The following is a 143,309-nucleotide window of genomic DNA, read 5'->3' on the forward strand; positions in this document are numbered from 1 at the left end:
CCTACCTCTTTGACCAAGCTTTTGGTCACCTGCACTAATATCTCTTATGTGGCTCGGTGCCAAATTTTGTCTGACTTTCGCTCCTGTGAAGTGCCCTGGGATGTTTTACCACGTTAAAAGTGCAGTAGAAATGGTATTATTAGCTGGGGAAACAATGGACAGGTGAATGATTGGAAATAATGTAAAAATTACATCTTTACTGCAATATATCTTTCCATCTAGTGGACTACTGCTCCACCTAGTTGACTACTGTGGTAATGCAACCATTGCTGCAAATACAATAACAGTGACAGGTCACCTGACAATTTCCTGTGTTAAGAGCCATCTTATAAGTGTGTGTTTGTGATGAAGTAGAGAATATACCAATTTACATACTAGGAGCATAATCATAGGCGATCCCTCGAACGAGGATGACTTGCTCCCACGAGTTCACAGGTGTTTTAATGAAGGACCCGATGTTTCAGATCCTGAACTACATGTTGAAGGGCGGAAGATGCCTGTGCGTGGATTTTTTTAACGTGGGGTTGACAGAGCTAGGTCTTGGTCCAGTGGCAAGGATTAACCAAGACGACTGGAGACCTGCTCTGCTGCACGGACCTAGTGCACACACATATCGCAGTGTGGGCTGGCCCCTGCTGCCCCTGAGCACCGTACCCTCATTTGCCGCACCTCCGCCACGATCTCCCACCGAATCTCAGCCACGATCCCTTCCCGCTCCTCTGCTGTACCAGGGCCCCACCGATGTTTCTGCCCACGCTCCAAACAGCGACCTGGGTCCTGACGATTTCACCCAGTCGCCCACCTCGAAGCCGTCGCACACCCGGAGCAGCTCGCGCTGGATGATGTAGTGGTTTGTTCCAGCGCTTATACTTCCCGACCTGTGGAGCTGTTCTCTCACAGGTCGGGAGCCACGATGTTCCACGGCTTTTCGCTCCAGCTCTTATACAGGATCATTGAAGCACTACTTGAAAAGGGACAAGCTTATCAATTAACACTTATAACAAAAAAATACTGGCAGGTAAAGCGAAGTTTCAAATCTGTAACACTCATCACAATACTGTGTGTGTGTGAGCAGACTGCAATATTGTTCAGCAGCAGTGGGTGGAATTTTAGTGTAAAAAAGTGCTCCCACACGAACAGGATCTGCTTAAAGATAGAACGTTCATTTATCTCCCGCCATTCACCACTTCAGGACCACACAAAGCTCTTCACAGCCAATAAAGTACTTTTTTGAAGTGCAGTCACCGCTATAATGTAGGAAATGCGGCAGCCAATTTACACACAGCAAGCTCCCATGAACAGCAATGTGACGGGACCTCGGTCAAACATCTCATCCGAAAGATTGTGCTGCACTGTGGGAGGGGCAGTACTGAGAGAGCATTGCACTGTGGGAGGGGCAGTACTGAGGGAGTGCTGCACTGTGGGAGGGGCAGTACTGAGGGAACGCTGCACTGTGGGAGGGGCAGTACTGAGGGAGCACTGCACTGTCGGAGGGGCAGTACTGAGAGAGCGCCGCACTATGGGAGGGGCAGTACTGAGGGAGCGCCGCACTATGGGAGGGGCAGTACTGAGGGAGTGCTGCACTGTCGGAGGGGCAGTACTGAGAGAGTGCTGCACTGTGGGAGGGGCAGTACTGAGGGAGCACCGCACTATGGGAGGGGCAGTACTGAGGGAGTGCTGCAGTGTCGGAGGGGTAGTACTGAGGGAGTGCTGCACTGTGGGAGGGGCAGTACTGAGAGAGCGCCGCAGTGTTGGAGGGGCAGTACTGAGGGAGTGCTGCAGTGTCGGAGGGGTAGTACTGAGAGAGCGCTGCAGTGTCGGAGGGGCAGTACTGAGGGAGCGCTGCAGTGTTGGAGGGGCAGTACTGAGGGAGCGCTGCACTGTGGGAGGGGCAGTACTGAGGGAGCGCTGCACTGTCGGAGGGGTAGTACTGAGGGAGTGCTGCACTGTGGGAGGGGCAGTACTGAGGGAGCACTGCAGTGTCGGAGGGGCAGTACTGAGGGAGCGCTGCACTGTGGGAGGGGCAGTACTGAGGGAGCATTGCACTGTTGGAGGTGTAGTACTGAGGGAACGCAGCACTGTCGGAGGGGTAGTACTGAGGGAGCGCAGCAATGTTAGAGGGGCAATACTGAGGGAATGTCGCACTCTTGAAGGGGCAGTACTGAGGAGTGCTGCACTGTCGGAGAGACATTACTGAGGGAGCGCCGCAATGTCGGAGGGGCAGTACTGAGGAAGCACTGCACTCTTAAAGGGGCAGTAATGAGGGAGCACTGGACTGTCGGAGGGGCATTACTGAGGGAGCACTGCACCCTTGGAGGGGCAGTAGTGAGGGAGCACTGCACTGTCGGAGGAGTATTACTGCGGGAGCGCCGCACTGTCGGAGATGCCCACTTTTGGGAAGAGACGTTGAACCGAGGTCTCGTCTGCCCTCTCAGGTGGACGTAAAAGATCCCAGGGCACTATTTCGAAGAAGAGCAGGGGAGTTATCCCCGGTGTCCTGGGGCCAATATTTATCCCTCAACCAACATCACTAAGAACAGATTATCTGGTCATTATCACATTGCTGTGTGCGGGAGCTTGCTGTGCGCAAATTGGTTGCCACGTTTCCCACATTACAACAGTGACTACACTACAAAAGTACTTCACTGGCTGTAAAGCATTTTGGGAATTCCTGAAGTGATGCAAGGCGCTATATAAATGTAAGTCCTTTCTTTATTTACTGTGGTGCGAGGCTGCCGACACGTGAAGGCCGGTGAACACTGGGCCAAGGTCACCTGGCGGGTACTGGAGACAGCGTGTCAGCATTCAGAAGGAGGTTATGCCTGGGGAACTGAAGGCTTTCCTCACAAGCACCTTGTTTGTGCAGAGAAATAGAGAGAGAGAGAAATGTCCATAAGCAGATGTGTAAGCTTGTGATAAGCAAGCAGTGCATCAATGGCTACACCGCTCTCGTTCTGCAGGCCAGCCCACTGATACAACAAGCAAGCTGGGTCTGCCTATATCTGGGGGAGCGTCTGACTGTGAGCATGGGCCTAGATTGAGAGAAGTTCAACTGCACTCCGGGGAAAGGTAATTAGACTTTACCCGTCTCCGCCCCTGCCTCAGCTCATCCGCTGCTGAAGCCCTCTTCCGTGCCTTTGTAACCTCCAGACTTCACTTCTCCAACGCACGCCTGCCTGGCCTCCCATGTTCTACCCTGCGTAAACTTGAGCTTTCCTACAATACAAGAGTGAATACACTCCAAAAGTACTTCATTGGCTGTAAAGCACTTTGAGACGTCCGGTGGTCATGAAAGGTGCTATATAAATGCAAACTTTTCTTCCTTTCTCTTGTGCATCCCTGATTATAATCGCTCCACCATCGGTGGCCGTGCCTTCTGTTGCCTGGGCCCCAAGCTCTGGAACTCCCTCCCTAAACATCTCCACCTCTCTACCTCTCTTTCCTCCTTCAAGACGCTCCTTAAAAACCTACCTCTGTGACCGAGCATTTAGTCACCTGCGCTAATTTCTACTTTTACGGCTCAGTGTAAAATGTACTTGTTTTAGCTTAAAACACCGCTGTGGAGTGCCTTGGGATGTTTTGGTACGTTAAAGGTGCTATATAAGTACAAGTTGCTGTTATTGTTGTTGTTGTTGTTGTTGTACAAAGCACTGTAACTAAATCACAGAATGATACAGAACAGAAGGCCATTCGGCCCATTGAGCCTGTGCCGGCTCTGTGACAGAGCAAGTTAATTAATCCCATTCCCTGCTCATTCCCCATAGGCCTGCAAATTTTTCCTTTTCAAGTACTTAAACAATTCCCAGTTTGAAAGTTACTATTGAATCTGCTCCCACCGCCCTTTCAGGCAGCACGTTCCCGATCACAGCAACTCGCTGTGTAAAAACATCTCATCTCCCCCTCCGTCTCTTTTGACAATTACCTTAAGTCTGTGTCCCCCGGTTACCGGCCCTCCTGGAAACAGTTTCTCCCGATCCAATCTATCCACACCCCTCATGATTTATTGAATCTCCCCTTAACCTTCTCAGCTCTATGGAGAACAACCTCAGCTTCTCCAGTCTCGCCCCGTCACTGAAGTCCCTAAGCCCTGGGACCATTGTAGTAAATCTCCTCTGCACCCTCTCCAATCCTTCACATCCTTCCTAAAGTGCGGTGCCCCGCGTTGGACACAATCCTCCAGCTGGGGCCGAACCGTCTTTTCTAAAGGTTTAGCATAGCTTCGTTAGCATAAATCATGTTGAACTGAATTTCTCTGTGAGTGTGATTTATTTCTTAATACCTGATACCTTCACTCGTTGTGCAATAAGGCAGATTGATTGATTGATATCTGGCCCCACCTCAACAAGTGATTGCTGCTCTGGATTCTGGAGATTGAAGTTGGCAGGAGAATATTGCGATCACTAGGGGCACTGTTGTTACACAATGGAATTATACTATTGTATAGTGAGATACCGGCACGACGGAGTGAGTGAGAGTATGAGGGAGTGTGAGAGCGTGAGAGAGTGAGAGAGTGAGAGTGAGAGAGAGAGAGAGAGAGTGAGAGTGAGTGAGAGAGAGTAAATGAGAGAGCAAGAGATTGAGTGTGAATGAGAGAGAGAGTGAGAGAGAGAGAGAGTGAGAGTGAGTGTGTGAGAGAGTGAATGAGAGAGAGAGTGAGAGTGAGAGTGAGAGTGAGAGAGTGAGAGAGTGAGAGTGAGTGAGAGAGAGTAAATGAGAGAGCAAGAGATTGAGTGTGAATGAGAGAGAGAGTGAGAGTCAGTGTGTGAGAGAGTGAATGAGAGAGAGAGTGAGAGTGAGAGTGAGAGTGAGAGAGAGAGAGAGAGTGTGTGTGAGTGAGAGAGAGTGAGAGTGAAAGAGAGAGAGAGAGTGATACTGAGTGACAGTGGGAGTGAGAGTGAGTGTGCGTGTGACTGAGAGTGAATGTGAGAGAGGGAGAGAGGGAGTGTGAGTGAAGGAGTGCATGAGAGTAAGAGTGAGTGTGAGAGTGAGTGTGAATGAGTGTGAGTGAGAATGAGTGAGTGAGAGTGAGAGAGAGAGAGAGTGTGACTGAGGGCGAGTGTGAGAGTGAGTGTGAGAGAGAGTATGAGCGTGAATGAGAGAGAGTGTGACTGAGAGAGTGAGAGTGAGAGAGAGTGTAACTGAGAGTGAGAGTGAGAGAGTGAGAGTGAGAGAGAATGACAGTGAGAATGAAAGTGTGGGAGAGAGTGTGACTGAGAGTGAAAGTGAGAATGAATGAGTGAATGTGAGAGCAAGTGAGTGAGAGTGAGAGTGAATGAGAGAGTGAGAGAGAGAGAGTCAGAGTGATAGAGAGTGAGAGTGAGAGAGAGTGAATGAGAGAGCAAAAGATTGAGAGTGAATGAGAGTGAGAGTGTGTTTAACAGAGTGTGTGTGTGTGAGTGAGAGAGTGAGAGTGAATGGGAGAGAGAAGGGATTGAGAGTGAAAGAGTGAGAGTGAATGAGAGAGTGAGAGTGAGTGAGAGAGTGACTAAGTGTGAATGAGGGAGTGCGTGAGAGTGAGAGCGAGTGAGTGAGTGAGTGTGAGTGAGTGAATGTGAGTGAGAGTGTGAGTGAGTGAGTGAATGTGTGTGAGTGTGAGTAAGAGTGAGAGTGAGAGTGAGAGTGTGTGAGGGTGAGTGAGTGAGAGTGAATGTGAGTGATAGTGAGTGATAGTATGAGTGTGAGTGAGAGAGAGGAAGTGAGTGTGCGTGTAAGTAAGAGTGTGAGGGGAGTGAGTGAGGGGTGTATGTGAGTTTATGAATGTGTGAGTGTGTTTGAATGTAAATGTGAGTGTGTATGAGTGTGAGAGAGTGAATCTTAGTGTTTGTGAGTGTGTATGTGTGTGAGTGTGTCTGAGAGTGAATCTGACTGTGTGTGAGTGTGAGTGTCTGTGAGTGTCTGTGAGTGTGTGAGAGTGTGTGTGAGTGCAAATGTGAGTGTGTGTGTGAGTCAGTGTGTGTGTGTTAGTGTGTGTGAGTGTGAGTTAGTGTGAGATTGTGTGAATGTGTGTGAGTGGGTATGTATGAGTGTGAGTGAGTGTATGTGTGTGTGAGTGAGTGTATGTGTGTATGTGTGTGTGAGTGTGTGTGTGTGAGTGTGTGTGTGTGAATGTATGTATGTGTGTATGTGAGTGTGTTTGAGTGAGAAAGTGTGTGTGTGAGTGTATGTGTGTGAGTGTGTGTGAGTGTGTGAGTGAGGGATTGTGTGTCTGTGTTAGTGTATGTCTGTGTGAGTGTGTGAGTGTGTGCGTGTGTGACTGAGTGAGTGTGTTTGTGTGTGTGTGAGTGTGTGAGTGAGATATTGTGTGTCTGTGTGAGTGTGAGTGTGTGTGTTTGAGTGTTTGTGTGTGTGTGTGTTTGAGTGTGTGAATGTGAGTGTGAGTGTGTGTTTGTGTGTGTCAGTGTGTGTATTTGAGTATGTGTGTGTGAGTGTGAGTATGTGTGTCTGTGTGTGTGTGAGTGTGAGTGTGTGTTTGAGTGTTTGTGTGTGAATGTGAGTGTGAGTGTGTGTGTCTCTGTGTGTGTGTGAGTGTGTGCATGTGTGAGTGTGTGCATGTGTGAGTGTGTGTGTTTGAGTGTGTGTGTGTGAGTGTGACTGTGAGTGTGTGTGTCTCTGTGTGTGTGAGTGTGAGTGTGTGTGTGTATGTGTGAGTGTGACTATGTGTGTTTGAGTGTGTGTGTGAGTGTGTGTGTGAGTGTGTGTGTGAGTGTGTGACTGTGTGTGTGTGTGAGTGTGTGTGTGTGTGTTTGAGTGTGTGTGTGAGTATGTGTGTCTGTGCATGTGTGAGTGTATGTGAGTGTGTGTGTGTGAGTGTATGAGTGTATGTATGTGTGTGTGTGTGTGAGTGTGTGTGTATGAGTGTGAGTGTGTGTGAGTGTGTGTGTGTATGTGATTGTATGTGTGTGTGTGAGAGAGTGTGTGTGTGCGTGTGAGTGTGTGTGTGTGTGTGAATGTGTGTATTTGAGTGTGTGTGAGTGTGAGTATGTTTGTCTGTGTGTGTATGTGTGAGTTTGAGTATGTGTGCCTGTGTATGTGTGAGTGTGTGTGTGTGAGTGTGTGTATGTGTGTGTGTGTTTGAGTGTGTGAGTGCGTGTATGTGTAAGTGTGTGTGTGTGTGTTTTTTGTGTGTGTGTGTTTGAGTGTGTGTGTGTGTGTGTTTGAGTGTGTGTGTGTGTATGCATGAGTGTGTGTGTGTTTTGACCATTGAATTTACAGATCCATTCTTGGCTCTGGACCAATGTCTGCCTCTTGTTGGGATTAAAATCATAGCATCATAGAAATTTGCAGCACGGAAGGAGGCCATTTTGGCCCATTGTGTCCGTGCCGGTCGACCAAGAGCTACCCAGCCTAATCCCATTTTCCAGCTCTCGGTCCGTAGTCCTGTAGGTTACGGCACTTCACGTGCACATCTAAGTACTTTTTAAATGTGGTGAGGGTTTCTGCCTCGACCACCCTTTCAGGCAGTGAGTTCCAGACCCCCACCACCCTCTGGGTGAAGACATTTCCCCTCAAATCCCCTCTAAACCTCCCCCCAATTACTTTAAATCTGTGCCCCGTGGTTGTTGACCCCTCTGCTAAGGGAAATAGGTCCTTCCTATCCACTCTATCCAGGCCCCTCATAATTTTATACACCTCAATCAGGTCTCCCCTCAGCCTCCTCTGTTCCAAAAAAAACAAGCCCTGCCTATCCAATCTTTACCACGTTAAAAGTGCAGTAGAAATGGTATTATTAGCTGGGGAAACAATGGACAGGTGAATGATTGGAAACAATGAAAAAATTACATCTTTACTGCAATATATCTTTCCATCTAGTGGACTACTGCTCCACCTAGTTGACTACTGTGGTAATGCAACCATTGCTGCAAATACAATAACAGTGACAGGTCACCTGACAATTTCCTGTGTTAAGAGCCATCTTATAAGTGTGTGTTTGTGATGAAGTAGAGAATATACCAATTTACATACTAGGAGCATAATCATAGGCGATCCCTCGAACGAGGATGACTTGCTCCCACGAGTTCACAGGTGTTTTAATGAAGGACCCGATGTTCCAGATCCTGAACTACATGTTGAAGGGCGGAAGATGCCTGTGCGTGGATTTTTTTAACGTGGGGTTGACAGAGCTAGGTCTTGGTCCAGTGGCAAGGATTAACCAAGACGACTGGAGACCTGCTCTGCTGCACGGACCTAGTGCACACACATATCGCAGTGTGGGCTGGCCCCTGCTGCCCCTGAGCACCGTACCCTCATTTGCCGCACCTCCGCCACGATCTCCCACCGAATCTCAGCCACGATCCCTTCCCGCTCCTCTGCTGTACCAGGGCCCCACCGATGTTTCTGCCCACGCTCCAAACAGCGACCTGGGTCCTGACGATTTCACCCAGTCGCCCACCTCGAAGCCGTCGCACACCCGGAGCAGCTCGCGCTGGATGATGTAGTGGTTTGTTCCAGCGCTTATACTTCCCGACCTGTGGAGCTGTTCTCTCACAGGTCGGGAGCCACGATGTTCCACGGCTTTTCGCTCCAGCTCTTATACAGGATCATTGAAGCACTACTTGAAAAGGGACAAGCTTATCAATTAACACTTATAACAAAAAAATACTGGCAGGTAAAGCGAAGTTTCAAATCTGTAACACTCATCACAATACTGTGTGTGTGTGAGCAGACTGCAATATTGTTCAGCAGCAGTGGGTGGAATTTTAGTGTAAAAAAGTGCTCCCACACGAACAGGATCTGCTTAAAGATAGAACGTTCATTTATCTCCCGCCATTCACCACTTCAGGACCACACAAAGCTCTTCACAGCCAATAAAGTACTTTTTTGAAGTGCAGTTACCGCTATAATGTAGGAAATGCGGCAGCCAATTTACACACAGCAAGCTCCCATGAACAGCAATGTGACGGGACCTCGGTCAAACATCTCATCCGAAAGATTGTGCTGCACTGTGGGAGGGGCAGCACTGAGAGAGCATTGCACTGTGGGAGGGGCAGTACTGAGGGAGCGCCGCAATGTCGGAGGGGCAGTACTGAGGAAGCACTGCACTCTTAAAGGGGCAGTACTGAGGGAGCGCTGCATCGACGGAGGGGCATTACTGAGGGAGCACTGCACCCTTGGAGGGGCAGTAGTGAGGGAGCACTGCACTGTCAGAGGGGCATTACTGCGGGAGCGCCGCACTGTCGGAGATGCCCACTTTTGGGAAGAGACGTTGAACCGAGGTCTCGTCTGCCCTCTCAGGTGGACGTAAAAGATCCCAGGGCACTATTTCGAAGAAGAGCAGGGGAGTTATCCCCGGTGTCCTGGGGCCAATATTTATCCCTCAACCAACATCACTAAGAACAGATTATCTGGTCATTATCACATTGCTGTGTGCGGGAGCTTGCTGTGCGCAAATTGGTTGCCACGTTTCCCACATTACAACAGTGACTACACTACAAAAGTACTTCACTGGCTGTAAAGCATTTTGGGACGTCCTGAAGTGATGCAAGGCGCTATATAAATGTAAGTCCTTTCTTTATTTACTGTGGTGCGAGGCTGCCGACACGTGAAGGCCGGTGAACACTGGGCCAAGGTCACCTGGCGGGTACTGGAGACAGCGTGTCAGCATTCAGAAGGAGGTTATGCCTGGGGAACTGAAGGCTTTCCTCACAAGCACCTTGTTTGTGCAGAGAAATAGAGAGAGAGAGAAATGTCCATAAGCAGATGTGTAAGCTTGTGATAAGCAAGCAGTGCATCAATGGCTACACCGCTCTCGTTCTGCAGGCCAGCCCACTGATACAACAAGCAAGCTGGGTCTGCCTATATCTGGGGGAGCGTCTGACTGTGAGCATGGGCCTAGATTGAGAGAAGTTCAACTGCACTCCGGGGAAAGGTAATTAGACTTTACCCGTCTCCGCCCCTGCCTCAGCTCATCCGCTGCTGAAGCCCTCTTCCGTGCCTTTGTAACCTCCAGACTTCACTTCTCCAACGCACGCCTGCCTGGCCTCCCATGTTCTACCCTGCGTAAACTTGAGCTTTCCTACAATACAAGAGTGAATACACTCCAAAAGTACTTCATTGGCTGTAAAGCACTTTGAGGACGTCCGGTGGTCATGAAAGGTGCTATATAAATGCAAACTTTTCTTCCTTTCTCTTGTGCATCCCTGATTATAATCGCTCCACCATCGGTGGCCGTGCCTTCTGTTGCCTGGGCCCCAAGCTCTGGAACTCCCTCCCTAAACATCTCCACCTCTCTACCTCTCTTTCCTCCTTCAAGACGCTCCTTAAAACCTACCTCTGTGACCGAGCATTTAGTCACCTGCGCTAATTTCTACTTTTACGGCTCAGTGTAAAATGTACTTGTTTTAGCTTAAAACACCGCTGTGGAGTGCCTTGGGATGTTTTGGTACGTTAAAGGTGCTATTTAAGTACAAGTTGCTGTTATTGTTGTTGTTGTTGTTGTTGTTGTTGTACAAAGCACTGTAACTAAATCACAGAATGATACAGAACAGAAGGCCATTCGGCCCATTGAGCCTGTGCCGGCTCTGTGACAGAGCAAGTTAATTAATCCCATTCCCTGCTCATTCCCCATAGGCCTGCAAATTTTTCCTTTTCAAGTACTTAAACAATTCCCAGTTTGAAAGTTACTATTGAATCTGCTCCCACCGCCCTTTCAGGCAGCACGTTCCCGATCACAGCAACTCGCTGTGTAAAAACATCTCATCTCCCCCTCCGTCTCTTTTGACAATTACCTTAAGTCTGTGTCCCCCGGTTACCGGCCCTCCTGGAAACAGTTTCTCCCGATCCAATCTATCCACACCCCTCATGATTTATTGAATCTCCCCTTAACCTTCTCAGCTCTATGGAGAACAACCTCAGCTTCTCCAGTCTCGCCCCGTCACTGAAGTCCCTAAGCCCTGGGACCATTGTAGTAAATCTCCTCTGCACCCTCTCCAATCCTTCACATCCTTCCTAAAGTGCGGTGCCCCGCGTTGGACACAATCCTCCAGCTGGGGCCGAACCGTCTTTTCTAAAGGTTTAGCATAGCTTCGTTAGCATAAATCATGTTGAACTGAATTTCTCTGTGAGTGTGATTTATTTCTTAATACCTGATACCTTCACTCGTTGTGCAATAAGGCAGATTGATTGATTGATATCTGGCCCCACCTCAACAAGTGATTGCTGCTCTGGATTCTGGAGATTGAAGTTGGCAGGAGAATATTGCGATCACTAGGGGCACTGTTGTTACACAATGGAATTATACTATTGTATAGTGAGATACCGGCACGACGGAGTGAGTGAGAGTATGAGGGAGTGAGAGATTGAGTGAGGGAGAGAGTGTGACTGAGGGAGAGTGAGAGAGTGAGAGTGAGAGAGAGTGTGAGAGTGAGAGTGAATGAGAGAGAGTGTGATTGAGAGAGTGAGAGTGAGAGAGAGTGAATGAGAGTGAGAATGAAAGTGTGAGAGAGAGTGTGACTGAAAGTGAATGAGTGAATGTGAGAGCGAGTGAGTGAGAGAGAGTGATGAGAGTGAGAGAGTGAAAGTGAATGAGAGTGAGAGAGTGAAAGTGAATGAGAGTGAGAGAGTGAAAGTGAAAGAGAGTGAGTGAGAAAGAGTGAGTGAGAGTGTGAGGGAGAAAGTGAGTGAGAGTGAGTGAGAGCGAGAGTGATGGAGAGTGAGAGAGTGAGTCTGAGAGAGAGAGAGTGTGAGAGTGAGTGAATGAGAGCGTGATTGAGAAAGAGAGAGTGAGAGCGAGTGTAACTGAGAGTGAGAGAGTGAGAATGAAAGTGTGAGAGAGAGTTTGACTGAGAGTGAAAGTGAGAGTAAATGAGTGAATGTGAGAGCGAGTGAGTGAGAGTGAGAGTGAATGAGAGTGAGTGAATGAGAGTGAGAGAGTGAGAGTGAGAGAGTGAGAAAAAGTGAGAGTGAGAGTGAATGAGAGAGTGAGAGTGAATGAGAGTGAGAGTGAATGAGAGTGAGAGAGCGAGAGTGAGAGAGTGTGAGAGTGAGAGAGAGTGAGAGTGAGTGAGTGAGAGAGTAAATGAGAGATAGAGCAAGAGATTGAGTGTGAATGAGAGAGAGAGTGAGAGTGAGTGTGTGAGAGAGTGAATGAGAGAGAGAGTGAGAGTGAGAGTGAGAGTGAGAGAGTGAGAGTGAGAGAGAGAGAGTGTGTGTGAGTGAGAGAGAGTGAGAGTGAATGAGAGAGAGTGATACTGAGTGACAGTGGGAGTGAGAGTGAGTGTGCGTGTGACTGAGAGTGAAAGTGAGAGAGGGAGAGAGGGAGTGTGAGTGAGGGAGTGCATGAGAGTAAGAGTGAGTGTGAGAGTGAGTGTGAATGAGTGTGAGTGTGTGAGTGAGAATGAGTGAGTGAGAGTGAGAGAGAGAGAGTGTGACTGAGGGCGAGTGTGAGAGTGAGTGTGAGAGAGAGTATGAGCGTGAATGAGAGAGAGTGTGACTGAGAGAGTGAGAGTGAGAGAGAGTGTAACTGAGAGTGAGAGTGAGAGAGTGAGAGTGAGAGAGAATGACAGTGAGAATGAAAGTGTGGGAGAGAGTGTGACTGAGAGTGAAAGTGAGAATGAATGAGTGAATGTGAGAGCAAGTGAGTGAGAGTGAGAGTGAATGAGAGAGTGAGAGAGAGAGAGTCAGAGTGATGGAGAGTGAGAGTGAGAGAGAGTGAATGAGAGAGCAAAAGATTGAGAGTGAATGAGAGTGAGAGTGTGTTTAACAGAGTGTGTGTGTGTGAGTGAGAGAGTGAGAGTGAATGGGAGAAAGTAGGGATTGAGAGTGAAAGAGTGAGAGTGAATGAGAGAGTGAGAGTGAGTGAGAGTGTGTGTATGTATGTGTGAGTGAGAGAGAGAGTGAGATTGAATGAGAGAGTGAGTGAAACTGAGTGACAGTGGAAGTGAGAGTGACTAAGTGTGAATGAGGGAGTGCGTGAGAGTGAGAGTGAGAGCGAGTGAGTGTGAGTGAGTGTGAGTGAGTGTGAGTGAGTGTGAGTGAGTGAATGTGAGTGAGAGCGTGAGTGAGTAAGTGAATGTGAGTGAGAGCGTGAGTGAGTGAGTGAATGTGTGTGAGTGTGAGTAAGAGTGAGAGTGAGAGTGTGTGAGGGTGAGTGAGTGAGAGTGAATGTGAGTGATAGTGAGTGATAGTGTGAATGAGTGTGAGTGAGAGAGAGGAAGTGAGTGTGCGTGTAAGTAAGAGTGTGAGGTGAGTGAGGGGAGTGAGTGAGGGAAGTGATGAGAGGAGTGTATGAGTTTATGAGTGTGTGAGTGTGTTTGAATGTAAATGTGAGTGTGTATGAGTGTGAGAGAGTGAATCTGAGTGTTTGTGAGTGTGTATGTGTGAGTGTGTCTGAGAGTGAATCTGACTGTGTGTGAGTGTGAGTGTCTGTGAGTGTCTGTGAGTGTCTGTGAGAGTGTGTGAGAGTGTGTGTGAGTGCAAGTGTGAGTGTGTGTGTGCGTCAGTGTGTGTGTGAGATTGTGTGTGTGTGTTAGTGTGTGTGAGTGTGAGTTAGTGTGAGATTGTGTGAATGTGTGTGAGTGTGTATGTATGAGTGTGAGTGAGTGTAAGTGAGTGTACGTGTGTGTGTGTGAGTGTGTGTGTGTGAGTGTATGTGTGTGTGAGTGTGTGAGTGAGAGATTGTGTGTCTGTGTGAGTGTATGTCTGTGTGAGTGTGTGCGTGTGTGACTGAGTGAGTGTGTGTGTGTGTGAGTGTGTGAGTGAGAGATTGTGTGTCTGTGTGAGTGTGAGTGCGTGTGTGTGTGACTGAGTGAGTGTGTGTGTGTGTGAGAGTGTATGTATGTGTGTGAGAGAGTGTGAGTGTGTGTGTGTTTGTGTGTTTGTGTGTGTCAGTGTGTGTATTTGAGTATATGTGTGTGTGACTGTGAGTTGAGTGTGTGTGTTTGAGTGTTTGTGTGTGTGTGTGTGTTTGAGTGTTTGTGTGTGTGTGTGTTTGAGTGTGTGAATGTGAATGTGAGTGTGTGTGTCTCTGTGAGTGTGAGTGTGTGTGTGTGTGTGTGTGTTTGAGTGTGTGAGTGTGTGTGTGTGTGAGTGTTTGTTTGAGTGTGTGAATGTGAGTGTGAGTGTGTGTGTCTCTGTGTGTGTGTGAGTGTGTGCATGTGTGAGTGTGTGTGTTTGAGTGCGTGTGTGTGTGAGTGTGACTGTGAGTGTGTGTGTCTCTGTGTGTGTGAGTGTGAGTGTGTGTGTGTGTGTGTTGTTTGTGTGTGTGTGTGTGTGTGTGTGAGTGTGTGAATATGTATGTGTGTGTGTGTGAGTGTGTGTGTGTGTGTGTTTGAGTGTGTGTGTGAGTGTGAGTGTGAGTATGTGTGTCTGTGCATGTGTGAGTGTGTGTGAGAGTGTATGTATGTGTGTGAGTGTATATGTGTGTGTGAGTGTATGAGTGTATGTATGTGTGAGTGTGTGTGTGTGTGTGAGTGTGTGTGTATGAGTGTGAGTGTGTGTGAGTGTGTGTGTGTATGTGATTGTATGTGTGTGTGTGAGAGAGTGTGCGTGTGTGTGTGAATGTGTGTTTGTGTGTGTATTTGAGTGTGAGTATGTGTGCCTGTGTATGTGTGAGTGTGTGTGTGTGAGTGTGTGTATGTGTGTGTGTGTTTGAGTGTGTGTGTGTGAGTGCGTGCATGTGTAAGTGTGTGTGTGTGTGTTTTTTGTTTTTTGTGTGTGTATGTGTGAGTGTGTGTGTGTGTGTGTGTTTGAGTGTGTGTGTGTGTCTATGCATGAGTGTGTGTGTGTGTTTGAGTGTGTGTGTGTGTGTGTGTGTATGTGTTTTGACCATTGAATTTACAGATCCATTCTTGGCTCTGGACCAATGTCTGCCTCTTGTTGGGATTAAAATCATAGCATCATAGAAATTTGCAGCACGGAAGGAGGCCATTTTGGCCCATTGTGTCCGTGCCGGTCGACCAAGAGCTATCCAGCCTAATCCCACTTTCCAGCTCTTGGTCCATAGCCCTGTAGGTTACGGCACTTCAGATGCACATCCAAGTACTTTTTAAATGTGGTGAGGGTTTCTGCCTCTACCACCCTTTCAGGCCGTGAGTTCCAGACCCCCACCATCCTCTGGGTGAAGGAATTTCCCCTCAAATCACCTCTAAACCTCCCCCCAATTACTTTAAATCTATGCCCCCTGGTTGTTGACCCCTCTGCTAAGGGAAATAGGTCCTTCCTATCCACTCTATCCAGGCCCCTTATGATTTTATACACCTCAATCAGGTCTCCCCTCAGCTTCCTCTGTTCCAAGGAAAACAACCCCAGCCTATCCAATCTTTCCTCATAGCCAAAATTCTCCAGTCCAGGCAACATCCTCGTAAATCTCCTCTGTACCCTCCCTAATGCAATCACATCTTTCCTGTAATGTGGTGACCAGAACTGCACACAGTACTCCAGCTGTGGCCTAACCAGTGTTTTATACAGGTCAAGCATAACCTCCCTGCTCTTGTATTACATGCCTCGGCTAATAAAGTCAAGTATGCCATATGCCTTCTTAACCACCTTATCAACCTGGCCTGCTACCTTCAGGGATCTGTGGACCTGCACTCCAAGGTCCCTTTGTTGCTGTACACTTTTCAGTGTCCTACCATTTAATGTGTATTCCCTTGCCTTGTTAGCCCTCCCCAAATGCATTACCTCACTTAGCTGGATTGAATTCCATTTGACACTGTTCTGTCCACCTGACCAGTTGATTGATATATTCCTGCAGTTTATAGCTTTCTTCTTCATTATCAACCACACAGCCTATTTTAGTATCAACCTCAAACTTCTTAATCATACAAGTCTCATCATCATCTTAGGCAGTCCCTCAGAATCGAGGGATACTTGCTTCCACTCTTAAAATGATTCCTTAGATGGCTGAACAGTCCAATACGAGAGCCACAGTCCCTGTCACAGGTGGGACAGACAGTGGTTGAGGGAAGAGGAGGGTGGGACTGGTTTGCCGCACGCTCCTTCCGCTGCCTGTGCTTGGTTTCTGCATGCTTTTGGTGACGAGACTCGAGGTTCTCAGCGCCCTCCCGGATGCACTTCCTCCACTTAGGGCGATCTATGGCCAGGGACACCCAGGTGTCAGTGGGGATGTTGCACTTTATAGAAACATAGAAATTTACAGCACTGAAGGAGGCCATTTTGGCCCATCGTGTCCGCGCCGCACGACAAAGAGCTGCACGGCCCTCGGTCAGCAGCCCTAAAGGTTACATATAAACCTATGACCAATGAACAATGACGGAAAGGCAAAGAGCACCCAGCCCAACAGTCCATCCCACACCACTGCAATACCCCTTATACTAAAAACATCTACACTCCACCCCGACTGGAGCCATGTGATCTCCTGGGAGAGGCAAAAGCCAGATAAAAAGCCAGGCCAATTTAGGGAGAAACAAATCTGTGAAAATTCCTCTCTGACCCACCCAGGCGATCGAAACTAACCCAGGAGATCACCCTGACCGTATTCTATTCCCCGCAGTACTTACCATTACATCTGCACCGTCCAACAAAAGGTCATCCAGTCTAATCCAAATTACCAGCTGCAGGTCCGTAACCCTGCAGGTTACTGCACTTTAAATGCCCATCTAAGCATCTCTTAAAAGTGGTGAGGGTTTCTGCATCTGCCACTCTTCCAGGCAGTGAGTTCCAGATCCCCACAACCCTCTGTGTAAAGAAGCCCCCCCCTCAAATCCCCTCTAAACCTTCCACCACCCACCTTAAAACTATGCCCCCTCGTAATAGATCCCTCCACCAATGGAAATAGACCCTTATATCCACTCTGTCCAGGCCCCTCAATATTTTGTACACCTCACTGAGGTCTCCTCTCAACTCCTCTGTTCCAATGAGAACAAACCCAGCCTATCCAATCTGTACTCATAACTAAAATTCTCCATTCCAGACAGCATCCTAGTAATCTCCTCTGCACCCACTCTAGTGCAATCACGTCCTTCCTATAATATGGCGACCAGAACTGCACGCAATACTCCAGCTGTGGCCTAACCAAAGTATTATACAATTTAACCATAACCTCCCTACTCTTATATTCTATGCCTTGGCCAATAAAGGAAAGCATTCTGTATGCCTCCTTAATCACCTTATCCACCTGGCCTGCTACTTTCAGGGATCTGTGGACAAGCACTCCAAGGTCCCTTTGTTCATCTACACTATTAAGTGGCCTACCGCTTAATGTGTATACACTTTCCTTATTAGCCCTCCCAAAGTGCATCACCTCACACTTCTCTGAATTAAATTCCATTTGCCACTGCTCTGCCCACCTGACCAGTAGATTGATATCCTCCTGCAGCCCATGACTTTCCTCTTCATTGTCAACCACACAGGCAATTTTAGTGTCATCTGTAAACTTCTTAATCATACTTCTTGTATTCAAATCTAAATCATTGATATATTCCACAAAAAGCAAGGGACCCAGTACTGAGCCTTGCGGAACCCCACTGGAAACATCCTTCCAGTCACAAAAACATCCATCAACCATTACCCTTTGCTTCCTACCTCCAAGCCAATTTTGGATCCAACTTGCCACTTTGCCCTGGATCCCATGGGCTTTAACCTTCATGACCAGTCTACCATGTGGGACATTATTAAAAGCCTTGTTAAAGTCCATATAAACTATATCATACGCACTACCCTCATCGACCCTCTTGGTTACCTCCTCAAAAAATTCAATCAGGTTAGTCAAACACGAGCCTCCCTTAACAAATCCGTGCTGACTGTCCCTAATTAATTCTTGCATTTCCAAATGCAGATTTATCCAGTCTTTCAGAATTTTTTCCAATAATTTTCCCACCAGTGACGTTAGGCTAACAGGCCTGTAATTACTCGGCCTATCCCTTTCTCCCTTCTTAAATAAGGCAGTCCTCCAATCCTCCGACACCATGCCCAGATCCAAAGAGGACTGGAAAATGATGGTCAAGGCCTCTGCTATTTCCTCTTTTACTTCGCTCAGCAGCCTGGGATGTATTTCATCTGGGCCTGGAGACTTATCTACTTTCAAAGCTGCTAAACCCCTCAATACTTCCTCTCTCATTATATTTATTTCATCCAGAATATCACACTCCTCCTCGATAGCAGTATCTGCATTGCCCCTTTCCTTTGTGAAAACAGATGCAAAGTATTCGTTAAGAACCTTCCCAACATCTTCCACCTCCACACAAAGATTACCCTCGTGGTCTCTAATAGACCCTACCCTTTCTTTAGTTACCCTCTTACTCTTAATATATTTATAGAACATCTTAAGGTTTTCCTTAATTTTACTAGCCAAGCATTTCTCATGCTCTCTCTCAGAATTCCTAATATCCTTTTTAATATTGCCTCTTAACTTTCTATATTCCTCTAAAGATTCTATAGTATTTAGCCGTTGGTATATGACATAAACATGCCTTTTTTTACTTTATCCTCCCCTGTAAGTCCCTAGACATCCAAGGGGCTCTAGAATTATTTTTCCCAGCCTTTTTCTTTAAGGGCACATGTTTGGCCTGAGCCCTCCGGATCTCCTCCTTGAGTGCCTCCTACTGTTCCGACACTGATTTACCCACAAGTAGTTGTTTCCAGTCCAATGTGGCCAAATCACTCATTAACTTAACAAAATTAGCTTTTCCCCAATTCAGAACTTTTATCCCAGGCCTATCCTTGTCCTTATCCATAACCAACTTGAACCTGACTGAATTATGGTCACTGGCACCCAAGTGCTCCCCCACTAATACCCCTTCAACCTACCCAGCTTCATTCTCCAAAATTGAATCTAAGACCGCCCCCTCTCGTGTTGGGCTTGCTACATACTGACTAAAAAAGTTCTCTTGAATGCATTTCAAGAATTCTGCACCCTCTATACCCTACACACTATATTTGTCCCAATCAATATTTGGATAGTTAAAATCCCCTACTATTACTGCCCTATGGTTTTTGGACTTCACAGCAATTTGCCTACATATTTGCTCCTCTATCTCCCTCCCACTGTTTGGGGGTCTATAATACACGCCCAGCAGTGTGATCGCCCCTTTGTTATTTTTCAATTTGACCCATATGGCCTCAGTTGATGATCCCTCTAAAATATCATCCCTCCTCACCGCTGTAATAGTTTCTTTAATCAATACCGCGACGTCCCCCCCTTCTCCATCTTATCTAAAAATCCTGTAGCCAGGAATATTGATCTGCCAAACCTGCCCCTCTTTCAGCCATGTTTCTGTAATGGCTATAATGTCATATTCCCAAATGTCTACCTGTGCTCTTAGCTCATCCGCCTTATTCGCTCTGCTCCTTGCATTAAAATATATATCATTCAGCACAGGAAGACCTCCTTGCTCACTACATACTAAGCCCTGTTTCCTCTGTCTTACAGATTCGCTTTCTGGATTCTTGTTCTCCAACTTCTGCTTTACTTCTTTCTCTTTTGAATTTGTTCTCAGGTTCCCATCCCCCTGCCAAGCTAGTTTAAACTCTCTCCAACAGCACTAGCAAAACTCCCCGCGAGGATATTGGTCCCGGCGCTGTTGAGGTGCAACCCGTCCGATTTGTACAGGTCCCATCTCCCCCAGAAGTGGTCCCAATGCCTCAAGAATTTAAAGCCCTCCCTCCTACACCAACTCTCCAGCCACGTGTCCATCCTCTCTATCCTTCTATTCTTATACTCATTAGCACTGGTAGTAGCCCGGAGATTACTACCCTTGAGGTCCTGCCCTTTAATTTTCTTCCTAGCTCCTTGAATTCTTCCTGTAGGACCTCATCCCTCATTTTACCTATGTGGTTGGTCCCGATATGGACCACGACCTCTAGCTGTTTACCCTCCCCCCACCCAGGATGCCCTGCGTCCGCTCCGTGACATCCTTGACCCTGACACCAGGGCGGCACAAAACAATTCAGGAGTCACGTCTATGACCATAGAAACGCCTGTCTGTTCCCCTAACTATACAATCCCCTATCACTAGGGCTCCTTTGTTCTTCATCCTTCCCCCCTGTGCAGCTGAGCCTCCCGTGGTGCCTTGGAATTGGCTCTGGCTGCACTCACCAGAGGCACCATCATCCTTACCGATACTCAGAAGTGAATATCGGTTTGAAAGCGAGATGGACTCACAGGGGACTCCTGCACTACCTGCCGAGCACACTTACTACGTAAGGGAGGCCTTGAGGGGGTCCCTGTAATGTTTCCTCTGCTCACCTTTGGCTCGTTTGCCGTGAAGGAGTTCCGAGTAGAGCGCTTGCTTTGGGAGTCTGGCTTGCGGACAATGTGGCCTGCCCATCGGAGCATACAAGTCTACATTCAAGTCCAAATCATTGCTGTGTGTTTCTGTGCACTGTTCAGTCAGAAACAGTCCCTGATAAAAATAAACCGTGTTTGGTTTTACAGCTTCACAAAATTAGAACCACTTGACATCTACAGCACAACATTGGGACATAGAAGCTTCATATCAAAAAACAGGATTCACAAATTCCCCTCCAACACAGCTTAGCCACGCTGACACTTGCACTCAGACCACTCCCAGATTGCCTCTTGTCTGGTGTTGTAGAAAGTAAAAGCTAAACGCCTATGATCCCGTTCAGCTCAACACTTCCAGGCTAACATCAGTGCGCTGAAGGGGATCAAAGTCACCGCTGGACGGACAAGATTCATCCTGTAAACCAGGGGCAGTCTCCAGTAAGTAGCACCAAAGTATTTCCATCCTGGGGTAAAACCCTTGTGCATTTCACAAACACGGTACATCCGAAAGCACTTTGACATTGAGTTCTCCTTTTTTTATTGCAGTTATTGTCGGAAATGAGGATGCCGCTTTTCACAAAGCGAGGTCCTGCATATAGAATTGTGGTAATGATCGGATGCTCTGTTTTATCGTGATGTGGGTTGAGCGATGACAGGAGAGCAGAGAGAACTCCCCTGTTCTTCATCAACATATTGACCCTGCGACCAAGAGGGCAGAAGGGGCCTCGGTTAACATCGCATCTGAAAGATGGCACCTCCGACAGTGCGCCCCTCCCTCAGTACTGCCCCTCAGACAGTGCGGCATTCCCTCAGTACTGCCCTTCAGACAGTGCGGCGCTCCCTCAGTACTGCCCCTCAGACAGTGCGCCACTCCCTCAGTACTGCCCCTCAGACAGTGCGGCACTCCCTCAGTACTGCCCCTCAGACAGTGCGGCGCTCCCTCAGTACTGCCCCTCAGACAGTGCGCCACTCCCTCAGTACTACCCCTCCGACAGTGCGGCGCTCCCTCAGTACTGCCCCTCAGACAGTGCGCCACTCCCTCAGTACTACCCCTCCGACAGTGCAGCGCTCCCTCAGTACTGCCCCTCCGACAGTGCGGCGATCTCTCAGTACTGCCCCTCCGACAGTGCGGCACTCCCTCAGTACTGCCCCTCCGACAATGCGCCGCTCCCTCAGTAGTGCCCCTCCAACACTGCGGTGCTCCCTCAGTCCTGCCCTTCCGACAGTGCAGCACTCCCTCAGTACTGCCCTACCGACAGTGAACCATTCCCTCAGTACTGCCCTTCCGACAGTGCGGTGCTCCCTCAGTCCTGCCCCTCCGACAGTGCAACGCTCCCTCAGTACTGCCCCTCCGACAGTGCAGCAGTCCCTCAGTACTGCCCCTCCAACAGTGCGATGCACCCTCAGTACTGCCCCTCAGACAGTGTGGCACTCCCTCAGTACTGCTCCTCAGACAGTGCGCCACTCCCTCAGTACTGCCCCTCCGACAGTGCGGCGTTCCCTCAGTACTGCCCCTCCGACAGTGCGGCGTTCCCTCAGTAATGCCCCTCCGACACTGCGGTGCTCCCTCAGTACTGCCCTTCCAACAGTGCAGCACTCCTTCAGTACTGCCCCTCCGACAGTGCAGTGCTCCCTCAGTACTGCCCCTCCGACAGTGCAGCGCCCCTTCACTACTACCCCTCCAACACTGCAACGCTCCCTCAGTACTGCCCCTCCGACAGTGCGGCGCTCCCTCAGTACTGCTCCTCCGACAGTGCAGCACTCCCTCAGTACTGCCCCTCCGACAGTGCAGTGCTCCCTCAGTACTGCCCCTCTGACAGTGCAGCGCTCCCTCAGTACTGTCCCTCTGACAGTAGACCATTCCCTCAGTACTGCCCCTCCGACAGTGCTGCGCTCCCTCAGTACTGCCCCTCAGACAGTGCGCCGCTCCCTCAGTACTGCCCCTCAGACAGTGCGGCACTCCCGCAGTACATGCCCCTCAGACAGTGCGGCACTCCCTCAGTACTGCCCCTCAGACACTGCAGCGCTCCCTCAGTACTGCCCCTCAGACAGTGCAGCGCTCCCTCAGTACTGCTCCTCAGACAGTGCGCCACTCCCTCAGTACTGCCCCTCAGAGAGTGAACCATTCCCTCAGTACTGCCCCTCCGACAGTGCAGTTCTCCCTCAGTACTGCCCCTCCGACAGTGCGGTGCTCCCTCAGTACTGCCCTTCAGACAGTGCAGCGCTCCCTCAGTACTGCCCCTCCGACAGAGCAGCACTCCCTCAGTACTGCCCCTCCGACAATGCGGCGCTCACCCAGTACTGCCCCTCCAACACTGCAGCACTTCCTCAGTACTGCCCCTCCGTCAGTGCGGCGCTCCCTCAGTACTGCCCCTCCAACAGTGCAGCAGTCCCTCAGTACTGCCCCTCCGACAGTGCAGCACTCTCTCAGTACTGCCCCTCAGACAGTGAACCATTCCCTCAGTACTGCCCCTCCGACAGTGCAGCGCTCCCTCAGTACTGCTCCTCAGACAGTGCGCCACTCCCTCAGTACTGCCCCTCCGTCAGTGCGGCGCTCCCTCAGTACTGCCCCTCCAACAGTGCAGCAGTCCCTCAGTACTGCCCCTCCGACAGTGCGGCGTTCCCTCAGTACTGCCCCTCCGACAGTGCAGTGCTCCCTCAGTACTGCCCCTCAGACAGTGCAGCACTCTCTCAGTACTGCCCCTCAGACAGTGAACCATTCACTCAGTACTGCCCCTCAGACAATGCAGCGCTCCCTCAGTACTGCTCCTCAGACAGTGCGCCACTCCCTCAGTACTGCCCCTCCGACAGTGCGGCGTTCCCTCAGTACTGCCCCTCCGACAGTGCAGTGCTCCCTCAGTACTGCCCCTCCGACAGTGCAGCACTCTCTCAGTATGCCCCTCAGACAGTGAACCATTCCCTCAGTACTGCCCCTCCGACAGTGCAGTTCTCCCTCAGTACTGCCCCTCCGACAGTGCGGTGCTCCCTCAGTACTGCCCTTCAGACAGTGCAGCGCTCCCTCAGTACTGCCCCTCCGACAGAGCAGCACTCCCTCAGTACTGCCCCTCCGACAGTGCGGCGCTCCCTCAGTGCTGCCACTCCGACAATGCGGCGCTCACCCAGTACTGCCCCTCCAACACTGCAGCGCTTCCTCAGGACTGCCCCTACGTCAGTGCGGCGCTCCCTCAGTACTGCCCCTCCAACAGTGCAGCAGTCCCTCAGTACTGCCCCTCCGACAGTGCGGGGCTCCCTCAGTCCTGCCCCTCCGACAGTGCAACGCTCCCTCAGTACTGCCCCTCCGACAGTACGATGCTCCCTCAGTACTGCCCCTCCGACACTGCAGTGCTCCCTCAGTACTGCCCCTCCAACAGTGCGGCGCTCCCTCAGTACTGCCCCTCCTACAGTGCAGCGCTCCCTCAGTACTGCCCCTCCAACAGTGCAGCACTCCCTCAGTACTGCCCCTCTGACAGTGCTGCGCTTCCTCAGTACTGCCCCTCCGACAGTGCGGCGTTCCCTCAGTACTGCCCCTCCGACAGTGCAGCGCTCCCTCAGCATTGCCCCTCAGACAGTGAATCATTCCCTCAGTACTGCCCCTCCGACAGTGCGGTGCTCCCTCAGTATTGCCCCTCCGACAGTGCAGCGCTCCCTCAGTACTGCCCCTCCGACAGTGCCGCACTCCCTCATTCCTGCCCCTCTGACAGTGCGGTGCTCCCTCAGTACTGCCCCTCCGACAGTGCAGCAGTCTCTCAGTACTGCCCTTCCGACAGTGCGGTGCTCCCTCAGTCCTGCCCCTCCGACAGTGCAACGCTCACTCAGTACTGCCCCTCCGACAGTGCAGCAGTCCCTCAGTACTGCCCCTCCGACAGTACGATGCTCCCTCAGTACTGCCCCTCCGACACTGCAGTGCTCCCTCAGTACTGCCCCCCCGACAGTGCAGTGCTCCCTCAGTACTGCCCCTCCGACAGTGCAGCACTCCCTCAGTACTGCCCCTCCGGCAGTGCAGTGCTCCCTCAGTACTGCCCCTCCGACAGTGCAGTGCTCCCTCAGTACTGCCCGTCTGACAGTGCTGCGCTCCCTCACTACTGTCCCTCTGACTGTAGGCCATTCCCTCAGTACTGCCCCTCCAACAGTGCGGCGCACCCTCAGTACTGCCCCTCAGACAGTGCGGCACTCCCTCAGTACTGCTCCTCAGACAGTGCGCCACTCCCTCAGTACTGCTCCTCCGACAGTGAACCATTCCCTCAGTACTGCCCCTCAGACAGTGAACCATTCCCTCAGTACTGCCCCTCCGACAGTGCAGTGCTCCCTCAGTACTGCCCCTCCGACAGTGCAGCACTCCCTCAGTACTGCCCCTCAGACAGTGAACCATTCCCTCAGTACTGCCCCTCCGACAGTGCAGTGCTCCCTCAGTACTGTCCTTCCGACAGTGCAGCACTCTCTCAGTACTGCACCTCAGACAGTGAACCATTCCCTCAGTACTGCCCCTCCGACAGTGCAGTTCTCCCTCAGTACTGCCCCTCCGACAGTGCAGTGCGGTGCTCCCTCAGTACTGCCCTTCAGATAGTGCTGCGCTCCCTCAGTACTGCCCCTACGACAGTGCGGCGCTCCCTCAGTACTGCCCCTCAGACAGTGCGGCACTCCCTCAGTACTGTCCCTCAGACAGTGCGGCGCTCCCTCAGTACTGCCCCTCCGACAATGCGGCGCTCACCCAGTACTGCCCCTCCGACAGTGCAGTGCTCCGTCAGTATTGCCCCTCCGACAGTGCAGTGCCCCCTCAGTACTGCCCCTCCGACAGTGCAGCACTCCCTCAGTACTGCCCCTCTGGCAGTGCAGTGCTCCCTCAGTACTGCCCTTCCGACAGTGCAGTGCTCCCTCAGTACTGCCCCTCTGACAATGCTGCGCTCCCTCACTACTGTCCCTCTGACAGTAGGCCATTCCCTCAGTACTGCCCCTCCAACAGTGCGGCGCACCCTCAGTACTGCCCCTCAGACAGTGTGGCACTCCCTCAGTACTGCTCCTCAGACAGTGCGCCACTCCCTCAGTACTGCCCCTCCGACAGTGCGGCGTTCCCTCAGTAATGCCCCTCCGACAGTGCGGCACTCCCTCAATACTGCCCCTCCGACAGTGCGGTGCTCCCTCAGTACTGCCCCTCCGACAGTGCAGCACTCCCTCAGTACTGCCCCTCCGACAGTGCAGTGCTCCCAAAGTACTGCCCCTCTGACAGTGCAGCGCTCCCTCAGTACTGTCCCTCTGACAGTAGACTATTCCCTCAGTATTGCCCCTCCGACAGTGCTGCGCTCCCTCAGTACTGCCCCTCAGACAGTGAACCATTCCCTCAGTACTGCCCCTCCAACAGTGCAGTGCTCCCTCAGTACTGCCCTTCCGACAGTGCAGCACTCTCTCAGTACTGCCCCTCAGACAGTGAACCATTCCCTCAGTACTGCCCCTCCGACAGTGCGGTTCTCCCTCAGTACTGCCCCTCCGACAGTGCGGTGCTCCCTCAGTACTGCCCTTCAGACAGTGCGGCGCTCCCTCAGTACTGCCCCTCCGACAGTGCGGCGCTCCCTCAGTACTGCCCCTCAGACAGTGCGGCACTCCCTCAGTACTGCCCCTCAGACAGTGCGGCGCTCCCTCAGTACTGCCCCTCCGACAATGCGGCACTCACCCAGTACTGCCCCTCCGAGAGTGCAGTGCTCCCTCAGTACTGCCCCTCCGACAGTGCAGTGCTCCCTCAGCTCTGCCCCTCCGACAGTGCAGCGCTCCCTCAGTACTGCTCCTCTGGCAGTGCAGTGCTCCATCAGTACTGCCCCTCCGACAGTGCAGTGCTCCCTCAGTACTGCCCCTCTGACAGTGCTGCGCTCCCTCACGACTGTCCCTCTGACAGTAGGCCATTTTCTCAGTACTGCCCCTCCAACAGTGCGGCGCACCCTCAGTACTGCCCCTCAGACAGTGTGGCACTCCCTCAGGACTGCTCCTCAGACAGTGCGGCACTCCCTCAATACTGCCCCTCCGACAGTGCGGTGCTCCCTCAGTACTGCCCCTCCGACAGTGGAGCACTCCCTCAGTACTGCCCCTCCGACAGTGCGGTGCTCCCTCAGTACTGCCCCTCCGACAGTGCGGCGCTCCCTCAGTACTGCCCCTCAGACAGTGCGGCACTCCCTCAGTACTGCCCCTCCGACAGTGCGGCGTTCCCTCAGTAATGCCCCTCCGACAGTGCGGCACTCCCTCAGTACTGCCTCTCCGACACTGCGGTGCTCCCTCAGTACTGCCCTTCCGACAGTGCAGCACTCCTTCAGTACTTCCCCTCTGGCAGTGCAGTGCTCCCTCAGTACTGCCCTTCCGACAGTGCAGTGCTCCCTCAGTACTGCCCCTCTGACAGTGCTGCGCTCCCTCACTACTGTCCCTCTGACAGTAGACCATTCCCTCAGTACTGCCCCTCCAACAGTGCGGCGCACCCTCAGTACTGCCCCTCAGACAGTGTGGCACTCCCTCAGTACTGCTCCTCAGACAGTGCGCCACTCCCTCAGTACTGCCCCTCCGACAGTGCGGCACTCCCTCAATACTGCCCCTCCGACAGTGCGGTGCTCCCTCAGTACTGCCCCTCCGACAGTGCAGCACTCCCTCAGTACTGCCCCTCCGACAGTGCAGTGCTCCCTCAGTACTGCCCCTCTGACAGTGCAGCGCTCCCTCAGTACTGTCCCTCTGACAGTAGACCATTCCCTCAGTATTGCCCCTCCGACAGTTCTGCACTCCCTCAGTACTGCCCCTCAGACAGTGCGCCGCTCCCTCAGTACTGCCCCTCAGACAGTGCGGCACTCCCGCAGTACATGCCCCTCAGACAGTGCGGCACTCCCTCAGTACTGCCCCTCAGACACTGCAGCGCTCCCTCAGTACTGCCCCTCAGACAGTGCAGCGCTCCCTCAGTACTGCTCCTCAGACAGTGCGCCACTCCCTCAGTACTGCCCCTCCGACAGTGCGGCGTTCCCTCAGTACTGCCCCTCCGACAGTGCAGTGCTCCCTCAGTACTGCCCCTCCGACAGTGCAGCACTCCCTCAGTACTTCCCCTCAGACAGTGAACCATTCCCTCAGTACTGCCCCTCCGACAGTGCAGTGCTCCCTCAGTACTGCCCTTCCGACAGTGCAGCACTCTCTCAGTACTGCCCCTCAGACAGTGAACCTTTCCCTCAGTACTGCCCCTCCGACAGTGCAGTTCTCCCTCAGTACTGCCCCTCCGACAGTGCGGTGCTCCCTCAGTACTGCCCTTCAGACAGTGCAGCGCTCCCTCAGTACTGCCCCTCCGACAGAGCAGCACTCCCTCAGTACTGCCCCTCCGACAGTGCGGCGCTCCCTCAGTGCTGCCACTCTGACAATGCGGCGCTCACCCAGTACTGCCCCTCCGACAGTGCAGCACTCCCTCAGTACTACCCCTCCGACAGTGCGGCGCTCCCTCAGTACTGCCCCTCCAACAGTGCAGCAGTCCCTCAGTACTGCCCCTCCGACAGTGCAGTGCTTCCTCAGTACTGCCCCTCCAACAGTGCGGCGCTCCCTCAGTCCTGCCCCTCCAACAGTGCAGCACTCCCTCAGTACTGCCCTTCTGACAGTGCTGCGCTTCCTCAGTACTGCCCCTCCGACAGTGCGGCGTTCCCTCAGTACTGCCCCTCCGACAGTGAACCATTCCCTCAGTACTGCCCCTCCGACAATGCGGCGCTCACCCAGTACTGCCCCTCCAACACTGCAGCGCTTCCTCAGTACTGCCCCTCCGACAGTGCGGTGCTCCCTCAGTATTGCCCCTCCGACAGTGCCGCACTCCCTCATTCCTGCCCCTCCGACAGTGCGGTGCTCCCTCAGGACTGCCCCTCCGACAGTGCAGCAGTCTCTCAGTACTGCCCTTCCGACAGTGCGGGGCTCCCTCAGTCCTGCCTCTCCGATAGTGCAACGCTCCCTCAGTACTGCCCCTCCGACAGTGCAGCAGTCCCTCAGTACTGCCCCTCCGACAGTACGATGCTCCCTCAGTACTGCCCCTCCGACACTGCAGTGCTCCCTCAGTACTGCCCCTCCGACAGTGCAGCACTCCCTCAGTACTGCCCCTCCGGCAGTGCAGTGCTCCCTCAGTACTGCCCCTCCGACAGTGCAGTGCTCCCTCAGTACTGCCCCTCAGACAGTGTGGCACTCCCTCAGTACTGCTCCTCAGACAGTGCGCCACTCCCTCAGTACTGCCCCTCCGACAGTGCGGCACTCCCTCAATACTGCCCCTCCGACAGTGCGGTGCTCCCTCAGTACTGCCCCTCCGACAGTGCAGCACTCCCTCAGTACTGCCCCTCCGACAGTGCAGTGCTCCCTCAGTTCTGCCCCTCAGACAGTGCGGCACTCCCTCAGTACTGCCCCTCAGACAGTGCGGCGCTCCCTCAGTACTGCCCCTCACACAGTGCGGCACATCCTCAGTACTGCTCCTCCGACAGTGCGGCACTCCCTCAGTACTGCCCCTCCGACACTGCGGTGCTCCCTCAGTACTGCCCTTCCGACAGTGCAGCACTCCTTCAGTACTGCCCCTCCGACAGTGTAGTGATCCCTCAGTACTGCCCCTCCGACAGTGCAGTGCCCCTTTACTACTACCCCTCCAACACTGCAACGCTCCCTCAGTACTGCCCCTCCGACAGTGCGGCGCACCCTCAGTACTGCTCCTCCGACAGTGAACCATTCCCTCAGTACTGCCCCTCAGACAGTGAACCATTCCCTCAGTACTGCCCCTCCGACAGTGCAGTGCTCCCTCAGTACTGCCCGTCCGACAGTGCAGCACTCTCTCAGTACTGCCCCTCAGACAGTGAACCATTCCCTCAGTACTGCCCCTCCGACAGTGCAGTTCTCCCTCAGTACTGCCCCTCCGACAGTGCGGTGCTCCCTCAGTACTGCCCTTCAGACAGTGCGGCGCTCCCTCAGTACTGCCCCTCCGACAGTGCGGCGCTCCCTCAGTACTGCCCCTCAGACAGTGCGGCACTCCCTCAGTACTGCCCCTCAGACAGTGCGGCGCTCCCTCAGTACTGCCCCTCCGCCAATGCGGCGCTCACCCAGTACTGCCCCTCCGAGAGTGCAGTGCTCCCTCAGTACTGCCCCTCCGACAGTGCAGTGCTCCCTCAGCTCTGCCCCTCCGATAGTGCAGCGCTCCCTCAGTACTGCCCCTCTGACAGTGCAGTGCTCCATCAGTACTGCCCCTCCGACAGTGCAGTGCTCCCTCAGTACTGCCCCTCTGACAGTGCTGCGCTCCCTCACGACTGTCCCTCTGACAGTAGGCCATTCCCTCAGTACTGCCCCTCCAACAGTGCGGCGCACCCTCAGTACTGCCCCTCAGACAGTGTGGCACTCCCTCAGTACTGCTCCTCAGACAGTGCGGCACTCCCTCAATACTGCCCCTCCGACAGTGCGGTGCTCCCTCAGTACTGCCCCTCCGACAGTGGAGCACTCCCTCAGTACTGCCCCTCCGACAGTGCGGTGCTCCCTCAGTACTGCCCCTCCGACAGTGCGGCGCTCCCTCAGTACTGCCCCTCAGACAGTGCGGCACTCCCTCAGTACTGCCCCTCCGACAGTGCGGCGTTCCCTCAGTAATGCCCCTCCGACAGTGCGGCACTCCCTCAGTACTGCCTCTCCGACACTGCGGCACTCCCTCAATACTGCCCCTCCGACAGTGTGGTGCTCCCTCAGTACTGCCCCTCCGACAGTGCAGCACTCCCTCAGTACTGCCCCTCCGACAGTGCAGTGCTCCCTCAGTACTGCCCCTCTGACAGTGCAGCGCTCCCTCAGTACTGTCCCTCTGACAGTAGACCATTCCCTCAGTATTGCCCCTCCGACAGTTCTGCACTCCCTCAGTACTGCCCCTCAGACAGTGCGCCGCTCCCTCAGTACTGCCCCTCAGACAGTGCGGCACTCCCGCAGTACATGCCCCTCAGACAGTGCGGCACTCCCTCAGTACTGCCCCTCAGACACTGCAGCGCTCCCTCAGTACTGCCCCTCAGACAGTGCAGCGCTTCCTCAGTACTGCTCCTCAGACAGTGCGCCACTCCCTCAGTACTGCCCCTCCGACAGTGCGGCGTTCCCTCAGTACTGCCCCTCCGACAGTGCAGTGCTCCCTCAGTACTGCCCCTCCGACAGTGCAGCACTCCCTCAGTACTTCCCCTCAGACAGTGAACCATTCCCTCAGTACTGCCCCTCCGACAGTGCAGTGCTCCCTCAGTACTGCCCTTCCGACAGTGCAGCACTCTCTCAGTACTGCCCCTCAGACAGTGAACCTTTCCCTCAGTACTGCCCCTCCGACAGTGCAGTTCTCCCTCAGTACTGCCCCTCCGACAGTGCTGTGCTCCCTCAGTACTGCCCTTCAGACAGTGCAGCGCTCCCTCAGTACTGCCCCTCCGACAGAGCAGCGCTCCCTCAGTACTACCCCTCCGACAGAGCAGCGCTCCCTCAGTACTGCCCCTCCGACAGTGAACCTTTCCCTCAGTACTACCCCTCCAACAGTGCAGCACTCTCTCAGTACTGCCCCTCAGACAGTGAACCTTTCCCTCAGTACTGCCCCTCCGACAGTGCAGTTCTCCCTCAGTGCTGCCACTCCGACAATGCGGCGCTCACCCAGTACTACCCCTCCGACAGTGCAGTGCTTCCTCAGTACTGCCCCTCCAACAGTGCAGTGCTTCCTCAGTACTGCCCCTCCAACAGTGCGGCGCTCCCTCAGTCCTGCCCCTCCAACAGTGCAGCACTCCCTCAGTACTGCCCCTCTGACAGTGCTGCGCTTCCTCAGTACTGCCCCTCCGACAGTGCGGCGTTCCCTCAGTACTGCCCCTCCGACAGTGAACCATTCCCTCAGTACTGCCCCTCCGACAGTGCAGTTCTCCCTCAGTGCTGCCACTCCGACAATGCGGCGCTCACCCAGTACTACCCCTCCGACAGTGCTGCGCTTCCTCAGTACTGCCCCTCTGACAGTGCTGCGCTCCCTCAGTACTGCCCCTCCGACAATGCGGCGCTCACCCAGTACTGCCCCTCCAACACTGCAGCGCTTCCTCAGTACTGCCCCTCCGACAGTGCGGTGCTCCCTCAGTATTGCCCCTCCGACAGTGCAGCGCTCCCTCAGTACTGCCCCTCCGACAGTGCCGCACTCCCTCATTCCTGCCCCTCCGACAGTGCGGTGCTCCCTCAGTACAGCCCCTCCAACAGTGCAGCAGTCTCTCAGTACTGCCCTTCCGACAGTGCGGGGCTCCCTCAGTCCTGCCCCTCCGATAGTGCAACGCTCCCTCAGTACTGCCCCTCCGACAGTGCAGCAGTCCCTCAGTACTGCCCCTCCGACAGTACGATGCTCCCTCAGTACTGCCCCTCCGACACTGCAGCACTCCCTCAGTACTGCCCCTCCGGCAGTGCAGTGCTCCCTCAGTACTGCCCCTCCGACAGTGCAGTGCTCCCTCAGTACTGCCCCTCCGACAGTGCGGCACTCCCTCAATACTGCTCCTCCGGCAGTGCGGTGCTCCCTCAGTACTGCCCCTCCGACAGTGCAGCACTCCCTCAGTACTGCCCCTCCAACAGTGCGGCGCACCCTCAGTACTGCACATCAGACAGTGTGGCACTCCCTCAGTACTGCTCCTCCGACAGTGCAGCACTCCCTCAGTACTGCCCCTCCGACAGTGCAGTGCTCCCTCAGTACTGCCCCTCTGACAGTGCAGCGCTCCCTCAGTACTGTCCCTCTGACAGTAGACCATTCCCTCAGTATTGCCCCTCCGACAGTGCTGCACTCCCTCAGTACTGCCCCTCAGACAGTGCACCGCTCCCTCAGTACTGCCCCTCAGACAGTGCGGCACTCCCGCAGTACATGCCCCTCAGACAGTGCGGCACTCCCTCAGTACTGCCCCTCAGACACTGCAGCGCTCCCTCAGTACTGCCCCTCAGACAGTGCAGCGCTCCCTCAGTACTGCCCCTCAGACAGTGCGCCACTCCCTCAGTACTGCCCCTCCGACAGTGCGGCGTTCCCTCAGTACTGCCGCTCCGACAGTGCAGTGCTCCCTCAGTACTGCCCCTCCGACAGTGCAGCACTCCCTCAGTACTTCCCCTCAGACAGTGAACCATTCCCTCAGTACTGCCCCTCCGACAGTGCAGTGCTCCCTCAGTACTGCCCTTCCGACAGTGCAGCACTCTCTCAGTACTGCCCCTCAGACAGTGAACCTTTCCCTCAGTACTGCCCCTCCGACAGTGCAGTTCTCCCTCAGTACTGCCCCTCCGACAGTGCGGTGCTCCCTCAGTACTGCCCTTCAGACAGTGCAGCGCTCCCTCAGTACTGCCCCTCCGACAGAGCAGCACTCCCTCAGTACTGCCCCTCCGACAATGCGGCGCTCACCCAGTACTGCCCCTCCAACACTGCAGCACTTCCTCAGTACTGCCCCTCCGTCAGTGCGGCGCTCCCTCAGTACTGCCCCTCCAACAGTGCAGCAGTCCCTCAGTACTGCCCCTCCGACAGTGCAGCACTCTCTCAGTACTGCCCCTCAGACAGTGAACCATTCTCTCAGTACTGCCCCTCCGACAGTGCGGCACTCCCTCAGTACTGCCCCTCCGACAGTGCGGCGATTTCTCAGTACTGCCCCTCCGACAGTGCGGCACTCCCTCAGTACTGCCCCTCCGACAATGCGCCGCTCCCTCAGTAGTGCCCCTCCAACACTGCGGTGCTCCCTCAGTCCTGCCCTTCCGACAGTGCAGCACTCCCTCAGTACTGCCCTACCGACAGTGAACCATTCCCTCAGTACTGCCCTTCCGACAGTGCGGTGCTCCCTCAGTCCTGCCCCTCCGACAGTGCAACGCTCCCTCAGTACTGCCCCTCCGACAGTGCAGCAGTCCCTCAGTACTGCCCCTCCAACAGTGCGATGCACCCTCAGTACTGCCCCTCAGACAGTGTGGCACTCCCTCAGTACTGCTCCTCAGACAGTGCGCCACTCCCTCAGTACTGCCCCTCCGACAGTGCGGCGTTCCCTCAGTACTGCCCCTCCGACAGTGCGGCGTTCCCTCAGTAATGCCCCTCCGACACTGCGGTGCTCCCTCAGTACTGCCCTTCCGACAGTGCAGCACTCCTTCAGTACTGCCCCTCCGACAGTGCAGTGCTCCCTCAGTACTGCCCCTCCGACAGTGCAGCGCCCCTTCACTACTACCCCTCCAACACTGCAACGCTCCCTCAGTACTGCCCCTCCGACAGTGCGGCGCTCCCTCAGTACTGCTCCTCCGACAGTGCAGCACTCCCTCAGTACTGCCCCTCCGACAGTGCAGTGCTCCCTCAGTACTGCCCCTCTGACAGTGCAGCGCTCCCTCAGTACTGTCCCTCTGACAGTAGACCATTCCCTCAGTACTGCCCCTCCAACAGTGCAGCAGTCCCTCAGTACTGCCCCTCCGACAGTGCAGCACTCTCTCAGTACTGCCCCTCAGACAGTGAACCATTCTCTCAGTACTGCCCCTCCGACAGTGCGGCACTCCCTCAGTACTGCCCCTCCGACAGTGCGGCGATTTCTCAGTACTGCCCCTCCGACAGTGCGGCACTCCCTCAGTACTGCCCCTCCGACAATGCGCCGCTCCCTCAGTAGTGCCCCTCCAACACTGCGGTGCTCCCTCAGTCCTGCCCTTCCGACAGTGCAGCACTCCCTCAGTACTGCCCTACCGACAGTGAACCATTCCCTCAGTACTGCCCTTCCGACAGTGCGGTGCTCCCTCAGTCCTGCCCCTCCGACAGTGCAACGCTCCCTCAGTACTGCCCCTCCGACAGTGCAGCAGTCCCTCAGTACTGCCCCTCCAACAGTGCGATGCACCCTCAGTACTGCCCCTCAGACAGTGTGGCACTCCCTCAGTACTGCTCCTCAGACAGTGCGCCACTCCCTCAGTACTGCCCCTCCGACAGTGCGGCGTTCCCTCAGTACTGCCCCTCCGACAGTGCGGCGTTCCCTCAGTAATGCCCCTCCGACACTGCGGTGCTCCCTCAGTACTGCCCTTCCGACAGTGCAGCACTCCTTCAGTACTGCCCCTCCGACAGTGCAGTGCTCCCTCAGTACTGCCCCTCCGACAGTGCAGCGCCCCTTCACTACTACCCCTCCAACACTGCAACGCTCCCTCAGTACTGCCCCTCCGACAGTGCGGCGCTCCCTCAGTACTGCTCCTCCGACAGTGCAGCACTCCCTCAGTACTGCCCCTCCGACAGTGCAGTGCTCCCTCAGTACTGCCCCTCTGACAGTGCAGCGCTCCCTCAGTACTGTCCCTCTGACAGTAGACCATTCCCTCAGTACTGCCCCTCCGACAGTGCTGCGCTCCCTCAGTACTGCCCCTCAGACAGTGCACCGCTCCCTCAGTACTGCCCCTCAGACAGTGCGGCACTCCCGCAGTACATGCCCCTCAGACAGTGCGGCACTCCCTCAGTACTGCCCCTCAGACACTGCAGCGCTCCCTCAGTACTGCCCCTCAGACAGTGCAGCGCTCCCTCAGTACTGCTCCTCAGACAGTGCGCCACTCCCTCAGTACTGCCCCTCAGAGAGTGAACCATTCCCTCAGTACTGCCCCTCCGACAGTGCAGTTCTCCCTCAGTACTGCCCCTCCGACAGTGCGGTGCTCCCTCAGTACTGCCCTTCAGACAGTGCAGCGCTCCCTCAGTACTGCCCCTCCGACAGAGCAGCACTCCCTCAGTACTGCCCCTCCGACAATGCGGCGCTCACCCAGTACTGCCCCTCCAACACTGCAGCACTTCCTCAGTACTGCCCCTCCGTCAGTGCGGCGCTCCCTCAGTACTGCCCCTCCAACAGTGCAGCAGTCCCTCAGTACTGCCCCTCCGACAGTGCAGCACTCTCTCAGTACTGCCCCTCAGACAGTGAACCATTCCCTCAGTACTGCCCCTCCGACAGTGCAGCGCTCCCTCAGTACTGCTCCTCAGACAGTGCGCCACTCCCTCAGTACTGCCCCTCCGTCAGTGCGGCGCTCCCTCAGTACTGCCCCTCCAACAGTGCAGCAGTCCCTCAGTACTGCCCCTCCGACAGTGCGGCGTTCCCTCAGTACTGCCCCTCCGACAGTGCAGTGCTCCCTCAGTACTGCCCCTCAGACAGTGCAGCACTCTCTCAGTACTGCCCCTCAGACAGTGAACCATTCACTCAGTACTGCCCCTCAGACAATGCAGCGCTCCCTCAGTACTGCTCCTCAGACAGTGCGCCACTCCCTCAGTACTGCCCCTCCGACAGTGCGGCGTTCCCTCAGTACTGCCCCTCCGACAGTGCAGTGCTCCCTCAGTACTGCCCCTCCGACAGTGCAGCACTCTCTCAGTATGCCCCTCAGACAGTGAACCATTCCCTCAGTACTGCCCCTCCGACAGTGCAGTTCTCCCTCAGTACTGCCCCTCCGACAGTGCGGTGCTCCCTCAGTACTGCCCTTCAGACAGTGCAGCGCTCCCTCAGTACTGCCCCTCCGACAGAGCAGCACTCCCTCAGTACTGCCCCTCCGACAGTGCGGCGCTCCCTCAGTGCTGCCACTCCGACAGTGCGGCGCTCACCCAGTACTGCCCCTCCAACACTGCAGCGCTTCCTCAGGACTGCCCCTACGTCAGTGCGGCGCTCCCTCAGTACTGCCCCTCCAACAGTGCAGCAGTCCCTCAGTACTGCCCCTCCGACAGTGCGGGGCTCCCTCAGTCCTGCCCCTCCGACAGTGCAACGCTCCCTCAGTACTGCCCCTCCGACAGTACGATGCTCCCTCAGTACTGCCCCTCCGACACTGCAGTGCTCCCTCAGTACTGCCCCTCCAACAGTGCGGCGCTCCCTCAGTACTGCCCCTCCTACAGTGCAGCGCTCCCTCAGTACTGCCCCTCCAACAGTGCAGCACTCCCTCAGTACTGCCCCTCTGACAGTGCTGCGCTTCCTCAGTACTGCCCCTCCGACAGTGCGGCGTTCCCTCAGTACTGCCCCTCCGACAGTGCAGCGCTCCCTCAGCATTGCCCCTCAGACAGTGAATCATTCCCTCAGTACTGCCCCTCCGACAGTGCGGTGCTCCCTCAGTATTGCCCCTCCGACAGTGCAGCGCTCCCTCAGTACTGCCCCTCCGACAGTGCCGCACTCCCTCATTCCTGCCCCTCTGACAGTGCGGTGCTCCCTCAGTACTGCCCCTCCGACAGTGAAGTGCTCCCTCAGTACTGCCCCTCTGACAGTGCGGTGCTCCCTCAGTCCTGCCCCTCCGACAGTGCAACGCTCACTCAGTACTGCCCCTCCGACAGTGCAGCAGTCCCTCAGTACTGCCCCTCCGACAGTACGATGCTCCCTCAGTACTGCCCCTCCGACACTGCAGTGCTCCCTCAGTACTGCCCCCCCGACAGTGCAGTGCTCCCTCAGTACTGCCCCTCCGACAGTGCAGCACTCCCTCAGTACTGCCCCTCCGGCAGTGCAGTGCTCCCTCAGTACTGCCCCTCCGACAGTGCAGTGCTCCCTCAGTACTGCCCGTCTGACAGTGCTGCGCTCCCTCACTACTGTCCCTCTGACTGTAGGCCATTCCCTCAGTACTGCCCCTCCAACAGTGCGGCGCACCCTCAGTACTGCCCCTCAGACAGTGCGGCACTCCCTCAGTACTGCTCCTCAGACAGTGCGCCACTCCCTCAGTACTGCTCCTCCGACAGTGAACCATTCCCTCAGTACTGCCCCTCAGACAGTGAACCATTCCCTCAGTACTGCCCCTCCGACAGTGCAGTGCTCCCTCAGTACTGCCCCTCCGACAGTGCAGCACTCCCTCAGTACTGCCCCTCAGACAGTGAACCATTCCCTCAGTACTGCCCCTCCGACAGTGCAGTGCTCCCTCAGTACTGTCCTTCCGACAGTGCAGCACTCTCTCAGTACTGCACCTCAGACAGTGAACCATTCCCTCAGTACTGCCCCTCCGACAGTGCAGTTCTCCCTCAGTACTGCCCCTCCGACAGTGCAGTGCGGTGCTCCCTCAGTACTGCCCTTCAGATAGTGCTGCGCTCCCTCAGTACTGCCCCTACGACAGTGCGGCGCTCCCTCAGTACTGCCCCTCAGACAGTGCGGCACTCCCTCAGTACTGTCCCTCAGACAGTGCGGCGCTCCCTCAGTACTGCCCCTCCGACAATGCGGCGCTCACCCAGTACTGCCCCTCCGACAGTGCAGTGCTCCGTCAGTATTGCCCCTCCGACAGTGCAGTGCCCCCTCAGTACTGCCCCTCCGACAGTGCAGCACTCCCTCAGTACTGCCCCTCTGGCAGTGCAGTGCTCCCTCAGTACTGCCCTTCCGACAGTGCAGTGCTCCCTCAGTACTGCCCCTCTGACAATGCTGCGCTCCCTCACTACTGTCCCTCTGACAGTAGGCCATTCCCTCAGTACTGCCCCTCCAACAGTGCGGCGCACCCTCAGTACTGCCCCTCAGACAGTGTGGCACTCCCTCAGTACTGCTCCTCAGACAGTGCGCCACTCCCTCAGTACTGCCCCTCCGACAGTGCGGCGTTCCCTCAGTAATGCCCCTCCGACAGTGCGGCACTCCCTCAATACTGCCCCTCCGACAGTGCGGTGCTCCCTCAGTACTGCCCCTCCGACAGTGCAGCACTCCCTCAGTACTGCCCCTCCGACAGTGCAGTGCTCCCTCAGTACTGCCCCTCTGACAGTGCAGCGCTCCCTCAGTACTGTCCCTCTGACAGTAGACTATTCCCTCAGTATTGCCCCTCCGACAGTGCTGCGCTCCCTCAGTACTGCCCCTCAGACAGTGAACCATTCCCTCAGTACTGCCCCTCCAACAGTGCAGTGCTCCCTCAGTACTGCCCTTCCGACAGTGCAGCACTCTCTCAGTACTGCCCCTCAGACAGTGAACCATTCCCTCAGTACTGCCCCTCCGACAGTGCGGTTCTCCCTCAGTACTGCCCCTCCGACAGTGCGGTGCTCCCTCAGTACTGCCCTTCAGACAGTGCGGCGCTCCCTCAGTACTGCCCCTCCGACAGTGCGGCGCTCCCTCAGTACTGCCCCTCAGACAGTGCGGCACTCCCTCAGTACTGCCCCTCAGACAGTGCGGCGCTCCCTCAGTACTGCCCCTCCGACAATGCGGCACTCACCCAGTACTGCCCCTCCGAGAGTGCAGTGCTCCCTCAGTACTGCCCCTCCGACAGTGCAGTGCTCCCTCAGCTCTGCCCCTCCGACAGTGCAGCGCTCCCTCAGTACTGCCCCTCTGGCAGTGCAGTGCTCCATCAGTACTGCCCCTCCGACAGTGCGGCACTCCCTCAGTACTGCCCCTCCGACAGTGCGGCGTTCCCTCAGTAATGCCCCTCCGACAGTGCGGCACTCCCTCAGTACTGCCTCTCCGACACTGCGGTGCTCCCTCAGTACTGCCCCTCCGACAGTGGAGCACTCCCTCAGTACTGCCCCTCCGACAGTGCGGTGCTCCCTCAGTACTGCCCCTCCGACAGTGCAGTGCTCCCTCAGTACTGCCCTTCCGACAGTGCAGTGCTCCCTCAGTACTGCCCCTCTGACAGTGCTGCGCTCCCTCACTACTGTCCCTCTGACAGTAGACCATTCCCTCAGTACTGCCCCTCCAACAGTGCGGCGCACCCTCAGTACTGCCCCTCAGACAGTGTGGCACTCCCTCAGTACTGCTCCTCAGACAGTGCGCCACTCCCTCAGTACTGCCCCTCCGACAGTGCGGCGTTCCCTCAGTAATGCCCCTCCGACAGTGCGGCACTCCCTCAATACTGCCCCTCCGACAGTGCGGTGCTCCCTCAGTACTGCCCCTCCGACAGTGCAGCACTCCCTCAGTACTGCCCCTCCGACAGTGCAGTGCTCCCTCAGTACTGCCCCTCTGACAGTGCAGCGCTCCCTCAGTACTGTCCCTCTGACAGTAGACCATTCCCTCAGTATTGCCCCTCCGACAGTTCTGCACTCCCTCAGTACTGCCCCTCAGACAGTGCGCCGCTCCCTCAGTACTGCCCCTCAGACAGTGCGGCACTCCCGCAGTACATGCCCCTCAGACAGTGCGGCACTCCCTCAGTACTGCCCCTCAGACACTGCAGCGCTCCCTCAGTACTGCCCCTCAGACAGTGCAGCGCTCCCTCAGTACTGCTCCTCAGACAGTGCGCCACTCCCTCAGTACTGCCCCTCCGACAGTGCGGCGTTCCCTCAGTACTGCCCCTCCGACAGTGCAGTGCTCCCTCAGTACTGCCCCTCCGACAGTGCAGCACTCCCTCAGTACTTCCCCTCAGACAGTGAACCATTCCCTCAGTACTGCCCCTCCGACAGTGCAGTGCTCCCTCAGTACTGCCCTTCCGACAGTGCAGCACTCTCTCAGTACTGCCCCTCAGACAGTGAACCTTTCCCTCAGTACTGCCCCTCCGACAGTGCAGTTCTCCCTCAGTACTGCCCCTCCGACAGTGCGGTGCTCCCTCAGTACTGCCCTTCAGACAGTGCAGCGCTCCCTCAGTACTGCCCCTCCGACAGAGCAGCACTCCCTCAGTACTGCCCCTCCGACAGTGCGGCGCTCCCTCAGTGCTGCCACTCTGACAATGCGGCGCTCACCCAGTACTGCCCCTCCGACAGTGCAGCACTCCCTCAGTACTACCCCTCCGACAGTGCGGCGCTCCCTCAGTACTGCCCCTCCAACAGTGCAGCAGTCCCTCAGTACTGCCCCTCCGACAGTGCAGTGCTTCCTCAGTACTGCCCCTCCAACAGTGCGGCGCTCCCTCAGTCCTGCCCCTCCAACAGTGCAGCACTCCCTCAGTACTGCCCTTCTGACAGTGCTGCGCTTCCTCAGTACTGCCCCTCCGACAGTGCGGCGTTCCCTCAGTACTGCCCCTCCGACAGTGAACCATTCCCTCAGTACTGCCCCTCCGACAATGCGACGCTCACCTAGTACTGCCCCTCCGACAATGCGGCGCTCACCCAGTACTGCCCCTCCAACACTGCAGCGCTTCCTCAGTACTGCCCCTCCGACAGTGCGGTGCTCCCTCAGTATTGCCCCTCCGACAGTGCCGCACTCCCTCATTCCTGCCCCTCCGACAGTGCGGTGCTCCCTCAGGACTGCCCCTCCGACAGTGCAGCAGTCTCTCAGTACTGCCCTTCCGACAGTGCGGGGCTCCCTCAGTCCTGCCTCTCCGATAGTGCAACGCTCCCTCAGTACTGCCCCTCCGACAGTGCAGCAGTCCCTCAGTACTGCCCCTCCGACAGTACGATGCTCCCTCAGTACTGCCCCTCCGACACTGCAGTGCTCCCTCAGTACTGCCCCTCCGACAGTGCAGCACTCCCTCAGTACTGCCCCTCCGGCAGTGCAGTGCTCCCTCAGTACTGCCCCTCCGACAGTGCAGTGCTCCCTCAGTACTGCCCCTCAGACAGTGTGGCACTCCCTCAGTACTGCTCCTCAGACAGTGCGCCACTCCCTCAGTACTGCCCCTCCGACAGTGCGGCACTCCCTCAATACTGCCCCTCCGACAGTGCGGTGCTCCCTCAGTACTGCCCCTCCGACAGTGCAGCACTCCCTCAGTACTGCCCCTCCGACAGTGCAGTGCTCCCTCAGTTCTGCCCCTCAGACAGTGCGGCACTCCCTCAGTACTGCCCCTCAGACAGTGCGGCGCTCCCTCAGTACTGCCCCTCACACAGTGCGGCACACCCTCAGTACTGCTCCTCCGACAGTGCGGCACTCCCTCAGTACTGCCCCTCCGACACTGCGGTGCTCCCTCAGTACTGCCCTTCCGACAGTGCAGCACTCCTTCAGTACTGCCCCTCCGACAGTGTAGTGATCCCTCAGTACTGCCCCTCCGACAGTGCAGTGCCCCTTTACTACTACCCCTCCAACACTGCAACGCTCCCTCAGTACTGCCCCTCCGACAGTGCGGCGCACCCTCAGTACTGCTCCTCCGACAGTGAACCATTCCCTCAGTACTGCCCCTCAGACAGTGAACCATTCCCTCAGTACTGCCCCTCCGACAGTGCAGTGCTCCCTCAGTACTGCCCGTCCGACAGTGCAGCACTCTCTCAGTACTGCCCCTCAGACAGTGAACCATTCCCTCAGTACTGCCCCTCCGACAGTGCAGTTCTCCCTCAGTACTGCCCCTCCGACAGTGCGGTGCTCCCTCAGTACTGCCCTTCAGACAGTGCGGCGCTCCCTCAGTACTGCCCCTCCGACAGTGCGGCGCTCCCTCAGTACTGCCCCTCAGACAGTGCGGCACTCCCTCAGTACTGCCCCTCAGACAGTGCGGCGCTCCCTCAGTACTGCCCCTCCGCCAATGCGGCGCTCACCCAGTACTGCCCCTCCGAGAGTGCAGTGCTCCCTCAGTACTGCCCCTCCGACAGTGCAGTGCTCCCTCAGCTCTGCCCCTCCGACAGTGCAGCGCTCCCTCAGTACTGCCCCTCTGACAGTGCAGTGCTGCATCAGTACTGCCCCTCCGACAGTGCAGTGCTCCCTCAGTACTGCCCCTCTGACAGTGCTGCGCTCCCTCACGACTGTCCCTCTGACAGTAGGCCATTCCCTCAGTACTGCCCCTCCAACAGTGCGGCGCACCCTCAGTACTGCCCCTCAGACAGTGTGGCACTCCCTCAGTACTGCTCCTCAGACAGTGCGGCACTCCCTCAATACTGCCCCTCCGACAGTGCGGTGCTCCCTCAGTACTGCCCCTCCGACAGTGGAGCACTCCCTCAGTACTGCCCCTCCGACAGTGCGGTGCTCCCTCAGTACTGCCCCTCCGACAGTGCGGCGCTCCCTCAGTACTGCCCCTCAGACAGTGCGGCACTCCCTCAGTACTGCCCCTCCGACAGTGCGGCGTTCCCTCAGTAATGCCCCTCCGACAGTGCGGCACTCCCTCAGTACTGCCTCTCCGACACTGCGGCACTCCCTCAATACTGCCCCTCCGACAGTGCGGTGCTCCCTCAGTACTGCCCCTCCGACAGTGCAGCACTCCCTCAGTACTGCCCCTCCGACAGTGCAGTGCTCCCTCAGTACTGCCCCTCTGACAGTGCAGCGCTCCCTCAGTACTGTCCCTCTGACAGTAGACCATTCCCTCAGTATTGCCCCTCCGACAGTTCTGCACTCCCTCAGTACTGCCCCTCAGACAGTGCGCCGCTCCCTCAGTACTGCCCCTCAGACAGTGCGGCACTCCCGCAGTACATGCCCCTCAGACAGTGCGGCACTCCCTCAGTACTGCCCCTCAGACACTGCAGCGCTCCCTCAGTACTGCCCCTCAGACAGTGCAGCGCTTCCTCAGTACTGCTCCTCAGACAGTGCGCCACTCCCTCAGTACTGCCCCTCCGACAGTGCGGCGTTCCCTCAGTACTGCCCCTCCGACAGTGCAGTGCTCCCTCAGTACTGCCCCTCCGACAGTGCAGCACTCCCTCAGTACTTCCCCTCAGACAGTGAACCATTCCCTCAGTACTGCCCCTCCGACAGTGCAGTGCTCCCTCAGTACTGCCCTTCCGACAGTGCAGCACTCTCTCAGTACTGCCCCTCAGACAGTGAACCTTTCCCTCAGTACTGCCCCTCCGACAGTGCAGTTCTCCCTCAGTACTGCCCCTCCGACAGTGCGGTGCTCCCTCAGTACTGCCCTTCAGACAGTGCAGCGCTCCCTCAGTACTGCCCCTCCGACAGAGCAGCGCTCCCTCAGTACTACCCCTCCGACAGAGCAGCGCTCCCTCAGTACTGCCCCTCCGACAGTGAACCTTTCCCTCAGTACTACCCCTCCGACAGTGCAGCACTCTCTCAGTACTGCCCCTCAGACAGTGAACCTTTCCCTCAGTACTGCCCCTCCGACAGTGCGGTGCTCCCTCAGTATTGCCCCTCCGACAGTGCAGCGCTCCCTCAGTACTGCCCCTCCGACAGTGCCGCACTCCCTCATTCCTGCCCCTCTGACAGTGCGGTGCTCCCTCAGTACTGCCCCTCCGACAGTGAAGTGCTCCCTCAGTACTGCCCCTCTGACAGTGCGGTGCTCCCTCAGTCCTGCCCCTCCGACAGTGCAACGCTCACTCAGTACTGCCCCTCCGACAGTGCAGCAGTCCCTCAGTACTGCCCCTCCGACAGTACGATGCTCCCTCAGTACTGCCCCTCCGACACTGCAGTGCTCCCTCAGTACTGCCCCCCCGACAGTGCAGTGCTCCCTCAGTACTGCCCCTCCGACAGTGCAGCACTCCCTCAGTACTGCCCCTCCGGCAGTGCAGTGCTCCCTCAGTACTGCCCCTCCGACAGTGCAGTGCTCCCTCAGTACTGCCCGTCTGACAGTGCTGCGCTCCCTCACTACTGTCCCTCTGACTGTAGGCCATTCCCTCAGTACTGCCCCTCCAACAGTGCGGCGCACCCTCAGTACTGCCCCTCAGACAGTGCGGCACTCCCTCAGTACTGCTCCTCAGACAGTGCGCCACTCCCTCAGTACTGCTCCTCCGACAGTGAACCATTCCCTCAGTACTGCCCCTCAGACAGTGAACCATTCCCTCAGTACTGCCCCTCCGACAGTGCAGTGCTCCCTCAGTACTGCCCCTCCGACAGTGCAGCACTCCCTCAGTACTGCCCCTCAGACAGTGAACCATTCCCTCAGTACTGCCCCTCCGACAGTGCAGTGCTCCCTCAGTACTGTCCTTCCGACAGTGCAGCACTCTCTCAGTACTGCACCTCAGACAGTGAACCATTCCCTCAGTACTGCCCCTCCGACAGTGCAGTTCTCCCTCAGTACTGCCCCTCCGACAGTGCAGTGCGGTGCTCCCTCAGTACTGCCCTTCAGATAGTGCTGCGCTCCCTCAGTACTGCCCCTACGACAGTGCGGCGCTCCCTCAGTACTGCCCCTCAGACAGTGCGGCACTCCCTCAGTACTGTCCCTCAGACAGTGCGGCGCTCCCTCAGTACTGCCCCTCCGACAATGCGGCGCTCACCCAGTACTGCCCCTCCGACAGTGCAGTGCTCCGTCAGTATTGCCCCTCCGACAGTGCAGTGCCCCCTCAGTACTGCCCCTCCGACAGTGCAGCACTCCCTCAGTACTGCCCCTCTGGCAGTGCAGTGCTCCCTCAGTACTGCCCTTCCGACAGTGCAGTGCTCCCTCAGTACTGCCCCTCTGACAATGCTGCGCTCCCTCACTACTGTCCCTCTGACAGTAGGCCATTCCCTCAGTACTGCCCCTCCAACAGTGCGGCGCACCCTCAGTACTGCCCCTCAGACAGTGTGGCACTCCCTCAGTACTGCTCCTCAGACAGTGCGCCACTCCCTCAGTACTGCCCCTCCGACAGTGCGGCGTTCCCTCAGTAATGCCCCTCCGACAGTGCGGCACTCCCTCAATACTGCCCCTCCGACAGTGCGGTGCTCCCTCAGTACTGCCCCTCCGACAGTGCAGCACTCCCTCAGTACTGCCCCTCCGACAGTGCAGTGCTCCCTCAGTACTGCCCCTCTGACAGTGCAGCGCTCCCTCAGTACTGTCCCTCTGACAGTAGACTATTCCCTCAGTATTGCCCCTCCGACAGTGCTGCGCTCCCTCAGTACTGCCCCTCAGACAGTGAACCATTCCCTCAGTACTGCCCCTCCAACAGTGCAGTGCTCCCTCAGTACTGCCCTTCCGACAGTGCAGCACTCTCTCAGTACTGCCCCTCAGACAGTGAACCATTCCCTCAGTACTGCCCCTCCGACAGTGCGGTTCTCCCTCAGTACTGCCCCTCCGACAGTGCGGTGCTCCCTCAGTACTGCCCTTCAGACAGTGCGGCGCTCCCTCAGTACTGCCCCTCCGACAGTGCGGCGCTCCCTCAGTACTGCCCCTCAGACAGTGCGGCACTCCCTCAGTACTGCCCCTCAGACAGTGCGGCGCTCCCTCAGTACTGCCCCTCCGACAATGCGGCACTCACCCAGTACTGCCCCTCCGAGAGTGCAGTGCTCCCTCAGTACTGCCCCTCCGACAGTGCAGTGCTCCCTCAGCTCTGCCCCTCCGACAGTGCAGCGCTCCCTCAGTACTGCCCCTCTGGCAGTGCAGTGCTCCATCAGTACTGCCCCTCCGACAGTGCAGTGCTCCCTCAGTACTGCCCCTCTGACAGTGCTGCGCTCCCTCACGACTGTCCCTCTGACAGTAGGCCATTTTCTCAGTACTGCCCCTCCAACAGTGCGGCGCACCCTCAGTACTGCCCCTCAGACAGTGTGGCACTCCCTCAGGACTGCTCCTCAGACAGTGCGGCACTCCCTCAATACTGCCCCTCCGACAGTGCGGTGCTCCCTCAGTACTGCCCCTCCGACAGTGGAGCACTCCCTCAGTACTGCCCCTCCGACAGTGCGGTGCTCCCTCAGTACTGCCCCTCCGACAGTGCGGCGCTCCCTCAGTACTGCCCCTCAGACAGTGCGGCACTCCCTCAGTACTGCCCCTCCGACAGTGCGGCGTTCCCTCAGTAATGCCCCTCCGACAGTGCGGCACTCCCTCAGTACTGCCTCTCCGACACTGCGGTGCTCCCTCAGTACTGCCCTTCCGACAGTGCAGCACTCCTTCAGTACTTCCCCTCTGGCAGTGCAGTGCTCCCTCAGTACTGCCCTTCCGACAGTGCAGTGCTCCCTCAGTACTGCCCCTCTGACAGTGCTGCGCTCCCTCACTACTGTCCCTCTGACAGTAGACCATTCCCTCAGTACTGCCCCTCCAACAGTGCGGCGCACCCTCAGTACTGCCCCTCAGACAGTGTGGCACTCCCTCAGTACTGCTCCTCAGACAGTGCGCCACTCCCTCAGTACTGGCCCTCCGACAGTGCGGCGTTCCCTCAGTAATGCCCCTCCGACAGTGCGGCACTCCCTCAATACTGCCCCTCCGACAGTGCGGTGCTCCCTCAGTACTGCCCCTCCGACAGTGCAGCACTCCCTCAGTACTGCCCCTCCGACAGTGCAGTGCTCCCTCAGTACTGCCCCTCTGACAGTGCAGCGCTCCCTCAGTACTGTCCCTCTGACAGTAGACCATTCCCTCAGTATTGCCCCTCCGACAGTTCTGCACTCCCTCAGTACTGCCCCTCAGACAGTGCGCCGCTCCCTCAGTACTGCCCCTCAGACAGTGCGGCACTCCCGCAGTACATGCCCCTCAGACAGTGCGGCACTCCCTCAGTACTGCCCCTCAGACACTGCAGCGCTCCCTCAGTACTGCCCCTCAGACAGTGCAGCGCTCCCTCAGTACTGCTCCTCAGACAGTGCGCCACTCCCTCAGTACTGCCCCTCCGACAGTGCGGCGTTCCCTCAGTACTGCCCCTCCGACAGTGCAGTGCTCCCTCAGTACTGCCCCTCCGACAGTGCAGCACTCCCTCAGTACTTCCCCTCAGACAGTGAACCATTCCCTCAGTACTGCCCCTCCGACAGTGCAGTGCTCCCTCAGTACTGCCCTTCCGACAGTGCAGCACTCTCTCAGTACTGCCCCTCAGACAGTGAACCTTTCCCTCAGTACTGCCCCTCCGACAGTGCAGTTCTCCCTCAGTACTGCCCCTCCGACAGTGCGGTGCTCCCTCAGTACTGCCCTTCAGACAGTGCAGCGCTCCCTCAGTACTGCCCCTCCGACAGAGCAGCACTCCCTCAGTACTGCCCCTCCGACAGTGCGGCGCTCCCTCAGTGCTGCCACTCTGACAATGCGGCGCTCACCCAGTACTGCCCCTCCGACAGTGCAGCACTCCCTCAGTACTACCCCTCCGACAGTGCGGCGCTCCCTCAGTACTGCCCCTCCAACAGTGCAGCAGTCCCTCAGTACTGCCCCTCCGACAGTGCAGTGCTTCCTCAGTACTGCCCCTCCAACAGTGCGGCGCTCCCTCAGTCCTGCCCCTCCAACAGTGCAGCACTCCCTCAGTACTGCCCTTCTGACAGTGCTGCGCTTCCTCAGTACTGCCCCTCCGACAGTGCGGCGTTCCCTCAGTACTGCCCCTCCGACAGTGAACCATTCCCTCAGTACTGCCCCTCCGACAATGCGACGCTCACCTAGTACTGCCCCTCCGACAATGCGGCGCTCACCCAGTACTGCCCCTCCAACACTGCAGCGCTTCCTCAGTACTGCCCCTCCGACAGTGCGGTGCTCCCTCAGTATTGCCCCTCCGACAGTGCCGCACTCCCTCATTCCTGCCCCTCCGACAGTGCGGTGCTCCCTCAGGACTGCCCCTCCGACAGTGCAGCAGTCTCTCAGTACTGCCCTTCCGACAGTGCGGGGCTCCCTCAGTCCTGCCTCTCCGATAGTGCAACGCTCCCTCAGTACTGCCCCTCCGACAGTGCAGCAGTCCCTCAGTACTGCCCCTCCGACAGTACGATGCTCCCTCAGTACTGCCCCTCCGACACTGCAGTGCTCCCTCAGTACTGCCCCTCCGACAGTGCAGCACTCCCTCAGTACTGCCCCTCCGGCAGTGCAGTGCTCCCTCAGTACTGCCCCTCCGACAGTGCAGTGCTCCCTCAGTACTGCCCCTCAGACAGTGTGGCACTCCCTCAGTACTGCTCCTCAGACAGTGCGCCACTCCCTCAGTACTGCCCCTCCGACAGTGCGGCACTCCCTCAATACTGCCCCTCCGACAGTGCGGTGCTCCCTCAGTACTGCCCCTCCGACAGTGCAGCACTCCCTCAGTACTGCCCCTCCGACAGTGCAGTGCTCCCTCAGTTCTGCCCCTCAGACAGTGCGGCACTCCCTCAGTACTGCCCCTCAGACAGTGCGGCGCTCCCTCAGTACTGCCCCTCACACAGTGCGGCACACCCTCAGTACTGCTCCTCCGACAGTGCGGCACTCCCTCAGTACTGCCCCTCCGACACTGCGGTGCTCCCTCAGTACTGCCCTTCCGACAGTGCAGCACTCCTTCAGTACTGCCCCTCCGACAGTGTAGTGATCCCTCAGTACTGCCCCTCCGACAGTGCAGTGCCCCTTTACTACTACCCCTCCAACACTGCAACGCTCCCTCAGTACTGCCCCTCCGACAGTGCGGCGCACCCTCAGTACTGCTCCTCCGACAGTGAACCATTCCCTCAGTACTGCCCCTCAGACAGTGAACCATTCCCTCAGTACTGCCCCTCCGACAGTGCAGTGCTCCCTCAGTACTGCCCGTCCGACAGTGCAGCACTCTCTCAGTACTGCCCCTCAGACAGTGAACCATTCCCTCAGTACTGCCCCTCCGACAGTGCAGTTCTCCCTCAGTACTGCCCCTCCGACAGTGCGGTGCTCCCTCAGTACTGCCCTTCAGACAGTGCGGCGCTCCCTCAGTACTGCCCCTCCGACAGTGCGGCGCTCCCTCAGTACTGCCCCTCAGACAGTGCGGCACTCCCTCAGTACTGCCCCTCAGACAGTGCGGCGCTCCCTCAGTACTGCCCCTCCGCCAATGCGGCGCTCACCCAGTACTGCCCCTCCGAGAGTGCAGTGCTCCCTCAGTACTGCCCCTCCGACAGTGCAGTGCTCCCTCAGCTCTGCCCCTCCGACAGTGCAGCGCTGCCTCAGTACTGCCCCTCTGACAGTGCAGTGCTGCATCAGTACTGCCCCTCCGACAGTGCAGTGCTCCCTCAGTACTGCCCCTCTGACAGTGCTGCGCTCCCTCACGACTGTCCCTCTGACAGTAGGCCATTCCCTCAGTACTGCCCCTCCAACAGTGCGGCGCACCCTCAGTACTGCCCCTCAGACAGTGTGGCACTCCCTCAGTACTGCTCCTCAGACAGTGCGGCACTCCCTCAATACTGCCCCTCCGACAGTGCGGTGCTCCCTCAGTACTGCCCCTCCGACAGTGGAGCACTCCCTCAGTACTGCCCCTCCGACAGTGCGGTGCTCCCTCAGTACTGCCCCTCCGACAGTGCGGCGCTCCCTCAGTACTGCCCCTCAGACAGTGCGGCACTCCCTCAGTACTGCCCCTCCGACAGTGCGGCGTTCCCTCAGTAATGCCCCTCCGACAGTGCGGCACTCCCTCAGTACTGCCTCTCCGACACTGCGGCACTCCCTCAATACTGCCCCTCCGACAGTGCGGTGCTCCCTCAGTACTGCCCCTCCGACAGTGCAGCACTCCCTCAGTACTGCCCCTCCGACAGTGCAGTGCTCCCTCAGTACTGCCCCTCTGACAGTGCAGCGCTCCCTCAGTACTGTCCCTCTGACAGTAGACCATTCCCTCAGTATTGCCCCTCCGACAGTTCTGCACTCCCTCAGTACTGCCCCTCAGACAGTGCGCCGCTCCCTCAGTACTGCCCCTCAGACAGTGCGGCACTCCCGCAGTACATGCCCCTCAGACAGTGCGGCACTCCCTCAGTACTGCCCCTCAGACACTGCAGCGCTCCCTCAGTACTGCCCCTCAGACAGTGCAGCGCTTCCTCAGTACTGCTCCTCAGACAGTGCGCCACTCCCTCAGTACTGCCCCTCCGACAGTGCGGCGTTCCCTCAGTACTGCCCCTCCGACAGTGCAGTGCTCCCTCAGTACTGCCCCTCCGACAGTGCAGCACTCCCTCAGTACTTCCCCTCAGACAGTGAACCATTCCCTCAGTACTGCCCCTCCGACAGTGCAGTGCTCCCTCAGTACTGCCCTTCCGACAGTGCAGCACTCTCTCAGTACTGCCCCTCAGACAGTGAACCTTTCCCTCAGTACTGCCCCTCCGACAGTGCAGTTCTCCCTCAGTACTGCCCCTCCGACAGTGCGGTGCTCCCTCAGTACTGCCCTTCAGACAGTGCAGCGCTCCCTCAGTACTGCCCCTCCGACAGAGCAGCGCTCCCTCAGTACTACCCCTCCGACAGAGCAGCGCTCCCTCAGTACTGCCCCTCCGACAGTGAACCTTTCCCTCAGTACTACCCCTCCGACAGTGCAGCACTCTCTCAGTACTGCCCCTCAGACAGTGAACCTTTCCCTCAGTACTGCCCCTCCGACAGTGCAGTTCTCCCTCAGTGCTGCCACTCCGACAATGCGGCGCTCACCCAGTACTGCCCCTCCGACAGTGCAGTGCTTCCTCAGTACTGCCCCTCCAACAGTGCAGTGCTTCCTCAGTACTGCCCCTCCAACAGTGCGGCGCTCCCTCAGTCCTGCCCCTCCAACAGTGCAGCACTCCCTCAGTACTGCCCCTCTGACAGTGCTGCGCTTCCTCAGTACTGCCCCTCCGACAGTGCGGCGTTCCCTCAGTACTGCCCCTCCGACAGTGAACCATTCCCTCAGTACTGCCCCTCCGACAATGCGGCGCTCACCCAGTACTGCCCCTCCAACACTGCAGCGCTTCCTCAGTACTGCCCCTCCGACAGTGCGGTGCTCCCTCAGTATTGCCCCTCCGACAGTGCAGCGCTCCCTCAGTACTGCCCCTCCGACAGTGCCGCACTCCCTCATTCCTGCCCCTCCGACAGTGCGGTGCTCCCTCAGTACAGCCCCTCCAACAGTGCAGCAGTCTCTCAGTACTGCCCTTCCGACAGTGCGGGGCTCCCTCAGTCCTGCCCCTCCGATAGTGCAACGCTCCCTCAGTACTGCCCCTCCGACAGTGCAGCAGTCCCTCAGTACTGCCCCTCCGACAGTACGATGCTCCCTCAGTACTGCCCCTCCGACACTGCAGCACTCCCTCAGTACTGCCCCTCCGGCAGTGCAGTGCTCCCTCAGTACTGCCCCTCCGACAGTGCAGTGCTCCCTCAGTACTGCCCCTCCGACAGTGCGGCACTCCCTCAATACTGCCCCTCCGGCAGTGCGGTGCTCCCTCAGTACTGCCCCTCCGACAGTGCAGCACTCCCTCAGTACTGCCCCTCCAACAGTGCGGCGCACCCTCAGTACTGCACATCAGACAGTGTGGCACTCCCTCAGTACTGCTCCTCCGACAGTGCAGCACTCCCTCAGTACTGCCCCTCCGACAGTGCAGTGCTCCCTCAGTACTGCCCCTCTGACAGTGCAGCGCTCCCTCAGTACTGTCCCTCTGACAGTAGACCATTCCCTCAGTATTGCCCCTCCGACAGTGCTGCACTCCCTCAGTACTGCCCCTCAGACAGTGCACCGCTCCCTCAGTACTGCCCCTCAGACAGTGCGGCACTCCCGCAGTACATGCCCCTCAGACAGTGCGGCACTCCCTCAGTACTGCCCCTCAGACACTGCAGCGCTCCCTCAGTACTGCCCCTCAGACAGTGCAGCGCTCCCTCAGTACTGCTCCTCAGACAATGCGCCACTCCCTCAGTACTGCCCCTCCGACAGTGCGGCGTTCCCTCAGTACTGCCGCTCCGACAGTGCAGTGCTCCCTCAGTACTGCCCCTCCGACAGTGCAGCACTCCCTCAGTACTTCCCCTCAGACAGTGAACCATTCCCTCAGTACTGCCCCTCCGACAGTGCAGTGCTCCCTCAGTACTGCCCTTCCGACAGTGCAGCACTCTCTCAGTACTGCCCCTCAGACAGTGAACCTTTCCCTCAGTACTGCCCCTCCGACAGTGCAGTTCTCCCTCAGTACTGCCCCTCCGACAGTGCGGTGCTCCCTCAGTACTGCCCTTCAGACAGTGCAGCGCTCCCTCAGTACTGCCCCTCCGACAGAGCAGCACTCCCTCAGTACTGCCCCTCCGACAGTGCGGCGCTCCCTCAGTGCTGCCACTCCGACAATGCGGCGCTCACCCAGTACTGCCCCTCCGACAGTGCGGCGCTCCCTCAGTACTGCCCCTCCAACAGTGCAGCAGTCCCTCAGTACTGCCCCTCCGACAGTGCAGTGCTTCCTCAGTACTGACCCTCCAACAGTGCGGCGCTCCCTCAGTACTGCTCCTCCAACAGTGCAGCACTCCCTCAGTACTGCCCCTCTGACAGTGCTGCGCTTCCTCAGTACTGCCCCTCCGACAGTGCGGCGTTCCCTCAGTACTGCCCCTCCGACAGTGAACCATTCCCTCAGTACTGCCCCTCCGACAATGCGGCGCTCACCCAGTACTGCCCCTCCAACACTGCAGCGCTTCCTCAGTACTGCCCCTCCGACAGTGCGGTGCTCCCTCAGTATTGCCCCTCCGACAGTGCAGCGCTCCCTCAGTACTGCCCCTCCGACAGTGCCGCACTCCCTCATTCCTGCCCCTCCGACATTGCGGCGCTCCCTCAGTATTGCCCCTCCAACAGTGCAGCAGTCCCTCAGTACTGCCCCTCCGACAGTGCAGTGCTTCCTCAGTACTGCCCCTCTGACAGTGCTGCGCTTCCTCAGTACTGCCCCTCCGACAGTGCGGCGTTCCCTCAGTACTGCCCCTCCGACAGTGAACCATTCCCTCAGTACTGCCCCTCCGACAATGCGGCGCTCACCCAGTACTGCCCCTCCAACACTGCAGCGCTTCCTCAGTACTGCCCTTCCGACAGTGCGGCGCTCCCTCAGTACTGCCCCTCCAACAGTGCAGCAGTCCCTCAGTACTGCCCCTCCGACAGTGCAGCAGTCCCTCAGTACTGCCCCTCCGACAGTACGATGCTCCCTCAGTACTGCCCCTCCGACACTGCAGTGCTCCCTCAGTGCTGCCCCTCAGACAGTGCGGCACTCCCTCAGTACTGCCCCTCCGACAGTGCGGCGTTCCCTCAGTAATGCCCCTCCGACAGTGCGGCACTCCCTCAGTACTGCCCCTCCGACACTGCGGTGCTCCCTCAGTACTGCCCTTCCGACAGTGCAGCACTCCTTCAGCACTGCCCCTCCGACAGTGTAGTGCTCCCTCAGTACTGCCCCTCCGACAGTGCGGCGCACCCTCAGTACTGCTCCTCCGACAGTGAACCATTCCCTCAGTACTGCCCCTCAGTCAGTGAACCATTCCCTCAGTACTGCCCCTCCAACAGTGCAGTGCTCCCTCAGTACTGCCCTTCCGACAGTGCAGTGCTCCCTCAGTACTGCCCGTCCGACAGTGCAGCACTCCCTCAGTACTGCCCCTCAGACAGTGAACCATTCCCTCAGTACTGCCCCTCCAACAGTGCAGTGCTCCCTCAGTACTGCCCTTCCGACAGTGCAGTGCACCCTCAGTACTGCCCTTCCGACAGTGCAGCACTCTCTCAGTACTGCCCCTCAGACAGTGAACCATTCCCTCAGTACTGCCCCTCCGACAGTGCAGTTCTCCCTCAGTACTGCCCCTCCAACACTGCGGCGCACCCTCAGTACTGCCCCTCAGACAGTGTGGCACTCCCTCAGTACTGCTCCTCAGACAGTGTGGCACTCCCTCAATACTGCCCCTCCGACAGTGCGGTGCTCCCTCAGTACTGCCCCTCCGACAGTGCAGCACTCCCTCAGTACTGCCCCTCCGACAGTGCGGTGCTCCCTCAGTACTGCCCCTCCGACAGTGCGGCGCTCCCTCAGTACTGCCCCTCAGACAGTGCGGCACTCCCTCAGTACTGCCCCTCCGACAGTGCAGCACTCTCTCAGTACTGCCCCTCAGACAGTGCGGCACTCCCTCAGTACTGCCCCTCCAACACTGCGGCGCACCCTCAGTACTGCCCCTCAGACAGTGTGGCACTCCCTCAGTACTGCTCCTCAGACAGTGTGGCACTCCCTCAATACTGCCCCTCCGACAGTGCGGTGCTCCCTCAGTACTGCCCCTCCGACAGTGCAGCACTCCCTCAGTACTGCCCCTCCGACAGTGCGGTGCTCCCTCAGTACTGCCCCTCCGACAGTGCGGCGCTCCCTCAGTACTGCCCCTCAGACAGTGCGGCACTCCCTCAGTACTGCCCTTCCGACAGTGCAGCACTCTCTCAGTACTGCCCCTCAGACAGTGCGGCACTCCCTCAGTACTGCCCCTCAGACAGTGCGGCACTCCCTCAGTACTGCCCCTCAGACAGTGCGGCACTCCCTCAGTACTGCCCCTCCGACAGTGCGGCACTCCCTCAGTACTGCCCCTCTGACAGTGCGCCACTCCCTCAATACTGCCCCTCCGACACTGCGGTGCTCCCTCAGTACTGCCCTTCCGACAGTGCACCACTCCTTCAGTACTACCCCTCCAACACTGCAACGCTCCCTCAGTACTGCCCCTTCGACAGTGCAGTGCTCCCTCAGTATTGCCCCTCTGACAGTGCTGCGCTCCCTCAGTACTGTCCCTCTGACAGTAGACCATTCCCTCAGTACTGCCCCTCCAACAGTGCGGCGCACCCTCAGTACTGCCCCTCAGACAGTGTGGCACTCCCTCAGTACTGCTCCTCAGACAGTGCGCCACTCCCTCAGTACTGCCCCTCCGACAGTGCGGCGTTCCCTCAGTAATGCCCCTCCGACAGTGCGGCATTCCCTCAATACTGCCCCTCCGACAGTGCGGTGCTCCCTCAGTACTGCCCCTCCGACAGTGCAGCACTCCCTCAGTACTGCCCCTCCGACAGTGCGGTGCTCCCTCAGTACTGCCCCTCCGACAGTGCGGCGCTCCCTCAGTACTGCCCCTCAGACAGTGCGGCACTCCCTCAGTACTGCCCCTCCGACAGTGCGGCGTTCCCTCAGTAATGCACCTCCGACAGTGCGGCACTCCCTCAGTACTGCCCCTCCGACACTGCGGTGCTCCTTCAGTACTGCCCTTCCGACAGTGCAGCACTCCCTCAGTACTGCCCCTCCGACAGTGCAGCGCCCCTTTACTACTACCCCTCCAACACTGCAACGCTCCCTCAGTACTGCCCCTCCGACAGTGCGGCGCTCCCTCAGTACTGCTCCTCCGACAGTGCAGCACTCCCTCAGTACTGCCTCTCCGACAGTGCAGTGCTCCCTCAGTACTGCCCCTCCGACAGTGCGGCACTCCCTCAGTACTGCCCCTCAGACAGTGCGGCACTCCCTCAGTACTGCCCCTCCGACAGTGCGGCACTCCCTCAGTACTGCCCCTCTGACAGTGCGCCACTCCCTCAGTACTGCCCCTCCGACAGTGCTGCGCTCCCTCAGTACTGCCCCTCCAACACTGCAGCGCTCCCTCAGTACTGCCCCTCCGACAGTGCAGTGCTCCCTCAGTACTGCCCCTCTGACAGTGCTGCGCTCCCTCAGTACTGCCCCTCCAACAGTGCAGTGCTCCCTCAGTACTGCCCCTCTGACAGTGCTGCGCTCCCTCAGTACTGCCCCTCCGACAGTGCGCCGCTCCCTCAGTACTGTCCCTCAGACAGTGCAGCGCTCCCACAGTACTGCCCCTCCAACACTGCAGCGCTTCCTCAGTACTGCCCCTCCGTCAGTGCGGCGCTCCCTCAGTACTGCCCCTCCAACACTGCAGCGCTCCCTCAGTACTGCCCCTCCGACAGTGCAGTGCTCCCTCAGTACTGCCCCTCCGACAGTGCTGCGCTCCCTCAGTACTGCCCCTCCAACAGTGCAGTGCTCCCTCAGTACTGCCCCTCCGACAGTGCTGCGCTCCCTCAGTACTGTCCCTCAGACAGTGCAGCGCTCCCACAGTACTGCTCCTCAGACAGTGCGCCACTCCCTCAGTACTGCCCCTCCGACAGTGCAGCAGTCACTCAGTACTGCCCTTCCGACAGTGCGGGGCTCCCTCAGTTCTGCCCCTCCGACAGTGCAGCACTCCCTCAGTACTGCCCTTCCGACAGTGCAGTGCTCCCTCAGTCCTGCCCCTCCGACAGTGCAACGCTCCCTCAGTACTGCCCCTCCGACAGTGCAGCAGTCCCTCAGTACTGTCCCTCCGACAGTACGATGCTCCCTCAGTCCTGCCCCTCCGACAGTGCGGCACTCCCTCAGTACTGCCCTACCAACACTGCAGCGCTCCGTCAATAATGCCCCTATGACAGTGCGGCGCTCCCTCAGTACTGCCCCTCCGACAGTGTAGCACTCCCTTAGTACTGCCCCTCTGAAAGTGCCGCACTCCCTCAGTACGGCTCCTCCAACAGTGCAGCACTCCCTCAGTACTGCCCCTCCGACAGTGCGGGGCTCCCTCAGTACTGCCCCTCCGACAGTGCAGCGCTACCTCAGTACTACCCCTCAGACAGTGCGGCGCTCGCTCAGTACTGCCCCTCCGACAGTGCCGCACTCCCTCATTCCTGCCCCTCCGACAGTGCGGCGCTCCCTCAGTACTGCCCCTCCGACAATGCGACGCTCACCCAGTACTGCCCCTCCGACAGTGCAGTGCTCCCTCAGTACTGCCCCGACGACAGTGCAGTGCTCCCTCAGTACTGCCCCTCCGATAGTGCAGCACTCCCTCAGTACTGCCCCTCCGGCAGTGCAGTGCTCCCTCATACTGCCCCTCCGACAGTGCAGTGCTCCCTCAGTACTGCCCCTCTGACAGTGCTGCGCTCCCTCACTACTGTCCCTCTGACAGTAGGCCATTCCCTCAGTACTGCCCCTCCAACAGTGCGGCGCACCCTCAGTACTGCTCCTCAGACAGTGCGGCACTCCCTCAATACTGCCCCTCCGACAGTGTGGTGCTCCCTCAGTACTGCCCCTCCGACAGTGCAGCACTCCCTCAGTACTGCCCCTCCGACAGTGCGGTGCTCCCTCAGTACTGCCCCTCCGACAGTGCGGCGCTCCCTCAGTACTGCCCCTCAGACAGTGCGGCACTCCCTCAGTACTGCCCCTCCGACAGTGCGGCGTTCCTTCAGTAATGCCCCTCCGACAGTGCGGCACTCCCTCAATACTGCCCCTCCGACACTGCGGTGCTCCCTCAGTACTGCCCTTCCGACAGTGCAGCACTCCTTCAGTACTACCCCTCCAACACTGCAACGCTCCCTCAGTACTGCCCCTTCGACAGTGCAGTGCTCCCTCAGTATTGCCCCTCTGACAGTGCTGCGCTCCCTCAGTACTGTCCCTCTGACAGTAGACCATTCCCTCAGTACTGCCCCTCCAACAGTGCGGCGCACCCTCAGTACTGCCCCTCAGACAGTGTGGCACTCCCTCAGTACTGCTCCTCAGACAGTGCGCCACTCCCTCAGTACTGCCCCTCCGACAGTGCGGCGTTCCCTCAGTAATGCCCCTCCGACAGTGCGGCACTCCCTCAATACTGCCCCTCCGACAGTGCGGTGCTCCCTCAGTACTGCCCCTCCGACAGTGCAGCACTCCCTCAGTACTGCCCCTCCGACAGTGCGGTGCTCCCTCAGTACTGCCCCTCCGACAGTGCGGCGCTCCCTCAGTACTGCCCCTCAGACAGTGCGACACTCCCTCAGTACTGCCCCTCCGACAGTGCGCCGTTCCCTCAGTAATGCACCTCCGACAGTGCGGCACTCCCTCAGTACTGCCCCTCCGACACTGCGGTGCTCCCTCAGTACTGCCCTTCCGACAGTGCAGCACTCCCTCAGTACTGCCCCTCCGACAGTGCAGCGCCCCTTTACTACTACCCCTCCAACACTGCAACGCTCCCTCAGTACTGCCCCTCCGACAGTGCGGCGCTCCCTCAGTACTGCTCCTCCGACAGTGCAGCACTCCCTCAGTACTGCCTCTCCGACAGTGCAGTGCTCCCTCAGTACTGCCCCTCTGACAGTGCAGCGCTCCCTCAGTACTGCCCCTCAGACAGTGCGGCACTCCCTCAGTACTGCCCCTCAGACAGTGCGGCACTCCCTCAGTACTGCCCCTCAGACAGTGCGGCACTCCCTCAGTACTGCCCCTCAGACAGTGCGGCACTCCCTCAGTACTGCCCCTCCGACAGTGCGGCACTCCCTCAGTACTGCCCCTCTGACAGTGCGCCACTCCCTCAATACTGCCCCTCCGACACTGCGGTGCTCCCTCAGTACTGCCCTTCCGACAGTGCAGCACTCCTTCAGTACTACCCCTCCAACACTGCAACGCTCCCTCAGTACTGCCCCTTCGACAGTGCAGTGCTCCCTCAGTATTGCCCCTCTGACAGTGCTGCGCTCCCTCAGTACTGTCCCTCTGACAGTAGACCATTCCCTCAGTACTGCCCCTCCAACAGTGCGGCGCACCCTCAGTACTGCCCCTCAGACAGTGTGGCACTCCCTCAGTACTGCTCCTCAGACAGTGCGCCACTCCCTCAGTACTGCCCCTCCGACAGTGCGGCGTTCCCTCAGTAATGCCCCTCCGACAGTGCGGCACTCCCTCAATACTGCCCCTCCGACAGTGCGGTGCTCCCTCAGTACTGCCCCTCCGACACTGCGGTGCTCCCTCAGTACTGCCCCTCCGACAGTGCGGTGCTCCCTCAGTACTGCCCCTCCGACAGTGCGGCGCTCCCTCAGTACTGCCCCTCAGACAGTGCGGCACTCCCTCAGTACTGCCCCTCCGACAGTGCGGCGTTCCCTCAGTAATGCACCTCCGACAGTGCGGCACTCCCTCAGTACTGCCCCTCCGACACTGCGGTGCTCCCTCAGTACTGCCCTTCCGACAGTGCAGCACTCCCTCAGTACTGCCCCTCCGACAGTGCAGCGCCTCTTTACTACTACCCCTCCAACACTGCAACGCTCCCTCAGTACTGCCCCTCCGACAGTGCGGCGCTCCCTCAGTACTGCTCCTCCGACAGTGCAGCACTCCCTCAGTACTGCCTCTCCGACAGTGCAGTGCTCCCTCAGTACTGCCCCTCCGACAGTGCGGCACTCCCTCAGTACTGCCCCTCAGACAATGAGGCACTCCCTCAGTACTGCCCCTCAGACAGTGCGGCACTCCCTCAGTACTGCCCCTCCGACAGTGCGGCACTCCCTCAGTACTGCCCCTCTGACAGTGCGCCACTCCCTTAGTACTGCCCCTCCGACAGTGCTGCGCTCCCTCAGTACTGCCCCTCCAACACTGCAGCGCTCCCTCAGTACTGCCCCTCCGACAGTGCAGTGCTCCCTCAGTACTGCCCCTCTGACAGTGCTGCGCTCCCTCAGTACTGCCCCTCCAACAGTGCAGTGCTCCCTCAGTACTGCCCCTCTGACAGTGCTGCGCTCCCTCAGTACTGCCCCTCCGACAGTGCGCCGCTCCCTCAGTACTGTCCCTCAGACAGTGCAGCGCTCCCACAGTACTGCCCCTCCAACACTGCAGCGCTTCCTCAGTACTGCCCCTCCGTCAGTGCGGCGCTCCCTCAGTACTGCCCCTCCAACACTGCAGCGCTCCCTCAGTACTGCCCCTCCGACAGTGCAGTGCTCCCTCAGTACTGCCCCTCCGACAGTGCTGCGCTCCCTCAGTACTGCCCCTCCAACAGTGCAGTGCTCCCTCAGTACTGCCCCTCCGACAGTGCTGCGCTCCTTCAGTACTGTCCCTCAGACAGTGCAGCGCTCCCACAGTACTGCTCCTCAGACAGTGCGCCACTCCCTCAGTACTGCCCCTCCGACAGTGCAGCAGTCACTCAGTACTGCCCTTCCGACAGTGCGGGGCTCCCTCAGTTCTGCCCCTCCGACAGTGCAGCACTCCCTCAGTACTGCCCTTCCGACAGTGCAGTGCTCCCTCAGTCCTGCCCCTCCGACAGTGCAACGCTCCCTCAGTACTGCCCCTCCGACAGTGCAGCAGTCCCTCAGTACTGTCCCTCCGACAGTACGATGCTCCCTCAGTCCTGCCCCTCCGACAGTGCGGCACTCCCTCAGTACTGCCCTACCAACACTGCAGCGCTCCGTCAATAATGCCCCTATGACAGTGCGGCGCTCCCTCAGTACTGCCCCTCCGACAGTGCTGCGCTCCCTCAGTACTGCCCCTCTGACAGTGCTGCGCTCCCTCAGTACTGCCCCTCCAACAGTGCAGTGCTCCCTCAGTACTGCCCCTCTGACAGTGCTGCGCTCCCTCAGTACTGCCCCTCCGACAGTGCGCCGCTCCCTCAGTACTGTCCCTCAGACAGTGCAGCGCTCCCACAGTACTGCCCCTCCAACACTGCAGCGCTTCCTCAGTACTGCCCCTCCGTCAGTGCGGCGCTCCCTCAGTACTGCCCCTCCAACACTGCAGCGCTCCCTCAGTACTGCCCCTCCGACAGTGCAGTGCTCCCTCAGTACTGCCCCTCTGACAGTGCTGCGCTCCCTCAGTACTGCCCCTCCAACAGTGCAGTGCTCCCTCAGTACTGCCCCTCTGACAGTGCTGCGCTCCCTCAGAACTGCCCCTCCGACAGTGCGCCGCTCCCTCAGTACTGTCCCTCAGACAGTGCAGCGCTCCCACAGTACTGCTCCTCAGACAGTGCGCCACTCCCTCAGTACTGCCCCTCCGACAGTGCAGCAGTCACTCAGTACTGCCCTTCCGACAGTGCGGGGCTCCCTCAGTTCTGCCCCTCCGACAGTGCAGCACTCCCTCAGTACTGCCCTTCCGACAGTGCAGTGCTCCCTCAGTCCTGCCCCTCCGACAGTGCAACGCTCCCTCAGTACTGCCCCTCCGACAGTGTAGCACTCCCTTAGTACTGCCCCTCTGAAAGTGCCGCACTCCCTCAGTACGGCTCCTCCAACAGTGCAGCACTCCCTCAGTACTGCCCCTCCGACAGTGCGGGTCTCCCTCAGTACTGCCCCTCCGACAGTGCAGCGCTACCTCAGTACTACCCCTCAGACAGTGCGGCGCTCGCTCAGTACTGCCCCTCCGACAGTGCCGCACTCCCTCATTCCTGCCCCTCCGACAGTGCGGCGCTCCCTCAGTACTGCCCCTCCGACAATGCGACGCTCACCCAGTACTGCCCCTCCGACAGTGCAGTGCTCCCTCAGTACTGCCCCGACGACAGTGCAGTGCTCCCTCAGTACTGCCCCTCCGATAGTGCAGCACTCCCTCAGTACTGCCCCTCCGGCAGTGCAGTGCTCCCTCATACTGCCCCTCCGACAGTGCAGTGCTCCCTCAGTACTGCCCCTCTGACAGTGCTGCGCTCCCTCACTACTGTCCCTCTGACAGTAGGCCATTCCCTCAGTACTGCCCCTCCAACAGTGCGGCGCACCCTCAGTACTGCTCCTCAGACAGTGCGGCACTCCCTCAATACTGCCCCTCCGACAGTGTGGTGCTCCCTCAGTACTGCCCCTCCGACAGTGCAGCACTCCCTCAGTACTGCCCCTCCGACAGTGCGGTGCTCCCTCAGTACTGCCCCTCCGACAGTGCGGCGCTCCCTCAGTACTGCCCCTCAGACAGTGCGGCACTCCCTCAGTACTGCCCCTCCGACAGTGCGGCGTTCCCTCAGTAATGCCCCTCCGACAGTGCGGCACTCCCTCAATACTGCCCCTCCGACACTGCGGTGCTCCCTCAGTACTGCCCTTCCGACAGTGCAGCACTCCTTCAGTACTACCCCTCCAACACTGCAACGCTCCCTCAGTACTGCCCCTTCGACAGTGCAGTGCTCCCTCAGTATTGCCCCTCTGACAGTGCTGCGCTCCCTCAGTACTGTCCCTATGACAGTAGACCATTCCCTCAGTACTGCCCCTCCAACAGTGCGGCGCACCCTCAGTACTGCCCCTCAGACAGTGTGGCACTCCCTCAGTACTGCTCCTCAGACAGTGCGCCACTCCCTCAGTACTGCCCCTCCGACAGTGCGGCGTTCCCTCAGTAATGCCCCTCCGACAGTGCGGCACTCCCTCAATACTGCCCCTCCGACAGTGCGGTGCTCCCTCAGTACTGCCCCTCCGACAGTGCAGCACTCCCTCAGTACTGCCCCTCCGACAGTGCTGCGCTCCCTCAGTACTGCTCCTCCAACAGTGCAGTGCTCCCTCAGTACTGCCCCTCTGACAGTGCTGCGGTCCCTCAGTACTGCCCCTCCGACAGTGCGCCGCTCCCTCAGTACTGTCCCTCAGACAGTGCAGCGCTCCCACAGTACTGCCCCTCCGACACTGCAGCGCTTCCTCAGTACTGCCCCTCCGTCAGTGCAGCACTCCCTCAGTACTGCCCCTCCGACAGTGCAGCGCCCCTTTACTACTACCCCTCCAACACTGCAACGCTCCCTCAGTACTGCCCCTCCGACAGTGCGGCGCTCCCTCAGTACTGCTCCTCCGACAGTGCAGCACTCCCTCAGTACTGCCTCTCCGACAGTGCAGTGCTCCCTCAGTACTGCCCCTCTGACAGTGCAGCGCTCCCTCAGTACTGCCCCTCAGACAGTGCGGCACTCCCTCAGTACTGCCCCTCAGACAGTGCGGCACTCCCTCAGTACTGCCCCTCAGACAGTGCGGCACTCCCTCAGTACTGCCCCTCCGACAGTGCGGCACTCCCTCAGTACTGCCCCTCTGACAGTGCGCCACTCCCTCAATACTGCCCCTCCGACACTGCGGTGCTCCCTCAGTACTGCCCTTCCGACAGTGCAGCACTCCTTCAGTACTACCCCTCCAACACTGCAACGCTCCCTCAGTACTGCCCCTTCGACAGTGCAGTGCTCCCTCAGTATTGCCCCTCTGACAGTGCTGCGCTCCCTCAGTACTGTCCCTCTGACAGTAGACCATTCCCTCAGTACTGCCCCTCCAACAGTGCGGCGCACCCTCAGTACTGCCCCTCAGACAGTGTGGCACTCCCTCAGTACTGCTCCTCAGACAGTGCGCCACTCCCTCAGTACTGCCCCTCCGACAGTGCGGCGTTCCCTCAGTAATGCCCCTCCGACAGTGCGGCACTCCCTCAATACTGCCCCTCCGACAGTGCGGCACTCCCTCAGTACTGCCCCTCCGACAGTGCGGTGCTCCCTCAGTACTGCCCCTCCGACAGTGCGGCGCTCCCTCAGTACTGCCCCTCAGACAGTGCGGCACTCCCTCAGTACTGCCCCTCCGACAGTGCGGCGTTCCCTCAGTAATGCACCTCCGACAGTGCGGCACTCCCTCAGTACTGCCCCTCCGACACTGCGGTGCTCCCTCAGTACTGCCCTTCCGACAGTGCAGCACTCCCTCAGTACTGCCCCTCCGACAGTGCAGCGCCCCTTTACTACTACCCCTCCAACACTGCAACGCTCCCTCAGTACTGCCCCTCCGACAGTGCGGCGCTCCCTCAGTACTGCCCCTCCGACAGTGCAGCACTCCCTCAGTACTGCCCCTCCGACAGTGCGGTGCTCCCTCAGTACTGCCCCTCCGACAGTGCGGCGCTCCCTCAGTACTGCCCCTCAGACAGTGCGGCACTCCCTCAGTACTGCCCCTCCGACAGTGCGGCGTTCCCTCAGTAATGCCCCTCCGACAGTGCGGCACTCCCTCAATACTGCCCCTCCGACACTGCGGTGCTCCCTCAGTACTGCCCTTCCGACAGTGCAGCACTCCTTCAGTACTACCCCTCCAACACTGCAACGCTCCCTCAGTACTGCCCCTTCGACAGTGCAGTGCTCCCTCAGTATTGCCCCTCTGACAGTGCTGCGCTCCCTCAGTACTGTCCCTCTGACAGTAGACCATTCCCTCAGTACTGCCCCTCCAACAGTGCGGCGCACCCTCAGTACTGTCCCCTCAGACAGTGTGGCACTCCCTCAGTACTGCTCCTCAGACAGTGCGCCACTCCCTCAGTACTGCCCCTCCGACAGTGCGGCGTTCCCTCAGTAATGCCCCTCCGACAGTGCGGCACTCCCTCAATACTGCCCCTCCGACAGTGCGGTGCTCCCTCAGTACTGCCCCTCCGACAGTGCAGCACTCCCTCAGTACTGCCCCTCCGACAGTGCTGCGCTCCCTCAGTACTGCTCCTCCAACAGTGCAGTGCTCCCTCAGTACTGCCCCTCTGACAGTGCTGCGCTCCCTCAGTACTGCCCCTCCGACAGTGCGCCGCTCCCTCAGTACTGTCCCTCAGACAGTGCAGCGCTCCCACAGTACTTCCCCTCCGACACTGCAGCGCTTCCTCAGTACTGCCCCTCCGTCAGTGCAGCACTCCCTCAGTACTGCCCCTCCGACAGTGCAGCGCCCCTTTACTACTACCCCTCCAACACTGCAACGCTCCCTCAGTACTGCCCCTCCGACAGTGCGGCGCTCCCTCAGTACTGCTCCTCCGACAGTGCAGCACTCCCTCAGTACTGCCTCTCCGACAGTGCAGTGCTCCCTCAGTACTGCCCCTCTGACAGTGCAGCGCTCCCTCAGTACTGCCCCTCAGACAGTGCGGCACTCCCTCAGTACTGCCCCTCAGACAGTGCGGCACTCCCTCAGTACTGCCCCTCAGACAGTGCGGCACTCCCTCAGTACTGCCCCTCCGACAGTGCGGCACTCCCTCAGTACTGCCCCTCTGACAGTGCGCCACTCCCTCAATACTGCCCCTCCGACACTGCGGTGCTCCCTCAGTACTGCCCTTCCGACAGTGCAGCACTCCTTCAGTACTACCCCTCCAACACTGCAACGCTCCCTCAGTACTGCCCCTTCGACAGTGCAGTGCTCCCTCAGTATTGCCCCTCTGACAGTGCTGCGCTCCCTCAGTACTGTCCCTCTGACAGTAGACCATTCCCTCAGTACTGCCCCTCCAACAGTGCGGCGCACCCTCAGTACTGCCCCTCAGACAGTGTGGCACTCCCTCAGTACTGCTCCTCAGACAGTGCGCCACTCCCTCAGTACTGCCCCTCCGACAGTGCGGCGTTCCCTCAGTAATGCCCCTCCGACAGTGCGGCACTCCCTCAATACTGCCCCTCCGACAGTGCGGTGCTCCCTCAGTACTGCCCCTCCGACAGTGCAGCACTCCCTCAGTACTGCCCCTCCGACAGTGCGGTGCTCCCTCAGTACTGCCCCTCCGACAGTGCGGCGCTCCCTCAGTACTGCCCCTCAGACAGTGCGGCACTCCCTCAGTACTGCCCCTCCGACAGTGCGGCGTTCCCTCAGTAATGCACCTCCGACAGTGCGGCACTCCCTCAGTACTGCCCCTCCGACACTGCGGTGCTCCCTCAGTACTGCCCTTCCGACAGTGCAGCACTCCCTCAGTACTGCCCCTCCGACAGTGCAGCGCCCCTTTACTACTACCCCTCCAACACTGCAACGCTCCCTCAGTACTGCCCCTCCGACAGTGCGGCGCTCCCTCAGTACTGCTCCTCCGACAGTGCAGCACTCCCTCAGTACTGCCTCTCCGACAGTGCAGTGCTCCCTCAGTACTGCCCCTCCGACACTGCAGCGCTCCCTCAGTACTGCCCCTCCGACAGTGCAGTGCTCCCTCAGTACTGCCCCTCTGACAGTGCTGCGCTCCCTCAGTACTGCCCCTCCAACAGTGCAGCGCTCCCTCAGTACTGCCCCTCCGACAGTGCGCCGCTCCCTCAGTACTGTCCCTCAGACAGTGCAGCGCTCCCACAGTACTGCCCCTCCAACACTGCAGCGCTTCCTCAGTACTGCCCCTCCGTCAGTGCGGCGCTCCCTCAGTACTGCCCCTCCAACACTGCAGCGCTCCCTCAGTACTGCCCCTCCGACAGTGCAGTGCTCCCTCAGTACTGCCCCTCTGACAGTGCTGCGCTCCCTCAGTACTGCCCCTCCAACAGTGCAGTGCTCCCTCAGTACTGCCCCTCTGACAGTGCTGCGCTCCCTCAGTACTGCCCCTCCGACAGTGCGCCGCTCCCTCAGTACTGTCCCTCAGACAGTGCAGCGCTCCCACAGTACTGCCCCTCCGACAGTGCAGCAGTCCCTCAGTACTGTCCCTCCGACAGTACGATGCTCCCTCAGTCCTGCCCCTCCGACAGTGCGGTGCTCCCTCAGTACTGCCTTTCCGACAGTGCAGCACTCCCTCAGTTCTGCACCTCCGACAGTGCAGTGCTCCCTCAGTACTGCCCCTCTGACAGTAGGCCATTCCCTCAGTACTGCCCCTCCGACAGTGCGGCGCTCCCTCAGTACTGCCCTTCCGACAGTGCAGTGCTCCCTCAGTACAGTCCCTCCGACAGTGCAGCACTCCCTCAGTACTGCCCCTCCGGCATTGCAGTGCTCCCTCAATACTGCCTCTCCGACAGTGCAGTGCTCCCTCAGTACTGCCCCTCTGACGGTGCGGCGCTCACTCAATACTGCCCCTCCGACAGTGCGGGGCTCCCGCATTACTGCCCTTCCGACAGTGCAGCGCTCCCTCAGTACTGTCCCTCCGACAGTGCTGCGCTCCCTAGGTACTGCCCCTCCGACAGTGCGGCGCTCCCTCAGTACTGCCCCTCCGACAGTGCGGGGCTCCCTCAGTACTGCCCCTCCGACAGTGCAGTGCTACCTCAGTACTACCCCTCAGACAGTGCGGCGTTCTCTCAGTACTGCCCCTCCGACAGTGCCGCACTCCCTCATTCCTGCCCTTCCGACAGTGCAGCAGTCCCTCAGTACTGCCCCTCCGACAGTACGGTGCTCCCTCAGTCCTGCCCCTCCGACAGAGCAGCGCTCCCTCAGTACTGCCCCTCCGACGGTGCGGTGCTCCCTCAGTACTGCCCCTCTGACAGTGCAGCGCTCCCTCAGTACTGCCCCTCCGACGGTGCGGCGCTCCCTCAGTACTGCCCCTCCGACAGAGCAGCGCTCCCTCAGTACTGCCCCTCCGACACTTCGGCGCTCCCTCAGTACTGCCTCTCAGACAGTGTGGCGCTCCCTCAGTACTGCCCCTCCGACAGAGCAGCGCTCCCTCAGTACTGCCTCTCAGACAGTGTGGTGCTCCCTCTCTACTGCCCCTCCGAAAGTGCCGCACTCCCTCAGTACGGCCCCTCCAGCAGTGCAGCACTCCCTCAGTACTGCCCCTCCGACAGTGCGGGGCTCCCTCAGTACTGCCCCTCCGACAGTGTGGCACTCCCTCAGTACTGCCCCTTGGACAGTGCGTCGCTCCCTCAGTACTGCCCCTTAGACAGTGCGTCGCTCCCTCAGTACTGCCCCTTAGACAGTGCGGCGCTCCCTCAGTACTGCCCCTTAGACAGTGCAGCGCTCCCTCAGTACTGCCCCTTAGACAGTGCAGCGCTCCCTCAGTACTGCCCCTTAGACAGTGCAGCGCTCCCTCAGCACTCATGCTCCGACATTGCGTCGCTCGCTCAGTACTACCCCTCTGACAGTGCAGCACTCCCTCAGTACTGCCCCTCTGACAGTGGGGCACTCCCTCAGTGTCATGTATCTTACATTATTATATATAACTGTATCCTAATATGCTATACATGACTCTAATAAGATTTGACCTGTAACCACCAGCATACCTTACCACCAAGGGTGCACTTGCAAGAGACAGGTATATCAGGACAGGTCTCAGGCAAGTGCAGCATTCCAGAGCTGTGAAATAAAGGTGCAGGTACAGAGTGACCTTGACTTCACTACATGCCTCGTGTGAATCTGTACTGAGGGGACAGGACTTTACAGTGGCGATGAGGGTGGGATTGGGTGCGTTTTGCAACATGTCAATAGTGCGGGCAAATTACAACCCATAGCTTATGCCTGCAGGTCACTTTCGTGGGCGGAGCGCGGGTACGGAATGGTAGAGAAGGAGGCGCTCGATTGCGTGTACGGTGTCAAAAAGATGCTCCAATAGCTTTTCGGGGCCAAGTTCGCGTTAGAAACCGACCACAAGCCCCTCACGTCCCTCCTATCCGAGAACAAGGCAATAAACGCCAACGCCTCGGCGCGAATTCAACGGTGGGCACTCATGCTGGCTATACCATAAGGCACAGACCAGGCACAGACAACTATGCCGACGCGCTCAGCAGGCTACCCCTGGCGACCACGGAAGGCTCTGACGAACAGGACTGTGAGATAGTCATGGCAATCAATGCCTTTGAGTCCACAGGTTCGCCCATGGCGGCTCGCCAAATCAGAGCCTGGACGGCCAGCGACCCCACATTATCCTTAGTAAAAAGATGTGTCCTAACCGGTGACTGGGCAGAGGTTCGCGATGCCTGCCCCGAGGAATTAAAACCTTTCACAGACGCATGCATGAGCTATCACTACAAGCAGACTGCCTGATGTGGGGCAGCCGAGTAGTCATGCCTCTGCGAGGCAGAGAGGCATTTGTCCGGGAGCTCCAGCGCGAGCACCCGGGGATCGTTCTCATGAAGGCCATAGCCAGATGCCACGTCTGGTGGCCTGGTATTGAAGCGGACTTGGAGCTCTGCGTCCAAAGGTGCACCATTTGTGCCCAACTCAGCAATGCCCCCAGGGAGGCTCCACTGAGCCCCTGGCCGACCAAACCGTGGTCGCGGGTGCACGTAGACTATGCGGGCCTATTCATGGGCAAAATGTTCCTCGTCGTTGTAGATGCATTTTCAAAGTGGATCGAATGCACCATTTTAAACTCGTGCACAACCTCCACCACTGTGGAGAGCCTCGCAACCATGTTTGCAACGCACGGAATCCCTGACATATTAGTCAGTGACAATGGTCCGTGCTTCACCAGCGCAGAATTCCAAGACTTTATAATTCACCACGGCATAAATCACGTCAAGACGGCACCATTCAAGCCAGACTCCAACGGCCAGGTGGAGAGAGCAGTGCAAATCATTAAACAAGGCATGCTTAAAATCCAAGGTCCCACGCTGCAGGGTCACCTGTCGCGACTGCTGCTGGCATACAGATCTCGTCCGCACTCACTGACTGGGATCCCCCCCGTGCAACTGTTGATGAAAAGGACTTTAAAAACAAGACTCTCATTAATCCTCCCAGACATGCACGAAATCGTTGAGGCAAAGCGCCGTAAGCTGACTGAGTACCATGACAGAAATTCGAGGGGGAGATGGAATGAGATAGTGGACAAAGTATTTGTACTAAACTATGGAAGGGGTCCCAAATGGCTTGCAGGTACAGTAATGGGCAAGGAAGGAAACAGGCTACTGGTAGTACAAATGGACAATGGCAAAACCTGCCGGAGGCATGTAGACCAAGTCAAAAGCAGATTTACCAACAACACTGCGGAACCAGAGGCAGACCACAATGTGGAACTCACACCACACCTGGTGGACAGACAGAGGGAACAACCTGAGGAAAGGGCAATTCCAACAGACAACCCAGGCAAGTCAACAACAATCACACCATTCGAAACAGACAGCCCAGGCGCGATACCAGCAACCACACCCAAAGAAAAACAGACACCAAGGCAAACAACTGAACCACAACTCAGACGCTCCACGCGAGAGCGTAGACCACCTGAGAGACTGAACCTATAAAGACAATAAGACCTTGGGGGAGGGTGATGTCATGTATCTTACATTATTATATATAAGTGTATCCTCACATGCTATACATGACTGTAATAAGATATGACTGTAACCACCAGCATACCTTGCAAGAGACAGGTATATAAGGACAGGTCTCAGGCAAGTGCAGCATTCCAGAGCTGTGAAATAAAGGTGCAGGTCCAGAGTGACCTTGACTTCATTACATGCCTCGTGTGAATCTGTACTGAGGAGACAGGACTTTACACTCAGTACTGCCCGTTCGACAATGCAGCACTCCCCCAGTACTGGCCCTTGGACAGTGCGGCACTCCCTCAGTACTGACCTTCCGACAGTGCAGCACTCCCTCAGTACTGCCTACTGCCCCTCTGACAGTGTGGCGCTCCCTCAGTACTGCCTACTGCCCCTCTGACAGTGGGGCACTCCCTCAATACTGCCCCTTCGACAGTGCAGCACTCCCCCAGTACTGGCCCTTGGACAGTGCAGCACTCCCTCAGCACTGACCCTCCGACAGTGTGCCGTTCCCTCAGTGCTGCCTCTCCGACAGTGCAGCACTTCCTCAGTACTGCCCCTCCGTCAGTGCAGCGCTCCCTCAGTATTGCCCCTCCAACAGTGCGGCACTCCCTCAGTACTGACGCGGGGGCGTGTCAGTCTAGATTATGAGCTCAGCCTCTGGAGTGGGGACTTGAACCCACAACATTCTGACTCAGATGCGAGAGAGAGAGAGCGCTAAACTCAAGTCGCCACGGCTGTGAAGCCGGGACACCCAGCAAAGGGCCTGATGGAGCAACTAATCGTTTCCTGTTTGCCGTTGGTTTTGGCCATCCCTTCCTGATCTCACCTTCCTTGGCTTGACGTTGCTGAAACACCTTGGACTGTTTCTCGACCTGAACGGTGCGCTCTAAATGCAAGTTGTTGCTGGTTGATAAAAGAAGAGTCGATCAGACTTGGTCAAAGACTTCCTGTTTTTATTTTTACATTTAGGAGAGGAACTGAAGATGGAGGTCCTCAGATTGATGCCAATCTTTCTCAACTTGCTGCCAGGTACATGTTTCTTTCTGAGCTATATTCGGGGCACTGGACTCATTCTCGCCTTTGGATTGAGTGAGGAGCCATTTAATGAAAGGGAACAGATTCAGCCTTCACTCATAGGGTGAATATCGGATCATGGAATGAGTATATGTAAGTGTGCGTGAATGCAAGCATAAGTTTGTGTGTGTGTGTACATGAGTGTGTATGACAGCATGTGTTTCTATATGTGTGTGTTAATGAGTGAATGTTTGTGTGTGAATCTGTGGGTACACATGAGTGCGTGTGTGCGTGTGTGTGTGTGTGCATGTGTATCTGTAAGTATGTATCAGTGAGTGTGTGAAAGTGTGAGTGTATAAGTGTGTGTCTATCAGTGTGTGTATATAAGCATGAGTGTATAAGTGTGGGTGTATACGTGTGTGTGTATGTGTGAATGTATAAATGTGTGTGTATAAGTGAGTGTGTGTATAAGTGTGAGTGTATAAGTGAGTGTGTGTGTGGAAGTATGTGTGTATAACTGAGTGTATAAGCGAGAGTGTGAAAGTGTGTGTGATAGTGTGAGTGTATAAGTGAATGTTTATAAGTATGTGTGTATAAGTGTGAGTGTGTGAGTGAAGTTGTGAGTGTATAAGTATGTGCGTGTGTATAAGTGAGTGTGTGAAAGTGTGAGTCATACTCACACACGTATACACACTCACTTATACACACTCACTTATACACACTCACTTATACACACACACTCACACTTATACACACGGTCACTTATACACACAACTTATACACACGCTCACTTATACACACTCACTTATACACACTCATTTTTACACTTACACTTATACATATGCTCACTTATACACACGTTTACACACACTCGCTTATACACATTCACTTATACGCATACACTTATACACACAGACTCAATTATACATGCACACTGATACACACACAATTATAAACACTCATTTATACAATCACACTTTCACACACTCACTTATACACATACATTCACAAACTTACTTATACACTCGCACTTTCACACACATACTCACTTATACACACTCACTTATACACTCACACTTATACTGTGTGTGTATAAGTGTGTGTGTATAAGTGTGTGTATGTGAGTGTATAAATGAGTGTGTGCATGAAAGTGTGAGTGGTTAAGTGAGTGTGTGAAAGCGTGAGTGTATAAGTGAGTGTGACAAATGTGAAGGTATCAGTGAGTGTGTGAAAGTGTGAGTGCATAATTGGGTGTGTATGTGTGACTGTATAAGTATGAGTGAATAAATGTGTGTTTATAAATGAGTCTGTATAAGTGAGTGAGTGTGTATAACTGTGTGTTTGTGTGTGTGTATAAGTGTGAGTGTATATGTTTGAGTGTATAAGTGTGTGTGTATAAGTGAGCGTATAAGTGAGTGTGTGTGTATAAGTGTGAGTATAAGTGAGCATGTGTATAAGTGTGAGTGTGTGCGTATAATTGAATGTGTAAACGTGTGTATAAGTGTCTCTGTATAAGTCAGTGTGTATAAGTGAGCGTGTATGTATAAGTGTGTGTGTACGTGAGTGTGTGTGTGTATTAGTGTGTGTGCATAACTGTGTGCATAATTGTGAGTGTATAAGTGTGAGTGTATAAGTGAGTGCGTGAATGTATAGTTGAGTGTGTGTGTGTGTGAAAGTGTGAGTGTGTGTGTGTATAAGTGTGTGTATAAGTGTGTATACGTGAGTGTGTGTGTATTAGTGTGTGTGCATAACTGTGTGCATAATTGTGAGTGTATAAGTGTGAGTGTATAAGTGAGTGTGTGTGTGGAAATGTGAGTGTATAAGTGAGTGTGTGTGTATTAGTGTGTGTGCATAACTGTGTGCATAATAGTGAGTGTATAAGTGTGAGTGTATCAGTGTGAGTGTGTAAGTGAGTGAGTGAATAAGTGTGAGTGAATAAGTGTGAGTGTATAAGTGAATGTGTATAAGTGAGTGTGTATAAGTGTGTGTGTATCTGAGTGAATAAATGAGTGTGTGCATGAAAGTGTGAGTGGTTAAGTAAGTGTGTGAAAGCGTGAATGTATAAGTGAGTGCGTGAAAGTGTGAGTGTATAATTGAGTGTGTATGTGTGACTGTATAAGTATGTGTGTATATAAATGAGTGTGTATAAGTGAGTGAGTGTGTATAAGTGTGTGTATGTGTGAGTGTATGTGTGTGTGTAAAAGTGAGTGTGTATAATTGTGAGTGTATAAGTGAGTGTGTATGTATAAGTGTGAGTATGTGGGAGTGTATAAGTAAGCATGTGCATAAATGTGTGTGTATAAGTGAGCATGTGTATAAATATAAGTGTATAAATGTGAGTGTATAAGTGTGTGCATATAATTGAGTATGTATAAGTGTGTGTATGTGTCTCTGTATAAGTCAGTGTGTATAAGTGAGCGTATGTGTATAAGTATGAGTATAAGTGTGAGTGTATAAGTGAGTGTGTGTGAAAGTGTGAGCGTATAAGTGTGTGTGTGTATAAATGAGTGTGTATAAGTGAGCGTGTGTAAGTGTATATGTATAAGTCAATGTATATATGTGTGCGTGTGTATAAGTGAGTGTGTATAGGCGAGTGTGTATAAGTGAGTGTGTATAAGTGAGTGTGTGTGCACATAAGTGTGAGTACAAGTGAGCATGTGTATAAGTGTGAGTATATAAGTGTGTCTCTATAAGTGTGTATAAGTTTGTGTATAAGTGTGTGTGTTTCAGTGTATGCATATAAGTGAGTGTGTATATATGTGTGTGTGCATAAGTGTGTGCATAAATATGAGTGTATAAGTGAGCGTGTATAAGTGAGTGAGTGTGTGGAAGTGTGAGTATATAAGTGAGTGTGTGTGTGGAAGTGTGAGTGTGTATAAGTGAGTATGTGTGTCTAAGTGTGTGTATGTGTGAATGTATAAGTGAGTGTGTATAAGCGTGTGAGCATAAGTGCGTGTGTATTAGTGGGTGTGCATAAGTGAGTGTGTATAAATGAGTGAGTGTGTGTGTATAAGTGTGAGTGTATAAGAATGTTTGTATGTGAGTGTGTATAAGTGAGTGTGTATAAGTGTGAGTGTATAACTGTGTGTGCATAAGTGTGTGTATATTAGTGGGTGTGCATACGTGAGTCTGTATGTAAAAGAGCATGTGAATAAGTGTGTGTGTATAAGTGTGAGTGATTATATGTGAGTGTGTGAAATTGTGAGAAACATAGAAACATAGAACAATAGGTGCAGGAGTAGGTCATTCGGCCCTTCGAGCCTGCACCGCCTTTCAATAAGATCATGGCTGATCATTCCTTCAGTACCCTTTTCCTGCTTTCTCTCCATACCCCTTGATCACCTTAACCGTAAGGGCCATATCTAACTCCCTCTTGAATATAGCCAGTGAACTGACATCAACAACTCTCTGCGGCAGGGAATTCCACAGGTTAACAACTCTCTGAGTGAAGAAGTTTCTCCTCATCTCGGTCCTAAATGGCCTACCCCTTATCCTAAGACTATGTTCCCTGGTTCTGGACTTCCCCAACATTGAGAACATTCTTCCCGCATCTGACCTGTCCAGTCCCGTCAGAATCTTATACGTTTCTATGTGATCCCCTCTCATCCTTCTAAACTCCAGTGTATAAAGGCCCAGTTGATCCAGTCTCTCCTCATATGACAGTCCAGCCATCCCGGGAATCAGTCTGGTGAACCTTCGCTGCACTCCCTCAATAGCAAGAACGTCCTTCCTCAGACTAGGAGACCAAAACTGAACACAATATTCCAGGTGAGGCCTCACTAAGATCCTGTACAACTGCAGTAAGACCTCCCTGCTTCTATATTCAAATCCCCTAGCTATGAAGGCCAACATATCATTTGCCTTCTTTACTGCCTGCTGTACCTGCGTGCCCCCTTTCAGTGACTGATGAACCATGACACCAGGTCTCGTTGCACCTCCCCTTTTCCTAGTCTGCCGCCATTCAGATAATATTCTGCCTTCGTGGTTTTGCCCCCAAAATGGATAACCTCACATTTATCCACATTATACTGCATCTGCCATGCATTTGCCCACTCATCTAACCTGTTCAAGTCACCCTGCAGCCTCTTAGCTTCCTCCTCACAGCTCACACCGCCACCCAGTTGAGTGTCATCTGCAAACTTGGAGATATTACACTCAATTCCTTCATCCAAATCGTTAATGTATATTGTAAAGAGCTGGAGTCCCAACACTGAGCCCTGCGGCACTCCACTAGTCACTGTCTGCCATTCTGAAAAGTACCCGTTTATCCCAACTCTCTGCTTCCTGTCTGCCAACCAGTTCTCTATCCACGTCAGTACATTACCTCCAATACCATGTGCTTTGATTTTGCACAACAATCTCTTGTGCGGGACCTTGTCAAAAGCCTTTTGAAAGTCCAAATACACCACATCCACTGGTTCTCCCTTGTCCACTCTGCTAGTTACATCCTCAAAAAATTCCAGAAGATTCGTCAAGCATGATTTCCCTTTCATAAATCCATGCTGACTTGATACGATCCTGTCACCGCTTTCCAAATGTGCTGCTATTTCGTCCTTCATGATTGATTCCAACATTTTCCCCACTACTAATGTCAGGCTAACCGGTCTATAATTCCCCGTTTTCTCTCTCCCTCCTTTTTTAAAAAGTGGTGTTACATTAGCTACTCTCCAGTCCATAGGAACTGATCCAGAGTCGATAGACTGTTGGAAAATGATCACCAATGCATCCACTATTTCTAGGGTCACTTCCTTGAGCACTCTGGGATGCAGACTATCAGGCCCCCGGGATTTATCGGCCTTCAATCCCATCAATTTCCCTAACACAATTTCCCGCCTAATAAGGATATCCTTCAGTTCCTTCTTCTCACTGGACCCACTGTCCCCTAGTACCTTCGGAAGGTTATTTGTATCTTCCTTCGTGAAGACAGAACCAAAGTATTTTGTTCAATTAGTCTGCCATTTCTTTGTTCCCCATTATAATTTCACCTGAATCTGACTGCAAGGGACCTACATTTGTCTTTACTAATCTTTTTCTCTTCACATATTTGTAGAAGCTTTTGCAGTCAGTTTTTATATTCCCTGCAAGTTTCCTCTCGTACTCTATTTTCCCCCTCTTAATTAAACCCTTTGTCCTCCTCTGCTGTATTACAAATTTCTCCCAGTCCTCAGGTTTGTTGCTTTTTCTAGCCAATTTATATGCCTCTTCCTCGGCTTTAACACTATCCTTAATTTCCTTTGTTAGCCACCTTCCCTGTTTTATTTTTACTCCAGACAGGGATGTACATTTGCTAAAGTTCATCCACGTGATCTTTAAATGTTTGCCATTGCTTATGTGTGTGGGTATAAGTGTGAGTGTACAAGTGTGTGTGTATAAGTGAGTGAGTATAAGTGAGTGTGTATAAGTGTGAGTGTATAAGTGTGAGTGTATATGTGTGTATGTATAAGTGTGAGTGTATAAGTGTGTGTGCATAAGTGTGAGTGTATAAGTGTGTGTGTGTAAGTGTGAGTGTATAAGTGTGTGTGTATAAGTGAATGAGTATAAGTGAGTGTGTATGACTAAGAGTGTGTGCATAAGTGTGTGTGTATAAGTGTGAGTGTATAAGTGAGTGAGTGTGTATATGTGAGTGTGTGAAATTATGAGTGTATGTGTGTGGGTATAAGTGTGTATGTATAAGTGAGTGTGTGAAAATGTGAGCGTATAAGAGTGTGTGCATAAGTGTGTGTATATTAGTGGGTGTGTATACGTGAGTTTGTATGTATAAGAGCATGTGCATAAGTGTATGTGTATAAGTGTGAGTGTGTATATGTGAGTGTGTGAAATTGTGAGTGTATATGTGTGGGTATAAGTGTGAGTGTATAAGTGTTAGCGTATAAGTGAGTGTGTGTATAAGTGTGTGTGTATAATTGAGTGTGTACAAGTGAGTGTATATATGTGAGCGTGAGTATAACTGTGTGTGTATAAGTCAGTATGTATAAGTGTGTGTGTATAAGTGTGTGTGTATAAGTGAGTGTGTATAAGCGAGCATGTGTATATGTTGTGTGTATAAGTGAGTGTGTATCAGTGTGTGTACATAAGTGAGTGTGTTTAAGTGAGTGAGTGTGTATAAGTGAGTGTGTATCAGTGTGTGTACATAAGTGAGTGTGTTTAAGTGAGTGAGTGTGTATAAGTGTGTGTGTATAAGTGAGTGTGTATAAGTGTAAGTGCATAAATTTGAGTGTATAAGTGCGTGCGTACATTTGAGTGTATATAAGTGTGTGTGTATAAGTGTCTGTATAAGTCAGTGTTATAAGTGAGCATATGTGTATAAGTGTGAGTATAAGTGTGTGCATAATTGTGAGTGTATAAGTGTGAGAGTATAAGTGAGCATATATATAAGTGTAAGTGTATAAGGGAGTGTGTATAAGTGAGAGTGTATAAGTGTGTGTGTGTAAGTGTGTGTATATAAGTGAGTGTGTGTAAATGAGTGTGTATAAATGTGAGTGTATGCGTGTATAAATGTGAGTGTATGCGTGTGTGTATAATTGAGTGTGTAGAAGTGTGTGTGTATAAGTGACGCTGTATAAGTCAGTGTGTATAAGTGAGAGTGTGTGTGAAAAGTTTGAGTATATGTGTATGTGTATGAGTGTGTATAAGTGAGTGTGTGAGTGTATAAGTGAGTGTGGGAAAGTGTGAGTACATAAGTGAGTTTATAAATGAGTGTGTATAAGTGTGCATGTATAAATGTATGTATAAGTGTGTGTGCATGTGTAAGTGTATAAGTGTGTGCGTATAAGTGAGTGTGTGTATAAAAGTGTGAGTGTATAAATGTGTGTACATAAGTGAATGTATAAGTGAGCGTGTGTGTGGAAGTGTGTATGCCTAGGTGTGAGTGTATAAGTAAGTGTGTATAAGTGTGTGTGTATAAGTGAGTGTGAATAAGTGAGTGAGTATTTATAAGTGTGTGTGTATAAATGAGTTATAAGTGTGAGTATATAAGTGTGAGTGCATGTGTGTGTGTAAAAGTGAATGTGTATAATTGTGAGTGTGTAAGTTTGTGTGTATAGGTGTGAGTGTACGTGTGTGTACCAAAGTGAGTGTTTAGAATTGTGAGTGTATAAGTGTGTGTGTGTATAAGTGTGTGTGCATAAATGTGAATCTATAAGTGAGTGTGTATAAGTGCATGTGTAAAAGTGAGTGTGTGTGTATAAGGGTGCGTGTATAAGTGAGTGTGTATATGTGAGCGAGTATGTATAAGTGTGTGTATAATTGCGTGTGTATAAGTGTGAGTGTATAAGTGTGAGTGTTCGTGAGTGTTTAAGTGTGTATGTATAAGAGAGTGTGTATAAGTGAGAGTGAATAAGTGTGTGTGTATAAGTGAGTGTGTATAAGTGAGTGTTTATAAGCGAGCATGTGTATACGTTGTGTGTATAAGTGAGTATGTATAAGTGAGCATGCGTATAATGTAAGTGTATAAATGTGACTGTATTAATGTGTTTGTACACGTGTGTGTGTATACATGTGTGTGTAAAAGTAAGCGGGTGTGTGGAAATGTGGGTGTATAAGTGGGTGTGTATAAGTCAGTGTGTATAAGTCAGTGTGTATAAGTGTGTGTGTGTGTGTATAAGTGTGAGTATAAGTGTGTGTGTGAATGTGTGTGTATACGTGAGTGTGTATAAGTGAGTGTGTGAAAGTGTGAGTGTATGTGAGTGTGTGAAAGTGTGAATGTGTAAGTGTGTGTGTATAACTGTGTGCGATAGTGAGTGTCTAAGGGTGTGTGTATAAGTGTGTGTGCATAAGTGTGAGTGCATGTGAGTGTATAAGTATGTATGTATAAGTGAGTGTGTATAAGTGAGAGTGAATACGTGAGTGTGTGTATATGTGTATGTATAAGTGAGTGTATTTATGTGAGCGTGTGTATAACTGTGTGTGTGTGGTAGTGTGAGTTTATAACTGTGTGTTTATAAGTGAGTGTGTATAAGTGAGTGTGGATAAATGGGTGTGTGTAAGTGTGATTGTACTAGTATAAGTGTATAAATATGAGTGTATAAGTTTGAGTGTATAAATGTGTGTATAAGTGTGTGTGTATGTCAGTGTGTATGTGAGTGTGTATACATGTGTGTGTCTTAGTGAGTGTATATATGTGTGAGTGTATAAGTGAGTGTGAGAACGTGTGAGTGTATATGTGAATGTGTGAAAGTGAGTGTATAAATGAGTGTGTGAAAGTGTGAGTATATATGTGAGTTTGTGAAAGTGTGAGTTTATAGGTGTGAATGTATAAATGAGCGTGTGAAAGTGTTAGTGTGTAAGTGAATGTGTGTGTATAAGTGTGAGTGTATAAGTGAGTGTGTGAAGGCGTGAGTTTATAAGTGTGAATGTATAAGTGTGTGTGTATGCATGTGAGTGCATAAGTGTGTGAAAGTGTGAGTGTATGAGTGAGTGTGTATAAGTGAGTATGTATAAGTGAGTTTGTGAAAGTGTGTGTGTATATGTTTATGTGCATAAGTGTGAGTGTATATGTGAGTGTGTATAAGTGAGTGTATATAAGTGAATGTGTATAAGTGAACATGTGAAAGTGTGAGTGTATAAATGAGTGTGTATAAGTGAGTGTGTGAAAGTGTGTGTATAAGCGAGTGTGTATAAACGTGAGTGTATAATTGAGCATGTATAAGTGAGTTTGTATATGTGAGTGTGTGAAATTGTGTGTATAGGTGTGTGTGTATAAGTGAGTGTTTATAAGTGAGCGTGTGAAAGTGTGTGTATAAGCGAGTGTGTATAAACGTGAGTGTATAATTGAGCGTGTATAAGTGAGTTTGTATATGTGAGTGTGTGAAATTGTGTGTATAGGTGTGTGTGTATAAGTGAGTGTTTATAAGTGAGTGTGTGAAAGTGTGAGTATAGAATTGAATGTGTAAAAGTGTGAGTGTGTAAGTGAGTGTGTATAAGTGAGTTTATATAAGTGAGTGTGTGAAAGTGTGTGTGTATAAGAGAGTGTGTATAAGTGAGTGTGTATAGGTGAGTGTGTGAAAGTGCTAGTGTATAAGTGAGTGTGTATGTGTCTGTCTAAGTAAATGTGTATAAGTGTATGTATAAGTGTGTATATAAGTATGTGTGTGTAAGTGTGTGTGTTTAAGTGAGTGTGTGAAAGTATGAGTGTATAAGTGAGTGTGTGATAGTGTGAGTGTATAAGTGTGTTTGTATATGTGAGCGTGTATTTCTGAGTGTATAAGTGTATGTATAAGTGAGAGTGTGTGTGAAAGTGTGAGTGTATAAGTGTGTGTGTATATTTGAGCGTGTATAAGTGAATGCGTCTATATGTGTGAGTGTATAAGTGCGAGTGTATGTGAGCATGTGTATAAGTATGTGTGTATAAGTCAGTGTGTATGAGAGTGTGTATACATGTGTGTATAAGTCAGTGTGTATAAGTGTGTGTGTATAAGTGTTTGTGTATGTGTGAGTTTGTAAATGTGACTGTATAATTGAGTGTGTGTGAAAGTGAGTGTGTATAAGTGAGTATGTATAAGTGAGTGTGTAAATGAGTGTGTATAAGTGAGTGTGTATAAGTGAGTGTGTATAAGTGAGTGTGCATAAGTGGGTGTGTATGAGTGAGTGTGTATCCGTGAGTGTGTATGAGTGAGTGTGTATGAGTGAGTGTGTATCCGTGAGTGTGTATGAGTGAGTGTGTATGAGTGAGTGTGTATGAGTGAGTGTGTATGAGTGAGTGTGTATCCGTGAGTGTGTTTGAGCAACTACACAATGTAAGCAAAATAGTTAAATTATGTGTCCAGACATTGAGTCACAGAATCTTACAGCACAGAGGGAGGCCATTCAGCCCATCGTGCGTGTGCTGGCTCTTTGAAAGAGTGATCCCATTAGTCCCAGTCCCTGCTCGTTCCCCACAGCCCTGCAATTTTTTCCTTTTCATATATTTACCCAATTCCCGGTTTGAAAGTCACTATTGAACCTGCTCCCACCGACCTTTCAGGCAGCGCGTTCCCGATCACAACAACTCGCTGCGCAAACACATTCTCCCCATCTCCCCCTCTAGTTCTTTTGCCAATTGCCATAAATATGTGCCCTCTGGTTACCGACACCCCTGCCACAGGAAACAGTTTCTCCCGATCCACTCTATCAAAACTTGTCATGCTTTTGAACACTTCGATCAAATCTCCCCTGAACCTTCTCTGCTCTAAGGAGAACAACCCCAGCTTCTCCAGTCTCTCCATGTAACTGAAGTCCTTCACCCCTGGGACCATTCTGGTCAATCTCTTTAGCACCCTTTCCAGTGATGTAGAAATAAACCTTGGGGGTGAAATTGGACTTGCGAGTGGGGGGCTAACATGGATGACCGATTCTCAAATTATCACGTAGAGCAGAGCACCCAGAGAGCTTTCTTTCGATAACAACTTTAACATAGTTCCAGAGCGTGGGGCCCAGGCAACAGAAGGCACGGCCACCGATGGTGGAGCGATTATAATCAGGGATGCACCAGAGGCCAGCATTGGAGGAGCGCAGACATCTCGGGGGGCTGTAGGGCTGGAGGAGGTTCCAGAGATAGGGAGGGGGGAGGGCCATGGAGGGATTTGTAAACAAGGATGAGAATTTTAAAATCGAGGTGTTGCTTAACCAGGAGCCAATGTAGGTCAGCGAGCACAGAGGAGATGGGTGAGTGGGACTTGGTGTGAGTTAGGACACGGGCAGCCGAGTTTGGTTGAAGTTAAGTTTACAGAGGATGGAAGAAGGTAGTCAGGAGAACAATGTAATAGTCGAGTCTGCAGCTAAAAAAGGCCTGGATGAGCATTTCAGCAGCAGAGGGGCTGACACAGGGGCGAGGATGGGCAATGTTTACAGAGGTGGACAAAGGTGGTCTTGCTGGATCTCTAACTTAAATAAAGGAGACTATGAAGGTATGAGGGCAGAGTTGGGTAAAGTGGATTGGGAAAATAGATGAAAGTGTAGGACGGTTGATGAACAGTGGTGTACATTTAAGGAGATATTTCATAACTCTCAAGAAAAATATATTCCAGTGAGGAGGAAAGGGTGTAAGAGAAAAGATAGCCATCAGGGGATAACTAAAGAAATAAAAGACGGCATCCAATTCAAAACAAGGGCTTACAAAGTGGCCAAAACTAATGGGAGGACAGAAGATTGGGAAGCTTTTAAAAGCCAGCAAAGAACGACTAAAAAAATGATTAAGTAAGGGAAGATAGACTATGAGAGTAAACTAGCACAAAATATAAAAACAGATAGCAAGAGTTTCTATAGGTATATAAAAAGGAAAAGAGTTGCTAAAGTAAATGTTGGTCCCTTAGAGGACGAGACCGGGGAATTAGTAATGGGGAACATGGAGATGGCAGAATCTCTGAACAAATATTTAGTATCAGTCTTTACGGTAGAGGACACTAACAATATCCCAACAGTGGATAGTCAAGGGGCTATAGGCGGGGAGGAACTTAACACAATCACAATCACTGAGGAGGTGGTACTCAGTAAGATAATGGGACTAAAGGCAGATAAATCCCCTGGACCTGATGCTTGCATCCTAGAGTCTTAAGAGAAGTAGCGGCAGGGATAGTGGATGCATTGGTTGTAATTTACCAAAATTCCCTGGAATCTGGGGAGGTCCCAGCAGATTGGAAACTGCAAATGTAACGCCCCTATTTAAAAAAGGAGGCAGAAAAAAAGCAGGAAACTATAGACCAGTTAGCCTAACATCTGTGGTTGGGAAAATGTTGGAGTCCATTATTAAAGAAGCAGTAGCAGGATATTTGGAAAAGCAAAATTCGGTCAGGCAGAGTCAGCATGGATTTATGAAGGGGAAGTCATGTTTGACAAATTTGTTGGAATTCTTTGAGGATGTAACGAACAGGGTGGATAAAGGGGAAGCAGTGGATGTGGTGTATTTGGACTTCCAGAAGGTATTTGACAAGGTGCCACATAAAAGGTTACTGCACAAGATAAAAGTTCATGGGGTTGGGGGTAATATATTAGCATGGACAGAGGATTGGCTAACTAACAGAAAACAGAGAGTCTGGATAAATGGTTCATTCTCGGGTTGGCAACCAGTAACTAGTGGGGTGCCGCAGGGATCAGTACTGGGACCCCAACTATTTACAATCTATATTAATGACTTGGATGAAGGGTCCGAGTGTAATGTAGCCAAATTTGCTGACGATACAAAGATGGGAGGAAAAGCAATGTGTGAGGAGGACACAATAAATCTGCAAAAGGACATAGACAGACTAAGTGAGTGGGCAAAAATTTGGCAGATGGATTGGAAAGTGTGAGGAATTTCTTCTCTTAGATGGTTGTAAATCTATGGAATTCACTGCCTCAGAGACCTGTGGAAGCTGGGACATTGAATAAATTTAAGACAGAAAAAGACAGTTTCTTGAGCAATAAGAGGATAAGGAATTTTGGAGAGTGGGCAGGGAAGTGGAGCTGAGTCCATGAACAGATCAGCCACAATTGTATTAAATGGCGGAGTAGGCTCGACGGGGCCGTATGGCCTACTCCTGCTCCTATTTCTTATGTTCTTATGTTCTGACGTGTAAACGTGGTCAGAATCTCATCTTGTGGTACAACACGACACCAAGGTTGTGAAAAGTCTGGTTCAGCCTGAGACAGGGAGCAAGATAACCAGATTCTTTGCTGTGCACTAATTCATTCAATTCTGACCCCCCCCATCTTTCCGTTTCAGGCGCGCTGTCGGAGGGATGGACCATCCGAGCTTTGCCCAGGAGGGCCGTGAGCAGGTCTTGTGTGGTGATACCCTGTACTTTCGACTTTCCTTCACACCGTTACAAAGCCCTGCATGGGGCCTGGTTTAAGTACTGGCATTACTGGAAGTATACCGTCGTCTACACAAAGGATCCCAAATATGGGATGTCCACATTCGTGGGACGAGCCAAAATAATTGGTGATTTGGAGCAGAAGAATTGCACCTTGAGGATCAATAATCTCAGACCCGATGACAGTGATGTGTATTACTTCTACGTGGATTTGGAGGGCTTCACGGATCATACCTTCACAGAACCTGTCCAGCTACAGGTTGTCCGTAAGTCTCCACTCCATTCACCCTCAGTCCGTCAATGGCAGCCATGGCTCAGCTCTCTCTCTCTCGCCTCTGAGTTCAAAGGTCGTGGGAACAAGGCCTGACTCCAGGAGACTTGAGCACAAAATCCAGACTGATAGTCCAGTATCGTACAGAGGGAGTACTGCACTGTCCGAGGGGCAGTACTGAGGGAGTGCTGCATTATCCAAGGGGCAGTACTGATGGAGCGCCACACTGTTGGAGGGGTAGTGCTGAGGGAGCGCCGCAATGGCGGAGGGGCAGTACTGAGGGAGCGCCGCACTGTCGGAGGGGCAGTACTGAGGGAGCACTGCACTGTCGGAGGGTCAGTACTGAAGGAGGTCCGTACTGTCGGAAGGGTAGTATTGAGGGAGCATTGCACTGTCAGAGGAGCTGTAATGAAGGAGCGCTGCACTGTCAGAGGGGCAGTACTGAGGAAATGCCGCACTGATGGAGGGGCAGAACTGAAGGAGTTCTGTACTGTGAGAGGGGCAGTACTGAGGGAGCACTGAACTGTCGGAGGGGGGCAGTACTGAGGAAGCACTGCACTGTCGGAGGGGAAGTACTGAGGGAGTGCTGCACTGTCGTAGTGGCAGTATTGAGGGAGCGCTGCACTGTCGGAGGGGCAGTACTGAGGGAGTGTTGAACTGTCGGAGGGACAGTACTGAGGGAGCACTGAACTGTCGGAGTGGAGGCTTGTGTGGAGCATAAACACTGGCATGAACCAGTTGGGCCTGCTGTAGACTCGATGTAATCCTTTCCAAAATTCGATATCCAACGATGAAATGTGTTTTGTTTGATCAGTGTTGAGGTGTGGATACACTCTACTTGCCCTGAGAAGGTATTAGTGGGACTTGTAATAACTAGGAGCGAGAGTAGGCCATTCGGCTCCTCCATTGACTAAGATCTTGGCTGATCTTCTACCTCAACTCCACTTTCCCACACGTTCTAAATATATCCCTTGGTTCTATTAGTATCCAAAACTCTATCGATCTCTGTCAGGAATCTACTCCTGAACTGGGGTAGGGAATTCCAAAGATTCACCACCATCTGAGAGAAAAAAATTCTCCTCATTTCAGTCCTATATGGCTAAGATTATGACCCTTGGTTCTAGACTCCCCAGCCCGGGGAAACGTCCTCCCTGCATCCAACCTGTCAAGTCCTGTAAGAATTTTGAATTGTTGACGCAAGTGAGCTGCCTCACCATGTGTGAACCACGCCACCTGGGTCTGGAGTCTCATATTGGCCCAGACCAGGCAGCGATGGTCGCTCCACTTCATTGAAGGACATTAATGGGTGTTATGGGGGTTTTAGGACAACCTGGCAGATTCCATGGTCATTTCATCTGGTGCCGTTTCACAAATGACCAGAATTCAACTTGCCCGAGTGGTATTTGAACTCATGACCATGGGGTTCCCACCCCAGTATCAGGACCACTATGTTATCGCATAGGGAAGCATGCATCATGAAGAGTCATCTGCCTAAGAATTTTGCAGATGATACGAAACTTGGCAAAGTAGTTGTAATGTATACACCTGGTGAGTACGCTCACAGGTTTGTAGAGTTGTTGAGTGGGAGTGGCTGAGCCAGTCACCTGATGTTCACAAGACGCAATAAAACCCCAGCCCGTTGGGTTCGGGGGATCCACGATGAGGCAGGTGGTTGTGAGCCTGGTGGATGAACTGTAATGTTTAGTGTGATTGTTAAACCTTTTGCTAATAAACCAACTAGTTCTTAATAGCAATGTGTTGCTATGAATTCTTAAGCAAAGAACCCTTGAAGCAAATACATTACAGTAGTAGATAGTGCTGAGGATAGTTATAGGCTTCAGGATGGGGAAATGGGCAGAGGCACGGCAGATACAGTTCAAAGCAGAGAAGTGTGAAGTGAAGCACTTTGGGAGCAGTAATGTGGAAAGACAGTGTACAATAAATGGCACGGCTTTGGAAAGTTCGATGAGACAAGACCTCGGTGTCCTTATACACAAATCCTTAAAGGTGGCAGGGAAAGCTGATCAGGTGGTTAAAAAGCCAATGTGTTACTAGGGTTTATGAATAGAGGATAGAATATAAAAGCAAAGAATATATGCTGGAACTTTATACATCACTGGTTAGGCCTCAGCTGGAGTAATGTGGCCAATTCTGGGCACCACACCGGGAAAGGTGTAAAGGCCTTAGAAAGGGCACAGAGGAGGTTTACCGGGATGTTACTGGGGAGGGGGAACTTCAGTTATGAGGAGGTTGGAAAAGTTCGGGCTGTTCTCCTGGGAACAGAGGGTGAAGAGGTGCCCTAATCCAGGTTCTGAAGCTGATGAGAGGTGGTGATAGAGTAAATCAGGAAACTGTTCCCTCTGGGGACTGGCTCAGTAACCAGAGGTCACACATTCAAAATCATTGGTAAAGGATCTTTGGGGAGAGGAGGAGAAATGTTCCCACTGTGAGTTGTGGGGGTCTGGGACGCTCCACCTGAAAAGCTGGTTCACCAATAATTGTAAAAGGGAGATGGACGGGTTCTGGGGGATGGGGAACTTACAGGGTTACGGACAGAGAGTGGGGATGTGGGACTGAGCACGACTGCTTTTCAAAGAGCGGGCACAGCACGATGGGCCAAATGGCCTCTTTCTGTGCTGTAGCTTTTTTTAATGATTTGATGATAGAGCAAAGGTTATTACACAAGATAAGGGCTCCTGGGATTGGAGATAATATATTAGCATAGATAGAGGATTGGTTAACGGACAGAAAACAGAGAGTGGGGATAAACGGGTTTTTCTCAGGTTGGCAGGCTGTAACTAGTGGGGTGCCACAAGGATCAGTGCTGGGGCCTCAGCTATTTACAATCTATATTAATGATCTAGATGAAGGGACTGAGTGTAATATATCCAAGTTTGCTGACGGTGCAAAGCTAGATGGGACAGTAAGCTGTGAGGAGAACACAAAGTGTCTACAGAGGGATATAGATAGACTGAGTGAGTGGGCAGTGAGGTGGCAGATGCAGTATAAAGTGGGGAAATGTGAGGTTATTCACATTGGTAGGAAGAATAAAAAAACAGAATCATTTTTAAATAGTGATAAACGTTTAAATGTTGATGTTCAGGGAGATTTGGGTGTCCTTGTACAGGAAACACAGAAAGCGAGCATGCAGGTACAGCAAACAATAAGGGAGGCAAATGGCATGTTGGCTTTTATTGCAAGGGGGGTTGTAGTATAAGAGTAAGGAAGTCTTGCTACAACTGTACAGGGCCTTGGTGAGACCACATCTGGAGGACTGTGCACAGTTTGGGTCTCCTTATCTAAGGAAGGATATACTTGCCTGGGAGATGGTACAACGGAGGTTCACTAGATTGACTCCAGTGATGAGAGGGCTGTCCTTTGATGAGAGATTGTGTAGAATGGGCCGATACTCTCTGGAGTTTAGAAGAATGAGAGGTGATCTCATTGAAGCACACAAGATTCTGAAGGGAATTGACAGGGTAGCTGCTGAGAGGATGTTTCCCCCGGGCTGGAGTGTTTAGAACCAGGGATCACAGTCTCAGGATAAGGGGAAGACCATTTAAGACCAAGATGAGGAGGAATTTCTTCACTCAGAGGGTGGTGAATCTCTGGAATTCTCTGCCCCAGAGGGCTGTGGATGCTGAGTCTGAATATATTCAAGGCTGAGATCGATAGATTATTGGAGTCTAGTTATGGCGAAAAAGCGGGAATATGGTGCTGAGATAGAGGATCAGCCATGATCATATTGAATGGCGGTGCAGACGCGAAGGGCCGAATGGCCTACTACTGCTCCGATTTTCTATGTTTCTAGGGGAATCAAGGGATATGGAGATGGGGCGGGAAAGTGGAGTTGAGGTTGATGATCAGCCATGATCTCATTGAATGTTGGAGCAGGCTCGAGGGCCGTAGGGCCTACTCCTGCTCCTATTTCTTATGTTCTTATGACAAACCCAAGAGAATTATTGGATCGACATCTTTGTTCTGTTTGACTGCCAACCTCTGTATCTTTCGTGTTGCCCAGATGTTCCGGATAAACCTGAGATATTACTCCATGAGGATATAACCGAAGGGAATCCTGTGAATATAATCTGCAAATCTCTCTTCGCTTGCCCTGATAATCGTCCCATTCTAACCTGGAGTGAATTGCCTGAGTCCACTGTCAACACTGTCACCAAGAACAGTGACGAGGTTTCCACTGTGCTGACCTTTAACCCTTCGTTCAAGCATCACGGACTAACTGTTCTCTGTACGGCCGACTTCCCTGAAACGAGCCATCGACTGGTGAACTCTGTCACCTTGAGTGTAAAATGTAAGTATTGGTTCGAAAGTCTTGGTGGTGTTCCAGCTGCAATTGGTCACATATTAAGTGAGGCACTGGGGAAGGTGCAAAAATTGATTTACAAGGAACTGAACTGAGAGCTTAGAACTATCAGGGAAGTCTAAACAGGCTGGGCCTCCTTTCTCTATAAAAGAGAAGGCTGAGGGGTGACCTGATAGAGGCCTTTAAAATGATGAAGGGGTTTGATAGGGTAGATGTAGAGAAGATGTTTCCACTTGTGGGGGAGACCAGAACTAGGGGCCATCAATATAAGATAATCACTGATAAATCCAATCAGGAATTCTGGAGAAACTCTTTCCCCAGAGAGTGGTGAGAATGTGGAACTCGCTGCCACAGGGAGTGGTTGAGGCGAATAGGATAGATACATTTAAGGGGAAGCTGGATAAAGACATGAGGGAGAAGGGAATAGAAGGATATGGTGATAGATTGAGATGAAGAGGGGTGGGAGGAGGCATAAACACCGGCACAGACCAGTTGGGCCCGAATGGCCTTTTCTGTGCTATACGTCTATGTTATTCTATGGAAAAACTCTCTCTAATCAGGAACACTGAGCAGGTTATACACAAGCTAGCGTTGGAGCTGTATCCGATCCAAGCTTGTAACCCGCCCCAGTCCGGGACTCACATGTTAAATCATAAACTCTCTCAGGTTCACTCTATCTTTTATTCATTCTCGGGATGTGGGCGTCTCTGGCAAGGCCGGCATTTATTGCCCATCCCCAATTGCCCTTTAAGAAGGTGGTGGTGAGCCGCCTTGAACCGCTGCAGTCCGTGTGGTGACGGTACTCCCACAATGCTGTTAGGGAGGGAGTTCCATGATTTTGACCCAGCGACGTTGAAGGAACGGCGATATATTTTTGAGTCAGGATGGTATACTTCAATGCAAGGAGTACAGCGACTAAGGCAGATGAGCTGAGAGCATAGGTAGATACTTGGGTGTATGATATTATAACTATTACAGAGATAAGCCTAAAAGAGGGGCAGGTATGGCAACTCAACATTCCTGGTTACAGGATTTTCAGGCGGCATAGAGAGGGGTGTAAAAAGGGAGGAGGGGTCGCGGTATTGATTAAAGAAACAATTACAGCGGTGAGGAGGGATGATATGTTAGATGGGTTATCAGACGAGGCCATATGGGTCGAACTGAACAACAGAAAAGGGCAATCACACTGTTGGGCATGTATTTTGACCACCAAACAGTGAGAGGGAGATAGAAGAGCAAATATGTAGGCACATTTCTGACAAGTGCAACAACTATAGTGCAGTAATAGTAGGGGATGTCAACTATCCTAATATTAACTGGGACAAAATTAGTGTCAAGGGTATAGAGGGTATAAGGGTATAAAATGCATTCAATAGAACATTTTTTAGCCAGTATGTAGCAAGCCCAACATGAGAGGGGACGGTTCTAGATTTAGTTTTGGGGAATAAAGAGGGGTAGGTGGAAGGGGTATCAGTGGAAGAGCATTTAGGTGCTAGTGATCATAATTCAGTTAGATTTAAGGTAGTTATGGAAAAGGACAAGGATAGACCAAGAATAAAAGTTCTAAATTGGGGAAAAGCCAACTTTGCTAAGCTGAGAGATGATTTAGCCAAAGTGGACTGGAAACAGCTACTTGTGAGTAAATCAGTGTCAGAGCAGTGGGAGGCAGTCAAGGAGGAGATCTAAAGGGTTCAGACCAAATATGTACACTTAAAGAAAAAGGGTTGGACTAACCAATCTAGAGTCCCCTGTATGTTGAGGGGCACACAGGGTAGGATAAAGAAAAAAAGAGAAGCTTACGACAGATACTGAGGGCTAAATACTGCAGAGGGGTATAGAAAGTGCAGGGGTGAAATTAAAAAGGAAATTAGGAAAGCAAAGAGAGAGCATGCAAAAATATTGGCAAATAAAATCAAGGAAAACCCAAAGATGTTTTATAAATATATTAAGAGGAAGAGGATAACTAGAGAAAGGGTAGGGCCTATTAGAGACCATAAAGGTAAGTCGTGTGTGGAGGTGGAAGACGTGGGTATGATTCTTAATGAATACTTTGCAACTGTTTTCACAAAACAGAGGGGTGATACAGACACTGCTATCGAGGAGGAGTGTGAAATATTAGATGAAATAAACAAAGTGAGAGAGGAGGTAGGTATTAAGGGGTTTCGCAGCTTTGAAAGTGGATAAGTACCCAGGCCCCGATGAAGTGTATCCCAGGCTGTGAAGCGAAGCAAAAGAGGAAATAGCAGAGGCTTTGACCATCATTTTTAAATCCTCTCTGGCTTCAGGTGTGGTTCCAGAGGACTGGAGGACTGCTAATGTGGTACTTTTGTTTAAGAAGGGAGAAAGGGATAGACCGAGTAATTATAGGCCAGTTAGCCTAACCGCAGTGGTAGGAAAATTATTGGAAAAATTCCTGAAGGACAGGATAAATCTTCATTTAGAAAGACATGGATTAATCAGGGACAGTCAGCATGGATTTGTTAAGGGAAGGTCATGTCTGAATTGCTTGATTGAATTTTTCAAGGAGGTAACCAGGAGGGTCGATGAGGGCAGTGCATATGATACAGTGTATATGGATTTCAGCAAAGCTTTTGATAAGGTCCTACATGGAAGACTGGTCATGAAAGTAAAAGCCCATGGGATCCAGGGCAAAGTGGTAAGTTGGATCCAAAATTGGCTCAGAGGCAGGAAGCAAAGGATAATGGTTGATGGGTGTTTTTGCGACTGGAAGGATGTTTCCAGTGGGGTTCCGCAGGGCTCAGTACTGGGTCCCTTGCTTTTTGTGGTATATATCAATGATCTAGACTTGAATATAAGGGATATGATTAAGAAGTTTGCAGATGATACTAAAATAGGCTGTGTGGTTGATAATGAAGAAGTAATCTTTAGACTGCAGGAAGATATCAATGTACTGGTCAGGTGGACAGAACAGTGGCAAATGGAATTCAATCCGGATAAGTGTGAGGTAATGCATTTGGGGAGGGCTAACAAGGCAAAGGAATAGACATTAAATGGTAGGACATTGAGAGGTGTAGAGGAACAAAGGGACCTTGGAGTGCAGGTCCACAGATCCCAGAAGGTAGCAGGCCAGGTAGATAAGGTGGTTGAGAAGGCATACGGAATACTTTCCTTTATTCATCAAGGCATAGAATACAAGAGCAGGGTGGTTATGCTTAAACTGTATAAAACACTGGTTAGGCCACAGCTGGAGTACTGTGTGCAGTTCTGGTCACCACATTACAGGAAAGATGTGATTGCACTAGAGAGGGTACAGAGGAGATTTACAAGGATGTTGCCAGGATTGGAGGATTTTAGCTATGAGGAAAGATTGGATAGGCTGGAATTGTTTTCTTTGGAACAGAGGAGGCTGAGGGGAGACCTTATTGAGGTGTATAAAATTATGAGGGGCCTAGATAGAGTGGATAGGACGGACCTATTTCCCTTAGCAGAGGGGTCAACAACCAGGGGGCACAGATTTAAAGTAATTGGTAGGAGGTTCAGAGGGGATTTGAGGGGAAATGTCTTCACCCAGAGGGTGGTGGGGGTCTGGAACTCACTGCCTGAAAGGATGGTAAAGGCAGAAACCCTCACCACATTTAAAAAGTACTTGGATGTGCACCTGAAGTGCCGTAACCTACAGGGCTACAGACCCAGAGCTGGAAAGTGGGATTAGGCTGGATAGCTCTTGGTCGGTCGGCGCGGACATGATGGGCCGAAATGGCCTCCTTCCGTGCTGTAAATTTCTATGATTCTATGATTCTATGATTCTATGTGTGTAACTTGGAGGGGAACGTGGAGGTGGTGGTGTTGCCATGTGCCTGCTGCCCTTGTCCTTCTAGGTGGTAGAGATCGTGGGTTTGGGAGATGCTGCCGAAGAAGCCTTGGCGAGTTGCTGCAGTCCATCTTGTAGATGGTACATACTGCAGCCACGGTGCGCCGGTGGTGGAGGGAGTGAATGTTGAAAGTGGTGGATGGGGTGCCAATCAAGCGGGCTGCTTTGTCCTGGATGGTGTCGAGCTTCTTGAGTGTTGTTGGAGCTGCTCTCATCCAGGCAAGTGGAGAATATTCCATCACACTCCTGACTTTAGTTCAGCATTTTAATGTGTTGACAATTTTTGTATTTCAAAGATTCCCCTCGAAACACTCTCGTCAGAATGACATTCACAGATGGAAATCTGATTTCCCTGCATTGTTCCAGCGAGGGTAATCCAGCAATCCACAGGTTCTCCTGGTCCAAGCTCTCCAATGGGAAAGGTACTGATCTGAGCAAGGTTGGTGAAACTATCACTGTCCCCAAAGGCATCGGAGAGGAAAGCTACTCCTGTACGGCCACAAACACCCTGGGCAGCTCACAGTCTCCACCCGTTAGAATCCCCACTGAATGTGAGTACTTTTAAGTTTAATATTCCGAATTTCAGCATTGATCCCCAAAACACCGAATGTCCTAGAAACATAGAAACATAGAAACATAGAAAATAGGTGCAGGAGTAGGCCATTCGGCCCTTCTAGCCTGCACCGCCATTCAATGAGTTCATGGCTGAACATTCAACTTCAGTATCCCACTCCTGCTTTCTCGCCATACCCCTTGATCCCCCGAGTAGTAAGGACTACATCTAACTCCTTTTTGAATATATTTAGTGAATTGGCCTCAACAACTTTCTGTGGTAGAGAATTCCACAGGTTCACCACTTTCTGGGTGAAAAAGTTCCTCCGCATCTCGGTCCTAAATGGCTTACCCCTTATCCTTAGACTGTGACCTCTGGTTCTGGACTTCCCCAACATTGGGAACATTCTTCCTGCATCTAACCTGTCGAACCCCGTCAGAATTTTAAATGTTTCTATGAGGTCCCTTCTCATTCTTCTGAACTCCAGTGAATACAAGCCCAGTTGATCCAGTCTTTCTTGATAGGTCAGTCCCGCCATCCCGGGAATCAGTCTGGTGAACCTTCGCTGCACTCCCTCAATAGCAAGAATGTCCTTCCTCAGGTTAGGAGACCAAAACTGTACACAATACTCCAGGTGTGGCCTCACCAATGCCCTGTACAACTGTAGCAACACCTCCTTGCCCCTGTACTCAAATCCCCTTGCTATGAAGGCCAACATGCCATTTGCTTTCTTAACCGCCTGCTGCACCTGCATGCCAACCTTCAATGACTGATGTACCACGACACCCAGGTCTCTTTGCACCTCCCCTTTTCCTAATCTGTCACCATTCAGATAATAGTCTGTCTCTCTGTTTTTACCACCAAAGTGGATAACCTCACATTTATCCACATTATACTTCATCTGCCATGCATTTGCCCACTCACCTAACATATCCAAGTCGCTCTGCAGCCTCACAGCATCCTCCTCGCAGCTCACACTGCCACCCAACTTAGTGTCATCCGCAAATTTGGAGATACTACATTTAATCCCCTCATCTAAATCATTAATGTACAGTGTAAACAGCTGGGGCCCCAGCACAGAACCTTGCGGTACCCCACTAGTCACTGCCTGCCATTCTGAAAAGTACCCATTTACTCCTACTCTTTGCTTCCTGTCTGACAACCAGTTCTCAATCCATGTCAGCACACTACCCCCAATCCCATGTGCTCTAACTTTGCACATCAATCTCTTGTGTGGGACCTTGTCAAACGCCTTCTGAAAGTCCAAATATACCACATCAACTGGTTCTCCCTTGTCCACTCTACTGGAAACATCCTCAAAAAATTCCAGAAGATTTGTCAAGCATGATTTCCCTTTCACAAATCCATGCTGACTTGGACCTATCATGTCACCTCTTTCCAAATGCACTGCTATGACATCCTTAATAATTGATTCCATCATTTTACCCACTACCGATGTCAGGCTGACCGGTCTATAATTCCCTGTTTTCTCTCTCCCTCCTTTTTTAAAAATTGGGGTTACATTGGCTACCCTCCACTCAATAGGAACTGATCCAGAGTCAATGGAATGTTGGAAAATGACTGTCAATGCATCCACTATTTCCAAGGCCACCTCCTTAAGTACTCTGGGATGCAGTCCATCAGGCCCTGGGGATTTATCGGCCTTCAATCCCATCAATTTCCCCAACACAATTTCCCGGCTAATAAGGATTTCCCTCAGTTCCTCCTCCTTACTAGACCCCCCGACCCCTTTTATAACCGGAAGGTTGTTTGTGTCCTCCTTCATGAATACCGAACCAAAGTACTTGTTCAATTGGTCCGCCATTTCTTTCTTCCCTGTTATGACTTCCCCTGATTCTGACTGTAGGGGACCTACGTTTGTCTTTACTAACCTTTTTCTCTTTACATATCTATAGAAAGTTTTGCAATCCGTCTTAATGTTCCCTGCAAGCTTCTTCTCATACTCCATTTTCCCTGCCCTAATCAAACCCTTTGTCCTCCTCTGCTGAGTTCTAAATTTCTCCCAGTCCCCAGGTTCGCTGCTATTTCTGGCCAATTTGTATGCCACTTCCTTGGCTTTAATACTATTCCTGATTTCCCTTGATAGCCACGGTTGAGCCACCTTCCCTTTTTTATTTTTATGCCAGACAGGAATGTACAATTGTTGTAGTTCATCCATGCGGTCTCTAAATGTCTGCCATTGCCCATCCACAGTCAACCCCTTAAGTATCATTCGCCAATCCATCCCAGCCAATTCACACCTCATACCTTCAAAGTTAGCCTTCTTGAAGTTCTGGACCATGGTCTCTGAATTAACGGTTTCATTCTCCATCCTAATGCAGAATTCCACCATATTATGGTCACTCTTCCCCAAGGGGCCTCGCACAACGAGATTGCTAATTAATCCTCTCTCATTACATAACACCCAGTCTAAGATGGCCTCCCCCCTAGTTGGTTCCTCGACATATTGGTCTAAAAAACCATCCCTTATGCACTCCAGGAAATCCTCCTCCACCGTATTGCTTCCAGTTTGGTTAGCCCAATCTATGTACATATTAAAGTCACCCATTATAACTGCTGCACCTTTATTGCATGCACCCCTAATTTCCTGTTTGATGCCCTCCCGAACATCACTACTACTGTTTGGAGGTCTGTACACAACTCCCACTAATGTTTTTTGCCCTTTGGTGTTCTGTAGCTCTACCCATATAGATTCCACATCATCCAAGCTAATGTCCTTCCTAACTATTGCCTTAATCTCCTCCTTAACCAGCAATGCTACCCCACCTCCTTTTCCTTTTATTCTATCCTTCCTGAATGTTGAATACCCCTGGATGTTGAGTTCCCAGCCCTGATCATCCTGGAGCCACGTCTCCGTAATCCCAATCACATCATATTTGTTAACATCTATTTGCACAGTTAATTCATCCACCTTATTGCGGATACTCCTTGCATTAAGACACAAAGCCTTTGGGCTTGTTTTTTTAACACCCTCTGTCCTTTTAGAATTTTGCTGTACAATGGTCCTTTTTGTTCTTTGCCTTGGGTTTCTCTGCCCTCCACTTTTCCTCATCTCCTTTCTGTCTTTTGCTTTTGCCTCCTTTTTATTTCCCTCTATCTCCCTGCATTGGTTCCCATCCCCCTGCCATATTAGTTTAACTCCTCCCCAACAGCACTAGCAAACACTCCCCCGAGGACATTGGTTCCGATTCTGCCCAGGTGCAGACCGTCCGGATTGTACTGGTCCCACCTCCCCCAGAACCGGTTCCAATGCCCCAGGAATTTGAATCCCTACCTGCTGCACCATTGCTCAAGCCACGTATTCACCTGCGCTATCCTGCGATTCCTACTCTGACTAGCACGTGGCACTGGTAGCAATCCCGAGATTACTACTTTTGAGGTCCTACTTTTTAATTTAGCTCCTAGCTCCTTAAATTCATTTCGTAGGACCTCATTCCTTTTTTTACCTATGTCGTTGGTACCAACGTGCACCACGACAACTGGCTGTTCTCCCTCCCTTTTTAGAATGTCCTGCACCTGCTCCGAGACATCCTTGACCCTTGCACCAGGGAGGCAACATACCATCCTGGAGTCTCGGTTGCGGCCGCAGAAACGCCTATCTATTCCCCTTACAATTGAATCCCCTATCACTATCGCTCCCCCACTCTTTTTCCTGCCCTCCTGTGCAGCAGAGCCAGCCACGGTGCCATGAACTTGGCTGCTGCTGCCCTCCCCTGATGAGTCATCCCCCTCAACAGTACTCAAAGCAGTGTATCTGTTTTGCAGGGGGATGACCACAGGGGACCCCTGCACTACCTTCCTTGCACTACTCTTCCTGCTGGTCTTCCATTCCCTAGCTGGCTGTGGACCCTTCTCCTGCGGTAAGACCAACTCGCTCCACGTGCTACTCACGTCATTCTCAGCATCGTGGATGCTCCAGAGTGAATCCACCCTCAGCTCCAACTCCGCAACGCGGACCGTCAGGAGCTGGAGGTGGATACACTTCCCGCACATGTAGTCGTCAGGGACACTGGTGTTGTCCCCGAGTTCCCACATGGTACAGGAGGAGCATATCACGTGACCGAGCTGTCCTGCCATGACTTAACCCTTAGATACACTTAAATTGGCGACAACAATGTTAAAAGTTACTGACTAATAAAGAAAAAGAAAAACTACTCACCAATCAGCAGCCAATCACTTACCACGTTGGCTGTGACGTCACCTTTTGATTTCTTTCTACTTCTTTTTTGCCTTCTCTCCCAGCTGGAGCTGCACCGCTCCCCGGACTGCTGAGCCTTTTATAGGCCGCTGCCTCTCTCGACGCTCCCTGGACTGCTGAGCCTTTTTTCGGCCGCTGCCTCTCTCGACACTCCCCGGACTGCTGAGCCTTTTATAGGCCGCTGCCTCTCTCGACTCCCGCCTCTCTCGACGCTCCCCGGACTGCTGAGCCTTTTATAGGCCGCTGCCTCTCTCGACTCCCGCCTCTCTCGACGCTCCCCGGACTGCTGAGCCTTTTATAGGCCGCTGCCTCTCTCGACTCCCGCCTCTCTCCTATATAATAAAATAAAAACAGAAAATGCTGGAAATCTCAGCGGGTCAGGCAGCTTCTGTGGAGAGAGAAACAGAGTTAATGTTTCATGTCGGTAACCCTTAGTCAGAACTGGCGAATGTTCAAAAAGAACTGATTCTTAAGGAGCACTGAAAGGGGGAGGGGAGGAAAGAACAAAAGGGAAGGTTTGTGATAGGGTGAAAGGCAGGAAAAATTAGAGAGACAAAAGGGATGATGGGCTGACTTGAGATGTTAATGGTAGAAGTTAGAGCAGAAGCCAGAAAAAGTAGCAAACCTGAGGACTGGGAGAAATTTAGAATTCAGCAGAGGAGGACAAAGGGTTTAATTAGGAGGGGGCAAATAGAGTATGAGAGGAAGTTTGCTGGGAGCATAAAAACTTACTACAAAAGCTTCTATAGATATGTGAAGAGAAAAAGATTGGTGAAAACAAACTTAGGTCCCTTGCAGTCAGACTCAGGTGAATTAATAATGGGGAACAGAAAAATGGCAGACCAACTGAACAAATACTTTGGTTCTGTCTTCACGAAGGAAGTCACAAATGACCTTCCGGATGTACTAGTGGGTCTAGTGAGAAGGAGGAACTGAAGGATATCCTTATTAGCCGGGAAATTGTGTTGGGGAAATTGATGGGATTGAAGGCCGATAAATCCCCAGGGCCTGATTGTTTGCATCCCAGAGTACTAAAGGAGGTGGCCCTAGAAATAGTGAATGCATTGGTAATCATTTTCCAACAGTCTATCGACTCTGGATTAGTTCCTATCTGGAGGTTAGCTAATGTAACACCACTTTTTTAAAAAAGGAGGGAGAGAGAAAACGGGGAATTATAGACCGGTTAACCTGACATCAGTAGTGGGGAAAATGTTGGAATCTATTATTAAGGATGAAATAGCAGCGCATTTGGAAAGCGGTGACAGGATCGGTCCAAGTCAGCATGGATTTATGAAAGGGAAATCATACTTGACCAATCTTCTTGAATTTTTTGAGGATGTAACTAGTAGAGTGGACAAGGGAGAACCAGTGGATGTGGTGTATTTGGACTTTCAAAAGGCCTTTGACAAGGTACCACACAAGAGATTGGTGTGCAAAATCAAGGCAAATGGTATTGGAGGTAATGTACTGGCATGGATAGAGAATTGGTTGGCAGGCAGGAAGCAGAGAGTCGGGATAAACGGGTCCTTTTCGGAATGGGAGGCAGTAACTAGTGGAATACCGCAGGGCTCAGTGCTGGGACCCTAGCTCTTCACAATATACATTAATGATTTGGATGAAGGAATTGAGTGTAATATCTCCAAGTTTGCAGATGACACTAAACTGGGTGGCGGTGTGAGCTGTGAGGAGGATGCTAAGAGGCTGCAGGTTAGGAGAGTAGAAAATGCATGGCAGATGCAGTATAATGTGGATAAAAGTGAGGTTATCCACTTTTGTGGCAAAAACACGAAGGCAGAATATTATGTGAATGGCGGCAGATTAGGAAAAGGGGAGGTGAAACGAGGCCTGGGTGTCATTGTTCATCAGTCATTGAAAGTTGGCATGCAGGTGCAGCAGGTGGTGAAGAAGGCAAATGGCATGTTGGCCTTCATAGCTAGGGGATTTGAGTATCGGAGCAGGGAGGTCTTACTGCAGTTGTACAGGGCCTTGGTGAGGCCTCACCTGGAATATTGTGTCAGTTTGGTCTCCTAATCTGAGGAAGGACATTCTGGCTATTGAGGGAGTGCAGCGAAGGTTCACCAGACTGATTCCAGGGATGGCTGGACTGACATATGAGGAGAGACTGGATCAACTGGGCCTTTATACACTGGAGTTTAGAATGATGAGAGGGGATCGCATAGAAACATATAAGATTCTGACGGGACGGGACAGGTTAGATGCGGGAAGAATGTTCCCGATGTTGGGGAAGTCCAGAACCAGGGGACACAGTCTTAGGATAAGGGGTAGGCCATTTAGGACTGAGATGAGGAGAAATCTCTTCACTCAGAGAGTTGTTAACGTGTGGAATTCCCTGCCGCAGAGAGTCGTTGATGTCAGTTCATTGGATATATTCAAGAGGGAGCTAGATGTGGCCCTTACGACTAAAGGGATCAAGGGATATGGAGAGAAAGTGGGAAAGGGGTACTGAAGGAATGATCAGCCATGATCATATTGAATGGTGGTGCAGGCTCGAAGGGCCGAATGGCCTACTCCTGCACCTATTTCCTATGTGTCTATGTTTCTATGAGTCTCGATAGGGTGTGAATGACCAGCTGCCATGGGAAATGGAGAGAGAAATGATCGGCGCTGGGGGGGAATGTCTTGTTTCATAATTCAGAATCCTTTTTTTATTTGTTCCTGGGATGTGGACATCGTTGGCAAGGCCGGCATTTATTGCCCAGTTCTAATTGCCCTTGAGAAGGTGGTGGTGAGCCGCCTTCTTGAACCGCTGCAGTCCGTGTGGTGAAGGTGCTCCCACAGTGCTGTTAGAGAGGGAGTTCCAGGATTGTGACCCAGCAACGATGATATATTTCCAAGTCAGGATGGTGTGTGTGACTTGGAGAGGTGTTCCCATGAGCCTGCTGCCCTTGTCCTTCTAGGTGATAGTGGTCGCGGGTTTGGGAGGTGCTGCCGAAGAAGCCTTGGCGAGTTGCTGCAGTGCATCTTGTAGATGGTACACACTGCAGCCACCGTGCATTAAGACATTATTAAGACACTTACAAACAGAAGAAAGAACTGTATTGATTTAGGGCCTTCTATGAGCTCGGGACACCTCCTCTCCAGAGTCTGGAACCCCATAATCCAGCCCGACACTCCCAGTCACTCAATTAACAGTTAGTCAAACCATTCAATATGCTGGCTGCTCTGTACCTCAACTCCATTTACCCACCTTTGCTCCATATCCCTTGACACCCTTACCCAACAACAATCTATTAATTTTAGTCTTGAAAGCTCCAATTGATCTACAGAATTTTTGTGGGAGAGTTGCAGATTCCCACTACGCGCTGTGTGAAGAAGTGCTTCCTGACTTCACCCCTGAACAACTTGGCTCTCATTTTAAGATTATTCCTCCTATGTTCTGACTCCCCCCACCTGAGAATACAAGCCTAGTCTGTGCAACCTGTCCTCATAGTTTAACCCTTTACGGCCGGGTATCAGTCTGGTGACCCTGCTCTACACGTGGTCTGACCAGAACTCTGTACAGATGTCATGTAACTTCCTCCCCTTTTGCATTCCAAGCCTCTTGAGATAAAGGCCAATGTTCCATTAACCTTTCAATTGCTTTGGTGTATCTGTCGACTGGAACTGGATGATGTAATGGGCCCGGCTCCCGAAACGTATCTTACAGATGATGCAGTCATACTGTCGGAGTCGAAATGCACAAGGTATCTAACCAACGTGACCTGCCTTTGTGTCGTCCAATCCAACTCATCCGTTGAGGTCATGTGGCGTCTGCCAGGAAGCAGCATTGGGGTGACTGGATCCAGCGGGATCTACACGACACAGTCCACCAGGGCCGGAGACTTGGTCACCAACACGCTCACCATCAATGGGAGCAACCTGACCTTCGACACAATAAACTGCACGGTGCCAAATTCTCCAGGTCGTGCGCCGTCACAGAGGCAGCTGCAAATACAGTCCGTCAGTGGGCCTGGGCGGGGTGAGTGACTGCCCACGGCCATTTTAACATTACTGTGAAAGAGATAATGTACATAGACAGTCATCGATTGCAAGGGATTTTACAAACTTGTCCTCATTATGCATAGATAGATGGACCTTGTATTTATATAGCATGACCTCCGAACATCCCCAAAAATCTTTCTACCATTTATAAGTGTAATGTTCTTAGCCATGGCTTAGCAGTCTCTTTCTCGCCTCTAAGTCAGCAGGTCGTGGGTTCGATTCCCCACTCCAGAAACCCGAGGCCCATAATCCAAGGCGACACTCCGCCGTTGCCAGTGCTAAGGGAGTGACGCACTGTCGGAGGGGCAGTACTGAGGGAGTGACGCACTGTCGGAGGGACAGTACTGAGTGAGTGTCGGAGGGGCAGTACTGAGGGAGTGACGCACTGTCGGAGGGGCAGTACTGAGGGAGCACCGCACTGTCGGAGGGGCAGTGCTGAGGGAGCGCCGCACTGTCGGAGGGGCAGTACTGAGGGAGCGCCGCACTTTTGGAGAGGCTGTATTGAGGGAGCGCCGCACTGTCGGAGAGGCAGTACTAAGGGAAGATAATGGAATTTTTACTAAAGATGGAATAGAAATACATTCAGAGACTGAAAAAATAATAATGAATATATTTCATGCTTGCCCTACCTTACTGTATCCTCTGATGAAGTAACATAGAGAGTAGGTAAGGTAGTGTGGTAGATATAATATATTTGGATATACTCACCCATCCCTAGTTGCCCGAAGAAGATGATGGTGATGGGGCCTTCCCCTTGACCATTTGCAGTCCACGTGCTAAAGGTGCTCCCACAATGGTTCTGGTAGAGAGTCGCAGGATACTGACCCAGCGACGATTCAGGGATGGTGATATATGCCCAAGGCAGGACGCAGCGTGACCTGGAGCTGATGGGCATCCCAACATATTGCTGCCCTGGTCCTTCTGGGCGCTGGAGGCCGCAGAGCGGGGAGGTGCTGTCAAGGTAGCCACGGTGAGTTGCTTGTGTGTCCTGTAGATGGTGCACACTGCAGCCACTGTGCGCCAGTGATGGAGGGGGTGGATATCGAGTCTAGTGGAGCGACAAGCCACCCAGGGCTAAATATCGATATTTCTCTCCCCAGCTGTAATGTCAGGAGAGTGGAAAGGGGTCACTCCACGAGAGGTGACAGCACAGGAAGGTCTGTGTGCACAGATTCCATGTCAGTACAGTTATCCATCGCATCTGGCAAATCATCCGCGGGTTGGAGTCTGGTTCAATACCGAGAAACAGATACCATGGGCTCCCCTCGCCTTTCACTCCGAGGATCACAATCTCGAGTCGCCACGGTTACGCCATCGGACCGGGCTGTCTGGAGACCTGAACGATGGTGACTGTTCTCTGATTATAAACAGCATCACACAGCAAGACGCAGGACCTTATTATTTCAGAATAGAGTTTGACAACAGCGTGAGCCATAACTACTACCCTGTCACACAGCTTCATGTTTCTGGTAGGTGCTGTGTTATAATTACTCAACAATTCACGTTCAACAGTCAATGGGAAATCACATAAACTGTGGCGGTTACATATTAACACAAAACACAGCTTGTTATAACAAAGCCTCTGATTCGGAGTCAAGAGTTATGGGGAGAGGGCAGGGAAGTGGAGTTGAGGCCAGGATCATGTTGGCCATGATCGTATTGAATGGTGGAGCAGGCTCGAGAGGCTAAATGGCCGACTCCTGTTCCTATTTCTTATGTTCTTATAATCTTATACTATAAATAACCTGCCGATACCATGCAGTTCAATCCTGAAGCAAACGCTTACATAGACTTACATCGAGTCTACAGCCTAGAAATAGGCCATTGGGCACAACTGGTCCATACCGGTTTATGCTCCGCATGCACCTCCTCCCACCCTACTTCATCTCCCTCCATCACCATAACCCTCTATCCCTTTCTCCCACATGTGTTTATCCAGCTTCCCCTTAAATGCATCTATGCCACTCACCTCAACCACTCCCTGTGGCAGCGAGTTCCACATTCTCACCACTCTCTGGGTAAAGAGGTTCCTCCTGAATTCCCCATTGGATATATTGGTGACTGTTTTATATTGATGGTCCTGAGTTTTGGTCTCCCCCACAAGTGGAATCATTTTCTCTGTGTCGACCCTATCAATCCCCTTCATCATTTTAAGAGCTCTATCGGGTCACCCCTTGGCCTTCTGTTCTCTGGAGAAAAGATCCCCAGGCTCTTCAACCTTTCCTGATCGTTGTACCCTCTCAGTTCTGCTACCATGCTGTAAAAGTCCTTTCTCTTGTGGGACTGTCATTTCTACTTGAACTGATGCTTCACATTATATTTATCTAAAAGGAGCCTTTCCCTGTGCGTTAGATTTCACAGATAAACCCACGATATTCCCGGCAGGAATTATTGCAGGAAAGTGTGTGGACATAAGCTGCACCTTCAGCACCACGTGCGATGGAACAGCACCTGCCGTAACCTGGGTCAATGCTGCTGATGTACATGGGTCAGTCCCAAACAGTGTGACTCAGCATGGCGTCACTCTGACATATACTTCTGTTCTTACCCTGATCCCATCACTCAAACACCACGGACAAACTCTCACCTGCAGAGTCAGCTATCCATCTGTTTCATCAGAGAGGACCCTCACACTGACTGTGCACTGTAAGTATGCACATCCTTTATTTACATTAAATAAAGGAGACTATGAAGGTATGAGGGCAGAGTTGGGTAAAGTGGACTGGGAAAATAGATTAAAGTGTAAGACAGTTGATGAACAGTGGTGTACATTTAAGGAGATATTTCACAACTCTCAAGAAAAATATATTCCAGTGAGGAAGAAAGGGTGTAAAAGAAAAGATAGCCTAAAGAAATAAAGGATGGTATCCAATTAAAAACAAGGGCATACAAAGTGGCCAAAACTAGTGGAAGGACAGAAGACTGGGAAGCTTCTAAAAGCCAGCAAAGAATGATTAAAACAATGATTAAGAAAGGGAAGATAGACTATGAAAGTAAACTAGCACAAAATATAAAAACAGATAGCAAGAGTTTCTATAGGTATATATAAAGGAAAAGAGTGGCTAAAGTAAATGTTGGTCCCTCAGAGGATGAGATTGGGGAATTAGTAATGGGGAACATGGAAATGGCAGAAACTCTGAACAAATATTTTGTATCAGTCTTTACGGTAGAGGACATTAATAATATTCCAACAGTGGATCGTCAAGGGCTATAGAGGGGGAGGAACTTAACACAATCACAACGACTAAGGAGGTGGTACTCAGTAAGATAATGGGACTAAAGACAGATAAATCCCCATGTCCTGATGGCTTGCATCCTAGGGTCTTAAGAGAAGTAGCAGCAGGGATTGTGGATGCATTGGTTGTAATTTACCAAAATTCCCTGGATTCTGGGGAGGTCCCAGCAGATTGGAAACTGCAAATGTAATGCCCCTATTTATAAAAGGAGGCAGACAAAAAGCAGCAAACTATAGACCAGTTAGCCTAACATCTGTGGTTAGGAAAATGTTGGAGTCCATTATTAAAGAAGCAGTAGCAGGACATTTGGAAAAGCAAAATTCGGTCAGGCAGAGTCAGCATGGATTTATGAAACATAGAAACATAGAAACATAGAAAATAGGTGCAGGAGCAGGCCATTCAGCCCTTCTAGCCTGCACCACCATTCAATGAGTTCATGGCTGAACATGAAACTTCAGTACCCCCTTCCTGCTTTCTCGCCATAACCCTTGATCCCCCGAGTAGTAAGGATTTCATCTAACTCCCTTTTGAATATATTTAGTGAATTGGCCTCAACTACTTTCTGTGGTAGAGAATTCCACAGGTTCACCACTCTCTGGGTGAAGAAGTTTCTCCTCATCTCGGTCCTAAATGGCTTACCCCTTATCCTCAGACTGTGACCCCTGGTTCTGGACTTCCCCAACATTGGGAACATTCTTCCTGCATCTAACCTGTCTAAACCCGTTAGAATTTTAAACGTTTCCATGAGGTCCCCTCTCATTCTTCTGAACTCCAGTGAATACAAGCCCAGTTGATCCAGTCTTTCTTGATAGGTCAGTCCCGCCATCCCGGGAATCAGTCTGGTGAATCACTCCCTCAATAGCAAGAATGTCCTTCCTCAAGTTAGGAGACCAAAACTGTACACAATATTCCAGGTGTGGCCTCACCAAGGCCCTGTACAACTGTAGCAACACCTCCCTGCCCCTGTATTCAAATCCCCTTGCTATGAAGGCCAACAAGCCATTTGCTTTCTTAACCGCCTGCTGTACCTGCATGCTAACCTTCAATGACTGATGTACCATGACACCCAGGTCTCGTTGCACCTTCCCTTTTCCTAATCTGTCACCATTCAGATAATAGTCTGTTTCTCTGTTTTTACCACCAAAGTGGATAACCTCACATTTATCCACATTATACTTCATCTGCCATGCATTTGCCCACTCACCTAACCTACCAAGTCACTCTGCAGCCTAATAGCATCCTCCTCGCAGCTCACACTGCCACCCAACTTAGTGTCATCCGCAAATTTGGAGATACTGCATTTAATCCCCTCGTCTAAATCATTAATGTACAATGTAAACAGCTGGGGCCCCAGCACAGAACCTTGCGGTACCCCACTAGTCACTGCCTGCCATTCTGAAAAGTATCCATTTACCCCTACTCTTTGCTTCCTGTCTGACAACCAGTTCTCAATCCACGTCAGCACACTACCCCCAATCCCATGTGCTTTAACTTTGCACATTAATCTCTTGTGTGGGACCTTGTCGAAAGCCTTCTGGAAGTCCAAATATACCACATCAACTGGTTCCCCTTTGTCCACTTTACTGGAAACATCCTCAAAAAATTCCAGAAGATTTGTCAAGCATGATTTCCCTTTCACAAATCCATGCTGACTTGGACCTATCATGTCACCATTTTCCAGATGCACTGCTATGACATCCTTAATAATTGATTCCATCATTTTACCCACTACTGAGGTCAGGCTGACCGGTCTATAATTCCCTGTTTTCTCTCTCCCTCCTTTTTTTAAAAGTGGGGTTACATTGGCTACCCTCCACTCCATAGGAACTGATCCAGAGTCAATGGAAGGGGAAGTCATGTTTGACAAATTTGCTGGAGTTCTTTGAGGATGTAACGAACAGGTGGATAAAGGGGAACCAGTGGATGTGGTGTATTTGGACTTCCAGAAGGCATTTGACAAGGTGCCACATAAAAGGTTACTGCACAAGATAAAAGTTCCTGGGGTTGGGGTTAATATATTAGCATAGATAGAGGATTGGCTAACTAGCAGAAAACAGAGAGTTGGGATAAATGGTTCATTCTCTGGTTGACAACCAGTAACTAGTGGGGTGCTGCAGGGATCAGTGCTGGGACCCCAACTATTTACAATCAATATTAATGACTTGGAAGAAGGGACTGAGTGTACTGTAGCCAAGTTTGCTGTCGATACAAAGATGGGAGGAAAAGCAATGTGTGAGGAGGACACAAAAAATCTGCAAAAGAACACAGACAGGCTAAGTGAGTGGGCAAAAATTTGACAGATGGAGTATAATGTTGGAAAGTGTGAGGTCATGCACTTTGGCAGAAAGAAAATCAAAGAGCAAGTTATTATTTAAATGGAGAAAGATTGCAAAGTGCTGCAGTACAGCGGGACCTGGGGGTACTTGTGCATGAAACATAAAAGGATAGTATGCAGGTACAGCAAGTGATCAGGAAGGCCAATGGTATCTTGGCCTTTATTGCAAAGGGGATGGAGTATAAAAGCAGGGAAGTCTTGCTACAGTTATACAGGGTATTGGTGAGGCCACACCTGGAATACTGCATGCAGTTTTGGTTTCCATTTTTTCGAAAGGATATACTTTGGAGGCATTTCAGAAAAGGTTCACTAGGTTGGTTCCGGAGATGAGGGGGTTGACTTATGAGTAAAGGTTGAGTAGTTTGGGCCTCTACTCATTGGAGTTCAGAAGAATGAGAGGTGATCTTATCGAAATGTATAAGATTATGAGGGGGCTTGACAAGGTGGATGCAGAGAGGATGTTTCTATTGATGGGGGAGACTAGAACTAGAGGACATGATCTTAGAATAAGGGGCCGCCCATTAAAAACAGAGATGAGGAAAAATTTCTTCTCTCAGATGATTGTAAATCTGTGGAATTTGCTGCCTTGGAGAGCTGTGGAAACTGGGACATTGAATAAATTTAAGACAGAAATAGACAGTTTCTTGAGCGATAAGGGGTTATGGGGAGGAGGCAGGGAAGTGGAGCTGATTCCATGATCAGATCAGCCATGATCTTATTAAATGGCGGAGCAGGCTCGAGGGGCCGTATGGCCTACTCCTGTTCCAATTTAAAAAAAATAATCTTAATTGTGCAAAGCAAGGTCCCACAAACAGCAATGAGGTGAGGACGAGATCATCTGTCTTTTAGTGCTAACTATTAACCAGCACACCAACTGCTTTTAACAGTGTAATGGGATCCATTATGTCCACTGGAGAGGGCAGACAGGGACTCGGTTTTATGTCTCATGTGACAGAAATCACCTTCGACAGTGCAGCGCTCGCTCAGTACTGTCCCTCCAACAGTGCGGCATTCCCTCAGTACTGCCCCTCCAACAATGCAGCAGTACCCCAGTACTGCCCCTCCGACAGTGCAGCAGTCCCCCAGTACTGCCCCTCCGACAGTGCAGCAGTCCCCCAGTACTGCCCCTCCGACAGTGCGGCGCTCCCTCAGTACTGCCCCTCTGACAGTGCAGCACTCCCTCAGTACTGCCCCTCCGACAGTGCGGCGCTCCTTCAGTATTGCCCCTCCGACAGTGCGGCGCTCCCTCAGTACTACACTAAAGCCTCGGCCAGGCTTGTGTGTTTTGTGATGAAGGAATGTATATTGATACCACACCTTTCACGTTCTCATGATCTCGCAAAGTGCTTCATGGAAAATATAGGTTAACTGATTTTGTTTGTTTTTAGACGCACCACGGAATCTCTCAATTATTTCTCGTGATACGATTAAAGATTCATCGATCACTATAACAGAAGGGAATTCTGCAGTGATACTCTGCTCTGTGCAGAGCATCCCAGCTTCTAACCTGATGTGGCGACATCGTGGTGTCACAATGAACAGAACAAGGTCCAACAATGAGCTGTGGTTGGAGTTTCTTCACGTTACATCCAGGGTCGCTGGAGACTATCAGTGTGTGGCAGAGAATGAACATGGAGCAGTGGAGGGGTCCATGACTATCGCTGTGGAACATAAGTGTACAGATACCTCCATATCTCTCCAAATACAAACTAATTCATATCTACTAGAAAGTCTGGAATTTACAAAGTCTATGACACGCACATAGTCCTCTCCAACTCTCTCTCCTTCTTTAAGATGATATTTAAAATCGACCTCTTTGACCAAACTTTTGGTCACCTGTCCTAATATCTCCTTATGTGGCTCAGTGTCAAATTTTGTTAAAACATCTTAAAGGAGGAGAGAGAGTGGAGGAGAGATTTAGAGAAGGAATTCGCTTGCTTGGGGTCTAGGTAGCTGAAGGCACAGCCCCAATGGTAGAGCGATTAAAATCCGGGATGTGCAAGGGACAGGATTGGAGAAGCACAGACATCTCGGAGGGTTGTGGGGCTGAAGGAGATTAAAGAGATAGGGAGGGGCGGGGTCCATGGAGGGATTTGAACACAAGGATGAGAATTTTGGAATTGGAGCCGTTGCTGGACCGGGAGCCAATGTAGGTCAGTGAGCACAGGGGTGATGGGTGAGCAGGACTCGGTGCGAGTTAAGACATGGGGCAGCGAGCACAGGGGGTGATGGGTGAGCGGGATGGTGCGAGTTAGGACATGGGGCACAGGGGGTGATGGGTGAGCGGGAATTGGTGCGAGTTAGGACACGGGGCAGCGAGCACAGCGGGTGATGGGTGAGTGGGACTCGGTGCTAGTTAGGACACGGGTCAGCGAGCACAGGGGGTGATGGGTGAGCGGGACTTGGTGCGAGTTAGGACACGGGGCAGTGAGCACTGGGGTGATGGGTGAGCGGGACCCGGTTCGAGTTAGGACACAGGGCACAGGGGGTGATGGGTGAGCAGGACTTGGTGCGAGTTAGGACACGGGGCAGTGAGCACAGGGGTGATGGGTGAGTGGGACTTGGTGCAAGTTCGGACACGGGGCAGCGAGCACGGTGGGTGATGGGTGAGCGGGACTTAGGACACAGCGCAGCAGAGTTGCAGTTTACGGAGGGTGTGAAGGTGTGAGGGCCAGCAGGGAGAGTGTCAGGATTACCAGTTGACTCACCTCTGGTCTTGCTCTAGATCCGCACAGGGAGAGGACAGTGGCCATCAGCGGAGCCACAGGCGGAGTAAGAGAGGGAAGCAACGTCACGTTGACCTGCTCCAGTGAAAGCTTCCCCCCAGCATCGAGTTACGCCTGGTTCAGGATCGACGGAAACACGAGCGTCCAGTTAAACACGAGAGCTCGGTCCGTGCACTTTAGTCACGTAACACGGGGGGATGATGCCAGTTTCTACTGCACAGCAAGGAACCCGCTGGATATTGGCCGCTCCACCATTGTACACCTGAGTGTGGAATGTAAGTACAGCTTGAACCTCCCTTACCCGGGACTCCCTCGTCCGGCATCATTCCCGGCTGCTCCGACATGAACAAATTGAACAAATTGAAATCCTTCTTCCCTGCCGACTCCTGCAATCGCTGGCCTGACCCCACGATCCACCGCCACCCCTCCCCCCCACCATGATCTCTCTGGCCCACTCCCAGCCCCAAGCCTGCCCGCCCCGATATCCCTTTGCTCAGTACCTGCACCATCCAATTTAACCTGACCTCCCCTTGTCTGGCAAAACCCCTTGTCCGGCACAGGCCAGGTCCCGAGGGTGCTGGTTAAGGGAGATTCAATCTATAGTTTACTCCGTCTGTCTCTCACTAAACCTCAGGCACTTCCTGTCTGTGAAGAGCTTACTTCCTATCATCACCTTTGCAGTGTTCACGGTTTCCATTATGTCCAGTGTCCACACTTATAAGGGACACTGCCCATGTACACGTCAGGCTCTAGTTACACCCTCCCAGCAGTGAGCAATGGAAATCGTCGATGCTCAGGAGGCCAGATTTGGGGGAGTGCAGATATTTCGGAGGGTTGTGGGGCTGGAGGAGATTACAGAGATAGGGAGGGGGCAAGGCCGTGGAGGGATTTGAAAGCAAGAATGAGTTTTCTTTTTAAATTCAGGCGCTGCCAGACCGGGAGCCAATGTAGGTCAGCGAGCACAGGGGTGAGTGGGACTGAGTGGGAGTTAGGACACTGGGCAACCGAGTTTTGGATGACCTGAGGTTTACGTAGGGTAGTGATGGAGACCAGCCAGGAGGGTGTTAGAATAGTCAAGCCAGGAGGTAACAAAGGCGTGGATGAGGATTTTAGTGTTAGGTTCTATCTTACGGTCTCACCGTGCTATAACGTCACCTAATTTGTTATTCTTACTCCCGCAGATAAGCCAGAGATTTCCTGGGAATCGGAGTGCATTCGGAGGGCGGAGGGCATCACCTGCGTTTGCGTGGCCAGATCCAACCCACCCGGGGACCTCACCTGGAACCTCCCACTCGCCAACATCAGTGGCAACCAATCGAGTGGCCATTTTGTGGCCTGGCGGGTCAGTAAGGGTCAGCGGGTGACCGGCTCGCTGACCCTGAGGGGTGGCCAGGGTGAGGAGGGAGCGACGGTCGTCTGCTTGGTTAGGAACCGGCACGGAGAAGCCATGTTCAAGGTGTACCTGTGGGTGAAAGGTGAGAGAACCTCTCGACATCGCTTTCCGTTCAGCCACCGAGATCCCCGAGCTCTGGCATTCCCTCTCAACCTCTCCGCTTCCCTCTCTCAAACTCCCTTCAGACACTCATTAAACCCGGCCCAGACCAAATTAGTACACAGGCGGCTAATGCACAGATCAGGGTGTCTAACAATGTAGGAAATGGCATGTTGTAGTGACTTGCAACAATTGTCACAGAAAATGAATGCAAGTTGCAGCTTAAATCCCACGTAATCATCTTTTTCTTTCCAAATTATTTTCCACGAACAGGATGGGGGTTAGGGGGTAGGTTGGGGGTTTGAGGTGGGGTGTGGGGGTTGTAGGGTGGGGGTGTGTGGAGGCGGTAGGGTGTGGGTGGAGGGTTGGGTGTGTGTGGTGAGGTAGTCGAGGTACATCAGGAGCGGCGAGGTCGGGGCGAAGGAGCGACAAGAGATTGCAGAGCGATGTGATCGGGGCCTGGGAGAGGCGTGAATTCGGGGCCCAGAAGAGGAGAGGGCCCAGGGGCAGCACGGGCCAGCCCACACTGCGATATGTGCGCACACTAGATCCGTGCAGCAGAGCTGGTCTCCAGTCGTCTTGGTTAACTCTTGCCACTGGACCAAGACCGAGCTCTGTCAAGCCCATGTGGTGGTGTAAGGGGTGGTTTGCAGGGGGTCAGCTTTCCCTTCTGACCTTATATGAGCGGTTCCGAATTGCTCCCACACACTTGGTTCTCGACACTGGAATTATGAAGGGACTGTGACAGACTTGGACAGACAATCGGTTTCAAGGTAGGAAGCAGGTATGGCTTTATTGTGTTTAAAAAGAAGTAAACGGCACACCTTTAATAACACACACAGACCAATACACACTGAAGGGTACAACACATTGAATAAAATGTCAAATTACAGCCTTTGGGGAAAAGAATACAGCTTAAACTCTAAATGGGGTAAAGAGGAGAATGCAGATACATTTACACAAGTTATCCCTAACCCTAACCCTAACCCTAACCCCTCTCAATTCCCCTAACTTACTAAGTTATAGCTCTGGGGGTTCAGGGGCTATGCAACCCCTTTAGACAGTTGCCGGTGAATCGCGGTTTCGGGGTTTGCTGCACTTGGCCTTCTAGGCGAGGCCGTACCCTGGACAGAAGAGAGGACTTCGGACTGCGTAGTCTTCGGTTGGGGTGCGTCCGTTGATGCGCTAAGTTGCGTTTTGGATGTATGGGGTAAGGACCCACTTTCTTTGGTTAGGAATAGTTTTAGTTAGTCCCTTTTGGTAATTCCTCCCCCCCGTTGGGTTGTTCAGAAGTAGATTGTAGAGGGGAAATAAATGTCGATTCTTCGGTTTTTGCTGAGTTGGTTTCGGTTGGTCGTTTCGCTGGTTGTGGTGGCCCGGGTTTGTCAATTTGGTTGCTGACAACCTTCCATTTTGTGGGCCTCGTGCTCAGTCGGTCCTTGACGATTTCTTGTAAGTTCCTTCACGACTCAATTTCTTTACTCCGGCTGCTTGTGTCTGTCTGTGTTCCTTTCGAGTCTGTGCTCTGCTAGTCTGTGCTCTGCTAGTCTGTGCTCTGCTAGTCTGCGTGCTGTAAAACTGGGGGATAGATATATCCCCAAAAAAAGGCTCTGTTATCTCCCATCAAATCTCTTGGGCTCTGTTTAAACTGTTTTGTCCATTGATTTTCAAATGTCTCCTTTGTCAGCAGTAACTCGATTAGGGTGTGAGAATGTGCTATCACTGGTTTTGCATTGTTTTAGGATTGTCCAGTTTTTCTGACCATGATTTCCATTGTGCTTGATTGGGTAATTCGATTATCTCTTAGGGGGTGAATAGTTCCCCCAGACAGCCTGGGATCCTTAATACATGAATTTGGCCCCACCTCCTGTCTTTGGTAACTCTTTTTCGCAGCCAAAATGTTGTAGAATCTTAAAATTGATATGCTCCTTCCCATAGATGTTTAGGGGATCTCAAGCTTCTGTAATTTAAGTCCATTTTTAATTCCCTTTCCTATGAGTCCAAACACTGGGGGGAGGGGGGTCTCCATGAATGCGTCCCCTTTTATCCCCCGCAGGCTTCGTCTGCCCCTTTAAACTCATTTTAAAAGCCCAGAAAGGGATTCTTCTCCTCTGTCGGGGAAAGGTACCTGGAATCTTTGCGAGATATTGGTAAATTCTATATTGGCTGGTGTGCAACGGTCACCCCACATTAAAAAAATCCACGCACAGGCATCTTCCACCCTTCAGGATGTAGTTCGGGATCCGGAATATTTGGTCCTTCATTGAAACACCTGTGAACTCATCACTTTTTGGTGTGGAAGCAAGTCATCCTTGATGCGAGGGACTACCTATGATGAAACTCTCACTCTTTGACCAAGCTTTTGCTCATCTGTCCTGTTGAGAGATGTAATGAGGGCATCTCCTTAACATTTGATGGTGTAGATAGAGAGATATTATTTCCTCTGGTGGAGGTGGGGGGAGTCCAGAAGAAGGGGTGATGTCAGGACCCACTTCTTCACACACAGGGTAGTGGAAACATGGAACTCTTCCGCTGTTGGGGCTGAGGTCAATTGAAAATGAAAATAGATTAGACAAACTCAGGTAATATTGGAGCACTGTGAGCAATTCTGGGAGGATATGTTGGCCTGGGAGATAGTGCAGCGTTGGTTTACCAGAATGATACCCGGACTTCAAGCATTAAATTATGAGGAGAGGTTACATAAACTAATGTTATATTCCCAAGAATTTCGAAGGTTAAGGGGTGATTTGGTCAAAGTTTTCAAGTTATCAAGGGGAACAGATATGTTAGATGAGAGAAACTGTTCCTGCTGGTTGGGGAGTCTAGGACTAGGGGGCATAGCCTAAAAAGGTTAATTTTAAAGCTGAAATGTATTAAGGGCAAAGGTGGGCAGGTGGAGTTAGGTCACAAATCAGCCGGGGTCTCATTGATTGGCAGAACAGGCTTGAGGGGCTGAATGGCCTCCTCCTGATCCTATGCTCCTCCCTCTGGTCCGATGTGGCTCGGGGTCACATTCTGTTTGATGACGCTCCTGTGAAGTGCCTTGGGATCTTTTACTACATTAAAGGTGCCGTATAAATCAAGTTGTTGTTGTCAGATACAAGGCCGCTGATTGTTGCATCACACAGAGCTGTGCAAACGTTCCGGGGTGAGGGACTTCAGTGACATGGAGGGACTGGAGAAGCTGGGCTTGTTCTCTTTAGAGCAGAGAAGGTTAAGGGATGATTTAATAGAGGTGTTCAAAATCATGAGGATTTTGGGAGTCGATAGGGAGGAACAGGAGGGCAACTAATATTATATTCTTAGATATTACACGTAGAAATATTGTATATATAGATACTACACATAGAAATTATATATAAATGTTATATATATATAGTTTACCTAGAAAAGCAAGACTTGCAATTATATAATGCTTACATAGTCTCAAAGCGCTTTACAGCCAAAGAAGAACTTTCGAGCTGTACAGCAATGCGATAATGACCAGAGTGGTGTTGGGTTGATTAATATATATATATATAGATATTACATATCTATATGTGGTTTACTAATGTCCTTTTAGGGAAAGAAATCTGTGTTAGTACCAAGGTGGTTGACTCTTAACTGTTTGCTGAAGTGGCCAGTTTGTATCAAACCCGCTACCAGGGTCCAAGGTGGCGGCTCACCAGCTTCTCAAAGGGCAATAAATGCCGGCCTTGCCAGTGACGCCCATATCCCGAGAATGAATTGGCAAAAATTGAGCAAGTGTATTACTTCTGGAGCTCCATCAGAGCACCGTTCTGAACCTGTCCTACCATAATTAATGGCTGTTTTTACAGGTGGAGCCTGCAATGAATGGAAAGTCGGATTGCTTGTTGCTGGGATCATGTTAAGCGTCGCACTGGTTGGATTCGTAATCTTCAAGTAAGTGTAAAGGTTTTTCAAAATCATTACTTCAATCTTCTCTCCTTTAGTCAGTGTCTGTTTACCTAGGATTCAGCATCAGATGTCACTCCCGTAAGCGGCTCCCGTATTCCCCATGAACAGGAGTGTGCCTTACATGGTTTAGGATTTAGTAGAATGCTCAGAAGTTGTTGTGATCGGGAACACTGCCAGAAAGGGCAGTGGAAGCAGATTCAGCAGTAACTTTCACAAGGGAATTGGATAACTGCTTGAAAAGGAGAAAATTGCAGGGCTACGGGGAAAGTGCGGGGAGTGGGACTGATTGGAAAGGTCTTTCAAAGGGATGGCACAGGCACGATGGGCTTTGTGATTCTAGGATTCGATGTAGGTGTACAGAAACCATTTAAAGAGACAGGCAGTAGTTGCTGTAATGTTACAGTGGGCTCTCGAGTTGGCCTACACTGACACTCTGATATATAATAACCACACTGCCATATTCTGCTATTTCAGGACAAAGGCAGCGGCTACGGAGAGAGCTTCCAAGCCCAATGACATTGCAATGACCTACAGTCACCTCTCCGCAAAGCACCAGGTACAGAAGCTACTTGCACATAGTCCCAAGCCTCAATCTCAGGGTACAGGCAACACGTGTCGGTGATTCCCAGTTGGGTTACCCATGAATTTCTATCACTGGTGTCGTAGTCCCTCTCCAGAGACTCAGGCCCCATAATCCAGGCCGACACTCCTAGTGGGAATCACCGACACGTGTTGCCTATACCCTGAGATTGAGGTTAAGGGAGCACTGCACTGTCAGAGGGGCAGTACTGAGGGAGTGCTGCATTGTCGAAGGGCAGTACTGAGGTTGTGCCGCACTGTCGGAGGGGCAGTACTGAGGGAGTGCTGCACAGTCGGAGGGGCAGCACTGAGGAGGCACTGTACTGTCGGAGGTTTCGTTTTCCAGGTGAGACGTTAAACCAAGGCCTTTCTCTCCAGAGTCCTAGTCCAATATTTAACTCTCAACCAACATCAACAAATATTTTATTAGCTGCAATGCACTTTGGGACATCATGATGATGTGAATTATGGTACTCAAGTCTCGAGTGCGGTGTAAACTCACGAACCTCTGACTCAAGGGCGAGCGAGAGAGCTAAACCCGCTGAGTCTGAGCTGACACTAACCAGTCTGTACAATAACTTGACCCTATCAGCCCCGGTAAATGACGTGCGAATGTCTTGTGCTTCCATTTTCTCTGTAGGGTGAGCAGAACACGGTGGTTGTTGACGCCTGGAACATAAGCAGTGACGCATCTAGCGAGGCGCAGACACCAACTCCCCAGGATCTTCCGAAAGGTCGGGCGGGCGGAGAGGCTGCACGCGAACAACCCGCCAAGCACGAGAACCTTCTGTACGCAAACATCAACCTCCTGAAACTGCCCAGCGGAGACGGGACTGTCCATGGGGGCAAGGGCACAGATTGCATACTGTGCAACTGAGCGTGAAACGGGGAGAGGGGTGAGGGGTGAGTGGGTGAGGGGTAAGGGTGAGGGGGTGAGGGGGTGAGGGGATGAGAGCGTTGAGGGGTGAAGGGGTGAGGGGATGAGGGGGTGAGGGGATGAGGGGGTGAGGGGTGACAGCTGAGGGATTGAGAGGTAGGTGGTGAGGGGATGAGGGCTGAGGGATTGAGGGGTGAGGGGGAGGGAGGGTTTGACATTCCTGGTGACACCAGACAAGCTGCCGGGGTAGATGTTGGCAGGAGGGCAGGGACTGAAAGGATTGGGATGAAGTGCTTGACAAGGGACAACTTGATGCTGACCCATTGCGGCAAGATATTCAAGGGTCCACCTCTCCCCACAAAAACAGCTCTCACACACAACCATCAAATGGGATGGTTGGCTGGTGGTGATACACGCTCGCTGCATGGAGTCAGGGAATTGTAGAGCACAGGAGGAACTAATTTGGCCCATTGCGCCTGAAAGAGCTATCCCCTTCCTCCACCATTTACCCCATTCGGCCTATCTCCCCCCCATGCTGGCTCTCTGAAAGAACTCTCCCCTTAGCCCTAAATCCTCTGCCCGTTCCCCATACTTTAAAAAGGTTTCCTAGTTCAAATATGTCTCCACTTCCCTTTTTAAATCTATTGTAGGTTCTGCTTCCCTCAGCAGTGCTGACCAGACATTCCATGTCCCAACAACCCTCGGCGTAAACACAGTCTCTTCGGACATCTGGTCATGTGCGTTCCACAAAGGGAAGTAGAGATGAGGGAGGCCATTTCACCCATCTAGCTAACCGTTCCACATAAACCCCAGGGTCCTCCATCACACTATCCCACCACCTCATGTATGTCTCCAAGGTTTTCGACCCCACTCCCCGACCTGGATCCAATCCCAGGTTGCGATCACTCTCCGTGAGTTAGGTCAGTCCTGAGCTCCTCGATTTCCATCGCTCCACTATCAGTGGCCATGCCTTCAATGGCCTAATCCCTCCCTAAACCTCTCCGCCTCTCTCTCCTCCTTTAAGATGCACCTTTGACCAAGCTCTTGGTCACCTGTCGTAATGGCTCCCTCTGTGGATCGCTGTCAATGTTTTGTCTGACTAACGCTCCTGTGAAGCGCCTTGGGATGTTTCACTTCATGAAAGGCACTAAATAAATGCAAGTTGTTGTTGTAACATTGATCTACACAGTGTCCTAATGGAACCAAGGAGGGCCCTTCAGCAGGGCGTACAGTTTGGGGAAATAAATGCCTTGAACGCCAAAAAATAAACATGCCCTTTGAACCTGGTGTGCCCCAGCCCTGCTGCGTGGGCACATCGTAACTGAGGCACCACGTGCAGCCAACATGGTCGAATAGTAATGAACAGAAATGTGACTTTAAAATCAGATTTGAACGTCTTTCTGATTGTTGCACCTTTTTTATGCTGTGAAAGATTCCAAGAAGTATATGGGTTGTGTATACTATTGTTGTTATTAACACAATGAATTAAAATGCTCAGACTGTTATGGACAGATATATCTACATTAAATATCTCACATCAGTGCACAATTCATGTCTCCAAAACGTTACTTCCTGCTGTCGCATCCCCCCGCTGCCCCCCATTAGCAGATATTAATCCACACTTATAATTGAAACTTCCTATGTAAACATGTCGCACTGTAATTACACCCTTCTACCAGTGGTGGCGCTGTAATGTCACCGTTTGGCATCTCAGAGGAAATTTTCCCACTGTGTTTACGATATTATTAACACATAGGGACCAGAGAGGAATTTTCCAGCTGTGTTTACGGTGTTGTTCATACCATCATAGAATGGTTACAGCATGGAAGGAGGCTATTCGGCACATTGAGCCCGTGCCGGCTCTCTGGAAGAGGACTTCAGCTGGTGCCACTCCCCCACGCCCCCCCACCCTGCCCCCCCCCCCCCCCCATCCCCAGCATTTCCCCAGAGCCCTGCAATTTTTTTCTTTCAGGAACTTATCCAACTCCCTTTTGAAAGCCACGATTGAGTCTGCCTCCACCGCCCTCTCAGGCAGCGCATTCCAGATCCTAACCACTCGCTGCGTAAAAAGGTTTTTCCTCACATCGCCTTTGGTTCTTCTGCCAATCACCTTAAATCTGTGTCCTCTGGTTCCCGACCCTTCCACCAATGGGAACAGTTTCTCTCTATCTACTCTGTCCCGACCTCTCATGATTTTGAACACCACGATCAAGTCGCCTCTCAACCTTCCCTGCTCCAAGGAGAACAACCCCAGCTTCTCCGGGCTATCAATCTAACTGAAGCCCCTCAATCCTGGAACCATTCTCGTAAATCCTTTCTGCACCTTCTCCAAGGCCTTCACATCCTTCCTACAATGCGGTGCCCAGAATTGGACACAATAAATCCCGCTAGGGCCTAACCAGGGTATGGTGTCCAATCATCTTTCCCCTTCAACTTGAGCCAATGCCAGGCCTGGGCATTAACCCCGCTGCCCCAGCATGAGCCCCCCAACCGGCCCCCCACCCCAACCCCACCCTGTTTCTTCGGCCGTCACTGCTCAAACGTAGCTCACCATGAAGAGCGGGCACATAGAACAACTACCAAAGGGCTGCCCAGTGTTGCTGGAACAGTAATCCCAGCACGGGTCACTGGGGGGAGTGGGGGAACAGTGGGGTAAATATCCTCCTTCTCCACCATACGCTAGAAAATCCCTATCAATGGCTGCCCAGCTTTGAGAAGAAATATCGTCACATTGTCAGGACTCAAAGGCCCCGGAATTGCCCTTTGCCCTGATTGGAGGGGTAACCTTCCGGGGGAGGGACTTCCTGTGCCCGGGGCTGGGATTTCCTGCACCCAGCCCAGAACTTCGTGAGCACGGGGCTGGGACTTCCTGTGGCCAGTCCGGGACTTCCTGCTCCTGGCCCAGGACTTCCTGTACCTGGAGCTGGGACTTCCTGTGCCCGAGGTCAGGACTTCCTGCAGCCAGGATTGGGACTTCCTGTGCCCGGCCCGAGTCTTCCAGTGCCCGACCAACAAATAAAGATGGCGGCCTGGGGCGCTATAGGCCTCCGCTTTAAGGGGCGCCCCGGTGGCGGATGTCTGTCAGCTTGGCGACCCACCCGCTCCAGCCTCGCGGGGCAGCTCCCCCCACAGGGCGGTAAGGGGTCAGCACTAGGTGGGGAGGAGGAGCCGCGCACGCCGATGATGTCATCGCCTGCTGCACGCCCACCGGGGGAGCTAATCATGGGGTGCGCTGCAGCCAGGACAGCACCTCCCCAAACCTACGGGGCAATTTCCCGGGAGGTGCTACCAAAAACACCATCGCCCCATAGCACCTCCCCGGAGGACTAACAGGGCTATAAAATGGGCCAATTTCATCACTAAAGGGTTAACAGTTTGCTTATAGTACAGGACAAAGTCATCACTCGTATCCCACTTCCTGATGTGACTCACAGTGGCACATTAACCCTTTCCAATTAAACACACGGAAGGAGCAGCACAGCAAGAGGCCATTCAGTTCAAGCGTGTCCGCCAATCACTCCCCAGGCGAGCAGCGACTCACTGCGTAATATAGGCGGACTGCTCAGTGATGATTACACTGAGGCAAGGGGAGATGAGGAGAATTCTCATTATGGGACATGTTGTTACGACCTGGAACGCACTGCCTGAAAGGACGGTGGGAGCAGATTGAACAGTAACGTTCAAAGGGGAATTGGATAGATATTGGAAGGGTAAAGGTTTGCAGGGCAGTATTGGAGGAGTACAGAGATCTCAAGGGGATGCAGGGCTAGAGGAGCTTACAGGGTGGTGAGGCCACAGAGGATTTGAAATTGAGGACAAGAATTTGAAATACTTTTATGCAGCAAGTTTTTGTGATCGGGAACGCACTGTCTGAAAGGTAGTGGAAGCAGATTTAATAATAACTTTCAAAGGAGAATTGGATAAAGACTTGAAAAGGATACATTTGCAGGGCCCTGGGGAAAGAGATGAGGGGAGTGGTACTAATCGGCACAGGCACGATGGGCCGAATGGCCTCCTGTCCTGTAAGATTCCATGATTTAAGTTCCTTACCAGAAAATGTTTTTCTTTCCTGTTGAAGTCATGGATATTCCAGGAGAATGAGGAACAAGATGCGTTTGCCCCCAGAGTTTAGTGTGGGGCCCAGTTCAGTTTAACCCACACACAGTGAGCCCAAAGTGATCCCTTAGACAGTGAGGACTCAAAGTGATCCCTTAGACAGTGAGGACTCAAAGTGATTCCTTAGACAGTGAGGACACAAAGTGATCCCTGAGACAGTGAGGACCCAAAGTGATCCCTTAGACAGTGAGGACCCAAAGTGATCCCTCAGACAGTGAGGACAAAAAGTGATATCATAGACAGTGAGGACCCAAAGTGATCCCTCAGACAGTGAGGACACAAAGTGATCCCATAGACAGTGAGGACCCAAAGTGATCCCTCAGACAGTGAGGACCCAAAGTGATCCCTCAGACAGTGAGGACACAAAGTGATCCCTCAGACAGTGAGGACGCAAAGTGATCCCTTAGACAGTGAGGACTCAAAGTGATCCCTTAGACAGTGAGGAACCAAAGTGATCCCTTAGACAGTGAGGACACAAAGTGATCCCTGAGACAGTGAGGACTCAAAGTGATCCCTTAGACAGTGAGGTCCCAAAGTGATCCCTCAGACAATGAGTACACAAAGTGATCCCTCAGACAGTGAGGATCCAAAGTGATCCCCCAGATAGTGAGGACCCAAAGTGATCCCTTTGACAGTGATGACCCAGAGTGATCCTCCAGACAACGAGAACCCAAAGTGATCCCTCAGACAGTGAGGACCCAAAGTGATCCCCCAGATAGTGAGGACCCAAAGTGATCCCTCAGACAGTGAGGACCCAAAGTGATCCCTCAGACAGTGAGGACCCAAAGTGATCCCCCAGATAGTGAGGACCCAAAGTGATGCCTCAGACAGTGAGGACCCAAAGTGATCCCTCAGACAGTGAGGACCCAAAGTGATCCCTTAGACAGTGAGGACCCAAAGTGATCCCTTAGACAGTGAGGACACAAAGTGATCCCTCAGACTGAGAACCCAAAGTAATCTCCCAGACAGTGAGGACCCAAAGTGATCCCTCAGACAGTGAGGACCCAAAGTGATCCCTCAGACAGTGAGGACCCAAAGTGATCCCTCAGACTGAGAACCCAAAGTAATCTACCAGACAGTGAGGACCCAGAGTGATCCCTCAGACAGTGAGGACACAAAGTAATCCCTTAGACAGTGAGGACCCAAAGTGATCCCCCAGACAGTGATGACCCAAAGTGATCCCTCAGACAGTGAGGACCCAAAGTGATCCCCCAGATAGTGAGGACCCAAAGTGATCCCTCAGACAGTGAGGACCCAAAGTGATCCCTCAGACTGAGAACCCAAAGTAATCTCCCAGACAGTGAGGACCCAAAGTGATCCCTCAGACAGTGAGGACCCAAAGTGATCCCTCAGACAGTGAGGACCCAAAGTGATCCCTCAGACAGTGAGGACCCAAAGTGATCCCCCAGATAGTGAGGACCCAAAGTGATCCCCCAGATAGTGAGGACCCAAAGTGATCCCTCAGACAGTGAGGACCCAAAGTGATCCCTCAGACTGAGAACCCAAAGTAATCTCCCAGACAGTGAGGACCCAGAGTGATCCCTCAGACAGTGAGGACCCAAAGTGATCCCTCAGACAGTGAGGACCCAAAGTGATCCCCCAGATAGTGAGGACCCAGAGTGATCCCTCAGACAGTGAGGACCCAAAGTGATCCCTCAGACAGTGAAGACCCAGAGTGATCCCTCAGGCAGTGAGGACCCAAAGTGATCCCTCAGACAGTGAGGGCCCAAAGTGATCCCTCAGACAGTGAGAACCCAAAGTAATCCCCCAGACAGTGAGGACCCAAAGTGATCCCTCAGACAGTGAGGACCCAAAGTGATCCCTCAGACAGTGAGGACCCAAAGTGATGCCTCAGACAGTGAGGACCCAAAGTGATCCCTCAGACAGTAAGGACCAAGAGTGATCCCTCAGACAGTAAGGACCCAGAGTGATCCCTCAGACAGTGAGACCCAAAGTGATCCCACAATGAGGACTCAAAGTGCACCAAGTAGACGGAATGATCTTAGCCAATCAGTTGGTTGAAGAGCAAACAGGAAGACTAGGCTAATTAGTGATTGATGATGGAGATAATGGTGTGAGTTCTGACGGGTCCTAATCCATTGTTTCTGCCTTGTACATCAGTGCAGAATATACCTCAGTCGGTGTGCCCTTTAGGCATTGTGTTAGGTGGAAGGCTTGCTTCACTAAACAGGGTCCTGAGGACCATGAGCCAATATACAATGAGCTTGTCCACTTCCCGTGGCCAGGATTTCCTTCCATCTGTAGAGTAACCTCGGTGAGTTGCTTGTGTGTCCTGTGGATGGTGCGCCAGTGATGGAGGGGGTGGATATCGAGTCTAGTGGAGCGACAAGCCACCCAGGGCTAAATATCGATATTTCTCTCCCCAACTGTAATGTCAGGAGAGTGGAAAGGGGTCACTCCACGAGAGGTGACAGCACAGGAAGGTCTGTGTGCACAGATTCCATGTCAGTACAGTTATCCGTCACATCTGGCAAATCATCCGCAGGTTGGAGTCTGGTTCAATACCGAGAAACAGATACCATGGGCTCCCCTAGCCTTTCACTCCGAGGATCATAATCTCGAGTCACGATGGTTACGCCATCAGACCGGGCTGTCTGGAGACCTGAACGATGGTGACTGTTCTCTGATTATAAACAGCATCACACAGCAAGATGCTATTCTGGCAAGTGATGTGTTATAATTACTCAACAATTCACATCCAATAGCCAATGGGAAATCACATAAACTGTGGCGGTTACATTTTAACATAAAACACAGCTTGTTATAACGCAGCATCTGATTATCAATGACCTGGCCACACCTTTCAGTTCAATCCTAAAGCAACATTGATTTCTCACTGATTAAATGATTAAATGTCTTGACTGTGTCCACCAATGTTATTGGGTTATCGACTCCCATCGATCTCTCTAATTGTGTTTAAAAGTCTTACATATAGATAAAAGAAAGAACTTGCATTTCTATAGCAACTTTCCAGACCTCAGGATGTCCCAAAGCATGTCACAGCCAATGAAGTACTTTTTAACGTGTAGTCACTGTTGCAATGTAAGAATCGAGACAGACAATTGTGCTCAGCAAGCTCCCACAAACAGCAATGTGATAAATTACCAGATAATCTGTTTCAGGTGTTGGTTGAGGGATACATGCAAATTGTTTCCATGGTGCCGTGGACAAGATTAATTTAACGTTGGCAGTGATCTCCGGGAGAGATACGAACCAGTGCTCTGAGCTATGAGAATTTAGGGAGCTAGGAGTTAAATTAAAAAGCAGGACCTCAAAGGTAGTAATCTCAGGATTTCTACTATTGCCACGTACTAGTCAGAGTAGGAATCACAGGATAGCTCAGATGAATACGTGGCTTGACTAGTGATACAAAAGGGAGGGATTCAAATTCCTGGGACATTGGAACTGGTTCTGGGGGAGGTGGGACCAGTACAAGTCGGATGGTCTGCACTTGGGCACAACCGGAACCAATGTCTGAGGGGGGAGTGTTTGCTAGTGCTGTTGGGGAGGGGTAAAACTAATATGGCAGGTGGATGGGAAGCTATGCAGGGAGATAGAGGGAAGAAGAATGGGAGCAGAAGCAAAAGATAGAAAGAAGAAAAGTAAAAGTGGAGGGCAGAGAAACCCAAGGCAAAAATCAAAAAGGGCCACATCACAGCAAAATTCTAAAGAGCAAAGTGTGTTAAAAAGACAAGCCTGAAGGCTCTGTGCCTCAATGCGAGGAGTATTCGTAATAAGGTGGACAAATTAACTGTGCAGGCAGCATTTAACAGATATGATATAATTGGCATCATGAAGACAAGGCTCCAGGGTGACCAAGGGGGAACTCAACATCCAAGGTTATTCAACATTCAGGAAGGATAGACAGAAAGGAAAAGGAGATGGGGTAGCGCTGCTGGTTAAAGAGGAAATTAACGCAATAGTAAGGAAGGACATTAGCTTGAATGATGTGGAATCTGTATGGGTGGAGCTGCGGAATACCAAAGGGCAGAAAACGCTAGTGGGAGTTGTGTATATACCACCAAAGAGTAGTAGTGAGTTTGGGGACAGCATCATACAATAAATAAGGGATGCGTGCAATAAAGGTACAACAGTTATCATGGGCAACTTTAATCGACATATAGATTGGGTTAACCAAACTGGTAGCAATTCAGTGGAGGAGGATTTCCTGGAGTGCATTAGCGATGGTTTTCTAGACCAATATGTCGAGGAACCAACTAGAGGGCTGGTCATCCTAGACTGGGTGATGGTAATGAGAAAGGGCTAATTAACAATCTTGTTGTGCGAGGCTCCTTGGGGAAGGGTGACCATAATATGGTAGAATTCTTTACTAAGATGGAGAGTGAAACAGTTAATTCAGAGACTAGGGTCCTGAAATTAAGGAAAGGTAACTTCAATGGCATGAGGCGTGAATTGGCTAGAATAGACAGGGGACTGATACTTAAAGGGTTGACTGTGGATAGGCAATAGCAAACATTTAAAGATCACATGGGTGAACTTCAACGATTGTACATCCCTGTCTGGTGTAAAAATAAAACGGGGAAGGTGGCTCAACCGTGGCTAACAAGGGAAATTAAGGATAGTGTTAAATCAAAGGAAGAGGCATGTAAATTGGCCAGAAAAAGCAGCAAACCTGAGGACTGGGAGAAATTTAGAATTCAGCAGAGGAGGACAAAGGGTTTAATTAGGAGGGGGGAAATGGAGTATGAGAGGAAGCATGCCGGGAACATAAAAACTGACTGCAAAAGCTTCTATAGATATGTGAAGAGGAAAAGATTAGTGAAGACAAACGTTGGTCCCTTGCAGCCAGATGCAGGTGAATTTATAATGGGGAACAAAGCAATGGCAGACTAGTTGAACAAATACTTTGGTTCTGTCTTCATGAAGGAAGACACAAATAACCTTGTGGAAATACTAGGGGACCGAGGGTCTAGTGAGAAGGAGGAACTGAAGGAAATCCTTATTAGGTGGGAAATTGTGTTCGGGAAATTGATGGGATTGAAGGCCGATAAATCCCTGGGGCCTAATAGTCTGCATCCCAGAGTACTTAAAGAAGTGGCCCTAGAAATAGTGGATGCATTGGTGATCATTTTCCAACAGTCTGTCGACTCAGGATCAGTTCCTATGGACTGGAGGGTAGATAATGTATCACCACTTTTTTAAAAAGGAAGGAGAGCGAAAACAGGTAATTATAGATTGGTTAGCCTGACATCAGTAGTAGGGAAAATGTTGGAATCAATTATTAAAGATGAAACAGCAGCGCATTTGGAAAGCAGTGACAGGATCGGTCCAAGTCAACATGGATTTGTGAAAGAGAAATCCTGCTTGCCTAATCTTCTGGAATTTTTTGAGTGGACAAGGGAGAACCAGTGGATGTGGTGCATTTGGACTTTCAAAAGGCTTTTGACAAGGTCCCACACAAGAGATTGTTGTACAAAATTAAAGCACATGGTATTGGGGGTAATGTACTGACATGGATAGAGAACTAGTTGACAGACAGGAAGCAGAGAGTCGGGATAAACAGGTTCTTTTCAGAATGGCAGGCAGTGACTAGTGGAGTGCCGCAGGGCTCAGTGCTGGGACCCCAGCTATTTACAATATACATTAATGATTTAGATGAAGGAATTGAGTGTAATATCTCCAAGTTTAGACAGGTTAGATGCAGGAAGAATGTTCCCAATGCTGGGGAAGTCCAGAACCAGGGGTCACAGTCTAAGGATAAGGGGTAAGCCATTTAGGACCGAGATGAGGAGAAACTTCTTCACCCAGAGAGTTGTTAACCTGTGGAATTCTCTACTGCAGAGTTGTTGATGCCAGTTAGAAACATAGAAGCATAGAAACATAGAAAATAGAAAATAGGTGCAGGAGTAGGCCATTCGGCCCTTCGAGCCTGCAGCGCCATTCAATGAGTTCATGGCTGAACATGCAACTTCAGTACCCCATTCCTGCTTTCTCGCCATACCCCTTGATCCCCCTAGTAGTAAGGACTACATCTGACTCCTTTTTGAATATATTTAGTGAATTGGCCTCAACAACTTTCTGTGGTAGATAATTCCACAGGTTCACCACTCTCTGGGTGAAGAAGTTTCTCCTCATCTCGGTCCTAAATGGCTTACCCCTTATCCTTAGACTGTGACCCCTGGTTCTGGACTTCCCCAACATTGGGAACATTCTTCCTGCATCTAACCTGTCTAAACCCATTAGAATTTTAAACGTTTCTATGAGATCCCCTCTCATTCTTCTGAACTCCAGTGAATACAAGCCCAGTTGATCCAGTCTTTCTTGATAGGTCAGTCCCGCCATCCCGGGAATCAGTCTGGTGAACCTTCGCTGCACTCCCTCAATAGCAAGAATGTCCTTCCTCAGATTAGGAGACCAAAACTGTACACAATACTCCAGGTGTGACCTCACCAAAGCCCTGTACAACTGTGATAAGACCTCCCTGCTCCTATACTCAAATCCCCTAGCTATGAAGGCCAACTCCAACTCTTCATCTGTCAAAGTCCTCCCTCTCTCGCTCCCTCTCTCCCTCTCTCCCTCCCTCTCTCCCTCTCTCTCTAAAACTTGTATTCTCTCCCACTCTGCTGGCTCGATGAGTTCTATTTACAACACTTAGATTTGGTTTTCCAATGATCAAAGTGAATTTGGGGTTTTGTAGCTCGGGGAGACTGGTTGAGGCTGCCGTGTGGCCAGACTGGGACTCCGTAGCTGTTGAATTGTGATTTCAATTCTCACTGCTCTTCTCTGGCTTGAGTTACAATGCCCAGTCCTGGTTCCACTGAGAACCGATCCGGGCTTCTGTCATCGCAAGCCTTCATTTCTCCAAAACTCTCACCACTTTATATATTTACATTAGCCGAACAAGGAAATCTCACTTAGAATCATAAAATCGTACAGCAAAGAATGAGGCCATTCGGCCCATTCTACCTGTGCCAGCTCTTTGAAAGAGCTATCCAATTAGTCCCACTCCCCCTGCTCTTTCCCCACAGCCCTGCAAATGTCTCCTTTCCAAGTATATATCCAATTGCCTTTGGAACGTTATCACCTGGGTCTGTGTCAGGAGCCATGTGGGCAGGTACTAAGCTTGGTCGATGCAGTGGGATTACTGCCCAGGAGGAACATCCAGCCCAAAGTATCCACTTGGAGGCCCAGTAAATGTCAGTAACCGCACTCCAGGCCTCGGCCTATCTGTGGGTAAAGTCACAGGAGATCTCGCAGTGACAACAAGTGAAACACTCCACCCTGCTGTGCCTCAGTGTTACTGGATCTCTTCAAATCTTCATTGTAGAATCTGTTCACTGTTCCCGCTAGACCAAAAGATGACTGAAGCCCGCTGCCCATTCACCTTCTACTGCTGCTCCATTACAGAGAGAAAGAAAGAAAGACTTGGATTTCACGACCACCGGACGTCTCAAAGTGCTTTACAGCCAATGAAGTACTTTTGGAGGGTAGTCACTGCTGCAATTACAGCACACAATGCCCCAATTGCATTGTCCTCCTGTGCCCAGTGCAACATCTTCAACTGATGCCACCTAATGTTTATCTTCCCCCAAATCCTTTTATATTCTTCCCTCTCCAATATCCAATTCCATGGGGCTAACTTTCAAAAAGGAATTTGTGATATCCTGGAATAAGAAGTTGGTGTCAATAATGGTGACCATGGAAACTGCCGTATTGTTGTAAAATCCCATCTGGTTCACTAATGTCCTTTATGGAAGGAAATCTGCCATCCTTAATCCAGACCCACAGCAACGTAGTTGTCTTTTAACTGCCCTCTGAAATGACCTAGCGAGCCACTCAGTTGTATCAAACTGCTACGACAAAGTATATGAAGAATAAAACCGGATGGATCACCCACCATCAACCTAGGGATCATATTCAGACACGACAACGGCACAACCAGCCCAGTCGACTCTGCAAAATCCTCCTCATCAACATCTGGGGACTTGTGCCAAAATTGGGAGAGCTGTCCCACAGACCGGTCAAGCAACAGCCTGACATAGTCATACTCACAGAATCATACCTTTCAACAAATGTCCCAGACTCCTCCATCACCATCCCTGGGTATGTCCTGTCCCACCAGCAGGACAGACCCACCAGAGGTGGTGGCTCAGGGGTATACAGTTGGGAGGGAGTGGCCCTGGGAGTCGTCAACATGGACTTCGGACCCCATGAAGTCTCATGGCTTTAGGTCAAGCATGGACAAGGAAACCTCCTGCTGATTACCACCTACCGCACTCCCTCAGCTGATGAATCAGTACACCACCATATTGAACACCACTTGGAAGAAGCACTGAGAGTAGCAAGGGCACAGAATGTACTCTGGGTGGGGGACTTCAATGTCCATCACCAAGAGTGGCTCGGTAGCATCACTATTGACCATATCCTTTGATAAACTTAGGAACAGGAGGAGGCAATTCAGCCCCTCAAGCCATTCAATTTGATTATGGCTAATTTTTAAATTAACTCTATCTACCCCCTTGCTTCCATAAGAACATAAGAACATAAGAAATAGGAGCAGGAGTAGGCCATACGGCCCCTGGAGCCTGCTCCGCCATTTAATACCATTATGGCTGATCCGATCATGGACTCAGGTCCACTTCCCTGACCGCTCCCCATAACCCCTTATCGCTTAAGAAGCTGTCTATTTCTGTCTTAAATTTATTCAATGTCCCAACCTCCATAGCTCTCTGAGGCAGCGAATTCCACAGATTTACAACCCTCTGAGAGAAGAAATTTCTCCTCATCTCTGTTTTAAATGGGCGGCCCCTTATTCTAAGATCATGCCCCATAATTCTAGTCTCCACCATCAGTAGAAACATCCTCTCTGCATCCACCTTGTCAAGCACCCTCATAATCTTATACGTTTCGATAAGATCACCTCTCATTCTTCTGAATTCCAATGAGTAGAGGCCCAACCTCCTTAACCTTTCCTCATAAGTCAACCCCCTCACCCCCAGAATCAACCTAGTGAACCTTCTCTGAACTGCCTCCAAAGCAAGTATATCCTTTCGTAAATATGGAAACCAAAACTGCACGCAATACTCCAGGTGTGGCCTCACCAATACCTTGTATAGCTGTAGCAAGACTTCCCTGCTTTTATAGTCCATTCCCTTTGCAATAAAGGCCAAGATTCCATTGGCCTTCCAGATCACTTGCTGTACCTGCATACTAACCTTTTGTGTTTCATGCACAAGTACCCCTAGGTCCCGCTGTACTGCGGCACTTTGCAATTTTTCTCCATTTAAATAATGACTTGCTCTTTGATTTTTTTCTGTCAAAGTGCATGACCCCACACTTTCCAACATTATACTCCATCTGTGAAATTTTTGCCCACTCACTTAGCCTGCCTATGTCCTTTTGCAGATTTTTTGTGTCCGCTTCGCACATTGCTTTTCCTCCCATCTTTGTATCATCGACAAACTTGGCTACATTACACTCAATCCCTTCTTCCAAGTCGTTAATATAGATTGTAAATAGTTGGGGTCCCAGCATTGATCCCTGTGGCACCCCACTAGTTATTGATTGCCAACCCGAGAATGAACCATTTATCCTGATTCTCTGTTTTCTGCTAGTTAGCCAATCCTCTATCCATGCTAATATATTACCCCCAACCCCATGAACTTTTATCTTGTGCAGTAACCTTTTATGTGGCACCTTGTCAAATGCCTTCTGGAAATCCAAATACACCACATCCACTGGTTTCCCTTTATCCACCCTGTTCATTATATCCTCAAAGAATTCCAGAAAATTTGTCAAACATGACTTCCCCTTCATAAATCCATGCTGACTCTGCCTGACCGAATTTTGCTTTTCCAAATGTCCTGCTACTGCTTCTTTAATAATGAACTCCAACATTTTCCCAACCACAGATGTTAGGCTAACTGGTCTATAGTTTCCTGCTTTTTGTCTGCCTCCTTTTTTAAAAAGGGGTGTTACATTTGCGGTTTTCCAATCTGCTGGGACCTCCCCAGAATCCAGGGAATTTTGGTAAATTACAACCAATGCATCCACTATCCCTGCCGCTACTTCTCTTAAGACCCTAAGATGCAAGCCATCAGGTCCAGGGGATTTATCTGCCTTTAGTCCCATTATCTTACTGAGTACCACCTCCTCAGTGATTGTGATTGTGTTAAGTTCCTCCCCCTCTATAGCCCCTTGACTATCCACTGTTGGGATATTGTTTGTGTCCTCTACCGTAAAGACTGATATAAATTATTTGTTCAGTTTCTGCCAACTCCATGTTCCCCATTACTAATTCCACAATCTCGTCCTCTAATGGACCAACATTTACTTTAGCCACTCTTTTCCTTTATATATACCTTTAGGAACTCTTGCTATCTGTTTTTATATTTCGTGCTACTTTACTTTCATAATCTATCTTCCTTTTCTTAATAATTTTTTTAGTCGTTCTTTGCTGGCTTTTAAAAGCTTCCCAGTCTTCTGTCCTCCCACTAGTTTTGGCCACTTTGTATGCCCTTGTTTTTAATTGGATAACATCGTTTATTTCTTTAGTTAGCCACGGATGGCTATCTTTTCTCTTACACCCTTTCCTCCTCACTGGAATATATTTTTCTTGAGAGTTGTGAAATATCTCCTTAAATGTACGCCACTGTTCATCAACCGTCCTACACTTTAATCTATTTTCCCAGTCCACTTTACCCAACTCTGCCCTCATACCTTCATAGTCTCCTTTATTTAATGTTTAGTACACTGGTTAGAGATCCAACTTTCTCACCCTCCATCTGAATTTGAAATTCAATCATGCTATGTTCACTCATTCCATTTACTAGGAGATTATTCCATAACCCTTAATACCTTACCTAACATAAAACTATCTATTTTTATAAATTTTCAATTGACCTAACCTCAACAGCTTTTTAGGGGAGAGAGTTCCTGATTTGTCTGAAGAAGTGAACTCCTGTGATCATCTTAAACACTTAAATTAGGAAACTGCTTAATCTTCTATACTCGAGGGAATACTAGATACAGTCTAACCAGAGCTTTGTACAACTGCAGTATAACTCCCACCCAGTTCTATACCATTGAGATAAAGGCCAACATTCCACAAGCCTTTTTAATTATTGTTTGGACCTGTCCACTGGTTTTTACTTATTTCTGTACATGTACCTGAAATCTCTCCGCTGCTCCACAGTTCCCCGATTCTCAGTATTTAGAAAATGCCCTGATTTATATTGCCGAGGTCCACAGTTAATGTCCGCACTGTCCCACCTTGAACTCCAGCTGCTGCAGTTTGATTCCCTTACTGAATCGATCAATGTCCCTTTGCAACTTTCTGCTCTCATCTACACTACTTACTTTGCTCCCTAACTTAGTGTCAGCAGCAAACGTGGATATACAACTCTCTATTCCATTATCGAAGTCGTTTATAAATACAGTGAAAAGCTGAGGTCCCAGCACAGATCCCTGGGAATACCACTTGTCACATCCTGCCAATCAGGGATCAGTCCCTTTATCCCCACTCTCTGCCTGCTGTCTCCCAACCAATTACCATCCCATGTCACAAGGTTTAGCTCCAATTCCATACACTCTCATTTATGTCAATAATCTCCTATGCAGAACCTTATCAAATGCCTTCTGGAAGTCCATATAGACAACCTCCATAAACCATGTCTATTATGTTAGTGATCTCCTGAAAAACATTTACTAGATTAGTCAGACATGACCTACCTTTCACAAAGCCATGCTGAGCAATGCCACGGGAGATCTACCCATGATGTTAAGCAGTTTACAGCAACATCAGTAACCAGGCTGCAGGTCCCAGACGACCTGTGAGCAACACCATGGAAATCTATTAATGGCATTAAATTGAAATATTCCACCCGATGTGCATCAAATATTACTGGGTCTGTTAAACTGTCCATGTTGCTCGTTATACATGAACAAATAATGCGACAAGATAAACACTTTAAAACAAGCCTTTCAATGACCACAACATTCTGTCCAATCTGCTGTTTGATGGTATTTCCATTATTCATGCTCCCTTCACAACGTTAGCCTGTTCTGATCTTCGAGCCGACCACATTCCCTCTGAGATAGATCAGCCAGTTAGTCACAGTCAGTGCAGCTCCCTTTCCTTCACTACAAACCTCATCATCATAGGCAGTCCCTCGGAATCGAGGAAGACTTGCTTCCACTCCCAAAGTGAGTTCTCTGGTGGCTGAACAGTCCGATACGAGAGCCACAGACCCTGTTACAGGTGGGACAGATATTCGTCGAGGGAAAGGGTCGGTGCGGCTGGTTTGCTGTACGCTCCTTCTGCTGCCTGCGCTTGACCTCTTCATGCTGTTTGCGTTGAGACTCGAAAAGCTCAACGCCCTCCCGGATGGACTTTCTCCACCTCGGGCGGTCTTCGGCCAGGGTCTCCCAGGTGTCAATGGTGATGTCGCACTTTACCAGGGAAGCTTTGAGGGTGTCCTTGTAACGTTTCCGCTGCCCACCTTTGGCTCGTTTACCATGAAGGAGCTCCGCATAAAGCATTTGCTTAGGGAGTCTCGTATCTGGCATGCGAACTATGTGGCCTGCCCAGCGAAGCTGATCGAGTGTGGTCAGTGCTTCAATACTGGGGATGTTAGCCTGGGCGAGGACACTGATGTTGGTGTGCCTGTCCTCCCAGGAGATTTGCAGGCGCTTGCGGAGACATCGTTGGTGATATATCTCCAGCGATTTGAGGTGCCTTCTATACATCGTCCATGCCTCAGATCCATACAGGAGGGCGGGTATTACTACAGCCTGTAAACCATGAGCTTGGTGACAGATTTGAGGACCTGGTCTTCAAACACTCTTTTCCTCAGACGGCCGAAGGCTGCACTGGCGCACTGGAGGCGATGTTGAATCTCCGCATCAATGTCTGCCTTTGTTGATAAGAGGCTTCCGAGATATGGGAAATAGTCCACGTTGTCGAGGGCCGCGCCGTGAATCTTGAGGATTGGAGGGCAGTACTGTGCGGCGGGGACAGGCTGGTGGAGGACCTTTATCTTACGGATGTTAAGCGTAAGGCCTATGCTTTCATATCCCTCGGTGAATATATTGACTATATCCTGGAGTTCAGCCTCAGAATGTGCGCAGACGCCGGCATCATCTGCATTCTGCAGCTCAACGACTGAGGTTGGTGTGATCCTGGACCTGGCCTGGAGGCGGCGTAGGTTAAACAGCTTCCCACAGGTTCTGTAGTTTAGTTCCACTCCAATAGTTGACTGTTAGGTGGAGCATGGCGTCGAGGAAGATTGAGAAGAGGGTTGGAGCGATGACGCAGCCCTGTTTGACCCCAGTCCAGACGTGGATTGGATCTGTAATGGATCCGTTAGTCAGGATCACAGCCTGCATGTCGTCATGGAGCAGGCGAAGGATGTTGACAAACTTTTGGGGGCATCCGAAAAGGAGGAGGACGCTCCATAGACCCTCGCGGTTGACAGTGTCAAAGGCCTTTGTAAGATCGAAAAAGGCCATGTATAGGAGCTGGCACTGCTCCCTGCATTTTTCCTGCAGATCATGTCCATTGTGCCCCGTAGAGGATGAAATCAACATTGTGATTCTGGGAGGAGCTCCTCGGCCACAGGGAGAAGATGGTTGAGGAGAACTCTAGTGACAACTTTCACAGTGGTTGATAGCCACTGTAGTTGCTGCAGTCGGACTTGTCCCCTTTTTAAAAAATGGTCATAATCACTGCATCTCTGAGATCTCCCGGCATGCCCTCCTCCCTCCAGATGAGAGAGATGTATCCATGCCAACAGCGCCTCTCCGCCATACTTTAGCGCCTCAGCAGGGATTCCATCCGCACTCGTTGCCTTGTTATTCTTGAGCTGTTTTATGGCTTTGCCTACCTCGTGCAACGTTGGAGTTTCACTGAGTTGATGGCGGGTCGCATGCTGTGGGATGGAGTCGAGAACACTCGAGTCAAAGGCAGAGTCTCAATTGAGGAGGTCTTCAAAGTGCTCCTTCCAAACTGGTTGTGCAGGTCCTGCCTCAGATTGACCTATTGTAATGTGTGAGCTCACTGTGAGGTGCAGTGTGAGGGGATGACTTACCTTGTGAAGTCATGGCTTGACCCGTCTAGTTAAAGGGACCTCACTTTGATGAAACAGCGTTTGCCAAACCTTTGGGCTCCATTTAGGTTACAATGACTTGATGCACATAGTGATGACCCAAAGAACAGGGTCAGTGATGGTATTGTTTGCCTCCTACCAATCATGTTAAGTAGTGGAATACATTTACAGTAACTGGAGTAGGCCATTCAGCCTTGAGCCTGTTCCAGTATATTTAAGTGTATGATGCCTGATCTGTATCTCAACTCCATATCCCATGATGAATTTCGGAACATAGGAAGAGAAGGCCATTTAGCACATTGAGCCTATTGCGGAATTCAAATTGGATTATTGCTGATTTATACCTCCTTCGACCCCCTTGGTACCATATCCATTAATACCATTCCTAACATAGGGCTCAATTTTGGCCAGGAGTTGCTCCATTTTTCTGGCGCAACTTAAAAATCTCCAGTTTCCCCAATCAATTTACACCAGTGTAACTCACTTAGTCACATTTTTGTAGGTTAGTTTTTCTTTCTCAAAAGGGGCGTTACCAGCCACCTATGCCAGTTCTGCCCATTGAGGCAACTTTGGCCAGTTAATAGTTACTCCGTTTCTACTTAGGCTAGGGGCGGGACAACGCACCGGGAGGCCACTCGGCCTGGGATAGGACCAGGACAACGCACCGGGAGGCCACTCGGCCTGGGATAGGGGTGGGACAACGCACCGGGAGGCCACTCAGCCTGGGATAGGGACGGGACAACGCACCGGGAGGCCACTCGGCCTGGGCTAGGACCAGGACAACGCACCGGGAGGGCACTCGGCCTGGGATAGGGGTGGGACAACGCACCGGGAGGGCACTCGGCCTGGGATAGGGGTGGGACAACGCACCGGGAGACCACTCGGCCTGGGCTAGGGGTGGGACAACGCACCGGAAGACCACTCGGCCTGGGCTAGGGGTGGGACAACGCACCGGGAGACCACTCGGCCTGGGCTAGGACCAGGACAACGCACCGGGAGGCCACTCGGCCTGGGCTAGGACACGGACAACGCACCAGGAGGCCACTCGGCCTGGGATAGGGGTGGGACAACGCACCGGGAGGCCACTCGGCCTGGGCTAGGGGTGGGACAATGCACCGGGAGGCCACTCGGCCTGGGCTAGGGGCAGGACAATGCACCGGGAGGCCACTCAGCCTGGGCTAGGACCAGGACAACGCACCGGGAGGCCACACGGCCTGGGCTAGGGATGGGACAACGCACCGGGAGGCCACTCGGCCTGGGCTAGGGGCAGGACAATGCACCGGGAGGCCACTCAGCCTGGGCTAGGACCAGGACAACGCACCGGGAGGCCACTCGGCTGGGGCTAGGGACGGGACAATGCACCGGGAGGCCACTCGGCCTGGGATAGGGGTGGGACAATGCACCGGGAGGCCACTCGGCCTGGGATAGGGACGGGACAACGCACCAGGAGGCCACTCGGCCTGGGATAGGGTCAGGACAACGCACCGGGAGGCCACTCGGCCTTGGATAGGACCAGGACAACGTACCGGGAGGCCACTTGGCCTGGGATAGGGACGGGACAACGCACCGGGAGGCCACTCGGCCTGGGATAGGGGTGGGACAATGCACCGGGATGCCACTCGGCCTGGGATAGGGATGGGACAACGCACCGGGAGGCCACTCGGCCTGGACTAGGACCAGGACAACGCACCGGGAGGCCACTCGGCCTGGGATAGGGGTGGGACAATGCACCGGGAGGCCACTCGGCCTGGGATAGGGACGGGACAACGCACCAGGAGGCCACTCGGCCTGGGATAGGGTCAGGACAACGCACCGGGAGGCCACTCGGCCTTGGATAGGACCAGGACAACGTACCGGGAGGCCACTTGGCCTGGGATAGGGACGGGACAACGCACCGGGAGGCCACTCGGCCTGGGATAGGGGTGGGACAATGCACCGGGATGCCACTCGGCCTGGGATAGGGATGGGACAACGCACCGGGAGGCCACTCGGCCTGGACTAGGACCAGGACAACGCACCGGGAGGCCACTCGGCCTGGGATAGGGACGGGACAACGCACCGGGAGGCCACTCGGCCTGGGATAGGGACGGGACAACGCACCGGGAGGCCACTCGGCCTGGGATAGGGATGGGACAATGCACCGCGAGGCCACTCGGCCTGGGCTAGGACCAGGACAACGCACCGGGAGGCCACTCGGCCTGGGCTAGCGGCGGGAGCAAGTGAACCGGCCGGCATTGGGATTCAACAGAGAGGCTGCAAGCAAATCAACGGAGAGGCTGTGGGAGGGGGTGGGGGTGGGTCTGGCAGGCAAGCATCGGGGGCCACAGAGAGGGAGAGGCTGTAATTCAATGGAGAGGCTGGGGGGGGGTGCTGTGTTGGGGAGAGATATCACCAGACTCAAGGGGGGGGAAGGAGGAGGGAGAGAGAGGTCACAAGACTCAAGGGAGGAGGGAGAGAGGAGAGGACAAAAGATCTTTGGGTGTGGTCCATCCATACAGACCTTGGGGGGAAGGGAGAGAGAGATAGAATTGCAAACCTGTGCTGCCTGCTTTCCTGCCATTTTGACCTTCTTTGAAAGTTTAACTTTAAGTATGGGGGCAATACTGACAATGCCATACCTTTTGCAGGCCTTCTGCATCATGGTGCTACATAGAAGACAATTGATTAGAGCTCATCACATCAGGAACATCAGAGCACATAGGGTACTGGGCAGGAGGCCTTACCCACGTCGAGTATATCAAGACAGGCGTTTGTACCTCCACCTGAGTGATGCAGACTGTGTCAGAAGGCTGCGTGTCCGCAGAGAAGTTGTCCAAGAGATCTATGAGTTGCTGAGACCAGACTTACAGCCGAGCAGTGTCAGGAGGACTGCTTTGTCAGTTGAAGTGAAGGTTACAGCTGCACTTTCATTCTATGCCTCCGGATCATTTCAAGCTATAATTGGAGATGTGTGCGCCATCTCTCAACATGCAATACATGTTTCCGCTCGGCAGGTCACGGCTGCACTGTATGCACGGAGGAATGACTTCATCAAGTTCCCAATGACCGTCAAAGCAATGTGTGACAGGGCTGTGGGGTTCTCAAGGATTGTTGGCTTCCTAAAGGTACAGGGCTGCATTGATTGTAACCACATTGCCTTGTGAGCACCTTTGAAGGATTCCGAGATGTACAGGAACAGAAAAAGCTTCCACTCCATTAATGTGCAGCTCGTGTGTGACGACATGCATCGCATCATGTCAGTCAATGTGCGATACCCTGGCAGCATCCATGATGTGCTCATCCTATGCGACAGCGTTATATCTGCCATGTTTCAGCAGCAGCCAGAAGGACAGAGCTGGCTACTGAGAGACAAAGGATATGGCCTCGCCACCTGGCTCATGACGCCCCTACGCATAACCCAGACGGAAGCTGACCAGGAATACAACATGTCACACATTACGACACGCAGCATCATAGAGAGGACCATTGGCATCTTGAAACAGCATTTCTGTTGCCTGGACCATTCCGGAGGCTACTTGCAATACTCCCCTGAGATTGTCGGTCAGTTCACTGTTGTGTGCTGCATGCTGCATAACTTAGCCATCATGAGGCAGCAGCAGCTGATAGTGGAAGACCCACCTGCGGTGAGAGTGGCTGATGATAATGATGTGGAAGATGCAGATGATGAGCAGGAGGAGGAGGACGATGAGGATGAGGAAGCCATGCAAGTGCCTGATGCCGGAGCACGACGTCGGAGGAGGGCGGGCCATCATGCTCCTTTAACGATTGCTCGAACCTTGTGCCAACAGCTCATCCGTGAACGCTTTACTGATGGCTGAGGGCTCAGCGACAACTATTCCACATGGACATATTTACTGGTCGGAGCTGTTCCGTAATGTTGTGTTGTGTTAATGGAACAAGATTCAGTTTTAATGTAAAATATATTTTATTCAAAAGTTTACAATGTACTTAACTTTACTGTGATAAAATTATTCTTGATTCAAACTTTACTTTAATATGACTCTTTGCGATCACTTAAAAACTTTAAGATCACTTATAAACTTATACATTTACATAAGTTACAAAAATCTTTCAATTTGAAAACAGTTACAACAGTAACATTAACAACAACAGCAACAGCAGCAGCAAAGCAAGGCTGCACCCATCTCTCACCCCCTCAGTCTAACACCGCCCGCCCACTGCACTTGGTCTTGGATTCCCCATCTCTCCTGCCTGCAGGCGGTGGCGCAGTCATTTTGGGCTTGGTACCAAGCTTATTCCTTCTAACATCTCGTTTAATGCGCACTTCTTGATGGGTGGTTAGTGCGGGGGTGGGGTGGTGGTGGTCAGATGTGAATGTGGAGGGCCCAGCTTGGGTCTCTTCAGAGGCTGGTGTGGAGATTGCAGTGGGAGTGGCAGTTGATTGTGTCAATGGCCGCTTGGACTGGGTGTGTTCCCTTATTGCAGCAGCTAACTCACACATCCTCTCCCTCATGTGCCCTGACAAGTGTGTCATCTACCTCCGACATTCCCTCCCTCATGTTCACCTGACAGTGTCTCAGTGGACTGAAACATTCCCTCCCTGATGGCCTGTGTCATTCCCAGTGTCGTCCTTTCCACTACCCGACATTCCCTCCCTAATGGACACTATTCCCTCACTGATATTCCTGGACATCGTTCCCATTTCCCGTGCCATTGCTGTTACTTCTCCCAACAGTCCTGCTACCTCATCATTCACCCCACTGATGGTGTCCAGGAGTGATCGGGTAAGGTCAATGCTCTCCCTACTCAATGCCATGATCTGAAACACATCTGTTGCATCCTGCATCTCAGGAGAGCATGGTCAATTTCTCCTTCCCCTCCTCACCGTGGATCTACCTCGCTGCACCCCACTGGGACCCGCAGCCTCGGACGGTGGGACCCTGGGTGTGCCTCGCTGCACCCCACTGGGACCCGCAGCCTCGGACGGTGGGGCCCTGGGTGTGTCTCGCTGCACCCCACTGGGACCCACAGCCTCGGACGGTAGGGCCCTGCCTGGGTGTGCCTCGCTGCACCCCACTGGGACCCGCAGCCTCGGACGGTGGGGCCCTGGGTGTGTCTCGCTGCACCCCACTGGGACCCGCAGCCTCGGACGGTGGGGCCCTGGGTGTGTCTCGCTGCACCCCACTGGGACCCGCAGCCTCGGACGGTGGGGCCCTGGGTGTGTCTCGCTGCACCCCACTGGGACCCGCAGCCTCGGACGGTGGGGCCCTGGGTGTGTCTCGCTGCACCCCACTGGGACCCACAGCCTCGGACGGTAGGGCCCTGCCTGGGTCTACCTCGCTGCATCCCACTGGGACCCGCAGCCTTGGACGGTGGGATCCTGGGTGTGCCTCGCTGCACCCCACTGGGACCCGCAGCCTCGGACGGTAGGGCCCTGCCTGGGTGTGCCTCGCTGCACCCCACTGGGACCCGCAGCCTCGGACGGTAGGGCCCTGCCTGGGTGTGCCTCGCTGCACCCCACTGGGACCCGCAGCCTCGGACGGTGGGGCCCTGGGTGTGTCTCGCTGCACCCCACTGGGACCCGCAGCCTTGGACGGTAGGGCCCTGCCTGGGTGTGTCTCGCTGCACCCCACTGGGACCCACAGCCTCGGACGGTAGGGCCCTGCCTGGGTCTACCTCGCTGCATCCCACTGGGACCCGCAGCCTTGGACGGTGGGACCCTGGGTGTGCCTCGCTGCACCCCACTGGGACCCGCAGCCTCGGACGGTAGGGCCCTGCCTGGGTGTGCCTCGCTGCACCCCACTGGAACCCGCAGCCTCGGACGGTGTGGCCCTGGGTGTGCCTCACTGTACCCCACTGGGACCCGCAGCCTCGGACGGTGTGGCCCTGGGTGTGGCTTGCTGCACCCCACTGGGACCCGCAGCCTCGGACGGTGGGGCCCTGGGTGTGCCTCGCTGCACCCCACTGGGACCCGCAGCCTCGGACGGTGTGGCCCTGGGTGTGCCTCACTGTACCCCACTGGGACCCGCAGCCTCGGACGGTGTGGCCCTGGGTGTGGCTTGCTGCACCCCACTGGGACCCGCAGCCTCGGACGGTGGGGCCCTGGGTGTGCCTCACTGCACCCCACTGGGACCCGCAGCCTCGGACGGTGGGGCCCTGGGTGTGCCTCGCTGCACCCCACTGGGACCCGCAGCCTCGGACGGTGGGACCCTGGGTGTGCCTCGCTGCACCCCACTGGGACCCGCAGCCTCGGACGGTAGGGCCCTGCCTGGGTGTGCCTCGCTGCACCCCACTGGGACCCGCAGCCTCGGACGGTAGGGCCCTGCCTGGGTGTGCCTCACTGCATCCCACTGGGACCCGCAGCCTCGGACGGTAGGGCCCTGCCTGGTTGTGCCTCACTGCATTCCACTGGGACCCGCAGCCTCGGACGGTGGGGCCCTGGGTGTGCCTTGCTGCACCTCACTACTGGGACCCACAACCTTGGATTGTGAGAAACCATGGAATATCCCACCAGAACTAAAATCACTAGTCATGGAAGGGGCTGGCAACTCCAATTACTGCACATGCTCCATATTCAGTATATAAGTGATAGCTTCATCCAGCTGACCCAACTCCCCCTCACCCCCATGTTGTTGGTCTGGAGGGTTGGCTTGGAAGATGTTCTCGTCTTTAGGCTTGTCCGCATCTGAATCTTCTTCTGCATCTTCAGGATTGGCATCAGGTTCTGTAAAATATAACAGAACAGTCAAATGGTTAGCAGCAGAGGAGGGGGCAGGGTGGGTGGTATGAGTAGGCCCACACAGCGCAGGCCAGACAGCAGGCTGATTTGAAGGGCCACGATGAATTTGCAGGACTTACCCTCTCCCTCGAGTGTGGGCCCAGCTTGTGCAGTGGTGGTTGCTTTTCTCCAGGCAGGACCCATCAAAGCAGCGACCCTGTCTTCCAAGGGTGTCAGTGGGTGCAGATTCGGCGGGCCTCCTCCTGTTCGAGTTCTTTCCCTTTTGTTGTGGGACAATTTCTTCTGCAAAGATGAAAATGCAACTTTTTAGAGAGGGTGTCTTTCTGCTGGGTGGGGCATATACAGCTGGTCACATTTACAATTGCAATTGCATTGAATAAATTAAAATATTACTTACACTAACTACTTGACCAAGGTTTCTTTTTACACTGGCCTCCAGATCTCTTGGTGTCCACCACTGCACAGAAATCTTCTGTAACTTGGTTCCAACGTTTCTTCATTTCTTTGGGTGGCACTTTTCTGCGACCTCTGCTGGTGTCCAGCTCCTGCCATCTGGTCTCAATCACAGTAACTAGTATCTCCATTTCTTCCAGCAAGAAATTCTTTATTCTTGGTGGACATTGCTGTATTGCTGCAGCTGCTCTGAGACACTCACAGCACTTTTCCAATGCTCTTAGACACACAGTACTGATTTTTCCAAACACAAGGCTCCTTCTGATACTTCTGCAGGCATGCAGCAGTGATTTTACCAAACAGAGCACTGCTTCTTGAATTCAGCAGTGATTTTCCTACCACAGCACTCCTTCTGGCACCAAAACACAAGCAGCTAGCTCTTCAAAAATGGCCAGTTGCCAACTCGCAGCTCTACTGCACATGCGTGGCCATCACCATTCTCCACTGCGCATGTGCAGACGTCTCGGCACATTTTCCAGCGCAGAACGCAGGCTTCACGCCCCGAGGCGACTGGCTACACTGCGCGGCTGCAGTGAAGAGAGGCCAGACAGTGGCCAAAGTTACAACATTTTTTTATGGCGCATCTCGGAACGTACATAAGCGGCGCAACTCCGGTAAGTGCTCCGAAAAATGAGCTCGGCCAAAATTAATTTAATTTTTGAAATATTCAATCGATATTTCAAAGCAACCTGGGATGCTGGGTAAACTGAAGACAGGGGTTAAAGGGTCAGTGTTTGTCTGGACAGTGCGGTGGCATTGTTCCCTGAGTTGGGAGGGCGTACAGTTTGGTAGAAGCATTGCATCGGTTTTGTGCCACTGGACAGCGAGTGGCAGGGTGAGAGGTTGCCGAACAGAAACTGCCTGGATTGGTTAATACATTTAAAGGAAAGCTGTCTTTTAACTGTCGCAGAATGCAGCAATGTTTACAGAAGGTGCTTTGGGATTTGTTTCTGGGTCAAAATTCACTTCACCCCAAATGCAACTTGAACCCACAATCCCTGGCTTAGGAAGCCAGTGCCTTATCCATTAGGCCACTGGGGCAGGACACAATGAGAGCTTGGAGCCTGCAACTTGACCCTTAGTCTCCATGTAATCATTGCCGAATGTGATGCCTTTTGTGGCCGGCCCTTTATTTCATATACAATCACATTGCATCAATTCCAAAGATCCCAGCATTGACGTGACAGGAGATGACTTGTTCGTGCGCATCAGCAATTGGTGCAGTTGATTGCTGGGCAATATGCTGATTGTACGTGAAAAGCCAGTGGCTTTGCAGAGGTTTCCTCATGTGCCTGGGCTCGACATTTCAGTGATTTACAAAGCAGCACCCTGACTGATGCAATTTGATCTCTGTGTATTTCAGCAATGAGGACAAAGAGCTGGTTTTCACAGAATGAAGATTATTTAAATCCAATCTCACTCTATTTAGGACTTGAATCCACAATCCCTGCCATATCCCTTAGCCCACAGAACACAACTGACTGCCTCCGCAGTCTCAATCATAGAATCAGAGAATCACAGAAATTTACAGCACAGATTTTACAGGGCTATGGAGCAAGAGCTGGAAAGTGGGATTAGGCTGGATAGCTCTTTGATGACCAGAACAGACACGATGGACCGAAATGGCCTCCTTCCGTGCTGTAAATTTCTATGATTCAATGATTCTAAGGAGGCCATTTCGGCCTATTGTGTCCACACCAGATTAATCCCACGTTCAAGCTCTTGGTGTTATGTATGGAGAAAGAGTCAGACTGAACACTGTGAGCTCAAAGTAAAGTGTGACCGTAGTCTTTTATTGCAGGTCTCCAGGATTATGGGATCCCTTGGGACTCCAGGGGATGAGCCCTCTGGTGGCTGCACAGAGTAAATACAAGTTTACACATATATAATAACATTTCCCCCGCAAAGTCAATAGTGTAACTATTTACAATGTGCGTCGATCTGGGGCCCTTCTTGCCCTGGTTGATCGTCTCAGTGTGAAAGCTGGTGTTGTTGAATCATTTGTTGGGCCCTCGCTGGGCTGCTGTGCAGCTGGCCTTGCTGGGCTGCCTGGTGTGTTGGGCTCTGCAGGGCTGCTGTGGATGATGGATTCTGCTTCGTGGTCAACCGTGGTGCCGGTTGCCACTGGTGTATATGTTGGGGGATCAAAAAAGGTAGGGTCCAAGGTGGGTTGCTCAGGATAGTCCATAAATCTGAGTTTGATTTGGTCCAAGTATTTCCGGTGAATGAGTCCATTTGAAAGTTTGACCCGAAACACCCTGCTCCCTTCTTTGGCCACGACATTGCCAGGAAGCCACTTGGGACCTTGTCCATAATTCAATACAAATACAGGATCATTGATTTCAATCTCGCGTGACACATTTGCGCTGTCATGATATGCACTTTGTTGAAGCCGCCTGCTCTCTGCCTGTTCAAGTAGATCAGGGTGAACTAACGAAAGCCTTGTCTGAAGTGTTCTTTTCATGAGCAGTTCAGCAGGTGGGATCCCAGTGAGCGAGTGGGGTCTCGTGCGGTAGCTAAGCAGGACTCAGGATAGGCGAGTCTGCAGTGAGCCTTCAGTTACCCTCTTCAAGCCTTGCTTGATGGTTTGCACTGCTCTCTCTGCCTCAACATTAGACGCTGGTTTAAACAGGGCAGATTTGACATGTTTGATCCCGTTACGGGTCATAAATTCTTTGAACTCGGCACTAGTAAAACATGGCCCGTTGTTGCTCACCAGGACATCTGGTAGGCCGTGAACAGCAAACATGGCCCGCAGGCTTTCAGTATTGGCAGCGGATGTTCTAGCCGACATTATCTCACATTCAATCCACTTGGAGTACACGTCTACAACCACAAGGAGCATTTTACCCAAGAACAGGCCTGCATAGTCAACGTATATCCATGGTTTGGAGGGCCAAGACCATAAACTTAACGGCGCCTCCCTGTCTCCCTGGGTACATTGCTGAACTGTGAGC

The 143,309-nt window shown here is 52.3% G+C and overlaps 1 protein-coding gene across 1 annotated transcript; it reads left to right on the top strand.

Annotated features, from left to right (window-relative positions):
* The first annotated feature begins 20,424 nt into the window (after positions 1-20,424).
* Positions 20,425-114,996, top strand: LOC139275620 (myelin-associated glycoprotein-like). The gene is made up of 12 exons (XM_070892792.1): positions 20,425-20,617; positions 20,726-20,785; positions 69,824-69,883; positions 82,545-82,901; positions 86,928-87,215; positions 91,356-91,610; positions 106,793-107,080; positions 108,130-108,405; positions 109,312-109,605; positions 113,441-113,525; positions 114,015-114,096; positions 114,760-114,996. Exons 3-12 carry the CDS (start codon positions 69,838-69,840, stop codon positions 114,994-114,996), a joined length of 2,208 nt encoding a protein of 735 aa, XP_070748893.1. The 5' UTR covers positions 20,425-20,617; positions 20,726-20,785; positions 69,824-69,837.
* The last annotated feature ends 28,313 nt before the right edge of the window (positions 114,997-143,309 follow it).

Source organism: Pristiophorus japonicus, chromosome 11 (assembly GCF_044704955.1).
Source record: "Pristiophorus japonicus isolate sPriJap1 chromosome 11, sPriJap1.hap1, whole genome shotgun sequence".
NCBI lineage: Eukaryota > Metazoa > Chordata > Chondrichthyes > Pristiophoridae > Pristiophorus > Pristiophorus japonicus.

What these genes read in the sequence shown, in the direction of transcription:
- LOC139275620 (XM_070892792.1), top strand. Translation starts at nt 69,838, where the DNA reads ATGGAGGTCCTCAGATTGATGCCAATCTTTCTCAACTTGCTGCCAG. An exon ending in TATCGCTGTGGAACATAAGT is followed by an intron (nt 107,081 to 108,129) that starts GTACAGATACCT and finishes GTCTTGCTCTAG; the next exon opens with ATCCGCACAGGGAGAGGACA. An exon ending in TGTACACCTGAGTGTGGAAT is followed by an intron (nt 108,406 to 109,311) that starts GTAAGTACAGCT and finishes TTACTCCCGCAG; the next exon opens with ATAAGCCAGAGATTTCCTGG.